Source organism: Arvicanthis niloticus, chromosome 12, assembly GCF_011762505.2.
Source record: "Arvicanthis niloticus isolate mArvNil1 chromosome 12, mArvNil1.pat.X, whole genome shotgun sequence".
Lineage (NCBI taxonomy): Eukaryota > Metazoa > Chordata > Mammalia > Rodentia > Muridae > Arvicanthis > Arvicanthis niloticus.
In genome coordinates this window covers 39,305,379-39,449,557 of record NC_047669.1, presented here as the reverse complement: position 1 = coordinate 39,449,557, position 144,179 = coordinate 39,305,379, and positions in this window count along the sequence as shown.

Below are 144,179 nucleotides of genomic sequence, written 5' to 3'. Positions count from 1 at the left end.
AAGGAGAAAATAATTGCATTTTAGTACTTAGGTGCATTTTTTTCACCTTGATGCTCTTAAGTGGCACTTCAAAAAATAATAAGTGCTCAGTAATTGGGTGTGTGAGTGTATGTTATGTGAATGCTTTATTTAATTAATAAATTATTTTTATTTAATGCTTTATTTAATTAGAATTTTGTTAAATCTGCTCTTCAAATGTTTTAAGATAACTGAACAAGTTTTACATCCTTTGTTTATACCTCACTTAAAGTATTTCAACATCTCAAAAAATCCACATCTATCATCTGCCACTCATAATTTTTCTTGTAACCTTCAACACATAATGTTAGCATTCTCTATGTATTATTTGATTGTGAATATTGGTATAATACAATCTGTGACTGTTTTGTAACTGACTCCTTGAGCATAACATAATTTTCATGTACAGTCTTGTTGTGAGCTACATATCTAATTTCTTTATATGGCTTAGGAAAATTCCACTATGTGGATTTATAACATTTTATATATCTATTTATCATTTGATATTTTCTTTTAGTCTTTGCTATTATGTGAATAATGAAAAATCATTTTCATGAAATGGTATTAGTATATATTCATTGTACATAATAATAGGTTTTAAAAGGGATTTTCATAAATCACATCACATAATTTTATCATATTTAGCCTGTACAGTGTACTTTTTGGGTTTCTCCTGCACCCATCTAAGCTCCTTCATCATTCCAGCAGAGTTTGAGTCTTTTTTAATGCCATACACATTACTGACTTTACTTCCTATATAATATGAGGATCCACAATGAGAGGAAGAGTTTGTTATTTGTCTTTCTGTGTCTGAATTATATTGTTTAACAGGACAATCTCTGATTATATCTATTCTACGGTGAATAATATAGTTTTATTATTTTTGATTACTAAAATTTTATTACATATGTTTATATAATGTTAAATGGAGTAAAATATAATAAATATTACATAATATTCTCTTGCCAGACACCTAGGGCAATTACCAGACACATAGATCTATAAACAGTGTTGTAACAAATACCATAACAAATATCAAATACAAATAACAAAAGTACAGATGCCTCTGTGCCATGTGCATTTGGTGGCCTTCAGATGAATACTGAGCAGTCATATAGATGGGTCATGTGGTTGTGTGTTTTATTTGTTTGAGAAAACTTTGTAATTTTTCTCCACAGTGGGTATCACAACTGACAATTGTATAATCAATGTAACAATGTTTCCTTTGTACTGAGATTTTTATCATAATTTCTCATTTGTTTTCTTAGTAATGGCTATTTTTTTTCCTTGCTGATGTGATTTAGAATCTCCGTTCTATTTAAATGTGCTAAGGCTCTCATTATTGGAAAGTGACTTATAGGATCAACATATTGGTTGGATTTCACTTTTAAATCTTTTTATTGGTTAAGTTGAAAAATTTTTGTCATTCCAAATGTACTGGATTGGAGTAGGGAGGGACATCATTTCTCTTTATTAGAATAAAGGCATGACTCATGTGCTTACAGTGTACTGGGTATGGACTTGGTTATATTCTGAAAGTGGAACGCTAACTCCACTCATAGCTTCTAGATAGGCTGAATATGCACAAAAAATTATCATACTCCATTTAACAATGATTCCCTTACTACTTCAATAATTTTTGAGGAAAATAACAGTGTATAATGATTGTCTTAGATATTAGTTATTGAGTTAAGAATTGAAAGGAAAAGGAGTCAAGTAATAACAGGTGTAAGTATGAGAGCAGAAGGAAATATGGAGGAGAAAGAATAAATAAAAAATAGCACTTGGGATAGAGGCAGGGTAAACAGAGTTCAGAGATCGGTGAACTACGGAGAAGCATAAAAAAATAAAACAAGGCTGGGTGAGGGTACAAAGTAAAAATAACTTAGGAATGGAAGGAAATCACATGAGTTATAGGTAAAAAAAATAAGAGTGAGGAAAATCTAATAAAATAAGTAAACAATCAAAGATATGTACCATAATGCCTAACCAAACAATACAAGAAGTAAAACAGAATAATTAAGACATATTTATGAATAACTGAATATTTTAGAAATCCAAAAGTGACAGAGATATAACAAAATATAACAACACTCACTATTCCTTCCTGAGTTGGGGTTAACGCTTTTATACTTGAAATGTTGGAATACTTGTGATATAATTGAAATGAGCAAACTGTCCTTAAGGAATGCCAGCTTTGGGTGTGTTCAGATCTAACCTGTTAAAGCATATTGTTCAGTGTGCAGTGTCAGAGTGAGGTATAAAAGGGCTATTTTTAGGATTGAAAAGCTACCCTGATATTAGTAGGGCAGGCTTTCCCTTAGGACGTTTCCTACTTCAATGTTGACAATCCTGGGCTATGTCCCGCTCCCCACTGTTTTCCTTGTGTGCTGGATAGTCATACTCCTCTCGCATGAACTTACATCCTTGCCTTCAATGTGGTCAGGCTCATGTTTTTAGTCAACCTTTCAGCAGATATGTTCATCTTACTCGTTCTGAGGTTGTCTGTTTGTTAGTGTCTCTGGTCTTGAATTCTGTGAGATGACTCCAGGTCAATCCATTCATGCAATGAGGCTGTGCACATGGTTTTATGGTTCTCAGTTTTTGGTACTGTTTGTAGTGAGGAGGTTTAGAAAAGAAGTTGTGGCAAATTTTCTCTCTCTTTCAGTGTTCTTCCAAGCAAAGCGTCTCTCTGGATCTTCCCTGTCAAAACACTTTAGGTAGCGAAATGGGATGCTGAGCCCCAAGTTACCTCAGCTTCTGCTTTAAGAGGCTTGTGGATCTTTAAAGTGTTTGTTTTGATTGTCTTTGCTTTAGAAATTTAGAGTAAGGATCCTGTGGGTAGGGTGGCTGGAAATGCAGAAAGTTCCTCCAGGCGGGAAATTAGGCACTGTGGCTGTGGCTATAGCGGCTCACTAAAGGCCTTCCACATGGCAGGCCCCAGAAGACACGTAGAGTCCCTGAGTTTAAGAGATTTATTTTTATGACAGATGGTAGTTGAATCTGGATGTGCACCCACATCCAGGATGTGCATCCTCCCTCCCCCCCCTCTCCCAAATCAGGGCAGACCTGAGTTAAATAGGGAGGGAGAAAGAGGGGAGGGTCTTGGGGAAGAATGTTTAATTGGCTATGCCCTCTGGACTTCAGGTATCTTAGTATGTAAATCTCTTGAGGCAGAGGCCTGTAGTCATGCCCTCTACCTGTGCCCTTTGGGAGGGGCTGCATCCTATGTTAATGGAGCAGGTTAATGGAGTTCTATGCCACGTGTTAGGAGCCTGGATTCTGGGAGCATGGTGAAATAGATGCTTGTCCCTTGCAGGATCTCCAGGCTACTTCCAGCCGGTGCTTCTACCAAAAACCAAGACCCCTTTCACGCCCCTACAGGATCCTCCTCTTCCTTCCTGAGCCTTCAAGTGATCAGGTAGTTTATTTTCTTATATGTCAGCATGTCTGTAGTTCATCTAGCCCCCTATGATCTGCTGATAACTGTAGTCCTCTGGAGTCTTTAAGTTGTATTTGATATTTAATCTCAAATGGGGGTTTCTACCCTGCCTTTGACCACTCATTTCCTGGATAAGAAAACACAACCTTTATACTTATAATAAGCTTTAATCAGCACTAGAGCTGGACAGATATCTATCCTCAAAGTTATTAGATTCTACTTCTCCATCAATAACCCCAAATTATTACTAGTCATGTCCCTTCTGGACAGTTTTTTTTTTTTTTTTTCTTTTTTTCCCGAGACGGGGTTTCTCTGTGTAGTCCTGGTTATCCCGGAACTCATTCTGTAGACCAGGATGCCCTCGAACTCAGAAATCCTATGGTGTCTAACCTATGGTGTCTTCTCCTCTTGCCACAATCTTTTCTCTCATCCTCTTTGTTCTCCTCAGACTCCAAGCTTGTGATCCCCAAACCTCACCTGCCTCATTTGTGCCTAGTAGGCATCTTTATTTACCAATCAGAGCTAACTTGTGGGGCAAGGTCACATAGTGTCACTTGGGTCTACATGTGGATTGCCTGTCCCTGCGGACAACCAGGTCTTGGGAGCCAGCCTTTAGCAGTATAATAATATAAGGAAAAGACCAAACTTAATACCTTTCCACACTAATAACCCTTTTCTGATCCATATTATCATGTGTTTTCTTTATACATTTGTAGAGGTATCAGAGATGTTTCCTGGAAGTGATAGGCACAATCATTTCTTACATGGTAAAGAATAAAATCCCATATCCGTTTTCCATTAGTCTTCTCTGTGTATATTTTTGTCAGGTATTTTATTATGTAGGGTATGCCTAGATAGTCAAGGTTAAGACTTAGGCATTTTTAAAGTATATGACCAATATGCATTTTAATATTCTTGCCTAATTCTGCTAGTTTCCCTTTATGAAAAATATGTTATTATGAAGATTGAGTGAATACATATTAAAGCATTATCATAAAAATAATGCATAGTTACAAAATCAAACAAGACATGTATTATAATGAACACTACTTGTTTATTACAACTTGAAGAGGAGGAATTAGAAAAAATACTAAATCTAGGAAGTCTAGGAGCACTCCTTAAGAACAATATGATTGCACACAGTATTCACTACTTTAAAGATGTGTGAAATTTGACAAAGCATTCTTATTGATGCAAGACAAAACTAAATTGGATTCTTGACTATTCTTATAAATATTTGAATGGTTCTAGAGATACTAATAAATCTTTGTGCCTCAATTTCCCTGACATAAATTTGAAATATAATGTCCATATTATGTATTTATTTTAAAATGCCTTAAAATTTCAGTGTAATGGCATGTAAAGCTGTAAAACGCCTGAAGGAAATCTGATATATTTAATGCACTTGGTGTAAATTGCTTTACTTTAGACCCCATTTCCTTCTTTTATAACACATCAATTATGAATAAAACCCCAGCATTTAGCACCATGACAAGAATATACTCAAAATTTACGAATTGAGTGAATGATAGTTATTTATGAATATATTATTTCAGTTTCTAATTTTTGGTACTTGAGATGACAACTCTATTTGTTTTGTTACATACAAACAAGCCCTTGCACCTGAATAGGTAATGATGCTTTTTTTTTTTTTGATCTTGGGATTTCTGTATATATTTATGATTTCAACCCCACAATTGAGGACGATATGTGAATTGATAAAGATTTGCCAAAATATTTATTCTTTAATGGAAATATCAGTGTATATAGGGATCCTCATAAACTGTAAAAAATTAGGGTTTTCCTTTCTCAATAAAAAATGGATTGTGTTTATGGGGGGTGGGTTGTATGAGACACCTTATCACATTTTAAATTTTGTGCTATTGCAGCTGCGATTTAATAACTACTATGGATATCCCATGAAATTTATAACATCACACTTTTGTTTGTTCTGTGCTATATCACTTACTCTCATGTACAAATGTCTACCTTAAAATTTTTTAAATAAATTACTTCCTATAATATGAATAGAACAGAATATAATAAATGGGAAGAATTAAATTGAAATTTATTGATAGAGGTTTAAATGTGAAAATATGGTTATTTATAAGTAATTAGTATCCTTGGGTTGCAGATATACTTTAGTGATAGATTTTCTGATTAGCATGTCTGAGATATGACTGTATTTTCATATACTCATAAAATTCACAAAACTACACAGTCTTACCAAGCTGTATTTCCAAAAATACAGGCTGCAGTCATCTTTACCAGTGCTGTTACTTAGTAGAGATTTCAGTCGGTCATTGTCCACTAAGTTCCATTCAAATAAGATGGTCTTTATAATGTTAGTGATGTTACATACCATATCGTAAAGTTGGGTAGGCATAGTATTATTCTATCATCAAATAGAAATGTTTCCCTCATGTTTCTTAGGGATAGAGTCCATAATAGTGAGGGTAGCCTAGCAGTAGGCAGGCTGGGAGGCAGAAGCAGGAATCTGAAGTGTCAGATCTCATCTGTGCATAAGAAGCAGAGTGAAACCTTGAAGTAAGGTAAGCATCTGAACCCTTAAATTTGGCCCCTATTGTGTTCTTTCCTCTACAAGTCTCTATGTCTGAAGAGATTGCAAATTTGCCACATGGAGCCCCCAACTGAGTAACTGGTGTTGTAATACATGAACCTCTGGGGGGGGTACACTTCCTATTCAAGCCACATTGGAAGGATTTATGTTTTGGAGGCCAGAGATATAGTCCTATTTGTAACCCCTAGATGAGTACTGACAGTCTGGCTACCTGTACTTCAAAATGTCAAATCACATGGACATAGGGTTTTTGTGGATAAAAATAATCTTAAAAGTGAAAATACTGAACAAGATTATCCCTTTAACTTATACAGTGGGTGTTCTTATGACAAGATGGTAGGAGAGATTACCGTGGATACATCGAGGCAGAGACAGGTTATGTTCTCACAAACAATGACAGAACAGAATCTTATGATCTTGGAAAAGACAAGGAAGTGTCCACACTGGAGGGCTAGAAGAGCACAGCTCAGCCAACATGTTATCTGAGAAGTTTAAGATCCAGAACTGTGAGAGAATAAATTCCTGCTGTTTTAAGCCTTTTTGTTTATATTAGTTTGTCTTCACATCAAAGGCTAAGGAATATATATGCTATAAGGAAATATATTTTAGAAGTGATTAAATGTTAAGTAATTTGCCTTTCTTTTCTATGAAATAATGATAGGAAAATACTACATAAAAGGTAAGCCTTCTCTGGTCTGAGTAATTCTAGTGTCTTCTTCAGAATGCTAACATGAATTCTTTTCTTTCACTTACTAAATGGAAGCAAGAATAGCATATCTTAAGTTAAACATTGCAGATTTTAGAATCATCTACAGAAATCTATGTGTTTTTGAAATTTTTAATCCTAATCCAGAGTTTCTACCACACCACTGACCCTTAAGTTCCCAGATAAAAGATACACAACTTTTATTATTTGAAATAAGCTTTATACAGCAAAAGAACTGGATATATAGCTACCCTCTATGTGGTTAGAATCTACTTTCCTATAAATAACTTCAAGTTATTACTTACTATGTTTCATCTGGGTTACTCCTAACTTCAATCAGCCAGCACTTGTGGCCAGGTTTTCTTGATTCTTAACCCATAGCATCTCTCTCTTCTTTCTTCACCTTCTTCTTCTCCTTATTGTTCTCCTCTGACCCCAATCCTAGTAGTTCTAAACCTCACCTATGTCTCCTCTCAGCCTTTGTCTGTCAGCTTCCTTACTTCCCAATCAGAAATAACATGAGGTCAAGCTCACATAGTGTCACGTGGATTTAGTTCTGGACTCTCTAGTCTCTAGGGCAACCAGATGTTGCAGCCGACACTTAGAATACAATAACCAGTAAAAGACTAAAACCTCAACAGTGATGGGCATCACTGTTCTACCTGGGAACAGTGGGTTCCCAGGTAGAAGTGACTGGCTACAAAATTTAGACGAATATGTAAGTTTACATGGTCAAAAATAAATTGAGTCATTTTCCTTATCCTGCCTGTCCATCTACTAATTATCTAATGGGAAAAATACCAGTGTGTCTATAGTCCACTAAATAAAAAAGCATTTTCATTACTGATGTACTACTCTAGGACTAAATTCAATATGCACAGGCAAATTACTGTGTTTTCATCAGTAATTTTTTGAAAATATTCTGCTAATTTTGAAGATAATCTTTTCTAATTGTCAATACTTGTGAGTATTTTCTAAGCTATTTAAAGTTACTAGAAAATGTTTGGTTGAGAATAAGTTGATAAAATGATTTTACAAATTCTATCAGTTGAGAAACTTTCTTCTTATGTTTCAGGCAAAATTCTTTCTGAAACTATTCTAAGCATCAGGTTAAGTCAAATTCATAAATTCTTCTTGGTTACTTTTTATGCACAACAAATTTGGTAAGAAGTAATTAGGAATCATGGATATGATTCATCTAAATTATAGAAATGAAAATCAAAGCAATGGCTGGTACAGAAATTTATTTTCTGAAAGTCATAATTGCAGGTAAAATTGACAGAAACTTTCTTTCAATGTTGAAATTGTCAGTCATGATAATTTTGTTGTTATTGAGAGCCATAAAGCATCTACTATATTATTCCACTTACTTAGTGTTATCTTTTACTGTTACCTGGAGCTCTGCAAATAATAATAATAATAATAATAATAATAATAATAATAATAATAATAATAATAATAAAATAAATAAAAAGAGACCAGTCTGCAAAAATTAGAAAAGCAGTACAAAAGAGCCCTTCCTTAGTTTTTGTTGGTTCTTATTTCCTCCTAATCCAGTGAGGATGTCAGAGACTCTTCTTAATTGCCTTCACACTTTATGCATTTTGTTACCTCAGAGAACCAGTGAGAATAGAGACTTGTTGCTTTTATGATAAGCAAATTTAAATTTGCTAATTGTATGTGATAAATGAGTGAGTTTTTATTACTCACTCAAAACACTCAAAACTGTTTGTTCAGAAAGGACCCAAACACATTCAGTGAGCTGAGTTCCCCCGACTCCTCCGTGTGTGTCTGTGTGTGTGTGTGTGTGTGTGTGTGTGTGTGTGTGTGTGTGTGTTGGATCTACATTTACAGTTAAGTTACATGTGCTCATGTGTATGCAGGTTCATATGAAAATGTGGGTGCCTGTATATAGATGTAACCTATTGATAGTTAATATTCATGATGTATTTTTGAAGTACTGTCTCTAACTGAATCTCTAACTTACACAACTAGATTTACTAGTCAATGAGCTTCAGAGATCCATCTGTCTGCACCTTCCTGGTAGAATTTGGGTTACAAATGAATTCAGTTTTACCTAACTTTTTACATGGATCTTGGGGATCAAGAACACAGGTTAGCATGTTTTAGCAGTTTTTCTAACTGAATCATCTCCCCAGCATCTAGGTCTTCACTTTTCATCCTACCCAGAAAACACCTTCAAAGCCTTACTAAGTAAGATGACTCACAGATGACCACTTTCTAAGTATTATATTCCTACACTGAAGTTGTGCTCTATACTTTAAAATCTTGACATGACTGTGCTACTTTCTCATTTGATGCATTTTATAAAACTAGTATAGGTTGACCTCAAATCTCAATTCGTCTCCTTGTAGTATATTTTAGCTAGAACAAATAAGACAAATAAGCATCAAGGTCAATTTCAGCACTGACTCACCTTCTTCATAGTTCATAAAACATACAATCAGCATGAGCCAGAAAGTAGCTTCTGCCCACAATGAAAGCACATTCTCTCATATTTTTCTTCTGAAACTGTACAGCCAGACTTGATTACAATGTATTGTCATATTTGCTTCGATTTGGATAAATACATGGGCAAATTCTGTCAGTATTTACATAGTGATTATGATATATGATGTAATACATGATTGCCAAGACATACAATAATGAGTCGGAATTTTACATTGCAACAACTGAGGAAGTCTATGTGTATTATTCCACCATTCGGTTATCTGATCTCTGATCATTGTAAAGACAGTAGTGTTTTAAAACTGTCAAGCAGGGGCTGCTCACTGAGAGCATCAACTGTTAGACATCCAGTGTTAGGTGTTAGACGTCTGCGCATAGCTTAGAACAGACCACTCCAGACCAAACAGTTCCAGTAGGGGGTGGGAGAGGAGTTACTCAGGAGATAGGGCAAAGGTGGAGGTAAGAAGATGAAAGAAGGAAGGAAGAAGAGAAGTAGAGGTAAGCCATGACCACTTGGAGAGAGGGGGGAAGGGAAGGGGGAGGAGGGAGGGGACAGAGAGGAGCTAGAGGCAAGAGATCAAGAGAGTAAGAGAGGGTGGAGGGGCAAACAGCCCCTTTTATAGTGGGCTAGGCCTACCTGGCTATTGCCAGGTAACTGTGGGGAGGAACATACCTGGTTGTTGCTAGGTAACTGTGGAGGTGGGGTTTAGACAGAATACTAACATCAACTACAGTAAAATAGTTCAGAGCCAGTCATATTCCTTGGACTTCTGTTTTTGGAGTTCATATATAGCAGTCATAACACCAAAACAGATTGCCAACTTTAGCCACTCCTTAATTCAAAAGCCTTAGTTCCCCATGCAAAGATAATTTATCCCTGAAAATCTCTCAGTATCTAAAATGTTCACTCACCAAAGATGTTAGAACCTTCATGTGTTTACTTTTCCCAATTCTGAACCTTGGCCCATTTCTCTTCATCAGTTCTTGCTTCACAATGCCCCGATACTCAGTAATTCTTGAGTAGTGGTCTCCAATATTCGAAATAAGTCTGTCTGTCACCATTCTTTGTCCTGCTTGTTACATAATTAGCAGAAATTTCCTTTGGAGAAACTTCTTCACTCAGGAACAGAACAGTGATGGTGAAGGTTGTAGGATTAAAACTATCCAGCATTGTTCACGTATTCCTACTACCAACGACAGGTTGCCTTTCCAAATTTCATAAAGTATACACTAAATAGAGAATTATGAGCATAAAAATAAAAATTGAACTCAGATTAATCCATTTTCTCTGTGTCTCAATGGAACAATAGGGATAAGTCTGTATATGAAAAAATGTAAACACTTATATGGAAAATGGCATAACATTTGGATTCTCATCATACCCATACTCTCCTCTCTCCATTCCCTACATTTCTGAAGTCATGATTGCAATAAGCGCTACAGATTGGGAGTCTGTCGGGGATACTTTACCTATGCATGTCTAAAATCAGACCCCATCCTAGCTTTAATTTTAGCTTCTCAATTGAAAATGCCTACATTCTAATTTCAATTTTGACTCCCATTTTTAATAAACAAATCTGATTGCATTGCCAACATTTTCTACATCACAAATTCAATCATATTCAGATTGTCAGTAGTTGAATTTTTTTTGCTTTCTAACTCTAGCTTTTTCTCATAATTTTGTTTGTCCTTGAAAATTGTAGAAGTAACTATTTTAGGTTCTGGACAAGGCAAGAGGTTAGTCAAAAGTTTTCATCAGAATCAGTACTATCCCATTTTTAATTAATTTAGTCATGTCTTAAACATGACCCTCAAAGGGTCATGCTTACTCTGCTGAAATCAGTAATAGGAATGATCACTGAACAAGAAGGGGAAAAGGACTGCTAGAGTCAGAACAGTTATGTCACTATGCAATTGTTTCTTCTACAAATGCTAGAGAAGCTACATGTAGCATCATTAACATGGCTGTCTATGTATGACTTGAATAAGGACAGTATCTATAGAGATAATATTCAAAAGGAACAAGTCACAGGCTTTTAACTCTAGACAAAGAACTATGGACACCTGAGTAATACTGAGGGCAGAAGAAATAATCTTCCCCAGAGCAAACACCATTTGTTATTCAACACCAAACTGTCAACTCTGAAAACCTACAAGTAATATTATATTGACTGAGAAGAGCATATTGATAGTTCTTAGAAATTTCTGTGGAATGACATGTGGCTGAGACACTAATCAAATCCTGGTTCCTAGTCTCCTCTTCACACTTAAGGGCAAATCTTTGACTTTACCAAAATGGGATGAAAATATCCTTTTCCAAGCTTCCCTTTGAAATGAAATAGATAAGTTTTCATTAATTTTATGGTTAGAATGTATGACTCAGAATATAAACATTTTTATATACCCATTAACAATTATATTGTCCTTAGTTGGTAATTGCCAAAATAGCCTGCACCTAGATAGAAAGAGGAATTGTTCACATACTTAAACAGAAACATCCCTTTTCCAAATACCCTGAATTTTAAAAAAAGAAGTATCTGTAACTTCTGTCAAACATATATAAAATAAAATTAATATTTTTCTAATGAAGACCTATAGTGAATCTCAACATGTCACAGATGAGCACGGTCATCATTTTATATATGGGATGACAGATAAATGTATCTATCTTATGCATGTCTCTGGTTTTTAGAAGTCTCAAACTTTAAAGAATTATCAGTAATTAGCAATATGAACAGTTTTCCAGTGTTAACTTTTATACTAAAAGTGCATTGCAAATCAGAACTAAGTATTGTAGCAATAGATACAGGGAATATGAAACAATATTCAAAATTTCTAATTTTGTTAAGAGCACAAGGACCACATGTAACAGCTGGATTTTCAATCATCTCAGACATTTCTACAAACACTGTTATCTGGCTTCCACTTCAGAGACTTGTATCTATTATTCTGCCTTGTTACCAATGTACTTGCCTAATGTGTCTCACTGTTTTGTTTTCTGAGACAGAGTTTTGCTGTATAATGCAGGCTGATCTTGAACTCATGGTGATTCTTCCATTGTTTTACTCCTTCCTTCACAGTGCTCAACTTAAATTCTTTGTTCCTACACTGATCTAAGGCGTTTGCTTTTGTTTGTTTCTTTTGTTTGGTTTTGTTTTTGTTCTTGATGTTAATCACCTAGTATTTGTAGTCTCACCACGCCTTACAGGCCCAATGTTTCTGTTCACCACTAAAATGATGTATGTACAGAGTAGACATTAAATAGCAGGTTCAAAAGATGTTTCTATTTCTTTTTTAAAAATGAATATTTTCTTTATTTACATTTTAAACGTTATCCCCTTTCTTGGTTCCCCCAACCCTGGAAACACCCTATCTCATCCTCCCTCCCATGCTTCTATGAGGATGTTCTAACACCCACCCACCCATTCCTGCCTCCCACCCTTGCTTTCCCTTACACTGGGGCACCGAGCCTTCACAGAACCAAAGTCTTCTTCTCCCATTGATGCCCAATAGGACACTTCAAAGAGCCTTTTTTTTTTTTCCTTCAGGAGTTGAAAGCATAACATTGCTGATGTTGAATTTTCAGCATAGTGACCTCTCTTCTCTCTCCATCCTAACTCTTACAACTCTTCACAGCCACTTCAGATGTGTCAACTTCCTAAACAACTACAGTCATCATTGGCCATCCTGTCCCTATATTTCCAAGCATATTTATTTGTGCCACAAATGTTGATACTGGGTTATGTTTACTTTGCATTGTATGTCCGCTCAGACATCACAGAGTTGACATTGTAGCTAGAAGAAGGAGAAGTGACTGAGGTGGTGTGCTGTGTGGAGTGAGAAATAGAATGGGTCACAGTAGAAACTCACTTTTAAGTGTTTGCCTCAACTTAACAATACTCATTGTAAGTGAAACCTGAAGAAGGGAGCTGCCTACTTGTCACTGAATAAAGCATGTATCTAACTACTATCCAACTAACTTGGAAACACATAGATTCTAACAATATAACTGCCTCATTTTTGTTTATTTATGTGTTTTATAGAGTACATTCCCAAATTCTCCTTGACACTTAGTGAAGAGATTGGAAGGAAATTATTAAAGGATCTAGTATTTTGCAATTTTGACTTGAAAACTAGACAGATGATTTCACCCATCACAGCGAGTTCTTGATTTTTTAAAGCAAATTTCAAACCCACTTTTCCAGTTATAATCAGATACAAAAATAATAAATACTGATTTAGATTTTTCCTTTGAAATCATCCACATGTAGAATTTATGTTTTTCTGGACCTCACAACTCAGAGCTTTAGAATAATACCAATGCACACACATACTTGACAATTTTCTTATTCTCTGAATACTGTTAGAATTGGGAGAACCCTTTAAAAAGTCCAGTGGACTTGTTAGTAAGCCAAATCATAATCAGAACTCATTTTGAAAACTGTTCCCATGGAAACATTGACTATCCTATTATTTATAAGGCCCTGATTTTAGTAAGGAAATTGACTACACATTCTACTGAAAATTATTTATGAGAAGAAATTGTGAACGCCAATCATTGAAACAGGTAGCAAAGATCATTGGAAACGGCGAAGGTAAAGGTTTTTGTGACTTAGACTTGGGATAGCACAGAAATACTTTGATTGAACCTTACAATTTTAAAGAAAATGATAGATTCTTATTCCCATTGTCTTATGCAATTTTCTTTCCTATAAAAACAATATTCTTTGTTCTTTAACCCAAAAGCTGATAATTGGTTTCAATGTTTGATGCAGTAGTGAAGCTCCTGAGACTAACTCTCCACTTTCATGATGCCTGCCATGTTTTTAGTGCAGTTTCTCTGCTCTGTGTACAGTGGCGAACTGCTGAAATGGGGCTAAGTCCCCACTGAGGGACTAGTGTCTGCTCATTTTCAGGAAGCTTATGAGGATTATACAGTTTTCTTAACCAGGCAAATTTGCTGTTATAAGTGGGAATGTTTCTAGTAAATTTCTATGAGGAGACATGCGACTAAGACATCTGTAAAATTCTGGTTTTTAGTCTTCTCTTCAGACTTAACGACAAGATTTTGACTTTCATGAGAATTACAAACTGGGACAGAAATGTACTAAGTTCATTTCTAAGCCTCTCTTTAAAAAAATGCATTTATAATTTTACAGTCCAGTCATTACAACCTCCCCTGCCTGCCCTATCACAATCCTACATCCCATTGCTCCTCAACCCCTGTCTCAAAGAAGATATCCCCCCTCCCACCAACTCAGGCTTCCCTCTTCCCTGAGGCCTCAAGTATCATGAGGGTTAGATACATCTTATCTTACCTAGGCCAGACCAGGCAGTCCTCTGCTATATATGATTGTGGGGTCTTGGGCCAGCTAGTGTATACTGTCTGGTTGGTGGTTCAGTGTTTGAGAGATCTCAGGGATTCTGGTTATTTGAGACTGATGGTCTTTCTATGGGGACGACCTCCCCTTTAGTTTCTTCCAGCCTTTCCCTAATTAAACCAGAGTCTCTGACTTCAGTCCATTGGTTGAGTGTAAGCATCTGCATCTGTCTCAGACAGCTGCTTGTTGTGTCTCTCAGAGGACATCCATGCTATGTTTCTGTCTGTAAGCACACAATAGCATCAGCAATAGTGTCAGGCCTTGGAGCCTCCTTTTTAGATGGATCCCACTTTGTGCCAGTCATTGGACCTCCTTTCCCTCAGGTTTTTCTGAAATTTTGTCTCTTCTGGTTTTTTTTAGACAGGAAAAATTCTGGGTCAGAGCTTTTGACTGTGGGATGGCAACTCCAACTTTTCACTTGATTCCCTGTCTTGCTACTAGAGGTGAACTCTACAAAATTCCTTTTCCCACTCTAGGACATTTCATCTAAGGCTTCTTCTTTTGAATTCTTTTGAATTCTCTCACCTCCCAGGTCTCTGATACATTCTAGAGGATCCCCTACCTTGCACACCAAGAGGTTGCAGATTTCCATTCTTTCTGCTGGCCTTCAGGGCTTCCCTCCTGTTTCCTCCCCCAATACCTGATCATGTTCGCCCTTTCTCCTCCCCCTCTACTTCCCATGACTGCTTTCTTCTTCCTCCAAAGTGGCATTCAATTATCCTTACTTGGGCCCTTCCCAAGCCTCCTTTTAAAATGTGATGGATAGGCTCTTATTCAGTTTTATGGTCAGAATTTATCAAATAAGGCTTTGCCCAAAATATCCTGATTTGATTTAAGTTAATAAAACCATTTTTTTCTGTCTTCTTTGAAGTCTTTCTTTACTTGCATACAAATCATGGCTGAAGTACTTCCCAACATGAACAGAAGCCCATTGTGCAGACAGAATCATTTCATCAGCACCTTTCTGCTGACTGCATGGCCTCTTACCATGTGTTTACAAATTCCATTATTATTTGTTATTACTTTGCATTATGAGATTTGCTAGTAGTAATTTTCATCTAAGATATGGCCTGGCTTATCTTTTGAATGCTTGCTGTTAATTGAATCAGATACTATTAAAGATATAGTTTTTGTTTTTCCCAATATTTAAAATTCAAAACATATTTTATAAAATAAATGGAGAAAGAGGTAAATGATCGGGAGGACAAGATAAAAAGAAAGAGTTGGGGCAGCGAGAAGATAGTAAAGAAAAACAGTCAAATAATTTCACAAATACCTATTGAAATTTCACATGGATATAAATGTCTTATCCTAAATCACAGGGATTTTGTATGATACCAGAAGAAGACATTTGCATGGTTTCAGGCAGAAGTAGAAGTTTTGAAACACTGTCTTTTAGATAAGAAGGAAGGGCTCCATTTGCAGTACATGTGGGTCTTTGCAATATCATCTATAATACTTTAGGCAAGTTGAAATGAGCTTAGAAAACCAGAACATAGCCTGTGTGTCTTAGGGAACATGGCATTCTGCAGGAAAGAAAGACTGGGGAATTGCTGGTGAGTGAAGCATGAGAACAAGCATTGTAATTAATTGTTAGTTTCACCATTTTACCTTGGTGAGCATATGAAGCTTCTGCAAGTAAAATTTGACATCAAACATTGATAAATAAGAAGAGAAGACAGAGAGAGGCAGGGGAAATGTGAGTCAATGTCAGTGAGATAGGATCAGGAGGAGTTTTAGGCCAGCCCGGGCTATGCAGAGGAATGCTGTCACAAAAGATAGATCACCATATGCGGTATCATGAAAACAAAAGTATCACAGTATGTGCTACAGAAATGTGGCATGAACGCATGCTTGTGGCTAAAACAAACAGTGCAAAATCTGTGGATTGAACTAAGACATGAACCTATGTTCTTTGTAACTATGGATCATAGTATTAACTTTAAAATATCTGAAGCTGAATTTATTTCTTTGTTTTTAATTAATTAAATTTAACTTTTTTGAGAGTTCTGTTTATATTCACATTCTTCCACTAACTGTTATAAGATTTACCAACCCCTTTGCAGTTTTCTGTCCTTTAAAAAAAATTCACCAGACCAATTGTACTGTCCAACTATCTATGGTCATATGATCTCCCATTGGATCATGATTGACTTATCAGTGATACCTTCTTGAAGAAAACTGACTCTCCACCTCCTAGGAGCTATAAATTGTTAGTAGCTGCATTCGGTAATGGAATATTTCAAGGATAACTTTCATCTCTTTGCCGGACTTTAGTCTGACTGAGAGGGGCTTGTACAATGTTTGTTCATGCTATCACAGCCACTGTAAGTTCTTATGTGCAACTTTCCTTAAGTGTTCAGAAAACACTGTTTATTGGTAGTCGTCCATCAGCTTTGACCCTTATACTGTTTGGGCTCCTCGTCTACATAGATCCCTGAGTCTTAGGAGTTGGGTAAGGACTGTTCTTTAAATGTTCCATTTAAGGCCGAAAATTTGCCAGCCTCTTATTCTCTGTACCTTGGCCAATTGTAGGTCTATGTGCTAAGCACCTTCTCCTCAAAAGCAGATGTTTAAATGCAGATGTGAACTTGTGTTATTAATTTTGTAACACATTACTTTCTGGTTTTGGAAATGGATAATTTAGCAAGGGCTTTGTATACATGTCTATGTATATATGTAAAAAGAGTATTGGATTTACAAAGAAAAAATACCAAAAACTTCATATTGAAGGTATGTAACTGTAGATGTATACTTAGGTGTTTCTTGATTTACAGTATTGTTCTGCAAATAGACAATGAATAGTGTAATTTTCAATGTCATAATTTTAGTAAACACAAAATTTACTACATAACTAAGTAAAGTAAGTAATTAATAATTATTGAAGATTTTGTAGCAGGATGGCAATATCAAAAATATTTATTTTTATTTTGTATTTTATTTACATTTCAGATGCCATCCCCTTTCTCCATTTCCCCTCCGTAGATAACCCCTATCCCATGTCCCCTTTTTCTTTTTGCTTTTATACAATTTTTTTAAGTGTTAGTCAAAGGCTTTATACATTTGGTAATGCTCAATCAGAAGTGTAACCCAATACCCAACCTAGATATATAAACTGTCTTTGACTGGTGGAGACACATGGACATCTGCCTCCATGCCCCCCCCTTTCTCTCTCTTTCTCTCTCTCATCACCTTGCTTCTCCTCTCCTTCATCTTCTCCTCTCCTTACTCCATCTCTTCCTCTCGGTACTCCTTCCCCCTTAGCTCCTCCTACATATCACCCTTCCTGTTAAAATAACACTTTTCTTTCAAAATATAATTAGAGCATAATTATTCCTATTTGTACCAGAGATGTACAAGATAATCCTATTACCCAGTCCATCATTTTGTTGACTAACCAGAACATCTGTCTTCTCTCCTAACTAAAACACTTAGTTTTGAACCTGGCTTTTTTTCTTGGCTTAGAATAAATGTCAGCTGAAAACCTTCCACTCAGATCTTTTCTCTCAAAGTAAATAGCCAGGGTTGGCTATAAGACTATAGGTCTTCAACCCCATCAGAAATCCAGAATGACTGAATTAACTGAAATTATGCGAAGCACAAAGCATAGCTTCTAAAACTTAGCCAATTTATAGAGACCACTGAACACCTGGACAGCCCATAACATTGGAGTATCAAATCTTCAGCCTTCTGGCCTAGAATCATCTGACAGACCTTAGTGATGCAGAATTATTAAGGGATGATTACTCTGTCTAGGCAGATATAATCAGTCGACTCTTCTGCAAGTGTGTCCTTTTCTGGACAGTAATTTGTCTGTAGATGGAAAGAGGCAATTCTTGCCTTGTGGTTGTCTCTGCACAACTGGAGTAATTCCAAGGATGCTCAATTTCTTCTTAGAATCCACGACAGGAAGCTGTCAGGAGCAGACAGGTCTCTAATCAAAATGAACATGAATAGAGAAATGTTTGTAATGTCAATTCTATGGACTTCTGATGTTTTGAAAACCAACTATCTGAAAAAATTTTTTTCTTGTTACTAAAACTTGTTCTGAGAATTGTATATTGCAGAATACACAGCCTTGGTGTATCTACTCATCAAGCAAACTGAGCAGACATGCTCAAACCTCCGATGTCCTGGAATTCCAACTGGATGTAGTGAAGGCACAGTGTCAGAGGCTTATCAATTTACTCTTCCCCCCACCCCTCTTCTAATATCTCAATGCCCATAATCAGCTTGAAGAAGTTAACAAAGAGTCAGCGCCCCTATTCCCTGGGCTTGGGGACTAAGGTGGTTAATATTGGACTGTCTTTCTAGGGAAAAGTAGAGATTTTGTTGGAACAGAGAGGATTAGCTAGGATTTATTGCATAGCCACAACCTATTAATAGAAATCTGTATAATTAGTATCAAGATGAAGTTATAATCTCTTAAATGGTACAAAATTTACTTTGATTTCAAACTTAAGATTTTCATTGGTATGAGTTTTTTATTGATATAAAAATGAGATGAATATTGGTACACACATGGGCATTGTGCCTATATAACACATTTAGGAATACAAGGCTTAGACCCAGTCCTTCTTTAACTTTTTTAACAGATTTGAGATGGTTAGCCTGTGAGTTAAGAGACTATAGCAAATTCATGGCTTGGAGTTTATTGTTAGGGTGTTCTCTATGCTTTATTTAGAAATAGCTGAGAGGAGTTAACAGACCGCAGTCCAGGTTATCTTACATGAATATAGAAAATATTTAATGATAAACATCTTATATTTTATATGAGTATTTTTATGTAAGATTTCAAAGCCAAAACCATCAAATACATTAAGTAGAATTTTAAATTCAAAGTCAAACACTTTTTTTTCCTATTGCATAATCCCTGTTTTTTTAATTTCACTCGCAAATAAAAGGGTAATTCAGGGATATATTTTAAAAGAATATTCATATCCATCACCTGTATATCACTACTTGCTGAAATGTGAGTATTTGAGACCTTAGCATCATACTAACAAGTCAGCAACAGTGATTTGGTAGAAACATATACATTACAGATGGGGTAAACAATGTAAAAAAAAAAAAACCTTTGAAACTCAAATCAACATTTTAAGAGCTGAACTCACAAACCTAAAAATACAAAGTGATGACAGTATTATCAGAGACAGCTTTAAAACTTTAGTGGAATCTAAGTGTGAAGCCTACTGTTTGTTTTGACAGAGCTCGTGAGCTTATAATTCCTTCTTGCTAACCCGTTTTTCTAAGCAAATCTATGTCTAATAAATCTTTGCTGATAAATTCCATCCAGAATATTTTATTTAAGGAGGCAAAGTCTTCTAACAAGCAGAAAGGAAGGCTGTTTAGGCATCACCTGAAGATGATTGTACTAGAAAGTTTGCTATACTACATACAAAGTTTTATTATGAATGTACACATGGACAAATTTACACATATCTCACATATATACACACACATGCAAATACACTGACACACATTTACTCACACACACACTATGCTTCCACACAAATAGAAAAATACACATACATGTACCCACACAAAGCACATTTTCATGCATGAACATATACATATATAATAAAACACATATGCACACACATACATACATATAAACAAACATACTGAAACATGCATACATATGCAAGCATATACTGAATGTACACACATACAGTTACACATAAACACTAACACATACACACATAGAAAAACAAGCACATACACCCATAGTGATTCTCATGGATATGATCTGAGGAGCATATTTTGAAAAATTTTGAGCCAGGTTCCAGAGCTTCAAAATTTGGGTCAATAAAATATACTCATGATATTATAAATTCATATGAAATCAATAAATGTGATAGTCTTTAATTCAACCAAAAGAAAACAAATTAGGTGCTATGAAATTAACAGTTCAACATATAGTCTCTGATATATATATATATATATATATATATATATATATATATATATGTGTGTGTGTGTGTGTGTGTGTGTGTGTGTGCTAAGCTATTATAACTTTTATAACTTCAAGAGTATTCATTTAATATATGATCTCTTTGCTCAAAGGTAAATAACTCCACTACTCACTAAGTAAGTTTATCATCTATTTTATACAATTTTCAACTTTGAAAGTTCTATAGTGAGACACATTTCTACTGTCTTCAACTTCTTAACTACACCATGTCATTTCTACCCATTAAAAAGAAAACCCAGTCATTTCAAACCAATACACTATGGTTTTATAATGTGAATTAAGAGCATTATTACCTGTAAAGTTTGGAGTCAGAAATCTCCCAACTTTGATGCTTATTTTTGCCTATGTTTTTATACCATAACTATATGGAAGAAAGCCTTCACGCTAGCACATTTCACTAACTTCAGTGACTCAGGGGTGATTTCATAGAGGAGATATGTAACCTTTCCAGGTTGTTTCAGCTGTGGCAACAGTTCTGAAATTGAGCTAAGGTGTTACTGAGATGAGTTCGGAAAATTCTGGGAAATTTAAGACTTTGCATTGAACATATTGACTTGACCTTTATATTTCCCTTATCTTATAATTAGTGTTACTATTAGTTGGAGATTTTGTATTATTTAGACTGATTCTAATGAGGCTAATTTAATTTTTACATTTATTAAATTTTTATATTTATTATGATAAAACACATATTAAGTTCCATTTATAAGATAATTTTTCACAACTGTAGGATTTAAAACAAGGTTTTTCATCATGTAGTTTTAGAAATTAAACTATGAAATTGTTTCAAATCTAGATTCCATCTGAACTTCCTGAGGTCTTTTTTTCCATTTCTTTCCAATTGAACTTCAAGGGGATTCTCATATTTCTGTCCTTGTTACCCATTTCAGTCCCAAACACTGCTGTCATTGAATTCCTCTCTCTTCAATCTTGGTCTTCTTAACTACATATGATTTTGGAAGAGGCTTTATGATAATCATGGGTTCACACAATTAATGCAGAATAATCCGTATTTCCTATTGCAAGTGCTCTTAAAATGTTTAGCTAAGTCTGTTTAGACATTGGGATGACATACTCACAGGATAAATGTATTATAATACATAGGTTTTTTTTGTGAGGGGGGCATTGTTCACTCTGATTAACAGAGGCATGCCTCTGAGGTCATGAGAAAAAGTCAGATAAAATATGAATTTAGTTAGATATTCTTTGTTGATATCCTATAAAGTATTAATCTGCTAAAAATGTATGCCAAAATTAGAAAAGAGGAGCTTTCTGAACTGGATTAAGATATTTATAGAGTAGGGGACAAACCTTTGTGTTTCTTCATGAAGGTAAGTTGTTACTCATCTAAAGAGAACTCAGAATAGTTTTAATATTCTAGTCAAAAAATAATAAATAAAGTTCTCCTGTGGAAAGCACAGTTGTTTAAAGTTATCCAGAATTGTACCTTCAGAGCTTGCTTACTGCTGACTGATTTCCCAGCTTGTTTACTAGTAGGCTGTTCACAAGTTCAGCATCTTAAGTGCAAATATGAAGACTACATCCCATTCCAAAACTTGATAGTCATTTCAAAGGGAGGAAAAGGTAGATGAGCTTTCTATCAAAACATGGCAATGTTTTGACATGACTATCTACTCTGATGTCAAAAGACTGCAAAGGGCATGCCCTTGGAGCTTCTTTCTGATGTCACAGTGTGATCTGGATGAATATTCATGCTATCTCTTGTCTGTGATGCTGTCATGGTCCCATCAGTTATTAAGCAATGACAAAATGATGTTGTTTTGATGATTCCTGTTTTATTATTCCTACCCACTGCTGTAATCTAGACATTAACATCAAGGTTCAATCTCCAAACTAATGTTGACATTATTTTAATGGCATTTAAAAATAACATGCAAATTGTGAAAAAATGCATAGGAAAATTTAGCAAAGATCAAACAAACAAGCATGTATTTCTATTTTTAATAACTGTATTTTTCATGAAAATGTCACAGCAAGACTTATTGATATGTGTAATTACTGTACATTGATTATATAATAACATGACATATAAAAATCTTAAATGATGGCTATGAGTAAAGCCTTTACCTTACTGGAATAATAAGATACTTTCAACTCAATAAAATTTTATCAAAATTCATTTCAATATATTTGAAATTTAAATGGATATCCAATCCTTCTATTTTTAATGTATTGATTCACCATGAAATATATTTCATTTAATCAAATGCAATGAGAAAATTCTTTTAAGTAAAAGTAGTTAGTGTCTTCTTATGCTCTCCACATTGATAGTGTACTAGTATGAGTCTCCTTTCCACCATAAGAATTCCACCGTAAACTAGAATACTCATAAATCAATCCTTTTGAAAGACATTAATTGGTGGAGAACAGTGCTTGTGTTATAATATATGAAGAATAAAATAAAATAAAGGATATACCAGCATAGTTTGTACCAAATCCCAAAATTTCATTAGCTATATTTTCATTTCAGACTGCAGCGGACAAAGAACCTAAAAAAAAAAAAAAAGAAAGAAAGAAAGAAAAGAAAATCTGAAACTATGCACATGTATTTAGGGAAACAAGATACCCTAAGTTTGTAAAGCAGAGAACAATGCAGAAAACAGCTGCAAGAGTATGAGAGTGACTTACAGAAAATTCTACTCATACATAATCAAATGCTGACCCACTGATGTTAGGAAGCTCCCTGAGGCTGAGGAAAAGACACACTTAGAATTGACAGTAGCCATCCCATATAACTACAGAAACAGTGTTTATTGCAAGTAAAAACAAGAAACTTTCGTTTTTAGAGAAAACTGAGAAAAAACAAGAAACAAACAGAATATCGGTGTCTTATTGGAAGAAGAGAGTACTCATTTTAATGGAAACAACACGCAGCTTTAACTGACAGATCTTTCATGTTGCTTCAGAAAGACTCAAACTATTTTTAGAAACCCAGTTTCATCAGCATTGAAACTCATGATATAAAATATAAATATTTACCAAATAAAAACAAAATTCACTACACTTGGTATTATTAAGCAAGCACATCAATCAGTAATCAAATGAAAGAAATACACAGGAACCAGGGCTGATAGAATTAGCATTTGAAATTATTAGGGATGTTGTAGCTGTACTCATTAGTATAAAACTTACACACACACAGACACACACATACACACACACACACGCACACACACATATATCAGATATACTTGGTCTTAATACAAAATATGATAGAATATATACTAGTTCAGCAACTTGAGATATATGAGTACTGATTTTTCTTCAGGAGGACCTGCATTTGATACTCAATATTACAATGGTGACACAAAACCATTTGTAAATCTTTGTGGGCACTAGGCATGCAAATGATACACAGACATCAAGGAAGACAAGCCCTTATACATATATAACAAAATATTTTAAAGTATAATGTTGCAGAGTATTGACAGAATAAAATATTACAGAAGAATTAACAAATTGAACCTGGTAAACATAATTTTACTGAATGAAATTCATATGACAAGAGAAGTTGACAATGATGAGCATATAAACTGTGATAAAATTTGAAGTGATATAATTTAAATACAATTAGAGTTCATATAATTGATAAAGGTAGGGATCAGATAATTAATGACTTCCGTTTTTCTGAATTGGATGAAATTTGTGAACATAAAATATAAAAACTTCAATGTTCTTCAAACAAAAGAAACACTAAGAAAAGCATATTAAGGTTATATCACTTTTAAATTTTTCTTACAATTAAAAATGAAATATTTTTTTATAAAAATGTTTTGAAAATGACCTGTCAACTAAGGAACAAATACTTTCATGGTGAAAAATGAGAATAGAATAGAACAGCTCTAATACTCTTTAGGTAAAAAGAAACTTCCAAAGAGAATTTACATGGAAACACGATTTATTAAAAAGAAAAAATATTAGAGGCATGCAAATTTTTTTTTAAAAGTACCATTGGAGTCATACTGCAAAAGTATTATAAAATATATCTTTCTTTTTGTGGTTTTACAAGACAGGACTTCTCTTTGTAGCCCTGGTTGACCTAGAGCTCACAGACCAAGATGGCCTCCAGCTCAGATATTCCCCTACATCTGCCTCATGAATGTAGTGAACAAATGTATAGATCACAATGCCCAGCTAAAATACATAACTGTAACAGAAAGAAAATGATTGAGAAACAGAGAACTTACAGGATAGGACAAAAAATCTTTGCTATGTATGTCTAAGACAAGGGTTTAATATTTGGTATACATAACTGTAAAAATTAAATATCAAGACTCTTAAAACTGACAATTAAAAGTGAACTCATAAAATGAACCAATAATTCTAATTCCTTTATGGTGGGTTAAATTGGAATCCTTGGAACAAATAACCAGGTGTGTTACAACTGTGTTATATAATAGACCTACTTTTAGTTTGCATTTTTTTTCCAGAAAGGTACATACTAACTTTCATGGTGGCTGACCACATTCACAGTCTCACCAGCAGTGTAAAAGATTTTCCCTTTTCCATATCCTTAGGAACATTCGTTGTGAGTTGATGACTATTGTTTTGAATAGAGTAGCATGGAATATCTATGTAGCTTTGATTTGCATTCCTCTGACAGTTAGTATGACAAGAAGTTTCTTTTTACTTAAAGAGTATTAGAACTGTTCCATTCTGTTCTCATTTTTCAACACGAAAGTATTTGTTCCTTAGTTGACAGGTCTTTTTCACAACATTTTTATAAAAAAAATATTTCATTTCTAATTGTAAGAAAATTTTAAAAGTGATATATATATGTGTATATATATATATATATATATATATATATATATATATATATATATATATATTTCACTTGTTCCTCCTCTTTTAAGAACTGTCCAGTCATTTTATTAACTTTTGCATTGATTGTTTGATTTCTTTCTTTGTTAGTCTGAGTTTCACGTTATGCACTAAGGTATTTGATCTATGTGGAGTTGACTTTTATGCAAGATCTAGTTTCATATTTCCACATGTGGATATCCAGTTTTCAGGGGTCCTTTTGGACTGTTCCATCTGCGCTGTTTATTGGAGAAGTCCACTGTACTGCCTGTAGGCTGAACTTACATTCCCCTAGAAACACTGGCTTCGGTAAGCTCTCCACCTCCCAGAATAAACAGAGTTCTGTTTCTAAAGTTTGTTTTTAACAGGCTAACAGTGTTATATCGGCCAGGATTCAGTATAGAGTCCCAAAATACTTTCTGTGAATTTCCCAAGAGGTTCACAGAGAATCTCTGGCAGCCACACTGTTGACTCAGTGGGGTCTTTTTCAAATGGTGTCCAGACAGTAGCTTCTCTTGTTTAGTGTAGACAAATGAAGTTTCCCCTGGCATCTTTCCTTGCAGCCAGTGGTGCTGCTATGGCCCTTTTGCCTGGCTTCTGTGCTTCTGCCCTTTTAACTGTCTATTTTCAAAGTTATGGAAATGATTTTCTAAGTTTTAGCCATGAAGGAGAGAGTCGGTGGGTGGATGGGGGAACACCCTCATAGAAGCATGGGACGGGTGTATGGGGTAGTGGATTTTGTGGGAGCGGGGAGGGGGGGCAGGATCTGGAAAGGGGATAACATTTGAAATGTAAATAAAGAAAATATCAAAAAAAAAATACTTGTGGTACACCACCCCACCCCCAGTTTGTAAAATTCCTTATTTTATCTTGTTATTAAAGCTATAGCTAGAGGGATTCAGTGATGGCACAGCAGTTGAGAGTGCACTCTTCTTCAAGTGAACTGGAATTCGGTTCCCAACACCCAGGTCAGGCAGCTCACACTCATCTCTTAACTCTCTAGAATATTTGATATAGCTGATCTCCACAGTCTCTTGTACTCATTTAAATACATCTCCACACAACAAATGGACATAAATCGAAATAATAAGAATAAACAAAAGTTTTAAGAGTTACAGCTATCCAGGATTCACCTACATCCTCTCAGATGTTACCTAGCTTTCCTAATTATTCCCTCATTATATTTCTGGTAGATATCTTGAGTGGAGTTGTTGGAACTATCCAGACATCAATAGCAACATGCCTTCATGTCTAAGGCTCTCAGCTATTCCAAATTAATATGCAAAACCTACACTTAGTCTTCAAGAATTGAAATAAAGATTTAAGATGATTTTATCATATCAACATCCATGGCGATGTAGTTTTTTGTTACTGCCACACAGTCTAAAAATATTCTACTTATCCTCCCGAGGGAATAATGTTTATATCTTGAAATAGGGCTGTGAAAAATTTCTCATGGTTTTAAAGAGAAAAGAAGTGTTCTGTAGATTGCGTTTCTTCTCTTTCAGTTTGAGAATTCATTTATTTTATATGTTTTTTTTTATTCTAAGAAATATAACTCTCTTTAACAATGTTAATAATCAGACAACCCAGATGTCCCATGACAGAAGAATGAAGGCAGAAAATGTGGTTCATTTACACAGTGGAATACTACTCAGCTATTACGGACGAGGACATCCTGAATTTTGCAGGTAAATGAATGAAACTAGCAAATATCATCCTGAGTGAGATAACTCAGACCCAAAAGGACATTCATGGTATGTAGTCACTAATAAGTGGATATTAGCCAAAACACAAAAGTGCTGAATAACTAAGATACAGCCCACTGAACTCAAAAATTTCAACAAGCTGAAGGGCCCAAGTGAGGATGTCACAGTCCTACTGGGGAGGGAGAAGAAAGCAACCACAAGGTGGAAGGGAGAGACCTGCGAGGGAAATGGGATGGCAGGGAGAAGAGGGGAAAATGATTTGGTATTGAGTGGGGGAAAAGGACTGAAATCCTTGAGGACCAGCAGAAATATTGAAAATATACAACCTCGGGAGGTAGAAGGGTGGGGGGACCCACCAGAATATACCAGAGACCTAGGAGGTGAGAGACTCTCAGGACCCAAAGGGAGGGACCTTAGATGAAATGCTCTACATTGGGGAGAGGGAACTTGTAGAGTCCATCTCTAGCATTAAAGACAGGGCATCAAGTGAGGAATGAAGTTTCCATCCCACAGTCCAAACTCTGACCCATTATTGTTCCTGATTGAAAGAACTGCATGGATAAAAATGGAGAGGAGCTTTGGAAAAGAAGGTCCAGCGACAAGCCCAAAGTAGGATCCAGCTCAAGAAGAGGCCCCAAGACCTGACACTATTACTGAGGCTATGGAATGCTCACAAAAAGGGACCTATCATGACTGTCCTCCCAAAAACCCAACAAGAAGCTGAAGGAGTCAGATGCAGATATTTGCACCCAACCAATAGACAGAAGCTGCTGACCCCTTTGGTTGAATTAGGGGAAAGCTGAAAGAAGCTGAGGAGGAGGGCTACCTTGTAGGAGGACCAGCAGTCTCAATTAATCTGGTCCCAAGAGATTTTTCAGATACTGGATCACCAGCCAGCCAGCATACACCAGCTGTTATGAGACCCCCAACACATACACAGCAGAGGACTGCAGGTCTAGATGTAGTGAGAGAAGATGCGCCTAACCCTCAAGAGACTAGAGGTCCCAGGGTCTTTAGATGTCTGGTGGGGTGGTGGGGTGGGTAGAGGGTGGGGACTTCCTCATGGAGACAGAGATGCTGGGAGGAGGTATGGGATATGGAACATTCAGAGAGTGGACAGGGTGGGGAATAAATCTGGAGTTTAAAAATCAATCAACATATCAATCAATCAACCAATCAATAAAATAAATTTCAAAAGGAATTTTCTCAGGAGGAAACAGCATTTCTCTCTTTTCAATGTTATCTGAGTCTTGTCACTTAAACAAACAATAGTATTTTTTGAATTTCATTTTAAAGAAAGTAGAAGTTAGTGACTTCTCATTGAAGATATGTTAAGCATATATTTCTAGTTCTTGAATTTATTCAAAGTCTCTGCTAATTCAATGCCTCTTCTTTCATGTGTGAGATCTATGTTTGTTACAAAGAATAAAGCAATAGGAACACAAATCCACCTAAAGATCTTGTGACCCAAATGTTATCCTGTCTACCAGAAATGCAGGGATTGTATATGGAGCAGAGACTGAGGGAATAGACAACCATTAATTGGCCAAATTTGAGACCCATCCAATAGACAAGCACCAATCCCTGACACTATTTATGATACTCTGTTACACTCGCAGACACCTCCACTCATCGTTGACTCATGCAGATGCACATACCTACAGCCAAACAGTGGATGGAGCTAGGAGACTATTATGGAAGAATAGGAGAAAGAGTTGTGGCCCTTAAGGAGATAGAAACTCCATAGGAGAACCAACAGAGTCAACTATTCTGGACCCTTGGTGCTCTCAGAGACTGAACCACAAAGCAAAGAGCATACACAGAATAGAACTAAGCCTGCCCATACATATGCATCAGATGTGCAACTTGGTCTTCATGTGAGTCCTCAACAATAGGAGTAGTGCTATCCAAAAAGCTGTTGCCTGTACATGGGATATGTTCTGCTAGCTAAGCTGCCTTGTGTAGCCTCAATGGGAGAGGAATCACCTAGCCTCACAGGGACGTGAAACGCCAGGGTGGCATGAACCCCAGGGGGGACCCTACCAACTGAATGGAAAAGAAGAGGGGAAATGGGGGGAGGATTAGGAAGAGAGACAAGGAAGGGGGGCAGTAAGCAGGGTGTAAAGTGAATAAGTATAAAATAAATTTTAAAAATTAAAAAGAATAAAACCATATAGAAAATATTTGTTTACATGTGTTTAACAGTCTGGAGGACAATGTGTACCCAAAATATACATTATATTATATATACCCAAATTACATTATATATACCCATTACATTATATATACCCAAAATAAACATTATAATAGTGAACATATATAATTGTATATATTCAAGGAGAGAAAAAAATGAAACAAGCTTGAGTGTATTGGGTTATTTGGTGTGCAAAATTGAATTAAAGTGACTTACACTCTGGTATACTCAAACAATATCCATCTTTCTCTCTCTCTCTCTCTCTCTCTCTCTCTCTCTCTCTCTCTCTCTCTCTCTCTCTTTCTCTTTTCCTTCCTTTCTTTCTTTCTTCCTTCCTTTCTTTCTTTCTTTCTTTCTTTCTTTCTTTCTTTCTTTCTTTCTTTCTTTCTTTCTTTCTTTCTTTCTTTCTTCTTCCTTTTTGAATTTTGATTGGTATACAATGCCAGAAAATATCTCTGAATATCATTAGAGAAAAGCAAGGGCATTTCTTTTGAGATGTAAGTTGTAATTTCCACTATTTGCATGAAATACATGACCTTTTTTGTTGAATGTAGAAACTGATCAATAAAATGTCCCAGGCCAACCATGTTGTCAAGAAGTCATCAGTATGAAAATAAGAATCTTAGATGGTCATAATAAAGTAGTGACATCAGAAGAAAAATCATACAGGAAGTTCACTGGGTATTATTGTTTCTAATAACAGACAGAATATATTTTCATTAAGTGTGCAGTGAAATGATTCATTTACAAAATACAAAGTGGCAGTGGTGCTGGATGACTCCTGTGCACTGTATGCTTACTTGTTATCCATAGTCTGATGAGAACTGAGATCTAGGCCTAGGAAGAAGGATGGAGGTCACTGCAACAACAGCAATCACACTTCAGCAGTCACAGTCCTCCAAGTGCCTGTTCCTTTCTTTCTCCCTTTGATAGCACTGTGATTTATCAGCTGACTAAAGAACAGACTACTGAATTCCAAGAAACTTTCTATCTAATAATGATGATGCTGATGCTATCATTGCAAATGCAACTTGGGACTGTCATGTGGTCACTTGGTCAGAACCTCAAAGAAGCCAGCTTTCAGTAAATGATCAACAGAGTAGATACTGTTATGACTGGCACCATTGACTTTCCATATTTCTTGACTAAAATGGCTAAGAAAATGAAAGGTGAAGATAGAGATGAAGAAATCTGAGAAGGATTTTGAATCTTCGACAAGAATAGAAGTGTCACGTTACTGTAGCAGAACTATGTCACATCCTGATGCATTCAAAAGGAAGACAAATAGATGAAGAAGTCAACAAAATGACTGGAGAGACAGTTATTGATGGAGACAGACTAGTCCACTATGAAGAATTTCTAAAAATGAATTCAGTATTATTTCCCTCTCTTGAAGAATCAAGTTGAAATCTTATGTCTTACCAAAAAAGTTAGAAAGAAAGGAAAGAAGGAAGGAAGAAGGGAAGGAAGGAAGAAAAAGTTAGATAGAAAAAGAGGAAGAAAAGGAAGAAAAGTAATGAAAAGGAAATCATTTCTTCATCTTCTAACTAGATAGTAAAACTGAATGTCAAATGCAGCTTCTTGTCTGTGCACAAAATCAATAAACATTGTGTAGTGGTCATATCCTCCAAACTTCCATTTTACAGCATGAATATTCCCACAATCTTAATAATGAGTACAAATTTATTGTACATTTTGATATTCCACTTGATAATTACCAATACATTAGAATGACCAATTTTGGATGCATGCAGTTGATGATTGAACACGGTCTTACATTGGTAGTGAAATTTATAAAAGAAAGAAAGAAAAAACCCTGCTCTTATGGGTTTCAGTTCATTTTGTTAGTACACATTGTCAGTAGCCAGTTTCTGAAAACAAACACATTTAGATGGCTTTACTTGAGGATGATGTTCAGAAAAGGATGGGGTGTAAGCTTTGAGATGCATCCCTAAAAGCATAATGGTTCTTCTGTACTTCCAAGGATTCCAACCTCACAGTAACAATGATACCTTAGTGGTGTGGCCAAGTATGTTGCTTTAGTGCTATGTATATTGTATTAAAGTGTGTTTATGTCAACGTTGTCGTAAATCACACACATTTTAAATAAGATAATTTTACCAATGGGTTATTTTGACCTCTGTTTTAAAAATTCTCCAAACTGTGATTTTGAGCCTGCAGAGTGGCCTGTGGCTTTGGATATTAGCACAGACATTAAATATAGGGTTCAAAAAATTACAAATTAATTCCATTCCAAGTTGTAAATGCTAGTCATTTATTTTCTCCAATAAAAAGACCATTAAATTAAAAGCATTAAGAAAGGAAAGCTGAAAAGTGAGTCTTTCTAGTTTGGAAAAGCAGAACCCCTCTATGAATTTCTGAAGTACTGCATGATCAAGCTTGACAGAAGGTTCTAACTAACCAGGATTTTAAAACCATATAATTCTCATAAAAATACTAATGTATATTTCTTGTATCTGCAAGTAATTAGTTTATGAAGGTAAGGAAGTTTATCCATGTCAAAGTATAGCTACAGGCACCTCCAGGTTCTGTGGTGACATTTGATACATTTAATGGCAAAACACATTCTTATGAGTAGAAGAATAAAAACATAATGAGGTAGTTGAACAAATTTTATCATCATAGAGCTAAGTGTTGCAAGAAAAATAAAATGTTGTAATTAAATTAAATAATCAGTAGAAATAGATGATCCTATCAGAGTGAACTGGTCTGAGAAGTCAATTCAGAGGGATGACATTTGATTAAGTATTTGAGTAGAGACTTGAAGGGTGATCAAAATTATCTTAGGTTTTCTTTCAAGATAAAACAAAGCAAAACATAAAATGTGTTTGAGACACACACACATACATGCATGCACACACAAACACACACAAACACAAATAGTCTATCAAATTGACTATAAGAAGCAGACCTAAAATTCAATGAAAACCAAAGAAAGAAGCTTTACATATAATCAAAGAATGTTTTATTATATGTAAATATTTGTGGAGAATTCTAAAGACTTCGACTAGATTATAATTATTGCTGGACAACATTGAGTTGTTAAGTCTGTTTTTAGTTGACACATATAATTGTACATAGTTGGGCTATATCATGTGATATTTTAATACTAGATTACATTGAGCAATGCTCATTCAAATCAAGCTTCTTACATCTTCAAAAGTAGTTATTACTAGATATTTTTCAGGAAAATGACAATTCTGAGTTCTTTGATCAGCACACTTTTAGAAAATAATAGTTCACAGCAAGAAATTTTGTATTGTGATGAATGTAAAGAATGCATATAAAATTTTCATCAAGTAGTTGAATCTCCTGTATTTGTGATCTTTTCAAGGTAGCCTCAGGGACTTAAAGAGCCTGTGTGAAACCACCTGAATACATACTGATACCTGCACAAATGAACTTATCTTGTTTTCTAGCAGGGTCTTGTAGTCCTGATTTTTAAGGTAATGAATGTATGTGCTCACCTTTGGAAATGCTGTCTGCTCTGCTGCTATTAAAGCAAGATCAATAGAAAACTACATCATTATTTAGAAGCCAAAAGATAATTTTATGCTAACAATATTTGTTATAATTTTAGTAGATACTAAAACTTTCTAAATATAATTTGCATTAAATAACATGATTTAGGTATTTACTACTTTTATTACTTAACTTATTAGATATTATTATTAGTTATTAGATAAGATGGATTGAGATAATTACTATTCAAATCATTCTGATTAACAAAAAATAAAATACTTTAATTAAACTGTAGGTGTTTTCCACCAAATTATGTATGTCACAGCCAGAGCAAAATGTTGAGGACCGGGGCTGCCCCACATTTGGCGGCCACTGTATCCGGGCCCAACCTGCCACTCTGGTCCGCGGGTTGGGGTTCAGCAAGAGAGAGAGAGTGAGGACGGACTTGAAGAATGGAGACCAGACAGAGTGTGATTCAATCCCATTTATTCTTCAGTCTCTCTTCCTAGTCCAAGTCCCAAGTCTAGCTGTACTCTCTAAAGAGTCTCCCTAAAGAGTATATATCTCTGCCTCTGCCTTTTATATGTCTCACTTCTAAGCCATGCTTCTAAGTTATACCTTTAATCATGCCCTTAGGTCTTGTCTCTAAATCTGATCTCTAGGTCACACTCTGAAGTCACACACCTTTAATCTCACACACCCAAGGAAATTCCTGGTTATCCAAAGCAAGGTGTTATCAGAGTGTGCTCAGCTGTTGTAAGCTATTGTAATACAAGTCTCATGTCAGGGTATATGGCTCAAGATGGCTGCAAAGCTGATAGCCACTTTCTGCTAAAAGTTGGCCCCCAACAATGTAAATTTAATCTAAAAAGAAATCTTGATGTTTATATTTAAATACTATGAAAATGTATGTTCTTTTTCTGTTTGAAATTTTAAAAATATTCACAAATGAGTGATTTATGCAAAAGGAAAGAACAATGAAATATAAATGAGGCAAATCCTACATTAATATGCCTTTTTTGTTTTTAGGATTTTAGACAAATATTTGCTTAAACACAAGAATTCAGATCATCTGAACAGTATAGACATAATTCAAATTATATATCTGGTTCTGTTTGTTTTTTAATAATCAAGAAGAGAATGAAACAGAAGAGGAAAATCTTGAAGATTATAGCTGGATATTTTTCTTGAAGCTATAGAATAACTAACAAAGTGGGGTGAGTAAATGATATTTATCATTTTCTTCTACTTACAATTTTACATCTAAAAGAATATTTATGCATCCTTGAAAGTTGGTATATATGAGGTTTAAGAATATAATGGTGTAAATCTGGTTTTCTTTATTATCTCATGACATATTATTGTTACTTTGCATTACAATTTTGTCTTTAGTAATAAATCTGTAGAAAGGAGTGTTTGTTTCTTAAGGATTAAGGAGAAAGCAATGTAAACCCACGAAGTGCCTTTTTTTTCTCGTTTTGAATCTACTGTTCCAAAACATATGAAGCAATTGCAAAGGTGGCCCGCCATTGATTTGAATTTAACAAGTTTCAGAAGACCATTTGGATTCATAGATTCCACTGAAGATCATAACCACCTGTATCCTGAGTCTGTACCCTGTGCCGTACATAGTTTTCTGTGCCAATATTTATATTAATAAATATATGGTGTACTTATTGTATTTTAATATCTGAATTATAAGTAATTTTTGGTCAGCCTTTCTGTGGCAAGACCTGTTTAAAGTGGCAATTCCTGCTATATCTTGCTTTTGCTTTAAAAATTAATTTTTAGAAAAATACACCAAGAAGTACATACATTTTTTTCTTTGTTGTTATTCCATTATGGTTCTTCTAAGGTGCTATTACAGGGTCTACTGAGAAGCTCTTGTTCTTTCTGTCTGAGCAATATAGTTAAAATTATTTTGTGATGGTATTTGAATCATAAGGATTAAAGGGAGTTTACTATCAATCTAAAAATATCAGTGGATACGCATAGATTGAAATTGGAAAATAAATTTGTAAATTACATATTTGTGTCTTACACATCTTCCCAATCATGCAAATATGTGTAGGTATGGTGATCAAGAATGTACAACTTTAAAATTGTCTTAGTTTCCTTATGTATTCTGAACTTTACCCTCAGAGAAATTGTTAAACTTTCAAAATATAATTATGTTTTGAGTTGAAAACTGCATGAGTTTATCTTGTTTTTAGGGAGATATTTGCTTATCATCATTCATGTGGTTATTTGCAAGCATCTAAACAGTAGGCATTAAATGAAGGCACTATGAAGGTTATTCGAGGGATTAAAGAGACAGCTCCCATAACAGTATCCTAAGTTACTCATGATAACTATTCAAGGATTGTTGTAATACCGAGTGGGAGAGTAGACTGTAAGATGGAGAAAGCACAGGGAACAGGTGTAAAGAAAGAGAATGAGAGAGAAGTCAGACCACTTTTCATATTTGTGTTTACAGAGGTATCATTCCCCACTTACTGTATGCAGTTTAACAGCCCAAAAGTCACTCTGCTTTTGAGACACGCTTCAAGTTCTATGCCAAGCTCTTCTCGCCCTGTCTGAATTTCTACTGATTCTGCATTCTGTGGACAAGTTAAAACTTTCCTGTGACAGAGTTTGTTCTGATCTGTCTTCTGATTAAGATTAATACGAGCAGAATGCATTGAACTTTCTTGGTTGAGTGATGCTGGAGAGACTCATGCAGTGACAGCTGGGGCTACTTAATTCTTCAATGTATGTTACCTCTTCTGTAAAATCCTTTTGAAATTTAGAAAGTGGTACCATGAGACACACAGCTTACATTTGTCATTGCTATAGTGTGAACGAAGGAGTTAAACTAGGTATTTGTGAATTTAGACAGTGATGTAGCCAACAATAATTTTTAATAAAATAAAATTTTTAGTATAATTTAATTTTTTATGTATTCACTGTACATTCTAATAATTACCTCCTGCCGGTGACCCCACCCATAATCCTTCATCCATCCTCCATCCCCTTCTCCTCTGAGGAAGTGGGGATTCCCCTATGTATCTCTCCACCCTGACACTATGCAAGGCTAGGCTTTTCTTCTCCCATTGATGCCAGACAATGCAGCCTGGGTAGAAGAACATGTCATATGTATAGGCAATAGCTTTTGGGATAGCTCCTGTTCCAGTTGTTCAGGACCCACATGAAGACTAAGTTGTACATTTGATACATATGTGTAGGTCCAGCTCAAATATGTTCTTTGTTTGGTCGTTCAGGCTCTGAGAGCTGCAAGGGCCCAGGTTAGTTCACCCTGTTGGTCTTCCTGTGGAGTTCTTTTCCCTTCAGGGCCACAATTCTTCCTACTATTCTTTCAGAAGAGTCCCCAATCTTCATCCACTGTTTGGCTGTGTGTGTATATATCAGAGGCAGCTGCAGGGTGGAACCTTTCAGAGGAAAACTTTCTCCTGTCTGCAGACATAACGGAGTCTCATTAATAGTGTTACAGATTTGTTCTTGCCCATGGGATAGGTCTCAATTTGGGCCAGTTATTGGTTGCCCACTCCCTCAGTCTCTGCTCCATCCCCACTGAAATTTTTTGTGGTTGAGTTGGTGTCTCTATAGTTCTACTGGGGTTGATGCCTGGCTACAAGAGGTGGCCTCTTTAGCTTCCATATCCCAGATGTAGTGAGTCACTGCTAAGGTCACCTCAATTGATTTTTGGGTTCCTCCCTTATCCAAGGTCTCTCTCTCTCTCTTCCTGGAGATGCTACTCATCCCTGTTAGTTGCAGATTTCTATTCATTTTCATGGCCATCTATCTAGCCATCTCTCTTGTCCTTCCCCATACCTGATCCTGAACCCCTCATTCCCTTTTGCATCCCCTCCATTTCAGTTTCCTCCCTCCATCTGCCTCTTATTGACTGTTTCATTACTCTTTCTAAGTGAGATTCAAGATTTCTTGCTTAGGCCTGCCTTCCTATTTAGCTTCTTTGGGTCTGTGGACTGTAACATGGTACCTGTATTTTATGGTTAATATCCACTCATAAGTAAATATATAACATGCATATCATTTGGGGACTGGATTAACTAAGTCGGTATGATATTCTCAATTTCTATCCATTTACCTGTAATATTCATGATGTCTTTGCTTTTTCATAGCTGAATAGTATTCCATTGTGTAGATGTACCACATTTTCTTTATTCATTCTTCAACTGAAGGACTCTAAGTTGGTTCCAGTTTCTGGCTATTATAAATAAAACTTCTGTAATCATAGTTGAGCAAATGTCTTTTTTGGATGTTGGTACATATTTGGGGTATATGACCAAGAGAGTTATAATTAGATCTTGAGGTAGAATTATTCCCCTTTTTTTCTGAGAAACAGCCAAATTGATTTCCAAAGTGGCTATACAGGTTTGGTTACCCATCAGTAATGAAGAAGTGCTCCTCTTGCTCAACATCCTCACCAGCACGTGCTATCTCTTGAGATTTTGACCTTAGCCTACAATGATTTAATACAAAGAGTTACCTATTGAAAATAAATGTACTTATAATTTTATAGTGATTTTGTTCTTCCACACTGAGACTATTCTGGGTAAATTTGTTATTGAAATACCTTGGGTTTATGGCCAGAATTATCTTTTTATCAGCATTCTGATAATTACATCCTTTGGCATTATAATATAAGCCTAAAGCTAAAAACTAGGTCTAGTTACAAATAATGATTGTTAATTGTACTCCCCAAGGTTGGGTTTTATTCTGAGCAGTAACATTTTGGAGACAGACTAGCTGTCCTCTAAAGTCTTTATTAACTTTTAAGTTCAATAAAAATAACATCCCAGTTTTTGCATTTGTTTTGTAAAAATATGGTTTGCTCCTAAGTGTTAGTATTTAAGAAAGGCATAAACATGTGACATGGATCAGTTTGAAAAGCAGACTTGATGGGTACGTTCTTAGATTTATCTTTTGCCAAATGGATGCAAGGTGATAAGCATACCACTAAAAATTTCCATCCTGTTTTATAAACGGAGGTAATATCACTCTCAAGATATTAATTTTGAAATTAAAAAAACATTTTTTAAAAATAATCATGGAAATATGACTCCATGAAGAACTTGAAGGTGTTGATTACTAACCACTAATAAAATTTAATATTCCTCAAACCTTTAGTTTGATAGAAGTTCCCTATTGCCTGCAAGTTTCTAACATGGGAACTAGAAATCATATCTACAAATTTACATTTTTTTCTGTAGAATTTTCTGAGAATGGGTAATACGTTTTATCTGCTTTTATTTTGATTTTCTAATATGGACTTTTAAATCTATACTCTGTTTTCTCATTCAATGTTACCACTGTTCCTGAAGTCCACTTTTTATCCACTTGAAATTGCACCCACTATTCCTAGCTATATCTTCCCTCCTTGGTCTCAGTCTACTAACTCTTCAGCTTCACCACAGTATGCAGTTTTGAATAAACACCCAGGATTCTCTATGACACCATTAATCCTCCAAATCAATTGTGATGGATGCCTGTTGGCATTTTCTCAACATCTGGATGTATGTTCTCTCTCTCTCTCTCTCTCTCTCTCTCTCTCTCTCTCTCTCTCTCTTTCTCCCTCTCTCTCGATTTATTTAATTTATATGCCTATGTTTGTCAGGAAATAAAGCATTTCCATATCACTGGGCTGATCTTACCCTATTCCACAAAATATAAAAAATGTTGCTGTCACATACTTCCAACAATTTGATATTTTGACTTTATTTGATATTAATATTTTAGTTTAAGCATAGTGTCATCATAGTGTGGGTTCAAACTGGATTTTCTTGATTAATAATACTGAGATGATTTTCATGTATTTTTATGTATATATCTTGTCTTGTACAATGTTTGTTTGAATCATTTCAATTTTCCATAACCTTCATTTTTAAGAGTTTTGATAATTTCTTATGTAGTATAGGTACGCATTCCTTATCATAAATGTAAATGATTTTGTTAGACTGTGGTTTTCCTTTTTTTTTTTCGTTTTACTAAATGTAGATTTTCTTTCTTGCTTGAATATAATCCTGTATATTTTCCACTCATTTTTCTCTTCTCAGTTCCTCTCCTCCTCCACTCACATCAGATCTACCCACTTTCTGTCACGCATTAGAAAAATACACAGGTGACATGCAGTCCAAGATTTATGCTATATTCATTGGAAAAACAAATCTGCTGCATTCCTGTTGTCTGCTGCCACCCAGGATAACCAGATGAGATCCCTAAGCCCCAAGTCCCTGCTGTTGCCTGACCCATAGCAAGCTAAGAGATCTGGCCTGTCCCCTATGTGTTCGTTCCATCTTCTAGTTCACACTTTTACCTGCAATCTTGGATCTTTACTGCTTACTGGGGCCAAGTTCTGCCTGTATCCCTGGAGGCCTTCTGCCACATGGGAAAAGCAGGTGAGATCTTCATACCCCTATCCACTGCCCACTGAGTGTCCCAGCATCCCTTACATTTGTCCTATCACCTCTGTGCTTCAACTTCTGGTCCACACCTCTACTTGCAATCCTGGAGGTCTGTTGCCATCGTATACTGCTAGCACTCTCAGCAACCCTGAAAGCCTGCTACCACCCAGGACACCAGCTTTACCTGCAGTCCCAGATCTCTACTGCCATCATGTAACAATGGCAGCATAAGAACAAAATCAACAAAACCAGAGCAGTGTGACACCACCAGAATCCAGGTGTCCTACTATAGTAAGCACTGGATAAACTAACATACCTAAAGCACAAGAAAATATCTTTAATTCTGATCTTATGAAGATTATAAAAGGCTTTAAAGAGGTAAAACAAAATAAATTCCTTAAATAAATACAAAATAATACAAACAGTTAGAGGTCTTTAGAGAGAAAATGTATAAATATAAAAACAAAGGCAATAATGTAAAGCCCTCACATGATGTGATGCACAGAGCCTCCAAAGATGCTATTGAGTTCATTTTCCATTGGCCATTGACTACTACGTATGTAATCTACATTGAAGATTTGCCTGTTTTCCTAGTTAGATTCCTGGGAGAGAACTAGCGTTTCATTTGCAAGTTGTTATCACTTGGAGATAACAAGGACTCATGAGTCAGAGGATTCAGAGGGTGGGATTCTGCCCCAGTCTCCAAAAGTTCATGTGTGTAGATCCTGTTCCTGTTGATTCAGAGGACCTTGTTTTCATGGGCTTCACCTTTACCTCTGGTCTTTATAGAAAGAAGCAGTTAAAAGTTTCCTTCCTCATCTCTCTTTTCCTTACCCTTCTCCACTTGATCTTCAAGTTTAATCCCCTCCTCCATCTATAACTATCTAGTCTAGAGGAAACTATTTGTCTCCCCAGTTCCTTACTCTGAACTTAGTCTCTGTATTTCAAGAGATTATAGTTTGGTTATCATTGACTCAATAGGGAACATCCACATATAAGGAAATACATACTGTAAAAATTAGTTTTCTGCATTTGGATTACATCACCTAGAATTTTTTCCTGTTTTTAATGAATTTTGTGATTTTACATTTCTGTTATTATTATTTTTAAATCTTTTTTAAAAGTCCAGTTGTTATCCCCATCTAGGTCTACCCTCCCACAGTTCCTCATCCTATTCCTCCTGCCCTTTTTCCATATCGAAGAGGATGTCTCCACTTCCCAAAACCCAGAAGACCTCCCCATTGCTAGAAGCCTCAAGTCTCTCTAGGGTTAGGTTTTTCTTCATTCACTGAGGCTAGAACAGGCAGTTCTCTGCTGCATATGTGTCACTAGCTTCATATAAGATAGTGCTTACTGCCTGGCTGGTGGTTCAGTATCTGAGAGATCTTGGGGGTACAGGTTAGTTGAGATTGCTGGTCATTCTATGGGGTCATCGTCCTCTGCTTCTTCCAGTCTTTACCTAATTAAACCACAAGGGTCCCCGGTCTCTGTCCATTGGTTGGGTATAAGTATCTTCATCTGACTCTTTCAGCTGCTTGTTGGGCTTCTTAGAGGGCAGCCATGTTAGGCTCCCGTCTGTAAGCACACTATAACACCAGTAATAGCATTAGGCCTTGGAGCCTTCCCTTGAGTCGATCTCAATTTGGGCCTGTCACTAAAATTCTTTTCCCTCTCAGTTTTCTCCCTTTTTGTCTCTGCAGTTCTTTTAGACAGGGACATTTCTGGGTCAGAGTTTTTTACTATGGAATGGCAACCCCATCCCTCCACTTTTTCTGGAGGTAGACTCTAAAAGTTCCCTCTCCCCACTGTTGGGCATTTCATCTATAGCCTCGCCCTCTAAGTTCTGAGTATGTCTCACCTCCCAAGTTTCTGGTACATTCTAAAAGATCCTGCTTCCTTCTACCTCCCAAGGTTGCCTTTTTCCATTCTTTCTTCTGGCCATCAGGGCTTTAATGCTGATTGCTCTCCTACCCCTAATACCTGAACCTGTCCCCCTTTTCCTCTCCCTGTCCCCTCAATCCAGTTCTCTCCCTCCCTTTGCACCCCCCCCATGATTACTTTCTATTCCCTCCCAGGTGGGATTGGGGTAGCCTCACATAGGTCCTTAAGCTTGTAAACCTTCTTGAGTTCTGTGGATTTTCTCCTGGGTATTTTGTACATTTTATGGCTAATATTCACTTATTAGTGAGTACATACCATGCATGTCTTTTTGGGTCTGAGTTACCTCACTCAGGATGATATTTTCTAGTTCCATCCATTTGCCTGCAAAACCAATTTTACTTTTTTTTTTCAAGGATAAGTAAATTTCATTGTATAAATTCACCACAAAAATTTTTATCTATTTATCTATTGAGAGAGATCTAGTTTGTTTGCAATTTCTGGCTATTAAAAATAGAGCAGAGGCCTGGTGGGGGTGGCACACATATTTATTCCTAGCACTCAGTAGACAAAGCCAGGTGAATCTCTAAGTTCTTGATCCTGACCTACAGAGCTAGTTCCAAGTCAAACAGGGCTGCACAGAGAAATCATGTTGGAAATAACCAAAAAAAAAAAAAAAAAAAAAATCAAATGAACCAAAAAAGCAATTAATATCATTGTGATAGAATTAAAATTACATTGGGTATTTGTCCAAAAATGGTAAAGTTGGATCTTGAGAAATATTAATTCCCATCTTCCAGAGGAACTGCTACATAGAGTATACATGCAGAGAAACTAATCATTTAAACTCTTGGCAGCTATGAAGAGACTTTTTAGTAGCATCTATCCTCTCCCCAGACCCATCAACTCTGTGTTTGTAAGTGGAGAACAAGGAATGACAAGAAGAAGATACTATTATAATTCACTACCCCAAAGCCTGAGATAGACTCAGCATTGCTTAAGAGTTAAATATTAGAACAAATAAGTATAAATAGTTATTGCTTAGGACTTCATGTACATGCCAATAGAATTTAAGTATAAATTTCTTTGGTAAAACTTCATAGCAATATTTAAAATCTATGCATAATTAGCAAATTAATGGGAACACAGAAATTTGGCAGTGAAGTGGGAATAAATGGCTGCAAATTAGAGACAGTATAAAGCAAAATGTATTTCTTTATGAATGTATAATATATAAATATGTTCTAAACATTCTGCATATTAGTATAATTACAATAGAAATTCAATATGCTTTATAATAAGGACATACTATACTTTATTTCAACCCCATTTTATGTATTTTAGGTTAATTTCAGTCTTTAGCTGTTACAAACTATTAATGACAAATGACATATGTATTTCACTTTAAAGGAGTTCGTCTATAAGAAAAAAATTACAGAAGAGAAAGTTTTGTGCATCTATAACCTTGAAATAGAATTCAAATATATTGCTGCATTGCCCAGTAAATGATATAATTTTGCATTTATTTATTTACTTTTTGTGAATCTGCTTTTTATTGCCTATTTTATTTATTTACAATACTGATGTTATGCCCTTCCCCATTCCCCCTCCCTAAAATCCTCTACCCCATCCTTTCTCCTCCTTTTTGACTTTATACCATTTTCATTACATGCATGTATTAAGGTCAGTTCTAGGTTGAGGAACTAGCAATACAATAGATGCAAATAGTCAAGGAACAAGCAAGAAAATAAACAAAAATAGTCAAAGAACAAGCAAGGCATTAAACACAATTACATGAACACTCTCATGATCACTGTTTCTAAATTCTTATCAGGATGACCAAGTATCTGAGCCTACTTCCTTGTCCTAGCCCAAAGCCATTTTCATGTCTGAAGCCTACTTCCTTGTTCTAGCCTAAAATTTAGATTTCTGTCTGAAATTACTTACAATGGCATATATAGCTTGCCCCTTTTGCCTGGGAATATTTTTATTCCTGTCCATCATGTTAAAGCTTTGCTTTAACATCAACATGTTGTCAGCCAAAGTACATGACTTGAACCTGAAAATAGAGCTCAACACAGAGTTATTAAATTAACAGGCTGGCAAGCCAAGGACAGACAGGTAAGATTCTACAGAGAGTCTTACCAACCCAAGACATAAGTGCATTGCTTTGGATAATGCATATTTCATGATAGGTAAGGAAGGCATTCTTATCAGAATGACCTAAGACAGGCTCAGTCTTGTTAATGAAATAAAAATGGGGAGAGGTGGAAAGCCTTTGGGGCTGCTTGGCAAGAATCTGAAATAGGCCAAGGACAAGGAAATGGGCTGCTTGGCAGGAATATGACATTGGCCAAGGACGAGGAAGTAGACTTCAGGCAGGAAGCTGACATTAGGCTAGAACAAAAAAATAATTTCAGGTAGGAATCTAAATCTTAGGCTAGAACAAAAAAGCAATTTCAGACAGGAATCTTAATTTTACATTCACATCCACTTTATTCTTTTAAATACTTCATCTGATTCTTCAAACTACTCATATTTATTTTAAGTGAAATGAAGTTTGAGTTTATCTCTGTGTACCTATTACATCTTGTTGGGGGCCGACTTTTAGCAGAAAGCGGCTATCAGCTTTGCAGCCATCTTGAGCCATATACCCTGACGTGAGACTTGTATTACAATAGCCTACAACAGCTGAGCACACTCTGATAAAATCTACTTAAAGCTGTGTGAGATTAAAGGTGTGTGAGATTAAATGTGTGTGAGATTAAAGGTGCATGACTTAAGAGTGTGACCTAGAGATCAGATTTAGAGACAAGACCTAAGGGCATGATTAAAGGTGTGACTTAGAGGCATGGCTTAGAAGTGAGACATATAAAAGGCAGAGACAGAACAGAGAATCAGACACAGCAGAGAGAAGACAGAGAAGCAGGCACTTGGAAGAGAACTTGGAAGAAGTAACTTTGAACTTGGAGGCACTAGGAACTAGGAACTCAAGACTTGGGACTTGGACTAGGAAAAGAGACTGAAGAATAAATGGGATTGAATCGCACTCTATCTGGTCTCCATTCTTCAAGTCTGTCCTCACTCTCTCTCTTGCTGAATCCCAACACGCGGACTGCATCTGCAACTTGGGCGGGGATACAGTGGCCACCCAAACGCGGGGCAGCCCGGGCCTCAACATTTTGCTCGGGCCGAGACAACATCTAGCTTACCTATCTACTCCACAATTTATATATTTATGTATTCTGTTTGACACATTTATATATATATATACATATATTTATATATAAGGTATGTGATATATACCATTTATAATATGATATGAGTTATATATTAAATATATGATATATGTAATATGTTGTATTTTATGATATTATAGATGAATCAAATGTAGATATATAATTTATAATGCAGAGAATATATACAATGGTATATATATAGGTATGTATCAAATAGAATACAAAAATATCTGTATCTATATAGCTATATCTATATATCTATATATCTATATCCATATCTATCTATATATATATAGAGAGAAAGAAATAGAGACAGAGAGACAGGTGTGAGTATGTGCATGTATATGTGTGTGGGTGTGTATGTGTGTGTGTGTTTGTTCAACAGAATTACTTGAACTGGGAACAGTCATCTTGGAAGAGTTTATATGGAATAGGTTCATTAGTCAACCACAAACTGTCACATAGTCACCAACTATATTTTATCAATTTTTTTTTTAAAATATGGTTTTTAGAATTTCAAAATTTTTTTTCATTTTTTTTCTGCAGAATATTTTGAGCTATTAAAATTCAAAACTTAATTTATTATTTTTTTGTGTTTAATTGATGCATTAACATGCCCAATGACTAATTTATTAATAAATTATTGAGTGTTTGCTGAATTAAATTAGAAATAATTCATTTAAAATTTCAGCACCCTGAAATACCTTCAATCTTTAGAACTACACAGCAGAAGCTATCTTAAAATATATGTGTCTTAATCCGTGATCTAGTGCTCTGAAGAGACACCATAGCCAAAGAATCTCTAAAACAAAGCTTTTAGCTGAGAGCTTTCTTATTTTTGAGGGGTTTAGTCTATTATTATGATGGTAGGAAACATGATGGATAACACTCAGACATGGTACTTGAGAAATAGCTGAAATTTCTACCTCCATATCCTCAGGCAGCAGGAAGAGGGTGACTCTGGGAATGTTATGGACTTTTTAAAACCTCAGTCACCTGTATTGACACACTGCTTCCAGAATGGCCACATATCCTAATCCTTTAATAACCATGTTATCACTGGTGATTATATTTTCAAATTTATGAATATATAAAGACAATTCTCATTCAAACCATTGCTGTGTGTTTCCTTCACAAAAAATATTTCATGTAATAAATGAGTAGATGAATATGCTAGCAATGTCATTGGCCTCTGATCAATTTACAAAAAATATTTTCCTAACCACATACTTGAAGGTTTAATCTCTCTCTCCCTCTGTCCCACCTGCTAGTTCTCCTTTCAGGAATTTGCAAATCACCTTTTTTATCTTCTAAGTGTAAAGCTAATAATTCATATCTTAAAACTCAATCCATCAGAATATATTGTATGAAAATAACTTTATTAACAATCATGTTTCCAGATTTACTAGTTTTTTGCTGTAAACATTACTTTATTTATAAAAACATTTAAGCACAAACATGTATGGGGCATATTCTTCATCAGCCAACTCTAGTTATACTGGCAAATAATGTTAAATATCTAGTTTTGTTGAATTTCCCAAATTTACATGCTAGAAATAATAAGACATCATTTTCTATTGTTTTATGATTACAAAGTTTAAATTGTAAAATAGGCAGATAAACCTTGGAATTTAAATTTTGTATAGAACTACTTCCATTACCACTGGATACTTTGGATACTTTTAGCAATCACAGTTTGAGTTTGAGTAATGTGTGTGGAGAAGGGAGAGATAAGAGAGGGAGAAAAAAGAGAGAAAGAGAGTGAGCAAGAGTGAGAGAGCGGAGAGAGAGAGAGAGAAAAAGGAGAGAGAGAGAGAGAGAGAGAGAGAGAGAGAGAGAGAGAGAGAGAGAGAGAGAATTTTTTAGTAAAGATCAGGGGAGTAACATACACACCGGGGACAGAGATGGAGGAATAGTCTTTGTTGGCTCTTTTATCTGATGACAAATAGAACTGTCCCAAATGACTTGTGATCATATATTTCCCACATTCCCATGGTCAAAGCATTTCCTGAATTTGTTTTGTTCTCTTCACTGAAGAATACCATTTATGCTACGCTAAGTAAACACTGTGTTAGCAGACATGCATAGTGTAGATTATAAAAGTAATGACAAAGAAAAAATCATGAGACAATGATTGGTGTTTTAAAAATTTGCACAATATATGCATTTGGGATAATAGGTTAAAGCATTAAGACTTTTATTTCTGAATTACAAAATATCACCTCTTTTGTTATTCCTACCTAGTATTCTTGCTCTTAAGACACCTGTCAGACCCTGTGACAGGCACAGATGACAACTGCCACATTCTCTCAGTCAGTAAAAACAGTCATTTAAAGAAAAATAAAACAAAGAAATGAAAAATAATGAGCAGTGATGACTGTTTTACTTCCATTATGTTGTGTTTTAAATTTTATTTCCCTTTGATCTCAGGTAGATTTTGGGTGTTATGAAGCTATATTGTTTTTCTGATCACCTGAGAGAGCCTGCACCTGCCAGTTATTATAGTGAAGGAAGGAAGACCCACACCCAGGTTCTGACAATCAGTGCATCTTTTTATCTTGTGTTTACTCAGCCAAAACCACCAGTAGTTTGGCTGTATTCATAAAAATCACAATTTGTATACTCTGAAGTTTTGGTATAAAATGCTATCCCTAACAGGCTTATATAAGTAAGATCAAATGAAAAAAATTAAAGTCACTAAAGGGCAACATTTTCACAGATGTCCTCTAAAAGTACTGAGTTAATTATCACTACTTAATAATTTGCATTGGAATTATGTATATTTAAGGAATATAAGAAAAAATTATAAATTTGAGGTGAAAAACCTTTGTAATCATCAATATATGATTTTTCTATTGTAATTTACTACTCTATCCAGTTTGTAGCTTTATAAATAACAAAACATAAAAAAAATAATTTCCAATTATTTTTATAGAAGAATAATTATAACTTATCACTTTTTGGAACATTTTGCATAAAAGGAATTCCCTCTGGCTTGTATTAATATGATCCTAATAAATGTTCCCTGAAAAGGATGCTTAGCCTAGTAGAAAACCAGAGATCTTCTTTGTGCACAAATGTCTGTTTTGTTCTTATTTCCCATCTGGTCCCTTTGGCATCATTACATAAATTACAGAGAAGCAGAATCTTCATGTAGAACTTCTGTGTCTTCTAGTTTTGGTAAAGGACAAGGCTACTCACCATGTGTCTAGATCTTTTCCGCTATATGAACAATTTCTTTTATGTGGGCATTTTGCTCATGCCTAGAATACTTTTCTTGTATATGTGTACATACATATATGTACATGTAAATGTGTAAGTTTATGTGTATATGTAACGAGGATAAGGAAAGTATAAGAGAAATATATTTACTGAATTATCTAAGAAAAAATTTCTTCCAGCTTACAGGCAAGGAGAAAAGGAAAAGATCATACAATGCTATGTTAAGTTCCAAAATTCTTAATAATAATAAAAAAAAAAATGCTTGAATTCAGTTTCTGGCAATTGAAAAAAGGCTGCTATGAGCACATTGAAGCATGTGTCCTTGTTATATGGTGGAGCATCTTTTGGGTATATGCCCAGGGGTGACATAGCTGGGTCTTTATGTACAACTATTTTTAATTTTCTGAGAAACCTTCAGATTGATTTCCAGAATGGTTGTACAAGTTTTCAATCCCACCAGCAACGGTGGAGTACAGTGTCTTTTGCCTGACTGTGGTACATTTTCCCAAGGGCCTCAGTGATAGACGATATGTGCCTCCTCTGGCAGAGACTTAATGGCCAGTGAGGGATGATACCCAGAGGGGCCCACACTCTCAGAGGAGAAGGGGATGGGGATGGTGGGAAAGTCTCTGTGAGCAAAAGCAGGAGGAGGACAGTTTTTAGGTAAATAAGTTAATTAATGAAAAAAAAAAAAACCAAAATGAATCCAGTATATTTTACATCTCTCTAAATGAAACATAGGGTAATATATGAACATTGAATTTCCTTTTCTCCAATAAAAGATTAAAACTTGAAAATCTGCGAGAGGAAGATCTGTTTTCTTATTTTTTTTTTTTTTTATAATTATAGAAGACTATTTGTCAAATTTATTCATGGAAAGTAATTTCAGCCTAGAGTGTATTCTCTAAAAATATCATCAGGATCTGAATGTAAATAGTAAGGATTCTCATAGAAGAAGTTTTATGTGTTGATGGATTAGACTTAAGAAAAAAAGTGCCACATGGATTCTAATGTAGAAAGCATGCATTTCTTCAATCATGAAAGTGCAAACTTCTATTACTACTGACTGGTTATCGTGCAGAAAATATTATTTAATCTTTTGTAAATTATCCCTTTTGATGTGTACAAATCCTGACTGTTTAAACAGAAGTGTTGAAACAAAAGAGGAACAAATGATTTTCAGAGAAGATGGGAGGCTCAGGAAAATGACCGCAAAGCCTGGGTTAGGCACCTTTGATGGAACCTGAGATGTACTGGTGAGCTCCTATGAAACAGGGCAAGGGACTGGCTTTCATATGGAGGAGCCATTTAAAGAGAGCAATCTTAGAAATGGATATGCTGCTTTAAGGGCAGCATTTGTCAGTTCAGGCAACTTCCAATTCTGGCTACTGTGAACATAGAAAATTGGGGTAGGGGACTGAAGTATTCAAAGTGCTATTCTGCTATGCCCTTTTCATTGCTCATCATTAAATACACTTTTTCCAAGTGACTTAGTTAAAATACACATACTTAAATTAACAGTATATGATATTGATGGCTTATTATTTATTGTACAATTGTGAAGTATGTACAATGTCTACTTTGTTTGAGGAAACTTGGTTAAAATTGTTCATTTACCAAATATTATAGGGAATGGTTATTAAAGGATGTTAGCTGTATGAGGGTTGCCCTGGTTTCATTTTCTTCCATTAATTCCAGTGCCTCCAATTATATGATACTTAGAACTAGCAGATAACTGTGAAGTGAATGAGTGACAGATATGAGAAAATAAGAAATATTTTCTTATATTTGGTATGAACTATGCCTAGGTCTGAATTTCTGGCATATACCACTACTTTACTTTTCCCACTATTGCTGTGGGGCAGGTGCTACTACACTTAGGACACAGTGGCAAAGATGGATTGTAGAATTTCTAATGAAATTCTACACACCGTGTTTACCAGGCATTGAGACATTAGTGATTGGTTTTAATTTCTCTACCCTGAACCATACTTGCCTCTTTGTGATTATAGTACTATCCTGTGCTTAGAAAGGATTTTTGGAGATTGTTGGGGCTAGTACTGAATATATCTTTTCAAAGAATAAGATTATAAAATATATAGTGTGGTGCTAACAAATCAATTTCTCATTGCCTCTTTTACACTCACTCTTATCCATGTGTCCTGTGTTCACAAAACCAGCAAGCACCATATGGTTATCATTATTTCACTGTTGTGCTAGGGCAGCCTTGTCTCTCCAGTCTGTGGGAACCTGACTGTCCCTTTTGTACTTTAGAGTCATATTCCAAGGTCTTTTTAGCTGTAGGATAATTAAAATAGTGTCTTATTTTGTTATTATTTATATTGATGATATCATTGATTTTATTGTTCTTATTGTTAATGTGAGAAATATTTAATGACTGAAGAACACGTATTTAATTTCCAGTGTAAAAGTTGTGAGGACAAGAAGTTGGGATGAAGACTATCCAGTTGATTGTACAGCAGCAAGAGGGATAAACATTTTTTATAAAGTGAAACAAATATATTTAGTTCAATTTTATATTTTAATTGAGATGTTTTTGTTGGTTAGTTAAATTATTGAGATTCTGTTGAATATCAAGCTATTAAGAAATAGTTTGCTCAATGTAAAATTTTCAGATCATTTTTCTTTTGGGGAAGTTGTTTCTCCTCATTGGTGACTGACTGTAAATTAAAGTTTTAGTTTGTTATAATCTCATTTGTCTATATTTGTTGGTTTTTTCCCGCTTTACTTCTGATAGCTAAGAAAATCTGTCCTCATTATAATATTCAGGGATATTTCTCAGTGACTTTTAGTAGTATAAAAGTTTCTGATCTCATAAACATATATGTTTTCTAAGCCAGTAAAGACAGGAGGTTGAATTTCTTCTGTATTTGAATACTTTTTATTCCCAGATTTATTTATTAAAAGAACTGTTCTTTTTTCCCAATAATACATGCTTAGAATCATTGCTTAAAGCTATGTAGATTTCCTATTCTGTTACACGTATCTGTATTGATACAATACTCTGCTGTTTTGTAATTAAGGTTAGGATATATTTCATAAATTAGTAAAAATGTTTCATGGTTTTCTTTCTTTTTGCACAAGCTGCCTTTAAATATGCCAGTTTATTATTTTGCTATTCAATACATATGTTAAATTTATTATTTTTTTAGTTCTGTGACACTTTCTTTTTGTAATATTAGCAAAGACACCATTAACTTTTTTTTATTATGCTCTCATTGTATTCTATCTGATAACTTCTATTTTATAATTCTCTTCTGCCTATATTCTATATCTGACTATCTTTCTCTGGAGAGTATATCATCTTAATTAATTTAAATGGAAGCTATTTTAATCATCTTTAATTCTCTGCCTGACTGTTTCAAATCTAAGGCACTTCTTTTATAATGACACATTTTTGGCTTCTTCTATTTCTTATGATTTTCTTCATACTTTTATAATTTTTTACTAGCAGTTAGATACATTTTTAACTGTATAGACACAAAAGTATGTGTCATTAATTATCTAGTGTATGAAAGATTTTTAAAAATTCAAAGTATTCTTTATGTGAATTTTAGTCATTCTATTTAAGAGTTGCATTTCTATTAATGTTTATAATGATTTAAAGTTTTGAAGTATGTCTTTTTTTAGGGTGAGCAAGCTAGAAGAATGTAAATATCTACCATATTCTTGTCTTTAGTCTTTGTAGTTTTTTATTTTTAAGATGATTGTTCTACTCTCAAATGTCCTCCTTTGAAATCAATACAATGCTTATGGTTATAGAAAATTTGGTAACTAGCACAGAAAGTGGTTGGTTTGGCATTCTCTTTTTTTTTTTTTCTTTTCTTTTTTTCTTTTTCTTTTTCTTTCTTTCTTTTTTTTTTTTTTTTTTTTTTGGTTAGGCAAGCAATATATTGTTGATTCTCACATTGTGATCATCTCCCTCTGATTGATTTGCCTGTGTCCTTAGAGGAAGAATCTCTGATAACTCGGGCCATGAAACAACTCAGCCCTTTCTTAAGGATAAAGACATTTTGTTTACCATCTTAAATGTTTATCTTGAGGATAAAATTTTTGCCCTCTATTCCTGTGACTGAAGCTTATGTTCCAAAGGTGATGTATGGCATGACTAGAAAACTCTGACCTTCCTCTTGAAAGTTTCCTGTCTCAGGGATACCCTCTGTTCTTTCATCCTGACTCTCCTTAACATTTCTCCTTATGTCTGTGGAGAAAGATGGGCATGGGTTAGTTTGCGCTTTTTTATTTCTGAGGAATTACTGTCTTCTAGAGTAGATCAAAACTCTTTTAAAATAAATTTAACATTCACATAATTTCTTTCTTCTTGATCAAACAAACAATATGAAATAGCATAGAAAGTAAGTGTATTTGAGCCAAGCAGGGTAGTACACCTTTAATCTCAGCATTCAGGAGGCAGATGAAGGAAGATATCTGTGAGATCAATGCCATCCAAGACTATATTTAAAGTTCTAGACCAGCGAGAACTTCATAATGAGACTCTGCATCAAAAGTAGCCATGAAACTTCATATTATTATTACTATTTTTTATTATTATTTTAGAAAACTTGAATTACAAATCCTTTAGCACTTTTATGAAGAAATTGTAGTATAAAATCTGTAAATGAAAAAGCAATCTTAAATTCTTTTCCTGACATTCTGGCATGTGTATATGTGTGTGTGCGTGTATGTGTGTGTGTACATGCATGCGTGTGTGTATGTATGTGTACGTGTACATGTCTATGTATGTCCCCTTCCAGAAAAATCACTGTTTTTTATGGGAAGCATGAACCAAAGAACATACACAGGCTGGAACTTGGCCTTCCCACATATGTGTAGAAGATGGGCACCTTGATCTTTCCTTACACATACTGTATGTATTCAACAACTTTAGTTGATGCCTTATATCCTGTGAATCAATAAAATACTATAAAGATACATACAGTGGCACTATTAATTCATTTGTATAGTTGATGCACAAAACTGGATGTTTATAATTGATATTTGTTGTAGAGTTATGGGTCCTGTTTCCGTTCCATCCTAGGGCACAACCACTTGGGGAGGCAGGACATGGTAGTTGACGGTATTTACCCTACCCCTTGTTGTCACCTGGTGAGTGTTGAGCCATAGGGAAGCCCCAGGACACTGCTTAAAGAATGGAAAAGCACGTTACAGGCAGACCCGGTTTGGGCATCAGCAGGCCTAGTTCTCTGGCTCTTAGATATCCAGGCACCACTGGAAGCTTTATAAGAGTTGAGAACAGAATGGGGCCCACAGGCTGGATCTAGCCAGGGCCAGGGGAAAAAGGGCTGTGCTCTGGTTTGTCCTGAGTGAATGAGTCCTTGGCTTAATGGTGGCATTTTGTGGCTTGCCTTGATCACAGCTGGAAGTACAGAGAGGTCTTCTATGGGAGACTAGACAGCTGTTTTATAGGCAAAGGTCTTCTCCATGGCTCTCCATGGCGGATCTTGATGAAAAGAGTCCATGGTTTTAAGGCATTTATTGTCATGGCAGAAAGTAGATGTGTAAAACTATACCCCACATCTAAGGGTCGACCTGAGACTAAATAACTTTTATAGTGCGTTTAAATACCTTTTTCAGAGAGATTAAATACCTTTTGTCTGGAAAGGAAAGCTTATTGGCCAAGCCATCCAGGCCTTTAGGTACTTCATTAAAATGGAGATCTGTCTTGAGCTTAAGTGACCACAGGTCACAACCATTCCTACCCCTGGGGAGCTTGGAGCATTGGCCTTACATGACTGACGGCCACAAATTTATGGGGGGCCACAACTTGTGATGGGGCCTGATACCCGGGGTGGGGGGAGAAGGTAAAGCTCCTATCCATATCATCTCTTCAGGGTCTCCAGGGCTTCTAGCCTTAGCTCAACAGGGGGCCAAAGTACCTTTCATAGTCCCACAATTTGTTATGATAATTTTTCTTGATTTGATTTTATGTTTTTAAATTGCAATCACTGAACATTGTGCATATTTTGAGTATACATTACGCATAAGAATAAAAAACATGCTCACACTCATTTATTTTTAACTTCAGTCACCATTAACCAGTCAGTACTGTACAAATGTGTTCAAATCTGAAGGGAATAACATGACAGAGACCAGCATAGGTAAGTAAATTATTTTACTTTGTTCTGGTTTTCATAGGTTTGTGCCATGAGATATAAATATTATATCATTTACACTTGTACAATTACTCTATTAATAAACATTATTCTATTTCTATACAGGGAATATATAGAACATGTCAAATTACACACTTCTAAGATGTCTCACATTTTACTATTTAAAGAAACCTTTAAATATTCTGATCATTTCTTCTAGTAGAAGACATAAATGTGCACAATTTCTTACTATTATTTTATGTGAAAAGTGAATTTACTGTTAGAGTCTTTACTAAGGAGGAAATAAATAAGTTTAGCTTCAAGTATAAAGGTTTATTTATGTACCTTATAGAAGTGGGTATTTGTAGTCTGGACTCTAAAGCTGGTGGTTTGTTTCTCTATGACTTGATTGCTAACTATATTTGAAAAGGATTTTGATATTCTTGGGTAGATTGCTATTCTTCATTTTTATTTTATTAAAGTAAGTCTTAGCTTCTAGTACTTTATAGCAAAGTTACTATTCCTGTTCATTAAATCTTCATCAGCAAAACTTGAAGGGCATGAATTATAACAATGATGTTTTCTTTATATAAGCAAAGTTGTAATTAATGACATTGTTTTTGACATTGCAATGTGTTTTTAAATTTTAATGTAGTGCATTGGCTAAAATATCCCATAACAGAAAATAGACACATCATCTCTGTTTAATCTACTTTCTGTTACCTCTGAGTACCTGACTAGCAGAGTACTTAAAGTGGAAGAATCTAGAGTCATGATAAATGGTCCTGAATACCCTTTCTACTACATGTTAGTTGAGTATCTCAAAGACACTTTAAAGTCTGTTGTCTTCTCTTTTGGGAAATGAGAATCGTTTTAGTAGTTTCAACTGAAAGTTATTATAAAGCCAAGTTAAAGTAGCACACTAAAGCCTACTAGTTAGTTACAAAGCATAGGTTTTCCTACAAGTTTGCTCTCAGCATATCAATTTTGGAGTTGTCATCTGGCTTTCCAGCTACCAGGAATAGCCATTCTTTCAGCTGTGGGTTTTTCAGGAGGGATACACGCAAAATGTGGCACATTTTTCAATATCTTCCTGCTAGAAGATTACTAGAAAGTCGAAGATGCTTCAAAAATACTAGGCTAGGGCTCCATTTTTATTCAGCTGACTATTCTATCTATAAAGGCTGAGGTCATTATGGTGACCATTTACTTACATGAATTCATGATCAACTTTAATATTTTAACGTGCCCAAGTGAATCAGTAATAATTTTCTTAGTTCAAAGCATTTTGTAACAAAGAGGCAGTGTAGTAATGGCCACCTTATACAACTCTCCATGCTACTCTTGAAGAATGTAAGGAAGATAAATGAGCAAATTCATCCACCTCCTTAACAAAGAAGCATAGAAGATGTCAGGGCAAATTTCTAGATTCAATAACATGATATTTCCCTTATTAAAAAAACCTTGGGTTGGACTCCTTATAGTTTAAGAACCAAGATAGGCTAGACCACCATGACTCTGTGTTTAGTCTGATGGCAACTTAGAATTGATCTCTTTTCATGGTAGCTCTACTGCCAGAGCACTTGCTTGTGAATGAAATTGCATATTACTTTAGAATTCAAATAAAGCTGCATGGCAAATTCTGATAAAAGCAGATGGTTGTAATTTACCTCTATAGTTGCTTCCTACTCTCTCTCTGGATATGATGATGCTCAAACTAGTCTTCACCTAGTACAAGTTTCAACTTTCAGATCTATAAACTCAGTAATAAAGGTCTTATTAGGTCTAGCTAAGTCAAAAAAATTACTAGTTGGATAGGGTATGGATGTTACTTTTATTTTGTTTTATGTTTCCCCACAAGCTAAATGTTTTGTGCTATTTTTTCAAGATAGGTAATGCAAAAATCAATAATAAACTGGATGTGCACTTAGAAAGACCTGTGATCCAAATAAGAAGGAGGATTTTACTTGAAAAGTTGCTGAACCTTTTAGTCTCTGAGTGATAGACAACTTCTTTCTCTTACTTTCTTTATACTGGAGAAGAAAACAACATTGAATCAATAAATAAAAAGCAGACCAGTAATTTTAGCACTAGCACATGTATTTTGCCAAAGAAATATTATATAAGGAATGAATCTTTTGTTGGTAAATCCTTTGAAATATGCTTTTGATTTAATTTATGTAATAGTACTGGGTTTCTACAAATAGCTAAAAAAGGTGTGTGTGTGTGTGTGTGTGTGTGTGTGTGTGTGTGTAGTACGGGGTTCATACTTTATCTGAATGGATACATATGATATATAAAGGGTCATATCAAATTTAAATTCTCCAAAGGATATAAGGAACATTACCATAGGAAAGTTGTTTACAAATTGTTTAAGTAAATGTTCTTTTTTTAAAAAATGGCTTGTTCTTTTTTACAAAATTTCTTTTTTACAAAATGTCACCAACATACATAGGTAACTTTGCTTTCAATCATATATTCTTTGCTGAATATAGGTTCTCTTATTCTATTTAGGCTTCATTTTATTTATACTTTTAAAAAGAAGAGATTTCTAAATTATGTATGCTGTAGGCTGAAGCATATCCAAAATGAATAAGAGCATAAGAGAGAGAAAGATACTGATGTCTTTCATTCAGATATGAGTTGACAGGTTGTGGCTTGCTGTTTTCTGGTATTGGAAATTGAACACAGGTCTTTGAACTTGCTACTTTTTACCCAGAGCCTTAGGTCAGAAAGTTTAATATTTTGAAGATTATATTTTTCATGATAGTTGTGAAAGAATTTAATATTTGTCATTTAGATCCTAGATCTTGGGATGGAAACAAAGGGATTTAAGACACCAGTGGAAGTTAGTAGCCAACCCACAGATCTGTCAGTTATGTGACTGACATAATACCATACTGTTCTAGGATTTTCTTCACCAAAATATTAATACAATTTAGATTTTAATTTAGATCAATTATGTGGAGAACAAGAAACAAAATAATCTAATTAGTAATAAGATAAGAAAATGCATGTTAAACTATTGCTTCTCTTACATAGTCTTTAAAAAAAACTTTCTTTAGTCAGTACTATTGAGGTTTTTTTTTTTTTATGTCTGGTTTCTAAAGGTAACTAGATAATCAAACAATGATTAAAATTATGTTGATAAGATCTGAATCTTTAATGACAGGACTTTCTTGTTATTTATCAGAATTATAATATAATCAACTTTATAATCATAATTTATTGTATAACTATTGCTAGCATAGCAATTTCTTGACAAAGAATTTTTGTGAGTATAGTAAACAATGAACTTTTCAAATATATACAACAAAATGAACATATTTTCTAATATTAAAAGTACTGTTTCTGCTAAAATGGACTAAACCATAAACTTAGGTTTAAAGAAAAGCTGTAACTGCACCATAAACATTCTCACTAAGCAGATGTATCATACATATCTTAATTTTTCAAAATATGACACAACTTAAAGACTTAACATACTAATGTTACATACAAGATATGGATAGAACAGCTATAAACAGGATTTAAACTCCGGCTGTTCTGAATAAGAAGTTAATCATGAAACATCGTATTTAGAATATGCCATGTCCACATTTATGTATGTGTATATGTATACACATACATATACTATATACATACATAAACACATATATACATGTACATATATATACACACATACCCTGCACATGTAGATAGATAGTTGCAGCAACATACATGTGTTTTACATAGATATACGTATATGCATACATGTATGGTGCTTGCTGAGTGAAGGACATAGAAAATATGTGAGGAAGAAAAATAAGATAATCAGATGACAGCAGCACCATTATTTGTAATTAAGATTTTATTGTTCCTAGTATCAAATAGAAAAACACTAGACTGTATGCAGGTAATCAAACAGAAATAGTGATGGATTTTATGAAAGTATTATTAAAATTAGCATCAGCTAAAAAGATAGTCATTTGTCTGCTTTCTAAAGGGTCTGGTTTTTATTGTTTAAACATTTTCTATATTTGACTGAGTGAAAATCAGAGAGTTACAGGTAAATGTATGAAATATCTTAATATAAACTCCTAAGTGCATAAATGCCTGTGTAAAGTAGTTACATTCTTGTAAGTGCTGGTCTCCTGGGAGGAATTTTCCATGTTTTGGCAAACGTACTTCACAAGAAGAGAAATCAATTTTAAGTAACCTCATTTTGAAAAATTAACATGGAGATGGAGCAGATGCCATTTAGTGAAGATTAAAATAAAAAAGGTTTCAGCTTATGAGCATATGGAAAGTTTAACATAATTTTGCTCCATGAGGAAAGATTTTAATGCTTATAAAAGTGTTGATGAGTCGGAGTAATAAATTTAGTAAAGTTTCGTGGGCAGAATTTATAAATTCAGAAGACTCACATTTATTTGTTAATATGATGTATCATTAAAGTTAATTTTGAAATTATTTGTGCACACATGTTCTTGTAGGGTTACATAAGTATATATATGCATGTGAAAGCCACTAGTCAATACTGGCTATCTTTGTAAATTATTCCCCACCTTATGTTTTGAAATATTTTTCCCATTTTCCTAGGACTCGCAAAGTTGGCCAAACTGGCTGACCAATAAGCCACAGCATTCCCCCAAACTCCTATCCTTATCAATGAGATTATAGTTATGCGCCATAATCATCTTAAATGATTTCTGGAGATAAAACCCAACTCCTAATACTTGTACTCCAGGATGTTTACCAGCTGAGCCACCCCACCTGTCCACTCTCTGTTTTATCTTCTAACATTGTACTAATTCATGTTTGCGATGAAATTTAAGCTATTTACTTTGTATATCTATCACAGCAGAAAATGACATGTTTCCAGGAAGCATCCATATTTCTTTCATTATTTCTTATGCAAATAATGAGTGTATCATTTAGCCATAAACATTCTTCAGCCTGTGGCAAACTATAGACTTCTTCACCTATGTGTAATTAATACCAAAAGTAAAGAAGTTTCCCCAAATACGTAAATACACACACACACACACACACAAATTTCTCTAGAAAAGTTTCTCAGGATACAATCATTTCTATCATAAAACCAAATGCTGTCACCATGCAGAAATTATAATATACCTAGAGTTACCATCTTAACATCAAATGTACATGTTTCTAAACTACTGTCTACATAGTTATTTTGGCTTATGTATATATGTACTAGACCCAATTTTTGTAGGTTTCTTCTAAAAACATGTTTACTGGAAATGTCTAACCTAGGTCTGTTTGACTTTTTCTGGAAGGTGCTATTCAGAGGTTATGTGTTCCCCCATGGACTCTCTAACTGAAAATTGATATGTCAAACTCAGTTCCTAAAGTGTGTGTTAAAATAGCTAAATATAGTATAAAACCATCATTGTCAATCTAGATGTATATGTGTTTGAGTCACAAAATTCCTCAGAAAAACATACTTCATTCTTCAGTCACAATTTTCATGCTTTAGAATTTATCTGAATAAAAACTAAAGATATATATGTATACGTAAATATATATACATATATGTACACACACATATATATGTATATATTCTTTATTTTATCATCTTTCTTTGTGTGTATCTGTGTCACTGAATACATATGGAGGTCAGCGGACAAGTTAAAGGAGGCTGTTCTCCCTTCCACCAAGTGGATCTTATCAGTGGCAAATATCTTTACCTGCTATTGAAATTTGCAAAGCAGAATACACTACACATTGTGAGGGTTTCTGGCCCCATGGGGAAAGCAACAATACCAACCAACCAGAGCTCCCAGGGTCTAAACCACCAGCCTGGGAGCACATAGGGAGGGACATGTAGTGGAGGATGGCCTTCTTGGGCATAGGTGGGAGAGGAGGTCCTTGGTCCCATGAAGGCTGGATGCCTCAGTGTGGGGGAATTTGAGGGCAGGGAGATTGGAGTGGGTGGGTAGGTGCACAAAATCATAGAAGCAGGAGGAGAGGGGGTTGGATAGGGGGTTTCTGGGTGAGAAGGAAATGGGGAAAGTGGATAACATCTGAAATGTAGCTAAAATATCCAATAAAAATAAATAAATAAATGATAAGGAAACAAATAAAAAACTATTTATAGCTTAAATTTTTATAGTATAGATTAGTTGCAAATTAAGAGAACAGTGTTGACCACTTTTCCTTTTCTTAAGTCAGAAAGCATGCTTATAGAGTTTGGTGATACTTGCAATTTTTTTCCTAATTTTCTCACAAAATATGTGTAAACATTACAACTTGTTGAAAAATGTCTTTTCTAATGGGTATTTGTGAGAGAACTAGAATGGATTGCAACTACCTTATTTTTTTGATGTTGGATACAGGGGTTTAGTTTACACATAGTCCCTCCTATAGAGTCGGATGGAATAGTGTTAAGTTTTACACAGAGCATACTTTCATTATAAGAGAATACTCTAATTAAAATATTCATTTTCTACATTTCTCAGTTCCTCCTAGGTTCAGCTTGGTTTAATAAAGGTTTTGTTGGCAAAGATTAGTTTTGTAGGCAAAGATTAGTTTTGTAATTTCAGTAGAGTTTCAAAGTTAAAACCAAAAAAATGTTTAGAAAGTCAACTTCCCTAAAATTGAAAACTATTTAAACACTTTATATAAAAAGCATGCATTGGCTCTGGAGAAAGTTTTTTTTTTTTTTTTTTTTTTTTTTTTATACTGTTCATAGTAAAGCAAAAACAGTAAAGATTTGAAATAAATCACTTTCTTTTGTCATTTTACAAAGAATACATGTTATGAATTAGCTTAACGTAGGGTCACAGAGTATTTTGAAGTCAAGAAATTCAATGAAGATTAAAAAGCAATTAATCCTTTGATCATAGTAAACTGTTTATAAATTAGGTTTATGCATGAGGGTTGCCCTTTTACTTCTAATAGAGATTTTATTAAATATAGTTTCATATTGTATTATATATTACTTTTTTACATAAGCTGAAATGTAAGGTCAAATATCCATATTAACGCATATAGTTATAATGTTTCACCTTTCAAATACATGTAAAAATTTAATTTCATTAAGAAATTAAGTATTTCTAGAAAAAACCCCAAGATTTTAAAATGTATACTTTTTTGACATTCTTATAGATAATAACACAAATAGAAATTACCCCAAGTATTTTACTTTTTGTGCATTTTATTTAAATATTTGACTTACTTTACTATTCTAATTCTTTTCTGCTATTAACTTCTATCAAAATTAAGAATTTAAATCATAATCTTTCAGGCACAGTCCCAGGGGGAAATGTGAACACTATGATAATTCATGTGACTCTATTTCCTCGATCATTTGTCACCTGTCTTTCCTGTAGCATAGTGGCTAGCAGAGTATAGCATAAAAGTGGCTGGCTTACTTGTGCTGTTGTATCTTATTTAGGTAAACATATAATGTCTGTTCAATCCAATGTATGCAAACATTTTATAATTTGAAACCTAAAGTGTATAGTGAATGCAAAATAGGTTTAAAGTAACCTTACTGCCAAGTAAGTTTTTTGTGTGTGAGTTACAATGCTTACTGTTTTGTTCCTTTGTTCATGGGTCATAGATACTGAGTGTTTTTCTTCTTATAGATGACATTTGAAAATGGTACCTGCTCCAACCATCATAGGATTGTGTAAGTTAATTTTAGAAGAAAATTGCTACATGGGCTCAGAAATTTTTATTATTTTCTTGTTTCACGTCTGAGCTGTCATTTTATCATTCTAAACGGAAGATAGAGCTGTTAATGGAAGAGTGCTTACCACTGGCTGGCTACTAAGCAGAGTTTTATTGTTGTTTCCATTGTTTATTTTGATTTTAGGGTCATTAAGCAGGTAAATGGAAATGACTCCTATATCAAACAATTTGTGAGATAGTAGAAGAACTACATGATAATTGGATATAATGTCATCTGATGGCAAGAATATTGGACAGCAAGCTGACAGGAGAGTCATACAACTTCCTGAAATATTAGTGTTTCAAATTCAAAGTAAATTCAGCCATATAATAGGTTCAGAAGGACACCTCCATATACCTCCCTAGTCCACAACTGATATGAAATATGTCATGCATTGGACTTTCAAAAGTTACAAGGAGGTATTTTAAGAAAATACACTTATTCCTTTTTAAATTTTTCCATTCTTGCCTGCAATCATTTGAGTACATGCTCTCTGTCTGCCTTATACAAGTGACGTGAATGAGAACAGAGACTTGGTTAAAGCACATTTGGATGCCTTCTCCATAGAAAACAGAAAAGTCACTCTGGAGTAACACAGATGAAATAATTTTACCTTAGATAAACAAATTGCAATAAAAACTGTAGCAATAACAAAACTGTAGCAATAACAATATTGAGGTGATTAATTGTAGATTTGGAGTTTAATTAAGTTTACATTGGTCTCACATGGTATTCATAAAATTTTAAGATTTTTAATTCCTCTAATCTCAATGATCATTAATCATGGAATGTATTATTTCTAGCATATGGAAACACAAGGGATTTATACTGTAATGCAGTAAATAATAGAAATGGGCTTTAGATGTAAATATCTTGGACTGATAGTGTATACTTATTACAAGTTTACTTCATGTAGTTCTGTTGTTCACGGAAAATGGTTCTTATTGCACTGTTCAATGTTGTATTAGGTTTTGAATTATTGTAATGAATTGCCACAGATTTATAGTTTTAAACACAAACCTTCATTTGCTCTATTGATTTATACTATTATTTTATCATTCAGGATAATGACGCATCACCCAGGCAGGATTCTTCTGAAAGGTCAACATGATTACTTTTTCCTCAGCATCTGGAGACTGCTCAAATTTTCTGGTTTGCTTTCTGCAGTGCATAACTGATCCCTCCTTTGTCTTATCTTTTGTTATTCAAACAACTTTTACACAAATTAAGATCTGCTCCTCATGGAGAGTATAGCATTTTGAGTGTTAAAATGTTAAACAAATTATATCTGTAAAACTTTTACCTTCCTGGATAATGCATTCACAATTTCTGGAAATCAAGGCAGAAATATTGGAATGTCTTTGTGAAGAAAATTTGATTCTAATTCAATGATAATTAGTGAGGAACATATTTTAGAAGAGGATTAGTGATTTTAATAGATCAGGTAAAAAAAAAAAACAGACAGGGTATGCTTCTATTACAAGATTCAATCACTTCCATCAAAACTTTAACAGGGGTTATGTGGTATCACTAAAGTAGCTAGTAAGAATTTGTCCTCTTCTTCAACTGCAGTTTGTCTATATTGGTCAGTTGCCGTGCCTTACCAGTATCAAGTAGTTAGAGCACAATGCTTGAGTCATGCATGTGTTCAGTAAATTCATAGAGACATTGCCCCAAATCTTGGAAATAAAACAGAGTTCTCTTGTTGTGTATAAATCTAAGAAACAAATAAGTACAAAAATGACAGTTGTCATAGTCTTTGGGGATTTTATATTTCTGGGCATGAGGTTTGTTCTACCAACTTGAGCATATATCAAACGTGGAACTGGTAATTATTTTCATAGTGCATAAATTCAATCAGAGAGGCAAGGATATGTGTTGGAGAATGACATAAGAGATAATGGAAACTTCAGTGCAAAGGATGTGGATACGAGAAGCACAACTATAGATCATTTGGAAGGACACAGAGAGGAAGAAACCAAATAAGCCTTACTGTAAAATTCTGGTGGGCAGAATGTCATTGTCAAGCTTAGCCTCAAAATTGAATTTTTTTTGTGTGGTTCTTGAAAATATTTTCTCTACCTCTTCCATTGGGGACTCCATGATCAGTCCAATGGTTGGCTGTCAGCATCCACCTCTGCATTCTCTTGAAAAATCTGCCCATGGGTTTAAATGTAACGCAGGATTTTTTTCTCTGTTTCAATTTGAAATTAAAATAAAATATCAACTTTGCACTGTAAGATATAGAGCTTTCTCCATCATTGTGGCCAAGCACTGGGCCAAGCTTCAGAGTAGAGCAAATTGTCTTTAAAAAATCTTACTTACTCTACTTTATACAAACAGAGATCAGTGTCAATATATGGAACAAAAATTTCACATTTAAGTATATTTTTCTATTCCTTGTTCAATCAATAGCTAAAAGTATTTGCTATTACAAACCTTAGTTCCATGCAGAAAACTACTTGTCAGGTCTATGGTTAAGAACACAGATAGTAACAAGAATCCTCCTGTTTAAACCCAACAACATAGCTTCTTGCTTCTGAGCTCACATAATATATGTGAATCTAAACTCTATTCTTTTCATAGTTTTTGCAATAATTTAGGCTATAATACATGTTAGTGAAATGTCTTCAATTTCAATTCTCAGAAACTTATTTCTATTTCTAATTTAATGGAAAATACTGGCATCTCTTCAGTGCATTTTTACATTTCAAAGTAAAATGGTTTTAATTCTCTTCATTTGTTACAACACTGCTTTCCTGTGTGTGCTGAGTAACAGCCCAAGTCATTGCAGCCAGGATTTTGTTCTCCTGTCTCCTTCACCACCAGAGGATGTATTCACAGATTTTTGTCTCCCTGCTACATGCTAAAGTTTTCACATATTACCTTTTTTTTTTTTTGCTTTCCAATTTAATTATTGACAGAGTATTCTCCATGGATTACATATATCTTCAACATATCTTGTAAGCTGGGGCATTAACTTTGCTTTTGACTATCTTTTCTAGGATGTTTGTTTCACAAATAGCTTCCAAAGTGAGATAGCATCTCCCTCTGGTGAGAAGAGCACATTTCTTTGCACCATAATAATTATATTGCCTTCTTTCATGACAAAGGTCAGACAAGCTTAGAGACCATTGTAACAGATTCCCTAAGCACTTTATTCTTTTTCTGTAATTAAATCTACTGCATGTGACACATCTTACCTGCATGTCTGCACCTTGCTCTCTGGGAGTTGGGACTCAAAGAACAAATACAAATTCTGATACTCTGCTGATGCAACTAATAAACTTTTTTTGTTACTTGCCTCTGTATCTAAATTATAAGCTTACAAATAAACAAAATTCTCAGATTCCTCTTTCTGTTGGATATGAACTTTCCTTCAATGTTCCAATTCACTTTCTTCACAACTTGAATCATCATTACTTTTATTTCTTCTTGTGTTACTAACTCACAAACACAAGAAAGTGCTACTTCTGCAATTTCATTATTGAAGTATGTTTGGTTTTTGTTACTAATTAATTAATTATTTAATTAATCAGATGATGGGACTCCCTGGTGTATCCCCCTATGCTGACAAATCAGGTCTCTGCCTAATTAGGTGCACCCTCTCCATTTGAGACCAGAGGAGGCAGCCATGGAGTCTGAGCTTCATGTCATTAGTGACAAAAACTTTTCCTTCCCTTGTGAATGTAAGAATGTTATTCCCTTGAGTGTCTCTGGGGCATTAGCTGATCATTTCTTTAAAACTATAACTGATTTTGCACTTCCTATTTCCTTTTCTGCCATAGTCAGTGGCTTCTTTTTCAATAGTGTTAGCAAGATCATAATTCTAGTTCTAAAGGAAAGTAATTGAAACTTTCTAATAAATAATCTCTGATAACTCATTAGCAACTTAATATCTCCAGCTAGACCTGTGTCTCATGGTGTAATTCCTTTAATCCCTATGGCCATTCATTATACGTTGTTGACTCTTGTATAAGTATCTTTGTTTTCAGCCCTTATAACACAATGTAAACAAAGTCATATATTTTTGAACATGAATCAAATCAAAATAGTTTTGAAAAGGGTGATTTTATGATTGATTCTCTACATAAATGACTCCATGCACAATTATTCAACTAGTAATTAACTATAATTACTGACAATGAAATATCTACAGAATTTTTGTACCATTGGTATCGCAAGTATTTGTATAAAATGTACTTTGGATGAAGTATTACAGGCAATATCTAGATCACATCAGATATTAAGAGATTAAATATTGGTGCATAAAATTATAAGAACTGTAAGGCTTGATTTTCACAAAATACAGTTTTTTTCAAGTTTCAACATGAGAAAATATTCTTGATTTTTGAATAATTATGTTGAAACTTTCCACAATTATAAATCAAGTTATATTTTCATTTTTTTATTACAAACATTTGTATAAATGTATTTATTCTTTGATTTAACAAAATTGATTAACATTATGGTTAAAAAGCTTCTGTAGAGCAATAAATACCATCATATGTACAAATGGGAAAAATATTTACCAATTATATGTTTGGCAGAAGATTAGTATCAAGAATATATAAATAATTACTGAGTTTCAAGGAAATGACTCAATTTAAATGTGGTATATACCTGATCAGAGAGTTACAAAGATATAAAAGAAATACCCGAGGAACACTTAAAAATGATTAACTTTCTTATCCATCAGAAAAATTAACACTACTTTGAGATTATACCTTACCCAGCCACAATGACCAAGATTATGAATATAATAGATATGGATACAAATATGGAAAATGGGGGCACTTATCTACTGATAAGTTCAAGCAGGTGCAGCTTCTATGAAAGTTAGTGGGTAGGTTTCCAAAAATGTTAAATATAAATTATATTATTATTTTATGCATCACATAAGTTCCTATCTATTGTTAATAAGTAGAAATTGAAAATATCATAGATATACATTAACTGACAATTGGATAGTGAAATGTGATGTATTTACAGAACAGAGTATCATTCAGTTGTTATATAAAGCAAAAAAATGATGAAATTTTAAGGTAAATAGATGAAAGTAGAGACAAATATCCTGACTGAGGTAACCTAGACTCAGAAATATAAATATTTCATATTTTCTTCTATGGGAGAAGGATTTTAATCTTTATGTATGTATGTATGTGTGTATGTATGTATGAATGTATATTTTAACCTTTTTGTATGTGTGTTTCAATTTAAATAACTACAGAGGTTAGATGGTTAATAAGCAACCATAGAAAGGGGATCTTTCAAGAGAGGGTAAATAATTTATAAAGAGATAAAAGGGAAGCTACTCTTTACTTATCTGCTCATTATTTAGAGAGAGACTGAGGAAAAAGCAATATCCATGTTCACTTTAGTAAGTCTCTATTGGATTATTGAATAAACTAGCCGTGTATTACTAATTCAAATCCGTTTGCAGTGCGTATCCAAAATGTTTTTATCTCAGAAAACAAAAATGGCAAAATAAAGACTTAAGAGTGTGGTCTCGAAGAAAGAAAAGGTGAGGGGGGGGAAAAGATTTTTAAAAAATTCCACAAAAAACAAGAAGCAATTTTCATTTGTGTTTAATGTACTCTGTTCTTTATTTTCTTGATGTTTAGGTTTTATTTATTTATTGCTGTTGTTCTTTTTATATTGTAGCTATTGACCATTGATATATGAAGTTAGAAAGAATGAATACGAAAACAAATTTGTTTTTAGACAAGTCTAGATATTTCCAAAACTATTCTCTTTTCAGCCTCTAGATGAGAACTCATTTTCTTGCCTCTGCTTGCTTGAATAAGTCAGATTCTTTCTCAGACCTGGGCTACTTTTCCTGTCTTCAAACAATCACTCTGATGAAGTTTTATCTTGTTACCATGTTTTAAGGATTTTAGGGCCATTTGGGGACAATGGAGTGAATCCAGAATAGTCCGCCCATCTCAATATCTTTAGAAGAATCTCAAGTCTACAAACTGTTACAGGTTCTGAGAATGGAGGTGAGATTCTCTCAAAGGAGAAAAGGGAAGTAGGCATTGGTGACACGACATGTTGAAATGCAGGTCTTAGAATACAGTCATCTTTTATAAGTGATTCCTCCTCTGTACATCTCTGTGAAATGATAGCTGTGTACCTTCCTGGTAGCACTGGAAAAGTCTGTGTTCAAATGAGGCTTGACAATGACAATATTGCATTTCATGATAGTTGAATAAATTTCTGGCAGTATGTAGAAATGTCTTCTGAAAAAACACTTTATTTCTAGATATAGGATTTCAGAATATAAAATAAAATAAAGAATATAAAATTTGTTTGATTTACTCAAACTACTAATAATTTTGCACCCACTAATGTTAAATCATTGTAAACTTGAATTAATTCATTATTTAAAAAAATTAATGAAAAATCGTAACTTTCCCCCTAACCTTCTTGTCCCCCAAACTAATTTTTCACTGTGAATATTATGAATCAAGAAAGAAGAAATAGCATTTAATTAGTATTTGTGTGAGTTTTCAGGCTTATTTTTCAAGATTATATTCAGTGAATTCCATTTTCTCGGTATTTGGAACTAGTCAAAACAAACAGCACTTTTACAGCCACCATTTCAATTAAGCTAACCTGACCAATTTGGGATTTAATAGATGCACTAGCTTCACAAATTAAGGTATCTGTTCCTATAGGCATTTTGCTCTGCTTAGTTATTCCGCTTAGATATGTGAGAATACCATACTGCCAGCCTGCTCATTTTAAAATACATATATCTCTTGGGAGTCTGAACTCAATCCTTCATACACGTAATCCTTCATTTTCTCTACACACATAGGAATTCTGGTCATGTTTTACTATTAATATGATGTATGACCACTTTCATTTGTACAATGAAAGATCTTGAAATCATCTGTTAAGTACATACATCTCTGCACTTCTCAGAATTTGTCAAAAAGATCCAAATTACTGGAGAAATGTTTCAGAGTGTCTAAGTTATACAATCAGCTTCCTTCATTCTTGACTTCCCCAAATCAATGCCTATAACTACATCTTATAGAATTATAGAGATCACATTGCATTTACATTGTGGGTGCTATTAATATCACTAGCTAATTCTCTAATAGTAAATGGAGTTTCTGTTGCTCCTTTTATCTCATCATGTAATTGTGATTGGCAGGAGGCACAAATAGAATGATGTCAGAGAACTTACGATTGTCTGGGTTGTCTTGGAGAATACTGAGATAAGTTTTCATTACAGAGCAATTTCTCAATTAGAGGGGAGCTTTCTAAGCCACCATAGGTGCACATGTGTAAATAAGGAAGTGGCTTTCATCACACACTCCTATAATTTTATGAAAATTGGGACATGTGTAGGTATATAGAACTACTGTCCTGCAAAGCTTCTTCAAAAACCCTATTTTATTTACTGTCCCCTTAGCTTTTATCCTCAACTTTTGTCACTTTTAATTAAAACCACACATATCAAACTGCCATTTTATATCAGTGTGTTTTGTAACCATTTTTAATATAGTTTGTAAGCCATGTGCATGTCTCTTAGTGAAAATATATAGTCACGTGACAATTTGCAGGAACCAGTTATCTCCTTCTACCATTATGGGTTCTGTGGATTCAACTCAGATCTTCATGTTGGTCAGCAAATGCAAGTACCCCCTGTGAAATTTCACCAGCCACATATTATTGTGTTTGAGAAAATAGCCTATTCATTACCTCCTTAACTAGTGCAAGCTGCTGTTTGATGGCATCCATATGCATCACAGTGAACTGATTTTATCTTATTTGTCACAGTGCAATTATAAGGCTCTATACTAACATACGGCTACTATGTTTATATTTTTCAAATAAAATAATTAAATACAAGTTAAGTATCAGTCCCTATTCATCATTAAAATCATACATGTCAGGCAGATTGTGCAAGTACAGTTATTAGAAATAACTTATTCAGTTTTAGACTTGTCTACTGTTCTCAGAAACTTACCTTAGCTTCCTTATAAAGTCATTGATCAATTTTATTCTTTGATAATCTCACAAATTATATTATTAACACTTTCTTTCCTGTCTTTAACTTCTTCTATATTCTCTCTCATTTTCTCTCATTCTCTCTCTCTCTCTCTCTCTCTCTCTCTCTCTCTCTCTCTCTGTCTGTCTGTCTCTGTCTGTCTGTCTCTCTCTCCCTCTTTCAAAAAAAGCAAAAGAAAGAAAGGGGGAAGGGAGGAAGAAAGAAAGAAAGAAAGAAAGAAAGAATAAATGAATGACAGTTAGACAAGAGAAACATGGAATCAAATTTGTGTTGTTTAAAGCACAAATCTCTTGAGCATGAGTCTTTCCCTGGAATATGGTCAATGTATAAACCTTGTGGAATTTTCATGCATGCCGCCATGTTCTCTGTGAGTTACTATATATAACTGTCATTTTAGGTTGAAAAATTTTGTTTCTTTAAAACTGTTAACTATTTCTGATTCTCATATTGTTTCTGTATCTTCTACTTCCTATTTATAGATTCTTGAGCCTTGAGAGGGCAGGCTTTATAAAGCCATCTGATTAAGAACTGAGCACATCAAAATCACTCTATGCATGTCCTTCATTTTGGTTCTCTGTGTTAATTACCATTGAATGAAGAAGAAGCTTCTCTGATGGTATGATCAATACCCTGACCTATGGTTATTACAGTGTATCATAGAAAGTCAAATACTGCTATAATCATTCAGTAAACTAATATTAGTGGGCTTTTCCCCCTTAGGTCTAAACCTATCTAGTTTCATGAATTTGGATCTCATTAAGAGTATCAAGTATGGGTTCCATCTCAAAGAATAAACATTTAATCCAATTTTTAAAATGTTACTCTTTTAACCCTCTTCTAACATTATGCAGTAAGCATATGTTGCACACAGGTTGTTAAGATAGCAAGCGGGGTGAGACCCATTGATTACTTTTCTCCTCCATTACCTTGTATGGCACCTTTCAGTACTATGATTGCCAGACAGCAAGAACAAGGATTCCAAGTCAGAACTAAATATTTTGTGCTGGGTTTTATGACATTGGTATGCAGTCTGACCATAGGATCTCACCATTAAGTAGTGAGGAATAACTGATAGCATCACCAATAGACTCTAGTATTTGGGAGGACAGTGATCCTTTATAGCCAATGACTCAATAAATTGCAACCAAATCCTGACCCTGTGGGTTTTATTTCATAGCATAGCATATCTCTTGCATATCTCTTTGGTGTTTATCTACCCCATCATGTAGTAACTTCATCTAACTTCTTTTATCTGTGTATGAATTTATGAAACTTCTACTGTAGTAGGTTTTCCTATGCTATTCAAAAAGTTTTTAGCCTGCTCTTCTCTTCCCATTCCCTCCTCTACCCTGCCTCCCATTCCCCACTACTGTAATTCTTTTGTTCCAATCTCCTCTCTATCCTGAAATAAGATTATATTCTCTATCACCTTCTTTTGAAGATTTCCTCCTCCTTCATTGTTCCTTACTAGCTGACTAACTACATAACTACTTTGTGGCAATATATCACAATTGTTTGTTCTTACCTCATTCAGACTTGGTTTCTACCTTTGTCCATTTACCTGCAAAGTTCTGTCATCCACAAATGCAGGAGCTGTGATATAGATATATCCTTATTTCTTCAGTTCCTCATAACCTTTTTAAAATCTAATTTATCAATTATTTTATGTTCATTGGCATTTTGCCTGCGTGAGGTCTTTGTACAGGTGTCAGATCTTAAAGTTACATGTAGTTTTGAACTGCCTTGTGAGTGCTGGGATTTGAATCCCGGTCCGTTGGAAGCACTCTTACCCACTCAGCCATTTTTATTGTATCCAGTTGTGGTCTTCTATGATGGTCTCCACTTGTTATAAATAAACGCTTTGTTGATGAGGGATGATAGCTACACTTATCTGTGTTTATGAGGATAAAGTCTAGAGTATAGTAAGGCATTACGCTGGTCTAGTAAAGTGGCAGTAATAGATTCTTTTCTAATATTTATGGCCTTCCTAACCCTGAGAAGCTGACTAGTTTTCCATTTGCAGATATTATTTCCATTCTGTTCAATGGGCCTTACATCCATTTAGACAGAGTTTGGTTGCCACTGACATGTGAGTGCCTCTGTTCTCTTTCTACGTATATCTTGCCATTGTGATAATTGTTTGGTTCGTAGGTGTTGCTATGTTCTGTTGCTATAAGGGCTGATCAATTATCTTCATTCTTTGACATCTTGCCTAATATTTTCAGGAACCATAGAAGCTACACAATAGCAAAGGCTTTAATGTCAAATATAGTAGTCCTGTGTCCTCAATATGTAGCATCTTCTGGAAAATGTCTACCATTGATCTATGAGAGGTCACCAAGACAACATGTATAATCTATATCATTTTGGGAGTCACTTGGACTATAGCTATCTCCTTTGAAAGACAGTTTATCTTGCCTGGTATGTAAGTTTTGTTAGTCTACAGTTCTTTCTTAAGTCTGTGACTCAACTTTTTAAAGATCTAGACACACATACACATACATACACACATACACACACATGTATACATACATTTATGTTTTGTGTATAATTTTAGGTAAATATAAAATAACATGTTTCTCTAAGACTTTATCAAACATCTTTGTTACTGTTTTTTCCTTGTCCTTCTTTCTTTTTCTATACTGACATCCATCTCCCTCCCCTAAGTTGGAGTTGTCTATCTGCTGTTTTGTCTACCACTTTATATCATTGATATTTTTCTGTTTTTCTCCCAAACATCTTTTCCTCCCTTCAAACTTTTTGGGTGAGTCCATGCTGAATACATCATGTGAAGATTTTAAGCTAAGAATTGCAGGAAAGAGAGTGCATGTAATGTTTATTTTTTTTGTCTTTGTCTGCATTACCTTAGTTAATATAATATTTTCTAAGTTTATCCATTTACTTACAAATTTTCATATACACACTGAATGAAAAAAATAGTATAAAAGAACATGCCTGTTCCTAGGAATGATGGGAAAGAATGTGTATTGTAGATATGACAGAGAGCACAGCCAGAGGCAGAGATATTTAGGAGAGTCAAAAGCATGGCCCATGACCTGGGACAAATGAAGAGAGAGGAGAAGGGAGAGGTGAGAAGTAGCAGAGCAAGAGGCCAGGAGGGAAAAAGGTTGGGTAAACAAAATGGCTGAATTATATATGGAAAGGAGAAAGAGAAGTCCAGTTCCTGGGCTGGAAATATTTAGGGTAGTGTCAGAGTATGCCAGCTTTTGCCTTTAACAGTTAAGGACTGCAGGGTGCTAGGAAAACCTGGTGACCAGATCTAAATTGGCACCCCAGTTAGCTATTTGCCCAGGGTTTGAGACTTAATATGCACAAGTAAACAAACAAGACTCAACTGATTGTATGTTTGAAAATTTGTATGCATGCTCGTGCACACGTGTGTGTGTGTGTGTGTGTGTGTAATATTAATAATAAAAGATAAAGAGACTATCAACTTGAGAGAAGATATAGGAAGAGTTTAATGGTAAGTGGCAGGAAGTGAATTAAAGAGTAAAATTAACCTGTAAGGTCTAGCTTCTCAAGGACCAATAATTTCCAGGAATGCTGAAGGCTGTTTTTCACATAAGATAAGAAATTATGTATTTTTTACCTCATAAACAAGGTTGGTTGTCCTATTTGTACAGGATATACTTGATCATTCATAGGCAGCCTTGCCCAACTGGACGAAGGTGGGAAATACCATAACCTTGTGCCTTTTGTCTTTCTGAGCACCTTCCTATACAAACTCAGCTGTATTCTCTGGGAAAACCAGGTATGCATTGCCAGTGTCCATCTTTTTGGTGAGTAAATAAGGCTTGCTTTAATTGGACAATTGTGGACTTTATTTTTCTTCTCTTAATTTTCATGTTTAACAGGGGCTAGAGGTAGAATACAGGATGAACTAATATAATTCTATTTTATTTAAAATGTATTAAAACTAAAGTGAGAATCATAAAATTTTATTTTTTTAATTGCAAAAAGGAATTGCAGTGTACCTCAAAAATTTGTACTCTAGTGACTGTCTATATCTCTCATCTTCACAAAAAAAGCTTTAGGGTGAGATTTATTTCCTAGTAGAAGTTATTGATGGTGTGACCTGTTTGATAATTGGTACAGACCCAGAAAAGAGTTTGAGTTCAGTGAAATGCCCTAGTTTGCTTTTCTGATTCTTTGATAAAATACAACTTATAAAATAAAACCTCCAAAAAAGCAACTTGGAGATGAAAGGTTTTATTGGGCTTACAGGTTACAGTTCTTCATCAAGGAAAGGCAAGACAGGAACTTGCAGTAGAAACCCTTGAGGGATGTTGTTTACTGGCTGACCCCCAGGTTCAATTTCAGCTTTCTCTCTCATACAACAAGCTCACTTTCCCAGAGACTGGATGCTCTGTGTAATTAACAATCAAAATCATGAGCTCAGTCAGACCACGGGCCAATAAAAAAGAGACGATTTCTTATTTCTTCCCAGGAAATAATAAACCAATTCTAGCCATCACAGAATTTTTTTTTAATTGTTACTAGGACAACCCAGAAGAATAGGTCCATTGGATTGATTGTTTCATAAGAATTCCATAAGAATTATAGATGGGTCATTCTTTTTTTTTTTTTTTTTTGGTTTTTGAGACAGGGTTTCTCCGTGTAGAACTCACTCTGTAGACCAGGCTGGCCTCGAACTCAGAAATCTGCCTGCCTCTGCCTCCCAACTACTGGAATTATAGGCATGCACCACCACCCGGTTAGATGGGTCATTCTAAGCACTCAACAAACAAATTTAAGGGGCTGGAGAGATGGCTCAGCTGTTAAGAGTACTGACTGCTCTTCCCGAGACCCTGAGTTCAATTCCCAGCAACCACATGGTGGTTCACAACCATCTGTAATGGGATCTGATGCCCTCTTCTGTGTGTCTGAACACAGTGACCATGTATTTACTCATATACATAAAATAAATAAATAAAAAACAAGCAAATTTAAAGAAAGGGAGAATGGCCAGCTTGTGATATTCTTACACACTGTAGACAGAATTTTATTTGGTAGAACTATAGTGAATATTTTCTATGTTACTGCACATGAAAAAAACCTTTTTAGGAAGATTAATTAGGCTCTTTTTATTCAGCTTATTGTATTACCCTTAGTCTTAAGGGAAGAAGTTCAATTAGCAGATAATTGCTATAGCCTTAGGAAGATCAGATGGTGTCTTTGATTAAAGCAGAAGAGGGTGAGTCTGGAAGAAGTACAGGACATTTATTTAAAACTTCACAAAAGAAAATGGTCAAGACTTGATAAATGACTGGAAGAGGGGTATGCAGGAAGGACAACAGATAAAGTTTCAACAGAACCATCCATAATTGAACGACTTAGTCTGATGAGACTCATGGAAGTGGAAGTTCAGTGGTTTAATTCAATTATTGTTCTTTGCAGTGTTGGTACTGTGTTCATAAGGAAAATGTACAAGGAAATTAATAAAGATAATAGATCTGGGGAGGTAACTGAAGTATTTATGCAGGAAGAGTAGCTAGAAATATTTGTATTTCGAAAGTGAGGTCAGAAAAGCAAAATGGGTTATGGGAAAGTCTTTATTTAGTATGAAATTAATATAGTTTCATATTGATTTGAGTCTTAATGATTTGCCCCAAAATATGTATCAACATTACATCTCAGGTTTATCATTGGAATTTATTTTGTTAATGTTAGTATAAAAATCAAATATGAAGTAGTGGCATCACTACATACACATTTAATAGGATACTTATTGTTTCTAAATGTTTAAGAGGATAACAAAGAATAAGTATGAACATGTATAATCAAGGTTGCAAAACTTTAAAAGAATATTTGTAGATATTTTGCCTCATTTTGCTTTATTTAGGCTTTTGGATTATTTTTTTTTCCGTCTATTGGTCTTATGGTTGTAAATTTCAGGTTTTGTTTTCGTGGCTTTTGGACGGGTCTTTCGTATATTTTGTTATTGTTGGTTGATGGTTTGTCTTTGTTGTTGTTGTTGTTTGATGGTTTGTCTTTTTTTTTAAGACAGAGAGAAAAAGCATGGAATTGGTTAGGTCAGGAGGTAAGAAGCATCAGGAAGGAGCTAGGAAAGAAGTGGGGAAGAAAAAAGAGAAGCTTTGGAGAGTGACCTAAAAGATAATGAGAATAGAACAATCTGGGATGACTGCTTAGAGGATGGTTCAATGACAAATATAGTTACTGAGATTAAAAGCAAATGGAGTTTTTGAACAAATTTATTTCTATGTTTGACATTATAATGGATTAAATTTAAAAATACCAAAAAGAATCACACTCCCAGTCTATAGGATGTCTGAAGATAGAGATAATTTTTATGTGATTGTATAGAGCTCATGTTGCTTCTGAGATGGAAACAAAAGGTTTTTGCTTTGTTTTTTGTTGTTTGCTTGGAAAGAGATGGTAATGGATATGTGTATAATGCATTCAGTTTTCTAATTGAAAGCATGAGTGAATGAGTTGTCACAACTAAATTTGCATCCTGAGAATGTATCAGCATTGAGCCTTCTGTCATTCAGAGTAGGCAATAAAGAGAATTTCAAATGGAGAGCTTTGTAACGTTGTAACGTAAGTTTATATTTTTTACAACAGCTCATCTTAGTGTTGAATTGAGTTCACAAAATAAATAATTATTTAAGCATTATTTATTGCATGTTATAATGGTCTCATACACACTTTTAATTTTCCTTTTTATAATTATGTGTTGATAAAATATATTATAATAATCACCCATCTGTATCACCTATTTTGTTAACTAACTTAATTTTAGTTTCTTAGTAGTATGAACAATCTCTTTCATAGTTAAAAGCTGACATACATAGTTAGAATATTAAGAAGATAGAACTTTATTTTAAAGCAAGAAGGTACTAGAGACACTAAAGAAAAATTGTGTGCTAATACACTATACTATATTATATGTAATACAATATATACATATAATATAACATACTATAAAACTCTCTTTTGATTATATACTAACATGACCTTAATTCACATTAAGTTTTATATCAAAAGTCATCATATATATTAAACAAGATAGCAACTAAGGAGTCTACACCCAAAATGCATTTGTTGTTATAATTATCACAGTATTTCTATAAAGTGATAAGGAACTAGGGTTTTCCATGAAGCTATCTGTAATTTAAATACACTGGGATACCTCATACAGATATGACCAAGGTAGGAATGTAGGTATTTTGAGTCATGTTCCTTCAGATATCTATGTTGCCTGGATTCCAGGAAGTACTATGCAACCATGCACATATGCCAACAATTTTTGGCAAAAGCTTTTCAAAGCTAGAGCATTAGGCTGCTTGCTACATGCAATGACCAACCAATCCTATCTACTACTAGACTTCATCTGCTTTCAGTAATGGACTGGAGCTTGGAAAAGAAAACTGAAGGATGAGTTACTCTCTTTGATATTCCAAAGAGCTCATGCATACATATTCTCTGTGCTGTCAGGTAGGAAAGAGACTACTGACTGTATGATCTTAAAATTAGAATTAGTGAAACAAAATGTTTAATTTTAAATGAAATACATGGCTAGACTTCTAATTATTTATCTCAGATATTAGTATGTCCTATTATTTTATTATTTTTATTGTTTTATTATAATGTAGTTGAAAATAAAACAATTTTAAAATAACATACACAAATTAAAAGTAAATGGTGAATAGAACTCTAATTATAGCTACTGCACATTTCTTGGTTTCTAAATTACTTTTCAGTATTCTATGGCTCTTTTTAGAAAAACTTTAAGAAAGAACTGTCTGGGATGTAGTGTTTTTCACTGTGGTTTACATCATCACACACATATCAGGTAAATCTCTCTACTCAGTGTAATTTCTGCATCAAATAATTATATAAAATTATGTTGCTATTAATGTGTTGCTACTACTAGAGCTATAAACCCCCCTAGTACAGAATCCAAATTATTTGACTTCTTTCTTCTCATATGCCCAGTTCATAAAGTCTACAGCTGTAAATCATATTTTGTCCCTGAAGTATTTCTAAACCCATTTTCCTCATGCTTCTTTCCTAAGTCAATGCTTGTCTGGCCTCTGTTCTCACATGGAATTGAGCAATCATTTTCTAATCAGCTTCAAGAAGATATACTCTTACAAGTCCAGGTACCCAAATTTTCACCTCAAATCTATGCTATAGTATTGTGTCATATTATCATTGGCTTAAAAATATGTTCAATGCCTACCTAGCAAATTCAAAGTCAAACTACAAAGATATTCTTAAATATGCTGTGAAGGAGTTTCCTCCTCTTATGCCAGATTACCCAGCCAAATGGTTTTCCATTCTTGGTCAATCTCCAAACATGGTATGTTTTCTTTGTGATTTCATAGTGGTTGGATATTACACTACAATGGAAAATGAATATTTATTAGCAAACCCTTCTACAGCAAACCCTTCTACAGTCTTGGGATTGAAAAATAGAAACAAAAATAAAAATTCTCCTTCTCTTCCAGGAATTTTTGGTTTATGTGGGAGTTTTATAGACAGAAAAATCAAAGTAGACTCGTTTGAGTAAGTTAAAATTATTTTTATATAAGAATTTCTTTATTACATAAAAATGGCTTTTAAGAATGAGAAAAAATTCAACAGGAGAAACTGGAATACCTTAGAATAGAACAAAGTACTATTTCACACATGAAAAATTGAAAAGCAAAGTTATTATTTCAAGATGGAATTTCTGTTATGAAAAATAATATGTTGTGTGTAGGATTTTCTGGGGAGCTCATGGCAAGCTGTCCACTGAGAAGTCATGCCATGTAACAAATCTGATATAAAGGAAGATTATTTCAGGGGAAGGGAGAGGACTGAGAGCCTGGATAAAAGGTAGGGGCAGACAATGGGAGCAGAGCCAGAAGGAGAGAGAAGAAGGACAGAGAAGGGAGGACAGAGAAGGGGACAGAGAAAGGGCAGAGGACAGAAAGAAGGACAAAAGGGGTTAAAGAGAGAGACTGGAAGACACACGAGAGAGGGGGAGAGAAAGAGAGAGAGAGAGAAGAGAGAAGAGAGAAGAGAGGACAAGAGAGAAGAGAGAAGAGAGAAGAGAGGAGAGGAGAGGAGAGAGAAGAGAGACCAGAGAAGAGAGAAGAGAGAAGAGAGAAGAGAGAAGAGAGAAGAGAGAAGAGAGAAGAGAGAAGAGAGAAGAGAGAAGAGAAAAGAGAAAAGAGAGAAGAGAGAAGAGAGAACATGTTATCAAACAGTCCTTTTATTCTCACCGGCCCCTGGAGGTGGCAGGTAATGGTGGCACAGGATGATGTAAGCTGGTGATAGGTTCCTGGGAGGAGACTAGGAAAATCTTCTCCAAGGCATCAGTTTCTGCTTGAAGAATGATGCTTTCATCAATGTGCAAATATCAACATTCCCCAAGAAGAAACAAGAAATATCAGCTCTGCAATGCTACTAAGAAATGTGAAAGTTGACCAACTTATGTCCAAGTATGGCCAACATAAACTGTAAAATTCTGCAACCTTCCTCTCTATCTTTTCTTTTTTAGTTATAGACTTTTGGTTGAGGAAGTAGCTTAATAGTTAAATACTTGTTGTTACATTGTTATTGCATATAGTGTAACCAGTCCTCGAGTTTGATCCACATTACTGCTAAAGAAACAAGGAAACACTGAAAGATTTTAAAGTTCTATAGTTTAATTCATTTAAAAATGTATCCAGAAAACAATGCAAATGTCTCAGCTTTCATTTTAACCCTGTTTTTGTGTGTGTGTGTGTGTGTGAAGTACCATATGTAAAAGCTACATCAGGGAATTAAATTGAACCCCAGATTCTGACCCAAAGACTATGAATATGATTCTAAATTAACTCACAAGAATAAAAATGCTTCATAAAAATACTGGCAGAGAGTGCTCAGGTAACTTCTGTGCATTAAGTATATACTATATAATTATCAATACTGAAATTATTAAATTTTGTCACACAAATTATAAAGTCCAAAACCTTCCTTTACAGCTTAGAAGGCAGGAGGCAAAGGGGAAAGAAAAATGGGAGCGGAAACCATTGCTCACTATGAATGTACATTTGCACTGCTGGTGTAAATCCATACCAAGGAAAATATGTAGTAGCATTTTTATTGTGGCTAACAGAATAGTTCCCAGGGGGTTTCAGTTGCCCAGCTGACCGTCAGCGATTGAAAACAGGCTGGAATGAGAAATGACTCTATTACTCAGCATTTCTTCCACTTTAGCCCTTGGAATTTATCTCTGACCACAAATTTTTAGATTACATTGATTTATTTTGTAGCTTCCAGAGGCAGGTGCTACTCTGTAAAATACTGTGTGAAATTGACATGCAGTGTGACCTCCATCTTAGGATCTTAATTAGTACCTTTAAGGTTCATTTTAACTGGGAAGCACCAGCAATCATGGAAAATACCTATGAACCATTTACTATTGATTAGCTGAAATAAGAAATGAAACATAGGGAGTAGAGTTCATTCAATACATATAATTTGCATGATTATGACAATTTAAGTCTGGTGTGGTCAAGGGTTTGAACAGTGAGCAAGTTTCTTCCTTTCTCTTTTTGATAATTTACAAATTTCATGGCAGTTTTATGTTCACATGATAAGAAAAAATTATCAAGAATTTCCAAATATTCTGATTCCTTAATTGTATATTCATGTCCCATATACCAGTGTTTGCATACAAAGTAGTGATGAACTGGAACAAAGTTCATAACCAACTTATGTTCATCCTCTGCTTATGTTCATCCTACTCAGAATAGTGACACAACTCTGATATTTCTCTTTTTTTCTCTTTTCATGCCTGCAATCATCATTTCTTGTAATAACAAATTATTTGTTTTGTAGTTATACAAATAGTTGGAAAATACATAGTAATGCTAAAGTGTCCACTTTGATCTGTACAGTTGCACATAATTGTTAGTATGAATGAGAAATGTCCCCACAGACATGCAATGTCCCCCACAGACAGGCATTTGGCCATTTGATCCCCTGTTGTTCACATTGTTTGGGAAAGTTTTAGAACCATGAGGAGGCAAAGCTAGCTGAAACCATAGAGATCATCTCTCTGATTCTAAATTTTTTCTAGACTTCCTATTTGCTCTTTGCTTCATGTTTTAAGATGAAGATAACATCTCTCAGCTTCCTCCCCAGGCACAATGCTGCCATGCCTCCCACAACATTATGAATACTAGTTCGGAAACTAGAAATCGGAATAAATTTCTTGTTCTGTTAACTTCCTATCCTGTTTGTTATTTTTCTTTTTCATCTTGATACAAGTTAGTGTTACCTGGGAAGAGTAATATCAATTAGTAAAATACCTCCATCAGATTATCTTTTTTCATTTTTTTTGAATATTTTATTTACATTTCAGATGTTATCCCATTTCCCCATCCCCCCCGCCCCGCCCAGGAACCCCCTATCCTGTCCTCCTGCTCCTGCTTCTAATAGGATGTGCCCCCACCCACCCACCTACTCCCACTTCCCCACCCTCGAATTCCCCCAAACTGGGGCATCCAGCCTTCAGGGGACCAAGGGCCTCCGCTTTCATCTATGCCAACAAGGCCATCCTCCCCTACATATACAGTTGGGGCCATGGGTACTTCTCTATTTGCTCTCAGGCTGGTGGTTTAGACCCTGGAAGCTCTGGTTGGTTGGTATTGTTGCTCTTCCCATGGGGCCACAAACGCTTTCAGCTCCTTCAGTCTTCTCTCTAACTCCTCCATTGGGAACCCCATGATCAGTTCAATGGTTAGCTGTGAGCATCTGCCTCTCTATATGTCAGGCTCTGGCAGACCTCTAAGGAGACAGCTAGATCAGGCTCCTGTCAGCATGCACTTCCTGGCATGCATATCAGCGTCTGCCTTTTGTGACTGCACATGGGATGGATACCCAGGTGGAACAGTCTTCATATCACCCCCCCCTTCAGTTTCTGTCCCACACTTTGTCTCCATATTTATTCCCATGAATATTTTGTAACTCCTTCTAAGAAAGATAGAAGCACCCACACTTTGGTCTTCCTTCTTCATGTGATTCATGTGGTCTGTGAGTTGTATATTGGGTATTATGAGCTTTTGGACTAATATCCAATTATCAATGAGTGCAAACCATGTGTGTTCTTTTGTGACTGGGTCACCTCATTCAGGATTATATTTTCTAGTTCCATCCATTTGCCCAAGAATTCCATGAATAAATTGTTTTTAATAGCTGAGTAATACTCCATTGTGTAAATGTACCACATTTTCTGTATCCATTCTTAGTTCACCAATAGAGGTGCCTTTCTGTTCCTATGCTGCTGGCTGGTTTAAGAAAGCAGGATGAGAAAGATATAGAGACCAAGCTAGTAAGCTAAGTCGTGTTTCTCTATGGCTTCTGTGTCAGGTCCTGCCTCTGCATCCCTGCCTTGAATTCCTATTGTGGATTTGTTCAGTAATAGATAATGATTGAAATGGATATGCCAAATAAATTCTTTCCTTCCCAAGTTGCTATGGATCAAGGTGGCTTTTTTTCCCATAGAAATAGAAAAAAAATAATACACTATGTTCATAATTTTGTATCACAGCAATAAAAGTTTCTAATATAATAACAAAGTATGAGAAATATATTTAACATAATTTACTAATTATAAATGTAACTTAGTTAAAAATGGTTTGTTACTATAACTTCCCTGCTGTTTTAATTCATTGTAACTTTGTTTTTAATTTTCTGTATAAAATTAAATGATTTTTTATATTGCTTATTGTATATATATTAGATATATGTCTGGTAACCATGGAGACTATAAGGTCCCCAGGAACAAGATTCAGAAATCTATGACGCATTATGATATGTTGAGAACTGAATCAGTACCTTGAAAGACCAGCAAGTGTGTTACTAAGTGGTTAGACATCTCTGTATCCACAGTAACTCATATATATATATATATATATATATATAGAGAGAGAGAGAGAGAGAGAGAGAGAGAGAAAGAGAGAGTTTAAACCCTAGTATCATGATTATATTTTCTCTGGATTTTTAAATATAACTCTGCAAAAATAGTAAAAGAAAGAAAGATTGGAAAAATAAAAAGATTATATCTACTATTGAATTGCAAAAATATTTCCATTTTTATAAGCAACAGAGATTTATTTTCATTTCATCTCTCCAATTTATAGTTTATAGCACATTGGTAATTTTTTAGATGAAGCATGGAAAAATAGCCTTTGGCTTTAGGGTAAGAAATTTTTGCTATCATTGCCCTTCATGCAACATTTTCCTTGCAAACATTCTGAGTTATTTACCTTTCTTTATTTTGTGTTTACTTTAACTTCAATACCATAAGATATGTTTAAGGTATGGTGAGTAATTCTGTGAAAATGGTGATGGTGTAATACTATTTCAACAAAGAAGTAGATCCTTCATGGTATAAGAAGAAAATATGTCTAAAAATATAGGTGTTAATTAATCTATGTGAGCAATCTTTTAAAACAATATAAATCAGTTGAAAGCATTTGTGTAAAATGTACACATAATGAAATTTAATTGGACTTTTCCATCAAACTAGTTTTTCCAGTATTTAAGAATCCCATGCTTGTTTGTAATTCATAGGTGGAACTTTTAGGATTCTGAGGACACAGAAGTGAGAAGGAGAAGGAGAATCACCATGCTACAAAAGGAGCAAGATCCAGACTAGAAAGTTGCAGAAGAGATAGCATACCAAGCACATAAGAAAGAACTCGGGAAGAACAGACCCAGTCCTCATACTCTTCAATTGGGTCTAGGGTAGGAAAGATGGAATATAGAGTTTTGTGAGTAATAATTCAGGAATATCAGAGGGGAGGAATTAACAAAGTGGAGGTTTGGGAGTGGCCCAGCCATTTAGCTCTTTAGGGCATGTTAAATGTGTGTGGGTGTGTCATTCAGGAATCCACAACATTGGGGTGGATAAAGAGGACCACTGCAAAGGCAGCAGCTGGGAAATTTGCGCAGTGTTAATTGCCTACAGCAACAATGACTCCTCGTTCCCTCTTTTGAAATCTTTTTCTCTTTTCTTGTTCAATCCCTGCCTTTACCAGTTTCATTGGTACTCTTTAAAAGTCTATCAAGTCCTTTTAGTGTTGCTACTATGTGATATGGGTGAAGGACCCTCTACTGGAATATGAGTTGCCTTTCAGGGATCACATCTCTCAAGAAATGTAACCATATCATTCAGCAAACATAAAATACTGATAGCTTCTAAGCTAGAATTCACATCAGCAGCAGCAGCTGTTAATGGAAGTCCACGGATCTAGCAGTTGCTCGGTCCCACAAAGAAAGCAGGTGAAAAAGTTTTTCTTCTTCCAACGTCATTATGTAGGTCTCCAGCAGAAGGTGTGGCCTAGATTAACGGTGTGCACCACCATGCCTGGATCTGGGACTTGATTTGTCCCAGATGACCTTGAACTCAGAAATCTCCTTGCCTTGATCTGCTGGGATTTGTAGACACTTGCCTCAAGATTCAGGTCAGAAACTTGTCCCAACCTCAAGATCAGGATCACAGGTGAGCTTTCCAGTTCTGGATTGTAGTTTATTCCAGATACAGTCAAGTTGACAAACAGGAATAGCCACTACAATCCACCCTTGTCAACTTGACACAAATGTCCATATCTTAAACACATCCTACATTAATGTTTGGATTATGGATGTCTTGATATGGTTGTTTTTGTATATGCTGTCACAAACACTGTGAGTCAATGCGTGCAACTGTGTTGTAATGATCAGCAAGTAATATTTTCTACAAAAATCTACTCTGTCTATCTAGCATAATCTTTTCCCTTCTTTTCTATAATAATTCTCTAGCCTTGGGGATAGAGAGTGTGATATAGATATCACATTTCTTATTATCTGAACAACTTGTGAGTATCTGCATTAGTTGCCATCTACTACAAAAAGGAAAATTTCTGATTATAATAGATGCAGTAGTAATGTAAATATATAATTTTAAAATTATATTTTAAAATATTATTTTTTGGTCTTGTGAAGATAAGAACTTAGAGGAAACGTGTTACTATAACCATTAAGCATGACAATTCTGGCTTTTTTCATAGGGCCTGTAACTGCCAGGCACAGATTTTTCCCCAGTTAATGGTACCAAATGTAAGTCAATTATTTTTTGGTCTTGTGAAGTAAGCTTTAAATCTCTTGAGAAAGTTGCTGCCTACCCCCTCAACTTTCTTGTTCCCATTACACTTATTTTTACTGTATCTCTCAGATTTCATAACTGGTCAAAACTGTTCTAACTCATTAACATTAGAAGCTTCCATGACTATGATAGATATTCAGTAGAGATAAAGCTTTTAAGGTTGGTAAAGACTGGCTTCTCTATTTCTATGATTCAAGTGTGTGATATCTATACCAATAGACTTAACAAAAAATTTTGTGGTGTAATCAATAATATTGGCAGTAAACTGTGCTATTTGGTGTGGGATCTACTAAAAACTACAACTTGAAAGCAGGTAACCTGTACCTTGCACTAGCATGTTTATTTTATAGCCTATGGTTACCACACAGGGCCCTTTCAAAGTCCTTTAGTGTTGGTAATTCCATCTCTCCATTCTTCCCTATAACATTCCTGTAGTCTTATCAACTACCCAATTTAAACTTTTATATTCCATTAGACCTTTCCTTCATACAACTTGCATTCTCTTCCCCTTCTCTTGACATACCCCACAGCCTCCTGTTAGTTTCCAGCTTTCTATAGGTACTCTGTTTTAAACACACACACACTCAATGCTTCATAGCTACCATCTAAATATGAGAGATAATATGTATCATTCCCTTTTCAGCAAAATCAGAATATCCATGTTTACAAATGATGTGATTTCATATATAAAAGTCTACATCATGAAGCTTTTTTGTAGCTAATAAACACAGTTAGTTGTTGCGGCCCGCTCTGTTCCGCAGGTCTGGGTCTATCAAGAGAGAGTGGGGGGAAGAAGGGGGAGAGACATGAAGAATGGAAACAAACCAGAGGATCTGTAGTCAAGTCTCCTTTACTGTCTCCAACACACACACACAACTCCTACTACACCACACTAGACCACCCCCTTACAAGGAAATCCTGGGTATTTATAAGTATGAGCAGGGGAACACAGGTGAAAACATATTACCATGTGCAACATGCAGCTGGGGTCACTAAACAGCAAAACAAGCTATGTGGGATAAACAAGATTTTTATCAGAGTGTGCTCAGCTGTTGTAGGCTGTTGAAAAACAAGTCTCTATCAGGGTATATGGTTCCAGATGGCTACAAAGTTGATAGCTGCTTTCTGCTTAAAGTTGGCTCCCAACAGTTAGTAGAGTAGTATGACACAAAACTATTATTTAAAATCAATAACCTTCATATAGATTAATGACAAACATAACAATAAAAATTAAAGAAACAAGCCCTTTTATACGAGCTTTAAAATATATCTTGCAATAAAGATAAACATGGAAGTAAAAGAATTGAACAATGAAAACACTAAGACAATGAAGAAAGAAGTTGAAGAAGAGGCCAGAAATTGGAAAGATCTCCCATATACATGAATTGGTTAGGTTAATGTTGTAAAAATATCAAGCCCATCAAAGGCAATATATATTTAACACACTTCCCAAAAATTTCCTATCTAAGTTATGCCTAAATGGAAAATAATAATCTCAAAAATTCATATAGAAAAACAAAGATCAAGTATGGAACCTGAAAAGTCCAAACTACTGGAGCTTTCACTGTCACAGATTTCTGTTGAACTATAAAGCTATTGCAATAAGAACAGCATGGTCCTGGGATATAAGCAAATATATCTAATTAATCAATGGAATATAATTGAAGATCCACATATAAGGCCACAGTTTTATGGTCACCTGACTTATACAGCCTAGACAATAGGAATTGTTTTTCACCCTTAATATCTGTCAAAGTGCTGGTGTCTAGAATATGCAAAGCACTGAGACAATTAAAAACCACAAACATAAACAACCCATCAATTATTGGGTTGTGGCTGGACAGTGGTGGCACATGCCTTTAATCCCAGCACTTGGGAGGCAGAGGCAGGCGGATTTCTGAGTTTGAGGCCAGCCTGATCTACAGAGTGAGTTTTAGGATAGCCAGGGCTACAGAGAGAAATCCTGTCTCGAAAAAAAAAAATTGGGTTGTGAACTTGAAGTGGTTTGAAAAGAATGGCCTTCATAGGTTCATTTATATGTCTGTTTTTCTATCATCTATCTATCTATCTACCTACCTACCTACCTATCATCTATCATCTATCTGTCATTTATGTGTGTGTGTGTATATGTATATATATATATATATCTTTGCCTTTTGTAGACAGATGATTATTTCTCAATTAGACATTTTCTTTAAAGACAAGGAATTCCAAATCTTCATAAAGATGAATAAAATATGATATCTCTCAAGTATAGCCTGTGTAATCATTGTGTCTTTGGTAACTATTGGTATTTACTGTTTAATACCAAAACCACTATTTATTTAAAAATCATGCCATTTTCTTTTGTGTTTGTTTATTGTATATTTTATTTACATTTTAGATATCATACCCTTTCCCCATTTTCCCTCCCTAGAAACCCCCTATCCCACCTATGACCTGGTGTACCCCAATATGTAAATCTATTTTATAAGATTATATCATCAGATTGAAACAAGTTTTAAGTGTGAAACAGCTGCATTAGACACATATATTTGAATGCTTAGTCACAAGGCAGTAACACTATTTGAAAAGATTAAAAGAATTAGGAGGTGTAGTTGTCTTGGACGAAGTATGTCAATGTGTTTTAAAAGCCCAAGCCAGACCCAGCGTCTCTTTGTCTGTGCTTATGAATCATGGTATAGTTCTCAGCTATTTCTGTAGCTTCCTTATGCATGTGGCTATGCTCCCAAACATAATAACAATGGGCTAAATTTCTGAAACTATAATCAAACACCAATTAAATGCTTTCTCTTATAAGATCTGCCTTGGTCATAACATCTTTTCATAGCAATAGGACACAGACTAAAAGAGAACTAAAGGTAATTCTCAAAGAGAGGAATGCTTATGTCTGATAAATATTTATTTATTTTGAATATTCAATACTTTGGGTCATCAGGGAATGGAAATTACAACTGCATTGAAGTTTTGTCTTATCATTATCCTAATGCCTGAAATAAAAGAGGATGGTAGTGTACACTGGTGTAGATGGAGAAAACTGAGGGTGTTTATTCACTGCTGGGAGCACAGTATACTTAAGGCACCATGGAATTCAACATGGAAATTCTTCAAAAGGCTAATGGTAGTTGTAGCACATGACCAGGCTATACTGTTTTCACACATATCCCCAAAGGACTCTACATCTTATAGAGATTCTCATTCATTCATATCCATGGCTAATCTTCAAAATAACCAAGAAATGGAAATATCCTAGATGCCCATCAAGAAATGAATGGGTAATGAAATATTGTAAATATATACAATGTAAAGATAATTAAAACTTGCAGACAAATGCTTAAAGATGGAAATAATCACTTTGCATGAGGGAAGTTTTAGGTGTCATGTCATTTCTACTTCTCCACAGTCCTCATTCAACAAGGAAAAAATATATCAGGAAATATGTGTCATAATCCAGGTAATTTTAAATAATGTATATTTTCCTTCAGAAAGTTAATTATCATTTATTTATGGTTTCAAAGTGAGAAAGAGGATAATACTAGCACTTCAGAGATGGCTCAGTATTTAGAACTCCTTATAGCTTGTAGGGGACTGGAGTTTGGGTTTGGAACTCAAGTTGAGGTACTTAGAGCTCCCTGTAACTTCGGCTCCATGGAAACCAACTCTCTTTTCTAGCTTCTGTAGAAACATACATATACACAAAAGATCACACATAAGCACCTATTTTAATTATTTTAATAAATAAGAAATAAAATGTAATCTTATGCTCAAATTGCTATACAAGTGTGTTTTCAAAATAGAAGGAGACAAAATGAACATCATTCAAAGAGAAAAGCAAAAATTGATAAAATTTCTTGTCCCATTTCAGTCCCTATGGGCATATGTGTTCTAAGATTGAGAAATTTGACTGAATCCATAATTGTTTCTCTTATGTTTAATTTATTTCAAATCATCATGCAAAAGGTCCCAAATCATAGAATGCTGAAAAATCAGGCAATTTTCTGTAGTATGGTTGATTTTCTGAAATGTTTTTCTCCTTAGGATTAACTGTATCTAGATATATTTGTTTATAATAATTTCAAAATTTTTAACAAAAAGACTCATTGTTGAAATGAAGGATCCTTATATTCTCAAATAATTCATTTATACGCTTATACATACAATTGGATTTATTTATTTAATCAAAGATTTCTTCGTTGCTACTCTCAAATCTACTGTTTAATTGACAATAAGTAATCTACTTGGAAAACATTAAAAAACACATTAGGTATAGTAACACTAATATTCTTTGCAAATGTCTATTAGGAATATTAAAACAGAAAATGTACTTCTCAAACAAAGAAGGTTTTAACTCTGAGACAGCACAAGCAATTCTCTAGTTGCCATGATAACTAGTTTTATTGTACATAAGCACAGATGTACAAAGCAAGGAAAAGAATATATAAAAAGAGACACATTTTTTACAGAAGTGTCACATCTTGTTTAATCCAAACATTGAATCACAGATGATAACTTTTGATTCTTATTGCCAACAAACCACAAAAGAGAAATTTTAAAGTTTTATGTTGAAGTACATATTTCCATTAGACTCTTGGAAATCTAGATGCTGTACTTGCTGGCTTGGATGGCATACTGATGCCTGGTGACTTTGTTTCTTGCTCTAACATTGGCTTTTATTTGTATGTTGAAGATATGTATAATATTCTTATATCAATATTTGGAGATAATATGTATCTTGCAATACATATACTTAATTCTTTTCAGTAAAATTATATATATATATATATATATATATATATATATATATGTATATATATATATATATATATATATATATATATATTGGTGTTTGTTTCGAGACAGGATTTCTCTGTGTAGTCCTGGCTGTCCTGGAACTCATTCTGTAAACCAAGATGGCCTTGAACTCAGAAATCCACCTGCCTCTGCCTCCCAAGTGCTGGGATTAAAGGCGTGCCCCACCACTGCCCAGCTATTTATATTTCTTATACTTCTCTATTTTCATTGTGCTTTGAAAATCATATTAAATAGAAAATATTTAAATACATTAAAACATTAAAAATCATAAGCAAAATTTAAGGTCAAGTCAGAGGATATACTGACTAGCTTTAAAAAGGAAAAAATACAAAATGTATGGCTCATGCTTGGTTTAATTGCACTTTGAAATTATGTTATTATTGCTATAAAATATTTCTAGTCTAAATAATAATATTTGGTGAAGTTTGTCTAATATTAAATTTTCATAATAGTCTGTTCAACAATTTTGAGCACTTTTGAGACTTTCTTGATCATTATTTGACACGTGTTTCTTAACACTCTGGAAATTAAGAGTGTTCTTAGGAAGTTCTAAAGCAGAAACATTTTTGATTCATTCCTAGACACTTTAAAAATATAACTTGTAGATGAAAAGTTTTTTTTTTAATCAATCTGTGCAACTTCCAGTAAAGAAAAATTTGTTTTCCTAAATATGTTTTTTTCTATATAAAAATTAACTTTTCCAAACTTGTCTAAAATATTAATCAAATAAATAATCTTTTTCTAATACAGGCTTTTTATTTTTCTAATCTTTAAATTTATTATAGGGAATCCTGTGTTCAACTGGGTCAACATATTATGAGTTGGGAAATGATAAAGCATTTTGAAGGTTTAAAATAGGGCAGCTTCATTTAAAACAAACCATCAAATAAACAGAAAATCTCTTAACCACATCTTGAAATATTATGATTAAAAAGTAGGAAATTTTTTTGTGCTTTCTATGTCCTTAAGGTAGAATGAATAACAATGATCACACAAACAAACAAATAAAAATCACCTTAGTATAAAAAGAAAACTGTTGAATAAAATCTATCACTGAGACATGTCTGAGTTTTAATTGATCATCTCCTGCATTTGTTTTTAAAATTAGCCTCTCCTCTTGCTAGGAATATGCACAATTCTTTATAGTGTTCTAATTGAGAGGGGTCGATTACTGTTCAAGAATGCTGACATTACCCAGGAATATTTTCTACATGTCTAATCTAAGCTCAGCTTCAGAATCCCATTCTTTAGTGGACATTTTAACAAAACATTCATGTACTCTTGATTCACATCAAAGCATGAGAGCTGCTTCAGAGGCATAAAGATAACTTGTCAGTCACCACTTTCTCCACTAAGCATCCTATTGTGATCAACATCTGACAGTTCAAATCCACCCTTAGCTATTTACACATATGAGTAATGCATAGTGGAGTGAAAACAAAAGCAGATACCTACATTCAGCTTTTTTTCATGGACTGGGTGTTGTGTGCATTGTTTCAAGGAGTTCTTGCCATTTTTGGCAGGTAGTTTGATTCATACTACCATTGTTAATATTTATGCTTATACAATACAAATAAAACAAGTTGGCTCAGTGTTTCCAAGATGAGCAAAGAGCAAATACATTAGTCTGTCTTCTTGAGATTATTGAATAATTCCTGAATGATCTTGCTGAATTTAATCTCATTGTCTTTAATATCATTAACAGCACAATATTCCAAACGTACACATTATCACATAAGTTATGTGCTTAAAATCTTGTAACCAACAATTGTGTTTTCAGAGAAGCCTTTCCTCACTTCTGTGCATGTCTTTCTGTGTATGTTGATACTATGATTTTGAACTCCTTACAACATTATTATTTTGAAAACTTGTACAATGCTTACTGTCTGCTAATGAATCATTCTCTCTCCCTTTATTCATATGCTGAGATTCAATCCTTTATTTAAAGCATACTTGTTCAAATCTTACAAAATCTTTCTTAGTTACACGGATCTACTTTATTTGCACTGCTTATCTGATATTGAATATCAGTCCATGCCCGACTCTACTGGAAATATGTTTCAGTATTATCATGCTAAGAAACTAGCAAGAGCTTGAGAGGAAAAGCATTTTGTATTTCTTCTTTTTCTCCCTTCTAAGCAGTTTCCAGTGGAGCACGCTGCCTAGAATGAGACCTAAAGGATTATTTTGTAAAACGGAATAGAGGAAAACAAATATTAAACATGTTCATATTGATCAGCATGGGAAGCGTTTAGAACAAATAATAAATTGGCCAACACTAGAACAACTGTGACTACTAAACCAAAAATTTCAAGTCTGAGACTGAAGGTCATGATTGTATACTTCTGAGTATATTCTGGACAGGTGCTATTATATAATACTTTAAAATTTGGGAGCTGGCCTTATTATAACTCATGATTTGTTTTGCCTTATTATTATCGTTATGATTCCAATGCATCTTACATCCTTCTTACAGGGAATTTCAAGAACTCCATGTCAACCTCCTTCTAGGTCTTAGAAAAAGGCAGTTATTAGAGCTGTTTTGTTCAAAGACATTTGGTTCTTGTATCATATAAAATGTTTGCAACTAAGTTTTATTAAACACGCTATATAATAAATGGAGGGTTGCTGCTTTCTATATATATCTAATTAATAATAGATTTAAAGCCAATGAAATTGTTGTGGAAGATTTGTCTCAGTTGACAAAGTAACAAAAAAGCTCTGGGGAGGCAGAGCATGTGGATCTATTTAAATAAAGTGTTGTTATGGACGGTTAGTGAACTAAAGATTAAGGAAGACAACTGCTGTCAAAAATAAGATGAAAAGAGAGAATTCAAGACTCTCAAAACAGACATGTGGTTTCTATAAAGACCTGTACATGAATATGCCCACATATGCAAACAAGAGCACACAAAAAGTAAATAAGTAGCTGAGAGGACTTCATTATGTAAACATACAATATTTCTGTATCCATTCCTCTATTGAGGGACATTTGGGGTTGTTTCCAGCTTCTGGCTGTTATAAATAAGGCTGCTATTAACATAATGGAGCATGTGTCCTTGTTATATGTTGGAGCGACTTCTGGGTATGTGCCCAGGGGTGGATCCTCAGGTAATAGTATGTCAAATTTTCTCAGGAACTACCAGACTGATTTCCAGAGTGGTTGTACTAGCTTGTAATCCCACCAGCAATGGAAAAGTGTCCCTTTTTTCCCACATCTTTTGCCAGCATCTGCTGTCACCTGAGTTTTTTTTAACTTAGCCACTCTGACTCATGTGGGGTAGAATCTCAGGGTAATTTTGATTTGTATTTCTCTGATTACTAAGGATGTTGGACATTTCTTTAGGTGCTTCTTAGTCATTTAATATTTCTCAGTTGAGAATTCTCTGTTTAGCTCTGTTCCCCATTTTTAATAGGGTTATTTGGTTCTCTGGATTCTAACTCCTTGAGGTTTTTTTTTTTTTTTTTTTTTTTTTTTTTTTTTTTTTTTTTTTTTTTTACAGTGGATATTAGCCCTCTATTGGATGTAGGATGGTTAAAGATCTTCTCACAATCTGTGAATTGCCATTTTGTCCTATTGACCGTGTCCATTGCCTGTAAGAAGCTTTTCAATTTTATGAAATCTGATTTGTCCATAGTTCATCTTATGGCCATTGGTGTTCTGTTCACGAAATTTTCCTTTGTGGTGATGTGTTCTAGAATCTTTCCAACTTCTTTTCTATTGGATTCAGCATATCTGGTTTTATGTGGATGGCCTTAGTACACTTGGACTTGAACTTTGTACAAGGAGATGAGAACTTTGTACAGATCGATTTTCATTCTTTTACATGCTGACTGCCACTTGAACCAGCAACATTTGTTGAATATGCTGTCTTTTTTCCACTGGATGGTTTTGGCTTCTTTGTCAAAAATATTATCATGTAATTCTCAGGTAAATGGAAGAAAGTAGAAAATATCATCCAGAGTGAGGTAACCCAGTCACAAAAGAGCACACGTCGTATGAACTCACTGATAAGGATATTAGGCAAAAGTCTCGGAATACCCATGATACAACTCACAGACCATATGAAGCTTAAGAAGAAAGACAAAAGTGTACATGTTTCGATCTTACTTAAAATGGGGAACAAAAGAATCCATGAAGGTAGAAGTAGGGAGAAACCTTGGAAGGATAAAGTAAGAAGAGGGAAATAGGCAGGGGCAGGATCAGGTTCAGAAAGAAAGAAGAGATTAACTGACACTCAGGATATTGAACAGAAATATGTAGCAGTGGGGGATGGGAAACTGGGGGTAGCCACTAGAATGTCCCAAATACCAGTGAAGCAAGAGGTTCCCAGACCCAACGGGGATAACATTAGCCAAAATATCCACCAAAGGGGAGATAGAACTTACAGAGACCATCTCCAGTAGATAAGCTTGGCCCCCAGTTGAGGAATGGGGCCACCCACCCATCTCAAAAATTTAACCCAGAATTTTTTCTATCTAAAGGATATGCACAGACAAAATATGGAGCAGAGACTGAAGGAAAGGCCCTCCAGAGATTGCCCCACCTAAGGATCCATCCCATCTATAGACACCAAACCCAGACATGATTTCTGATACCAACAAGAGCTTGCTGACAGGAGCCTGGTGTAGTTATCCCCTGAGATGCTCTCCCAGCACCTGACCAATATAGGTGCAGATACAGCCAACCGTTTGACTGAACTGGGAGGGACGAGACGGTGGGGGATCCCTGTGGAAGAGTTAGGGAAAGGCCCAAAGGAGTTGAAGGGGATGGCAACCCCATAGGAAGAACTACAATACCAACTATCCGGGCCACCCAGAGCTCCCAGAAACTAAACAACCAACCAAAGAAAACAAATGGAGGACCCATGGCCCCAGCTACATAGGTAGCAGAGGATTGCCTTAGCTGGCATCAATGGAAGGGGAGGCCCTTGGTCCTGTGGAAGCTGATACCCCAGCTTAAGCAGATGCTATAGTGGTGAAGGGAGAATGGGTAACTGGGTGGGAGAGCACCCTCATAGAGGCAAAGTTGTGGAATGGGGGTTTGCAGAGAGAAAATCAGAAAGGGTGACAACATTTGAAATGCAAATAAATAAAATAATCAATAAAAAGTGAATAAATAGAAAACTAAAAAGAACAAAAATCAATCAAATGAAAAAACAGACAAACAACAACAAAAACCATTGAGATTAATGTCTCCTTAGAAGCTGAAAGTAATAGGAACAATATTCTAATCTATCATCCTAAGATTCTGACGCACTTTTGGGAGAATTCAGAAGCTCTTTTGCTCTCCTGTATTATGTATTTAATTCACATTAAGCTTCAGAATGAGCAATATTGCTCACAAAATAGCATTTTGGAGCTATGCTTTACACAGGAACGAACTCTCCCAACAGCTTTCTGAGCTGTTGTTCATTTATACTGATTTTGATCCCGGTGAGTATGGAGATGAACAATGCCTTAAAATGGAGAGAATTTATTTTTTTTTACAAAATTTTCACCGATCCTTCCAACTTGAAGTGTCTTGATTATTTAAGTAGGTTCTTAACATTTTTGGAACCTAGTCTCTAGATATTCACTGCCAAAACATGCTGATTCCATGTGTGTGCTTTTTTCAGAAAGCCTATAATATGTCCTTGGATTCAAACCAAGATCTTTGAAAGGCCAAGAAATGCTACTTTCCTACTTTTTTTTCTTTTTTTCTACCTATATTTACTTATGGTATTTCTAGCAAACATGGTGAATATTCATGGGTACTGTGACTGGTATGTGTGATATCTCATGATTATAATAGCTAAGTCAGTCATAAAAAGGATTAGTCTGTTTGCTGCAGCAAAAAAAAAAAAAAAATAATTCTATTCCAACAGCATCACTAAGATATTAGCCATTCATGAAATGTGAGAAATCATTTAATTATCTTAACATATTATATATCATAATGTTCTCTTTGAACATTTAAGCCTACAATGAATTCCATGTCCAAGTTTATAGTTCTTAAAATAGAATTTTAATGGAAATGCTAAGATACTCTTAACTATAGCTGTGGAAAAGTTGCAATTTTTCCCCCTAAACCATTTTCATTACAGTTTTTAAACATATGGCAAGGGTTTTTTTGGAAGACTTTTGATGGTATGCAGAATTTGTAGTTACAAATATTCTGCCATTTAAATAAGCTCACTCAACTTCACCTTTCTGAATTAGCAGAACTTAACTGTTCATTGTCAACTGATTCATGAATATAGAAACCAGCTTCATTTGGAGCATATGGCCTAAAGATAATAAATTTAAATGCCTGATGTAAAGTAAATTAGAATTGGGATTGTAATGCTGATAGCTTTTTCTACAAGTCTCTTATAACATCTGTCCAGAAACTTTAATTTTTTTTTCAGATGTTTTTCCACACATGCTGCTTCAAATCTCTATGGATATTGTAACTTTCCTTCAAGAAAATAATTAGAAAAGTTAGTTATCGATTAAGACAAAAGAGATACACATGTTACAAAGTCAAACTGCAGAAGGTTGTAAGTTTTAGAAAAGCTATAAATTATAACAGTAAATATAAGAGAATATTAGAAGTATAAAGCAGGCTCAAGTTTGAGCTGGTACAATGTTTCTAAATGGATTTGTTTATTGAAAGCGTGCCATATGCTAGTTATCACACCTCTTCTCCTACATGCTTTCCCAGGAAAGACAGAAAGTAGACTTTGGAAAAAAAATTCACTAGTACAGATAGATACTTAATTCCCATTATGTACAACCAGAGCTTTTGGGCAAAACTTCAGAGTGTACCATTCATTCCCAACTATACAAGTGATAGTCACTCCTATTAGGGTACAATGCTTCCTGTTAAACAGAACTTAATAGATATATGATAGATAGATAGATAGATAGATAGATATGATATGATATGATACCAAAAATCAATATATGAACTCTGGAGAAACTCCCTATTTAAGAGTAGACAATTTAGACCTGAGTAATGTTTCATTGTATGAAGTTATCACATTTTGATTATAGATGTTCAGTAACTGATGATCATTATTTAGGCCCATTTATGATTTGTTCTAAATGTTGATCATGCTCATCAATTTGATAATGTTTAATATTTGCTTTATTCTATTTTCATTTTACAAAATAATCATTCAGGTCTCACTTTAGGCAGAGGATTACTCTGGAACTTATTTGGAAGTTAGGAGAAGAAGAAATACTACATGCTCTTCCTCTCAAACGCTTGCTAGCTTCTTAGCCTGCTGCTAGTGAAAGATATTTCTAACAGAGTGGGGTATAGATTGATGTTCAAAATATGATAAGCAGTGCAAATAAAACAGAACCAAGTATCTAAAAATGCTTCTGGTAGAATTTGAGCAAAAGAGCTTTAAATAAAGGATTGAATCTCAGCATATAAATAAAGGCAGAGAGAATGTTTTATTAGCAGAAAGAGACCATTATACAATCTTTTGAAATAATAATGTTCTTCACCCTATAACCTATCCCCTTTTCCTATGATAGGGTGCTCCCCTACCCACCCATTTCTTATCCCCCTTCCATGGGACATCAAATCATACAAGATTAGGTATATCCTCTCCCATTGAAGGCAGACAAGGCAGTCCTTTGGTAAATATGTGCCTGGGGCCATGGACCTGTTCATGTATACTCTTTGTCTGGTAGAATACTTTCTGGAACCTTCCATGAGTCCAGGTTACTAGACAATGTCAGTGTTCCTATGAGGTTGCCATCCCCTTCAGAAAGTTCAGTCCTTCCTTTAACTCTTCCACAGGGATCCCTCATTCCAATGTTTGGTTTAAGGAACTGTATCTCTCGCAGTCAGCCCCTGATAGAGCCTCTCAGAGGACAGCCATATTAAACTCATTTCTGCAAACAAAACATAGCATCAATAATAGTGTCTGGGTTTGGTGCCCACCCATGGGATGGATCCCCAGTTAGGCTGGTCACTGGACAGCCTTTCCTTAAGTCTATGCTCCATTTTTGTCCCTTCATTTCTTTCAGACAGAAACAATTTTGGGTCAAAAATCTTTGAAGGCAGGTTGGTGACCTCATCCCTCCACTGAGGGACCTGTTTATCTACTAAAGGTAGTATCTTCAGGTTCCATCTCCCTACAGTTGGGCATTTGGGTTAGGGTCATCTCCACTGAGTTCTGGGTGTTTCTCACATCACAGGTCTCTGAGACTTTCCAGAGGTTTGTCCCCCTCACCACAACCAGAGGCTGCATATTTCCACTGACTCTCCTGGCCTTTTGGGCTTTTCTCCTGTCTTCACCAAAAAAACTACTGATCCTGTCACCATTTTCTCCTCCTCTTCCCTTCTCCCACTCAGGTCCCTCCCTTCTCTTCTCTCCCTCCCATGATTATTTTGTTCCACACTCTAAGTGGGATTGAAGAATTCTCACTTGGGCCTTCTGTCTTGCTTAACTCCTTAGGGTCTATGTGTGTGTGTGTGTGTGGTATCATGGATATTCTGTACTTTTGGCTAATATTCACTCATCAGTGAGTACATACCATGCATGTCCTTTTGGGTCAGAGTTACCTCACTCAGGATGATATTTTCCAGTTCCATTCATTTTCCTGTATAATTCATGATGTCCTCATTTTTAATAGCTGAATAATATTCCATTGTGTAAATGAGCCACTATTTCTGTATCCAGTCTGTGGTTGAGGTACATCTGGATTGATTCTAGATTCTCGCTATTATGAATAAGTTTGCTATGAACATAATGGAGCACTTGTTCTTGGGGTATGGTGGAGCATCTTTTGGGTATCTGCCCAGAGGCAGTATAGCTGGGCCTTTAGGTAGAACTATTTCCAATTTTCTGAGGAACTACCTCAGAGTGGTTGTACCAGCTTGCAATCCTACCATGTGCTGTCCCAGCATGTGCTGTCACTAGAGATTTTGATCTTAGCAATTCTGACAGATGTAAGATGGAATCTCAAGGTAAATTTATTTGCATTTTCTTGATGACTAAGAATGATAAACATTTCTTTAAGTGCTTCTCGGCTCTTAGAGATTCCTCTGATGAGAATTCTCTCTTTTACTCTGCACTTACTTTTGAATTGAGTTATTTGGTTTTGGGAGAGTCTATCTTTTCTTTTGTTATTTCAGACATCAACTTATTGTACAAATGTTTACTGAGTTTTTAAAATGGCTAGATGTGATGCCTTAACTACGATAGTCCTTTTTCAATGAGTATTACCAGATTTATTTTAAAATTAATTTTTAAAATAATTTCATCAATGTCAATTTTTCTTCCTTCTACTATTAATGATACTCATGTGTCAGCAGAATAAAGTTCAGAACCATTAATCTAAAGTAATATCTTGCCATTTTCTTTTTACAATGCTCACATTATCTTTATCATACTCTATACTTGACAAGCTTTTCTAGGTAAAGTCTATTTAACCCACAATGTCTCTTTTTTATTTCTCCATTGAATTTTTTTCTATTAGAAAATACTTTTTCAGTCTTTTTTCAATCTATTACTCAGAAACACATCCTGTTTTTTATGAAATATTTTCTAATAACTTTGACCTCACTGTATGTTGTATTCTGTGTGTATTCAGGAGCCTTGGGATGTCAGAAGAAGGATCAGATCTCCTAGACTTACTCACAGGAATGTTGTATGTTATCTTGGGTGCTAGGACTGAGCCCAATTCCTCTACAAGAACAGCAAGTACTTATAGCCACTGAGTCATCTCTCTTGCCTCCAATTTTTATTTATTGTATTTATGAGACGGGGCTTCTTTGTGTTGTTCTGGCTGGCTGGGAACTGGGTTTGACTGTGTAGACAAGTCTGGTCTGGAACTCAGAAATCTGCTTTCCTCTGTGTAAATGCTCAGATGAAAGGCCTGTTTCAGAATATCTAGCTGAAGAACCATTTTTAACTCAATCCTAAGCCAGAGTCAGGCTTCTGTATAGAACTGAGAAAGAAGTTTCTGTCTTATTCCTTATTTTGGAGAGCTCATTAAAGTTTCCTTGGGAATGTGATGCTCACTAAGTATAATAATTTCTTATGGTATTTCCTTCAGAAGTATGCTTTTGGTTATTTGTAGTTTGCTAATATTTATATATTGTCCTTCAATATAAATTCAAATAGAGATTTAATTTTACACATGACAGACAGAAAGAAAGACAGACAGACAGACAGACAGACAGACACAGAAAGATGGGGAGGATTGATCTCATTGTTCCTTTGTCTGTTTCCAGAGCAGTGATTTGTGTTATCATTGTACCATAAAGACATCCCTGAATGCCACTGGATTTGCAGAACTGTTCAGTCATGAGATTGCTCTCAGGTTGCGAAAAGATGAGGTTTGCAGGCAAAGATGTGTGACCAACTATACATTTTTTTCTATGTTAAAAATTTTAAATCAAGGACATTCACACTTATTGTACATATGGCCCAAGTATAGGAAAGAGAGTATTTTCCTGATTGAATTTTGATCAATAATTTACATCAGCCTTCTTTCTCAGGGGTTGAGTTTTGAAATTACAGAGCGATATTATTATTTTCATTTTTTTCTCATTTTGAAATTATGGAAGGTAACTGTAGCATCCCCAGTTGGTGAACCAGATTCTGTATTGTGCTAGAATGACAAATTTGTGAGCTTGATGAAAAGTCAAAAGTATATTTTAAGGTTACAATAATGTTACTTTTAGCCTAGGTGTAGTAAGTAGCTGTCTAATTGGACTTAAAACCCACTAAAATGGTAAGTAATGCCTGGAACAGTAAATATAGCTAATAAACTCCCTATGGCTCGGGTTCCATAAGAACATGCATCTTTGAAAAGAACCTCTTACTATAACTTTTCTAAATCAGTATAATTTTTAACTCTATTTAAAACAGTTATCTTTATACCTATAGATAAGAATAGGTCTCACAGGTCATCAAATATGCTTCTTTTACAGCAAGCAGGGGCCATAATAGAAATCCACAACTAGTCAAAATGTAGTGTAAAAAATGACTATCGAATAGGCAGACCAAAATAATTGATTTACAATACAATAATTAAACCTATGGATCAGTGAATATTTCAGTAGAGGGGGCAATATGATCTTAAGAGAAAAATGACCAGAAGATCTTTTATAAGATACTGCCTTCTGTATATATCTGTGTAACTACACAATTGAAATATCAACAATATAATGTTTGAAATAAAACCAGCAAAATGATACTATCAGTTAACATAACCATGTGGATAGAAATCCCATATGGTCCCATTGCTTGATGAAGAGCAGGTAATTAATGGCTGCTGAGAAAGGAAGAATTAGTCTTTTTCAGGGGTTAATATTTTCTGGATAGGTTATTGAATTCCAAGTTATCAACTCTAATCTCATATTATATTATAATATAATATATTATATCATTATATATTATATATATACATATATGTGTATATATATATTCAACAACAGTAAATGGACTCAGCAGGTCACATCTTTAATATTATTAATGTGCATAAATAAGAATTATGAAAAAAGTGCAGCAGTGAATTAGTTAATCCTTTCTGGCTCCCTGCAGGTTGCATGTGTGCACTGCACATGTCAAAGAGCTCTTTGGATTTGTGAATGAAAGACACAAACAAAACCGATAATTTTGATATGCCTTGACTAGCTCAGTGGCTCCATACTTCTAAACTTCCCTGTGGCTAGCACACACTTCCTTCTGTTATTCCTGGCTTAACACCTTCTAAATCTGTATTTTATCTTTGATGCTCTGTTATCTTCTGGGCAGTACCCCTCCACAGGCCACATTCCCTTTCCACCTACATTATTGTATGCTCTCTCTCCTGCAGCCCTTAAGTCTAATTTCTCTGCCTTTAAGTCATGGAGATTCTCCTCTTCCTCTCCTCTCTCTGGGTCCCTTGCCCCAGCAATCTTTATTTTACTTATTGGCACTTCTTTATTACCAATTGTAGTCAGCTGGGGGTAGGCATCCTCAGGTTTGGAAGCCCGGCTTTTGGGAGCCAAATTAAGACAAAACATTAGAACCAATTTCCAAAAAAGAAGAGGTCATAAATTTGAGAGAGAATAAAGAAGGTATAGGAGGGATGGGTTGAGGAAGAGGAGGTTTGAAAACAATGCAAATGTGATACTCATGTATGAAATTCTCAGAATGTTTATAATAAAGTAAATTTTTATATTTTTGTCCACAAAAAAAGAAGTAAAGATTTTTTTAACTCAAGTAAGCATTTTTGCCTTTAATCCTGAAAACACCTTCCAAATTCTGATTTATGGGAAAACATTATAGCTTTTAGCAGAAATTGGGCTTCTCAAATTTCAACTCTAAGACCCCAAATAAGTTTCTATTTTATTAGGTTATCCGAGACTCCTTAGATGACAAAATAATGTTGACATGTGAGAAATATAGAGATGAAGTTGTTAATATGACACCAGTTTAGTTTATAAAAATGAAATAAACTTGTAAAGCAATTAAAATTACCATAATCACAGAGATTCTACATAGCAAAGTAATGACAGCGAATTAAATTTACAACTCAATATATGTACAGCAGAGACAATAGAAACCAAAAAATATAAGAATATAATTTGTGCAGTATTACACTTTAATAAGATATACATAAATGTAATATGTAAATCTTAGTATAAAGTTATGCAAAATATAGGAAAAAAGGTACTTTGTTCCAAGGATAGACTTGGCTTCCATTGTATTATATAAAATTAGCCTGGTGTGGACAAAACAAGTTTATATGTGTTTTCTTTAGCCTATGCTATAGACAAAGTTTATACACATATTATTTTATTTCTATTTACTTCCCTGGCAATCAGATCTTAAACAACTAGAATGTCTCAAGTGATGTGCCTTGCATAGTTGTGAAATATATTAGAATTGGAAACTCCTATAAAGCCTCAGGATGAAGGCGGGTAACCAGGGGAATCAATAGTATGTCAAGGACTTTTAGTGTACCTACTAGCTTTCTCAAACTGATGAATGTTAGGCCAATAATCAATCGCCAATCATATAATTCATCATACCTACATAATAAACCTTTTACAGAAGTCCAAAAGGAGCAGAATTGGAGATACAGGATTGGTGTCTATATAGAGGCACACCCATATGGTATATGTGTGTGCTACAATCTCTCTTTGACATAGTACCATATAGATTTTTTTTTTCAGGGTCTTCACATATACCCTTTGTAGGATCTTTCCTATAACTGGGCAAAATTGTTTCTTAGTTTGAAAAGCTTCTCTATAAACTAATCCAAACCTAGCAGCTGATTATGATAACTCATATTTATGCTATTTTGTCAAAGTGCCAGACTGCCATGTAGAACTTTAACAAAGAACAGTTGCTTTTATTGAAAAGCACTGACACTTCCCTTATGCCTTAGAATGCCTGATGGAAATCTCTTGAGCAGGATAAAGCAAGTATCTCTGTCTTCCCTTTGAGCTGTCTCCTCTTTGGTCAAATTTCTATTCCCTTCTGCATTGCATAGAGACATGTTAATGAATATAGAAGGTTAAAAAAAACAGGTCATACAAAGTTGATTTCCCATAAATTTACCAAATTTATCTCATTCATTTTCATCTATTTTCAGGAATGATATTATTAAGATGAGAGGAAATAAGATTTGGGGCTTTTGTAGTATTCCCATTCCAGACCACATGAAAAACTATATGGAAGTGTCATCATTACCCTCAACCAGCTGTCACCTTGGTTACTAAAAAGAGGAGCCCTTCAGACAGAGGATCCCAGGACGATCCACACCACAAACACCTTTATATGGAAGTAACATCATGTGACAATAACTGAGAATATTCTTCAAGCAGAACTACGACTTTCAACCCATGAAAACCAGACTCTGAATCAATGACAACAGTTACAGCTTTTCCGTTACAAAGAACTTATATACGAAAATCCTCACTTTTTAAAGGAAATTAGGGAAAAAAACTTGATGAAGGGGACTAAATTTACTTATAATTTTGTAAAATAGCAGAAAGTCTTCTAATTTATCTCATCTATGTACATCTGTTAGAATTTTATGCAAAAGATGAAACTAAAGCCAAAAAATATTGTATGTTAATATGAATGTCAGAACCATACCCCATCTATCATGGGATGCTAGTTCCTTCTGTCACTGAACCTGGGCTTCAACCTTTCCGATCTCCCAATATGAGGTTTCTGAGACAATTTTAATTCTTTTGTGTCCATTTTTTATATATCCTGATAATAGAGATGGGCACATGAATCTTTCCCCACCTAGGTGGATTCATCTGTTGCTACTCTGTAAAAACAGAACTGAGATAATGACCAATCATACCATTTGATCAAGACTGCTTAACCATGACTCTAATTCATCCCCCACAGAAAGCATTCTCATGTTTGTACACACCAGGATAGGCTTGATGCTTGGCATTCTATTCTCAATATGATCATGTTGAAAAAACTATTCATGGCTGTCCACTATCAATTTTTTTCATTAAGTTCTGGGGACAGACTAGTTCAGACCTCACAAAATATAACCTTTAATCTATTACTGTGGTGACAGTACTGGTTGTATTTTAGTTTAGCTGTGCATTTTTTTTTTTTGAGTTAGTGTCTTAAATATCCTAGCCTGACTTTGAACTCATTATATAGCTGAAGATGATCTTTTAGTTTTCACATGAACACCTACCTCAGAGGACTGATTAAAATAATGTACCATATGTCTGGTTTCTGCAGTGATGGGAATGAGAACAGGGCTTTGTGAATAGCAGACAGTCATTGTAGTCATTTACTTCATTCCTAGACCAGAGTGGCATTTGTAAAATTTGGGTTCTATTTCTATCTTTAGCAATTTTAGAAAGTAGAATATTTTAAAATAAAAATATTTGAAAACTTCTTTCTAAAATTAGCATTAGGAGAGTTCCCAGCTGCATTGGAGAAATGCTTGAGGCTGAGAAAAAAAAAAACCTGACAAATATGACCTCAGAACTATTGTGTCTAGGGGCAAATAGAGGATAGTGAAAACACTTAATTATTCCTACACCCTTAGTGTGCTAGTTGTTTTTATAGGTGGGGAGAATAAAAATAAAACACTGTATAAAGACTTGTACATTCTTAAAATGTGTAGGATACTCAGGTAAGACAGACAAGTTGGCTAGAGAGTCAGGTCTTGAAGGACTTACATGAAGGCTGTAAAATTATTATAAGGAAAAACCTATTGGCAAAAGAGCAGCACAAACACTTATCCCTCCATAATAAGAGGTACTAGAGCTTTTTGAAGCCAATGGCAGAAGTGCTCTTTATATCCTGTACACCACTGGGTGGAGATGAAGATGCTAAAAAGACATGTGATAGATAAAGTTAAGAACTAGGATAGGAACTGAAGGAGCAGTTGTATGGAGACCATTCTACCTGGGTATTTATCCCATATGCAGTCACCAAAAAGAGATGCTAATATGGATGACAGGAAGTGCATGCTGACAGCAGCCTGATAAGGCTGTCTCTTTAGAGGTCACCAGAGCCTGACATATCCAGAGGCAGATACTCACAGCTAACCATTAATCTGATCAAAGGTTCCCAATGGAGAAGTTAGAGAGAAGACTGAAAGAGCCCAAAGGGTTGGTGGCCCCATAAGGAGAGCAACAATAGCAACCAGCCAGAGCTCCCCAGGGTCTAAACCACCAGCCTAGGAACACAGAGGGAGGGACACATGACTCCAGCTGTATATGTAGGGGAGGATGGCCTTGTTGGGCATAGGTGGGAGAGATCTTTGGTCACATGAAGGCTGAACACTGAGTGGGGGGGGGATCTGAGGGTGGGGAGGTGGGAGTGGGGGGTAGGTGGGTGCACACCCTCATAGAAGCAGGAGGAGGTGGGATGGGATAAGGGGTTCCTGGGTGGTGGGGGGAATGGAGTAAGGGGATAAAATTTGAAATGTAAATATTATATCCAATAAAAGAGGGGATAAAATGAAAAGCCGTTAGAACCAGCATCTTTAATAAAATGTCAGCCTTCTAAAACAAAATTAGCTTGATACTAAAATTTGTTTTGAGAACTGTATATTGCAGAATACACAGCCTTGGTGTATCTACTCATCAAGCAAGCTGAGCAGAACTGCTCAAACCTCTGAGGTCCTGGAATTCCATCTGAATGCAGTGAAGACACAGCATCAGAGGCTTTTCAATTTATTCTTCCCCCAACCCCTCTTCTAATATCTCAATGCCCATAATCCGCTTGAAGAAGTTAATGAAGAGTCAGCGCCCCTATTCCCTGGGCTTGGGGACTAAGGTGGTGAATATTGGGCAGTCTTTCTAGGGAAAAGTAGTGGTTTTGTGGGAATAGGGAGGATTAGCTAGGATTTATTGCATAGCTATAACCTATTGGTAGAAATCTGTACAATTATTACCAAGATGAAGTTATAATTTCTTAAATGGCACAAATTTACTTTGATTTCAAATTTTAGGTTTTCATTGGTACGAGCTTCTTACTGATATAAAAGTGAGATGAATATTGTTACTCTCATAGGCATTGTACCTGTATAACACATTTAGGAATACAAAGCTTAGACCCAGTCCTTCTTTAACTTTTTTAACAGATTTGAGATGGTTAGCCTGTGAGTTAAGGGAGTATAGCAAATTCATGGCTTGGAGTTTATTGTTAGGGTGTTTTCTATGTTTTATTTAGAAATAGGTGAGTGGAGTTAACAGACAACAGTCCAGATTACCTTACATGGATAGCTGGTTTTCAAAACGTCGGAAGTCCACAGAATTGACGTTACAAACATTTCTGTAGTAATGTTCATTTTGATTAGAGACCTGTCTGCTCTTAGACATTAGAGACATGACAGCTTCCTATCATGGATTCTAAGAAGAAATTGAGCATCTTTGGAGTTACTTTAATTGTGGTGAGACAGCCACTAGGCAAGAATTGCCTCTTTCCATCTACAGACAAATTACTGTCCAGAAAAGGATACACTTGAAGAATAGTCAACTGATTATATCTGCCTAGACAGAGTAATCAGCCATTAATAATTCTGCAGCACTAAGGTCTGTCAGATGATCCTGGGCCAGAAGGCTGAAGATCAGATGCTCCAACATTTTGTAGTATAGGGAGTGTCCAGTTGTTCAGCGGTCTCTATAAATTGGCTAAGTTTTAGAAGCTATGCTCTGTGCTTCCCATAATTTTAGCTAACTCAGTCATTCTGGATTTCTGACGGGGTTGAAAACTTATAGTCTCATAGGCAATCCTGGCTATTTACCTTGAGAGAAATATTTGAGTGGAGGGTTTTCAGCTGACATTCATTCTAAAGCCAAGAAAAAAGCCAGGTTCAGAACTAAGTTTTTAGTTAGGAGAGATGACAGAGGTTCCAGTTAGTCAAAAAAAATGATGGACTGGGTATTAGGACTATCTTGTACCTCACTGGTACAAATTGGCATAATTATGCTCTAATTGTATTTTGAGAGAAAAGTTTTATTTTAACAGGAAGGGTGATATGTAGGAGGAGCTAAGGTGGGAGGAATACCGAGAGGAAGAGAAGGAGTAAGGAGCGGAGGAGAAGGAGTAAGGAGAGGAGGAGAAGGAGTAAGGAGAGGAGGAGAAGGAGTAAGGAGAGGAGAAGGAGTAAGGAGAGGAGGAGAAGGAGTAAGGAGAGGAGGAGAAGGAGAGAAGAAGCTAGGTGATGAGAGAGAGAGAGAAAGAGAGAGAAAGGGGGGGTCAATATGGAGGCAGATGTTCATCTGTCTCCACCAGCCAAAGATAGTTGATATATCTAGGTTGGGTATTGGGTTACACTTCTGATTGTGCATTACCAAACTTATAAAGCCTTTGATTAACATTTTTAAAAAGTGTATAAAAGCAAAAAGGAAAAGGGGGCATGGGATAGGGGTTTTCTGGGGGTGGGGGGGATGGGAAAAGGGGATGGCATCTGAAATGTAAGTAAAATATCCAATAAAAAAAGAACTAGGATAGGGAAGTAGGCTCAGATACTTTGGTCATCCTGATAAGCCTTTAGAAACAGTGATCATGGGACTGTTCCTATAACTGGGTTTAATGCCTTGATTTTTCTTTGACTATTTGTGTTTATTGTATTGCTTGTCCCTTGACTATTTGCATCTATTGTATTGCCAGACCCTCAACCTAGAACTGACCTTATTACATGCATGTAATCAAAATGGTATAAAAGCATAAAAAAGGAGGGGGTTATATGATAGGGGGTTCTAGGGAGAGAAAATGGTGAAAGGGAATGAGACCTGTACTGTAAATAAATAAAATATACAATAAAAAAAGGACTTTACGTAAAAGGTGGGACATGCACTAGAGAGCTTGAGATTGAAAATGATCCAGGAAGCCCCTGGTATGCATGTCACAAAAGTGCCCCACCCTATATTTCTTACAGATTTTTCTACTTTAGCTATATTAGTCAATCCTTTTACAGTGTTCAGGACTGCTTTTCATTCTTTGGATACATTACATGCTTTAGTGAACTGTTCACATCTTCTGCTCTATCTCTGTCTCATTGTTTATTGCAGGGCACGGCATCCCAGACATTCTCAGAGGTGTCTTGTGAATCCCAATATCAACTCCTAGTAACTTCCTATCCTTAAAAGTTTGGTCCAAACTAGTGAAAAGAGTTAGTCTTCCCAATCTACGTTTAAGGCGTTTTTCTTTTGTTTGCCAGGATAAACGCTAACACATTTTGACTATTTACAAGTATAGTCTACCAAATCAATCAAAGCACTAAGGCTGTTTACTCAAGAATTATCCATAGCTGCAGGTACACTATTGACCATACATTGTTGGATGTTAGCATACTCCTGTCACAGTGTCAGTTACTTTGATCATAGGAAGAACCTTACACAAACTTTTGAGGATATGATTGATATACCGAAGATTTCCATTTGTTTGAAGATTCCTATTATCAGCATTTAAACTAGCTAATTAACACTGTCATTTTGGCAATATTTAACAAAATATTATCTCCTGAAATCATTTACATAATCCATAACTAGTGGTTCAACAAACAGCAATTTAGCTTCATTTTCCTTTGTTGAAATCTTGAATTGAAAAGACGACTTAAATATAATAACATGAATGTAAAATAACTTTTAATTTATGTGAGTTCTTACTGAAAGGTAGGCAATACTTATTCTATCTAATTGCAATCAATTCATTCTGTATCTACAGACGCTGGCTTGCAGCTCAGTCAGTAGCCAATTGACTAGCTAGTAGGAGACTAGTAACTAGAGTTGTAGTAAGTATGCCTATAAGATGGGATTATCTACCAGTAGAGAAATGGACATATAGAAACAACAAAGCAAGTATGGCTTGCAAGACTGGCAAACTAATTAGTAACATATATTAAGCTTATACTTCCCAGATTTGAAAAAATAAAACATATTGATCAAAAGTGGTTTATAAAAGAAAACAGCAAGGTCAATGGAAGTTAATTTTAAAACAATACAAGAAAGAAAACAACAGAGGGAGAGAGAGAACGGGGAAACAATAGAACAACAAACAAAATCAAGAACAACATAAAATGACCCCTAGAACTAGGCTCAGGGGCATTCCCAGTGGATCTGTAGGCAGCTGAACTCTAGGGTTTGTAGTCTTCCAAGTCTAGTATGTGAATGCATTTGTTATACTTTAGTGGATGTACAGCTTAGAAATGATTTTTCTCTATGGAACACTCATTAGATAAAACATTTCAGAACCCAGAGGAGAGTTTTAACCATTTCTTTTTTAACCACGCTCAACAGCACAAAGCAGTTGTCTGTTCTTTCTCACAAGATCCCAGTGCTCATTGTTTTGTTCTTTGCAACGGATGTAAAGTTTGATTCTTAGCACATACAATCTGCTTGATGACTGTTCTGATATTACTTTTATTTCTTTCAGGAGTATCTGATTATAAAAAATTGCAGGGGGCTGGGTATAGTGGCACATGCCTTTATCCCAGAACTAAAATGGCAGAAGTAAGTAGGTGGATCTCTGTGAAGTTGGAGGGCAGCCTGGTCTACAATGTGATTTCCAAGAAGAAATCCATGGCTGATGGATGTTACAAGAAAAACCCTGTCTCAATGACACTCTGACCCGACAACCCCCCAATGACTACATAGAATGGAAGGAAGGCCAGCTAATCTTTATTAACACAATTGTAAATAATAATGTAGCTCAAACTCCCAACAAGAATTCTCTGATCTACAGTCCATGGGTTGGTCACCTTTTGTTTTCTTGGTAGAGTTCATCACCTGGAAAAGTCGAAAAGATGCATGGCATGTAATATATTAACTATAATAATAATCCACATATTTCTCAAGAGAAAGAAAACAGTAGAATGTCAGCATTCTCAGGAGAGCTTTGGGTTTTTTTTTTTTTGAATGTCTACAACACTGAACGGCTCAAGTCTATAGCACATGGCTCCATGCTATCTAGGGTTTATAAAGGAGGGAGAAATCACAGAAGAATTTAAAACAAAGAGTTTCTATTTCATAGATTGCATTATTTCTTGAGGTGAACAATCTTCATCCCTTTGTGACTAAATCAAGCTTGCTACGCCAGCTCATGAGTCATGTTTAGAGAAACTTCCTGTGTTCTTGCCTTTGGACAGCTGGTGAATCAGCCTCCTCCCTGCCAAGCCTTTCATCACACACTCTTTGTGATTGCACAATTCACTGTATGGCAATTATTTTCGTTATCTTTCTTTTGAGCTAAGTGTTGGTCATTATGATCAATTCTATCTCAAACATCTCCTAAAACAGTGAATAATAAATAGTAGTGTTTAGTAATTTAGATGAATGTGATTAAGTATGTTAGTATCCACTAGTACAGAATCAACCAAAACAGATGTTCCCCAACTTGGAGAAATGACATGGTTAAATTTGTTTGGTCACGCTATATTGTAATTTGCTAAATGAAAATTATACAATGCACTTGTTTATATTTTTTAAATTTATTATATTGGAAGATAGCCATAGAAAGTAATAACTTGCTTAGAATATTTTGTGATCCGTAGCTACGGCTTTACTCTTTTATCACACCTTTTGAATAGAAGAGATAGAAATATTTAATTTGTAATATACAAAACATTAAATGATAGGCTGGGATGATTAGGAATTTACCTGTTTATTTCACTTACTTTTAGCTTTTTCTGCTACTAAAACCAACCAGCTAAAATTTTTATGCGTACAGATATAATTTGATAAAAAATAGGGTAGTACTATATTTTTGTCGAGTGTGATCTAAAATAATACCATGTTTTGACTTATTACTATGCTGACAAATATTCTCCTCCTTGATTTTTTTTAAAAAATGACTTGTGCCACATCTTCATTTATTTAGTTTGCCCTACTGTTGTGAAGACTTTATTTTTATTCAGAAATTGTAAAAGGAAAGATTATAATAACAAATCTTGTCATTAATTTCTTAAATACTTCTGTATCAAATAACTACATATTTTGCTACACTCTCAGAAGAATTAGGTGCATGTTTTTCAAAGTTTGCATGATCATTTGTTAAATAATTTGATTGAAACAGGTTAAGAATGCCCTAAGAATAATGCTTGTAGTTCCTTTCTGTACTTTAACTTTACAAAGTTCTTCACCTTCAAAATGAGTACATGCCTTTCATAGTTTTCTAACATGTCTAGATATTTATGGGAAATATATGGCAATCAAGCACAGGCAGCAACCAGCAGGTTTCTACAATGGTGCCTTTGTTCACAGCATGGAAATGCAGTGACTCTTCAGTATAGCAGTGATGATAGATGAATAGACAAGATGGACCTTTGTTGCTAGCACTTCATGCAAGAGGTAATTTCCTTCTTCCTTCTCCAGTGTTCTGAGTTGTTAGTGCCTAGGTATGCATAGAGGTGGAGTGAACGCCTGGGGTGGAAGCACTGGGGATGCTAAAGCTAATAGCTTAACACTGGTGCAATCTGTCCAGTGAGAAGCTGTCTGGGTCTGCACTTAGCACATCCCGACAGTGAGCAGACTCCCTACACCTGTCTCTATCAGCAGCATCTTTTCAAAAATAATATTGTTTCAGTAGTTAAGTTTTTAAAGTGCTTAACTTTTTTTCTCCGTTTGAACTTTTTGCCCTTCTCTTGCATTATATCTTTTTAAACAAATTTCCTGTCAAGTTACAGTTTACATTATATTCACTTTTAACAAGTGTCTCTGCCTGTGACTAATCCAGAGATAATTACAGTGCCAATCCTATTGACAAAATCGAAACACTGAAATGGAAAAAGCCTACATTTCCACTCTCTTTTCCTAATAATATTAACCTGTCACTCCAGCGCTATATCAAAAATTCCCTGGCTTCCTTTTCTTAAATCAAATTGCCCAAAGCCCTAAAAAATCACATTTTCATAAGCAACTTAGTCAGGCTACATCTACACGCCTCGGGAGTGAGATTACCTCACTGCCTCCATCCCCAACTTCTCTTATATGATATTAAAAACTTTGGAAACTGGCTTATATAAGTCCACATACCCAAGATTTAGAGGTATTTCTAATTAGCTTCTCATGCTCTGGTTAACATGGAAACTACTCAGTTTCCATTTCAAAGGCACCATGATGAAAATGTTCATGTTTCTTATTTAAGAACCCCAACACTTGTATCTGCAGGTTGTTTTCCATATTAAACTTCAGCACTGTGGAATAAAAGAGCACGTGAGAGAGCTATAAACATGAAGAATTTTCGAAAGAAGGAGAAAAACATTCATGAAACAATTTACACCTTGCTACCTCATTTGAATTTTAATAGGCAAACTTCTACAATAGTCACATGCTGAAAGGAAATACTCGGTGAAAAAAGTCACAGAAGACATTACCAGACAATTATCATAAAATTTAAAATGCATAATTTCGTTGTTCATGTACAGTACTTTAAAAGAAATCATAGCATCATAAAAATTGCTGAGGTTAGAACAGAAATGTCAGATCAAATGTGAGATACAAGTCTTAGTATCTGGATAAGAACTTTTCTTTAGAATTATATATGAAAAAACTTCCAATGATATGGGTTTAACAGCATTAAGTTTATAGTGAAATTTAATAATGAAATGTTTTATAAAATGTGATACCATGTGGAATAGTTTTCTCTAAGTTAGTAAGAGGGTACTTAAGACAGAGAAAATAAAAAGAAATCCAGAGAGGAGGAGAGAGAAGTAAATATCAAAACTATTATCAAGCTTTTGATTAATAGGCATGTCAGTCAATAATCTAAGTTCTATATCAGAACATTTGAAACATCTATGAAATAATCCTGGCAGCTAGTTTAACGACTAGCAACGGGCATCTAAGCACATAGAAAGAACACAATGTCCAAACAAACCTAAAAGCAAATTAAAAATCAACCTTCCTACAATGAAGTTTGACTATGTGTCAGAATTAAACAGTATATTTGTAAGTCTATGTGTATATTTATAGTTCAATGGAAATATGTGTGTTATACATTTGTGTGTTCATAGCAATGTTTTTATTTAGAAACAACGTTTGATTTATTAAGCATTTATAAATTAAAAGGAAAGTTATAATCACAGACTGTATCAAAAACTTGAAAGGCAGTTACAGAAAATGATAAGACTTTAAAATTATAAACAAATGGGAAGATATTCTACTTAGTAAAGACATGGAGGGGCTAGACAGATGGTTGATTGGGTAAGCACTCTGGCTAAGCAAGCTAAACATGATTTTTCAATCTCTAGACGCCATGTAAAAGCCAAGCATGGCCATTCTATCCTATACCCCAGCACTGTAGGAGCAAAGCGAGGTAGAACCCAGAAGGTGACTGGCCAGAAGAATAGAGATGTTGAGCTTCAACTTCAGAGATTTTGTTTGAATAAAGTAAGATACACAAAGATAAAGGCAGACATTCACCATCCTCCTCTGAACTCTACAAGAATGTTCATCCACACACCATAAATACACAAAGAAAGAAAAACTGAAAGAGTGAAAAACATGAGGAAATGAAGAAAAGAAGGAAGGGAGAACTGAAAGAACAAATTAGTGGCCACAATGCCAGTGTCAATATTTTATGTTGTTAACATTTCTAACAATCAAAAAATGGAATGATAATTATAGTAATAATTGAATATAGTAATAATTGAATAGTAAATATACTAAAAATTTGTACATCTTTGATTGGAAAATTAATTGGTGCAGCAACCTATAGGCATCTACCAATATTTTACATTCTGTGATTCATTATACATATGGGTAAAGTGGGTAAAGATTACAAACATATACTATACATGTATACTATACATGTATATGCATATACTAGGATACTTATAACTTTATAGAAAATTTCTGGAAAAGTTGATATATAAGCATCCATATATGTGTGTGCTTCAAGTCTGAGAGTCCAAGGTATACACCACTTCACTAAGTTCTCAATGTTTATGTTTATATTAACCAAGTAATGAGGCTTTCCTGTGTTCATTATTCTTTAAACAGTGCAGTAGTGTTATAATAGCTCAATTTATATTGAGAATTTATTATGGTTTTATTTTTTGCATTTTTTTTATTTCTTAACTAGTATGAAACAAGTATTTACATAGGATTTATATCCCCCCATGTTTTCCCTTATCCCCTCAAATTCCACATCAAATTCATAATGTTTTTCTATATAATTATTATTGTCACACACACAAACACACACACACACACTCATACTGACAGATAGGTAGATTAGATATAAAAGATGATAGAGAGTCAGACTGACAACAGATGAAAAATAGACAGATAACATCCTGGATTCATTTATTGCTGCTCATATGTACATGTGTGTAAAGTTAACAACACAGTATTGTATTAAATATCAGAAATTATATCTATTGAGGAAACTGAATCTCCCTGGCTCTCTCAGAAGTTATTATCTATCTCTAGCACTTCATCTAGAGGTGAGAACTTGTGAAATACCTGACCTCTACATTGGCATGTTGACTGATGTTGCCATTATACAGTTCTTTCTTGGATATCCATACTGTTGAGTATTCATTGGTGTAGTATCTCTTCCACTTCTAGTAATCACAATCTTGTAGCAGGCATCATAGTCATCTGGTTTTTATAATCTTTGCACCCCTCTTCTGCAATGTTCCTTGACCTGTATGTATAGGGGTTACATTGTAAATGTAGCCTTGCTAAAATCTTACCAATTATAAACTTCAACCCTCCCCCTTATTACCCCATCACATGTTTCAATATGAATTGGACTCAAATAAAGCTGAAACATCAACTCCTCCTGATTTAAGAGATTACTGGACTTTCTTCATACTTGGATTATCCTATCTGTTCTTCTGAATGTCATGGCTCAGATTCAATTTGGAGTTAAACCATTAACTTTCCCATGTATCTCATTTGCTTGTTTATCCTACATATCTTGGATCTTCTCAGTTTCCTGATACAGGGAAACTAATTCCATACAGAACAACGTTTAATGTACATTTCCTGTGTGTTCTGCCTCTTTGGAGAACTCAGGATGATGCTAAGGAGATTTCATTACATTTTTATTACTTGAAGACATTGCAGAACATGATTAACCCCTGAAGTGAAGCAAGGAATGCAGTCCCTATATTCCAAATATATGTGCCAAAGCTCCTGTTATTCCTTTGTCCAGGATTTATATAATTTTATGAGAAAATGTAAAGCAAAATAGACTATTCCCATCCTGCATGATATTCCCTGTACCTTACGTGTGAGGATTACATTGTACTTATAACAAATGACATTATACAGTTTTCTTTCCCTCACGATACTGTGGCCACCCCACTGTCATTTATTTTCTGCATTTTTTCCACCTGTGGACTATTGTAAAAGACTGTGACTACTGTAGTAAAATACATTATTTGATGAAGGATGAGAGAAACACTTATCTGTAGGCATAATGAAAATTTTTTCTTTCTTTCTTTCTTTCTTTCTTTCTTTCTTTCTTTCTTTCTTCCTTTTTCTTTTCTTTTCTTTTCTTTTTTTTTTTTTTTAGAGACAGGGTTTTTCTGTGTAGCCCTGACTGTCCTGGAACTCACTCTGCAGACCATGCTGGCCTCAAACTCAGAAATCCACCTGTCTCTGCCTCCCATGTTCTGGGATTAAAGGCGTGTGCCACTACTGCCCGGTGCCTGAAAATTTTTTAGAATATACATATAAATTATATTAAGTTTGTTATCTGTTACATTTTTAGGGTTTTTTTCATTTTCTGTGAAGTTTACATTCCTCTTTCTGGTCTTTCCCCTCTCACTGTCCATCCCAGTACTTCCCTTCTCTTTTTCTTCAGAGACAGCAGCCCCTCCCTTTGGTATCTCCCATATCCTAGCACATCAAGTCTCTACAATGTTAGACAGATCTTAGGCCACTGAGGGCAGACACTGCAGTCCATATAGGGGAACCTATTCCACAGACATGCAACAACTTTAGGGATAGCCTCCACTCCAGTTGTTGGGGGACCCACATGCAGACTGGGCATCTGCCGCATATGTGCAGGTGTCCTTCCTTAATTCGACTTGTGTATGCTCTCTGGATGGAGTTTGTGACATTCTCTAAGGGTTCAGGTTAGTTTATTCTCTTGGTACTTCTGTGGAGTTCCTATCTTATTCGGGGCCCTCAATTCTTTCCACAACACTTCCATATGAGTCACCAAGCTCCATTACAATATTTGTCTGTGGGTCTCTGCATCTGTTTGAGTCAGATGTTGGGTGGAGTCTTTCAGAGGACAGTTATGTAAGACCCCTGTCTGCAAGCACAACAGTTTAATTAATAATATGTGTAATATTCTGTAGATGTCTCTTAGGTCCATTTGATTCATAACATCAGTTTCATCATTTCTCTGTTTTTTTTTTTTTTTTGTCAGTTGGTAAGAGTGGGCTGTTGATATCTTCCACTATTAATCTGTGGGATTTGGTGTACAATATAAGCTTTAGCAATGTTTCTTGTACAAACGTGGTTGCCTTGAATTTGGTGCAAAGATGTTCAGAATTGAGATTTTTATCTTGGTAGGTTTTTTTTTTTTTTGAAGAATATGAAGTATTCTCCCTGTCTCTTTTGATTAATTTTGATTGAAAATCTATTTTATTATATATTAGAATGCCTACTACTCCAGCTTGCTTCTTGGGTCCATTTGCTTGAAATTTTTTTCTAGTCCTCTAATCTGAGGTAATGTCTCTTTATTGCTTAGGTGTGTTTCTTCTGTGTAGCAGAATTATGGATTCTCTTTTCATATCCATTCTGTTAACTTATGTCTTTTTATTGGGAAATTGTGTCCACTGATATGGAGAGATTTCTATGACCAGTAATTGCTAACTCTTGTTATTTTGGTGTTAGTAATAATTTGTGTATGTGTGTTTGTATGAGCTTCTCTTGTTTTGCTGTTATGGAATTGCATATTTCCTCTATTTTCTTAGATATAATATTTTAATTAGGGTTAGATTTTTCTTTTTTTCTTTCAGATTTCTTATTGGATGTTATGTTTACATTTCAGATTTTATCCCCTTACCCCATTCCACCCACCACCCTGGAACCCCCTGTTCCATCCCCACCTCCTGCCTCCACAAGGGTGTGCCCCAACCTACCCACCACTCCCCCTTCCTCACCCTCGAATTCCTCTCCACTTGGTGTTCAGCCTTCATGGAACTAAGGATCTCCTCTCCCAGCCGTGCCTGATAAGGCCATCCTCCCCTAAGTATACAGCTGAAGTCATCGGTACCTTTCTTTGTGCTCCCAGGCTGGTGATTTAAACCCTGGGGAGTTCTGGTTGGCTGGCACTGTTGCTCTCCTCTTGGGGCCACCAACCCTTTCAGCTCCTTCAGTCCTCTAACTTCTTCATTGGGGACCCTTGATCAGATCAATGGGTTGCTGCAAGCATCCGCCTCTGGATATGTCAGACTCTGGCAGACCTTCGAGGAGACAGCTGCATCAGGCTCCTGTCAGCATGTACTTCCTGACATCCATATTAGCTTCTATCTTTAGTGACTGCACATGGGACAGATACCAAGGTAGAGTGGTCTCCTGATGGCCCCTCCTTGACATTCTGTCCCACACTTTGTGACCATATTTGCTCTCTTGAGCATTTTGTGACTCCTTCCAAGAAGGACCGAGGCATGCACTCTTGGTCTTCCTTCTTCATGAGCTTCATGTTGTCAGTTAGATGAATCTTGGCTATTTCAAGCTTTTGGGCTAACATCCGCTTATCAGTGAGTAAATACCATGTATGTTCTTTTGTGATTGGGTTACCTCACTCAGGATGATATTTTCTAGTTCCATCCATTTACCTAAGAATTTCTCAAATTCATTATTTTTAATAGCTGAGTAGTACTCCATTGTGTAAATGTACCACAATTTTTTATCCATTCCTCTGTTGAAGGATATCTGGATTCTTTCCAGCTTCTGGCTATTATAAATAAGACTGCTATGAACATAGTGGAGCATATGTCCTTGTTATATGTTGCAGCATTTTCTGGGTATATGCCCAGGAGTGGTATAGCTGGGTCCTCAGGTAGTGGTATGTCAAATTTTCTGAGGAACCGCCAGACTGATTTCCAGAGTGGTTGTACCAGCTTGCATTCCCACCAACAATGGAGGAGTGTTCCTCTTTCTCCACATCCTTGCCAGCATCTACCATAACTTGAATTTTTTATTTTAGCCATTCTGACTGGTGTAAGGTGGTATCTCAGGGTTGTTTTGATTTGCATTTCCCTGATGACTAAGGATGTTGAGCATTTCTTAAGGTGATTCTTGGCCATTCGAATTTCCTCAGTTGTGAATTCTTTGTTTAGCTCTGTACCCCAATAGGGTTATTTGGTTGTCTGGAGTCTAATTTCTTGAGTTCTTTGTATATATTGGGTATTAGCCCTCTATCGGATCTAGGATTGGTAATGATCTTTTCCCAATCTGTTGGTTGCCATTTTGTGTTATTGACATTGTCTTTTGCCTTACAGAAGCTTTGGAATTTTATGAGGTCCCATTTGTCAATTCTTGATCTTAGAACCTAAGCCATTGGTGTTCTGTTAAGAAACTTTTCCCCTGTGCCTAAGTATACGAGGGTCTTCCCCACCTTCTCTTCTATTAGTTTCAGTGTATCTGGTTTTATGTGAAGGTCCTTTATCCACTTGGACTTGAGCTTTGTACAATGGGATAAGAATGGATTGATTTGCATTCTTCTACATGCTGACCTCCAGTTGAGCCAGCACCATTAGTTGAAAATGCTGTCTTTTTTCCACTGGATGGTTTTAGCTCCTTTGTCAAAGATCAAGTGACCATAGGTATGTGGGTTCATTTCTGGGTCTTCAATTCTATTCCATTGATCTTCCTGCCTGTCTCTGTACCAATACAATGCAGTTTTATCACTACTGCTCTGTAGTACAGTTTGAGGTCATGGATGGTGACTCCCCCAGAAGATCTTTTATTGTTGAGAATGGTTCTCACTATCCTGGGTTTTTTGTTATTCTAAATGAATTTGCAAATTGCTCTTTCTATCTCTATAAATTATTGATTTGGAATTTTGATGGAGATTGCGTTGAACCTGTAGATTGTTTTTGGCAAGATGCCCATTTTTACTAAGTTAATGCTGCCAATACAGGAGCATGGGAGACCTTTCCATCTTCTGAGATCATCTTTGATTTCTTTCTTCAGAGACTTGAAGTTCTTGTCATACAGATCTTTCACTTGCTTGGTTAGATTCACTCCAAGATGTTTTATATTATTTGTGACTATCATGAAGGGTGTCATTTCCTTAATTTCTTTTTCAGCCTGTTTATTGTTTGAGTAGAGGAAGGCTACTGATTTGTTTGAATTGATTTTATATCCAGCCACTTTGCTGAAGTTGTTTATCAGGTTTAGGAGTTCTCTGGTGGAAGTTTTAGGGTCACTTAAGTATACTATCATATCTTCTGCAAATAGTGAAATTTTGACTTCTTCCTTTCCTATTCGTATCCCTTTGACTTCCTTTTGTTGTCTAATTGGTATGGCTAGAACTACCAGTACTATATTGAATAGGTAGTGTGAGAGTGGGCAGACTTGTCTAGTCCCTGATCTTCGTGGGATTGCTTCAAGGTTCTCTCCATTTAGTTTGATGTCGACTACTGTCTTGCTGTATATTGCTTTTAATATGTTTAGGTATGTGCCTTGAATTCCTAATCTTTCCAATACTTTTAACATGAAGGATGTTGAATTTTGTCAAATGCTTTCTCGGCATCTAGTGAGATGATCATGTATTTTTTTTTCCTTTGATTTTATTTATGTAGTGGATTACATTGATGGATATTTGAATATTGAACCATCCCTGCATTCCTGGTTTAAAGCCTACTTGATCATGATGGATGATTGTTTTGATGTGTTCTTGGATTTGGTTTATGAGATTTTTACTGAGTATTTTTGCATCAATATTCATAAGCAAGATCAGTCTGTAGTTTTCTTTCTTTGTTGGGTCCTTGTGAGGTTTAGTTATAAGCATAATTGTAGCTTCATTGAATAAATTGGTAGTGTTCCTTCTGTTTCTATTCTGTCAAAAAGTTTGACGAGAATTGGTATTAGGTCTTCCTTGAAGGCCTGATAGAATTCTGCACTAAAACTGTCCAGTCCCGGACTTTTTTTGGTGGGAAGGCTTTTAATGACTGCTTCTATTTCTTTAGGTGTTATGGGATTGTTTAGATGGTTTATCTGCTCCTTGTTTAACTTTGGTACCTGGTATCTGTCTAGAAAATTGTCCATTTCATCCAGATTTTCCAATTTTGTTGAGTATAGGCCTTTGTAGTAGGATCTGATAATTTTTTTTTATTTTCCTCAGTTTCTGTTGTTATGTCTTTTTTTTCAGTTCTGATTTTATTAATTTGGATACTGTCTCTGTGCCCTTTGATTAGTCTAGCTAAGGGTTTATCTATCTTGTTGATTTTCTCAAAGAACCAGCTCTTGGTTTTGTTGATATTTTGTATAGTTCTATTTGTTTCTACTTGGTTGATTTCAGCTCTGAGTTTGATTATTTCCTACAGTCTACTCTTCTTAGGAATATTAGCTTCTTTTTGTTCTAAAGCTTTCAGGTGTACTGTCAAGTTGTTAGTGTATGCTCTCTCCAGTTTTTTTGGTTTGTTTGTTTGTTTGGTTTTTTTTTTTTTTTTTTTTTTTTTTTTTTGTAAGCACTTAGAGCTATGATTTTTCCTCTTAGTGCTGCTTTCATGGAGTCCCACAAGTTTTGGTAGGATGTGTCCTCCTTTTTATTAAATTCTAAAAAGTCTTTAATTTCTTTCTTTACTTTTTCCTTGACCAAGTCATCATTGAGTAGAGCGTTGTTCACTCTCCATGTGTATGTGGGCTTTCCGTTGTTTTTGTTGTTATTAAAGACCAGCCTTAGTCCATGGTGGTCTGATAGGGTACAAGGGATTATTTCAATCTTTTTGTATCTGTTGAGGCCTGTTTTGTGACCAATTATATGATCTATTTTGGAGAAGGTACCATGAGGTGCTGAGAAATAGGTATATTCTTTGGTTTTAGGATGAAATGTTCTATAAATATTAGTTAAAACCATTTGGTTCATAACTTCTGTTAGTTTTATTGTGTCTCAGTTTAATTTTTGTTTCCATGATCTGTCCATTGCTGAGAGTGGGGTGTTGAAATCCCCCACTATTAGTGTGTTAGATGTAATGTATGTTTGAGCTTTAGTAAAGTTTCTTTTATGTATGTGGGTACCCTTGCATTTTGGGCATAGATGTTCAGAATTGAGAGTTCTTCTTGGTACATTTTTCCTTTGATGAGTATGTAGTGTCCTTTCTTATCTTTTGTGATTACTTCTGGTTGAAAATCAATTTTATCTGATATTAGAATGTCTACTCCAGCTTGTTTCTTGAGACCATTTGCTTGGAAGATTATTTTCCATCCTTTTACTCTGAGGGAGTGTCTGACTTTGTCACAGAGGTGTGTTTCCTGTATGCAGCAAAATGCTGGGTCCTGTTTATGTATCCAGTCTGATAGTCTACATCTTTTTATTGGAGATTTGAATCCATTGATATTAAGAGATATTAAGAAATAAAGGATTGTTACTTCCTGTTATTTTTGTTATTAGAGGTGGAATTATGTTTGTGTAACTATCTTCTTTTGGGATTTTTGGAACACTACTTTCTTGCTCTTTCTTGGTTGTAGTTTCCCTCCTTGTATTCGAGTTTTCCATCCGTTATCCTTTGAAGTGCTGGATTTGTGGGAAGATATTGTGTAAATTTGGTTTGGTCATGGAATATCTTGGTTTCTCCATCAATAGTGATTGAGAGTTTTGCTGGGTATAGTAGTCTGGGCTGGTATTTGTGATCTCTTATGGTCTGTATAATATCAGTCCAGGATCTTCTGGCTTTTATAGTCTCTGGTGAGAAGTCTGGTGTAATTCTTATGGGTCTGCCTTTATATGTTACTTTGCCTTTTTCCCTTACTGCTTTTAGTATCTTCTCTTTGTTTTGAATATTTGATGCTTTGATTATTATGTGATGGGAGGTGTTTCTTTTTTTGGTCTAGTCTATTTGTGGTTCTGTAGGCTTCTTGTATATTTAAGGACATCTCTTTCTTTAGGTTAGGGAAGTTTTCCTCTATAATTTTGTTGAAGATATTTACTGTCCCTTTAAGTTGGGAGTCTTCACTCTCATCTATACCTATTATCATTAGGTTTTGTCTTCTCATTGTGTCCTGGATTTCCTGGATGTTTTGTGTTAGGAGCTTTTTGCATTTCACATTTTCTTTGACTGTTATGTCTATGTTTTCCATGGTATCTTCTGCACATGAGATTCTCTCTTTTATCTCTTGTATTCTGTTGGAGATGCTTGTGTCTATAACTCCTGATCTTTTTCCTAGGTTTTCTACCTCCAGGGTAGTCTCCCTTTGATATTTCTTTATTGTTTCTACTTCAGTTTTTAGATCCTGGACGGTTTTGTGTAATTCCTTCACCTGTCTGGTTGTGTTATTTTGCATTTCTTTAAGGGCTTCTACCTGTTTACCTGTGTTCTCCTCAAATTCTTTGAGGGTGTTGTTTACGTCCTTTTTAAAGTCCTCTATCATCATCATGAGAACTGATTTTTAATTCTGAGTCCTGCTTTTCTGGTGTGATGTGGTGTTCAGGACTTGCTATGGTAGGGGAACTGGGTTCTGGTGATGCCAAGTAACTTTGGTTTCTGTTATTTACATTCTTAGGCTTGCCTTTCTGCATTTGGTTAGCTCTAGTGCTACCTGCACTCACTGGTTCTGACTGGAGCCTGCCTTTCCAGTTATCTTGGTTGTGTCTGAACTCCTTGGGGTCTGGATGTCTCTGTGATCCTGAGCCCCAGCTGTTCTGGGTACAGTGGCTCCTCTAGGATATCTCAGGATATGGTGTCTCCACGGTAGTAGAACAGCTAGGTGTTTGCTGCTCTGAGTGTAGTTGTTCCTCTAGGATGCCTCAGGATATGGTGTCCCCTGCTCTGAGGTCAGTGGCTTCTCTAGGATGTCTCCGAACATGGTTTCTGCAGCTCTGAGGGAAGTGGCCTCTCATGATGTCTGCAGCTCTGAGGGCAGTGGCTGCTCTAGGATACCTCCGGATGTGGTTTCCACAGGAGAGCAGATCAGCTGGGTGTCTGCTCCAGTCACAGGGATCTGGGTGAGGGCAGGGTTAGATTTTTCTTTCTAGTATTTTCTGTAGGGCTGGACTTGTGGTTAGATATTGTTTAAATTTATTTTTGTGTAGACATATCTAGTTTTCTTTATCTATGGTGACTAAGAGTTTTGCTGGGTAGTAGTCTAGGTTGATATCTGTGTTTTTCTATAGAGGTTGTAAGATATCTGTCCAGGCATCTCTAGTTTCTACAGTATCTGTTGAGAAGTTAGTGTAATTTGATAGGTCTGCCTTTGTGTGTTACCTGGCCTTTTTCCCTTTGCCACATTTAATATTCTTTCATGTACTGTAAATTTTGTGCTTTGGTTATTGTATGTTGGGGCATTTTTTAATTCTTGTCTAGTCTAATTGGTATTCTGAAAACTTCTTGTACGTGTATAGGCATCACTTCTTTAGGTTGGGAAAGTTTTCATCTATGATTTTGATGAAAACATCTTCTGGGCCTTAGAGTTATGATTTTATTTACCTTCTTTTATTTCTATTATTCTTGGGGTAGGTCTTTTCATGTTATCCAAGATTTCCTGGATGTTTTATCTCGGGAATTTTAAGATTTAATATTTTCTTGGACTAATGTATCTGCTTCTTCTATAGTATTTTTTATGCCTGAGATTCTCTCTTACATCTTTTGCTTCCTGTTTGTGATGCTTGCATCTGTTGTTCATGTTTTCTTCCCTAGGATTTTTGTGTCCAGTATTCTATGAGTTTCCTTTATTGCTTCTATTTACATTTTCATGTCTTGTACAGTTTTATTTATTTCCTTTACCTAGCTTTTGTATTTTCTTGTAGTACTTTAAGGAATTTATTTTCTCTTTAAAGACCTCTACTTGTTTGATTGTATTTTCCTGTATTTCTTTAAGGGATTTTTATTTCCTCTTTAAAAGCCTGTATTATCTGTATAAGATTGGATTTAAGCTCATTTTCTTGTGCTTCAATTATGTTAGGATATTCAGAGCTTGCAGTATTATGATAACTGTGCTCTGATGCTGTCATATTGCCCTGTCTTTTGTTATTTGTGTTCATTTAATGGCCATTTAACATCTAGATGGCCTTAGTCCATGTGTGGTCCTGCTGCCATATATATTGGGAGGGGGCCCTAACATTGATAATTCTGATGTAGTAGGCCTCTGGTGGATATCTTTGGTGTATATGCTTCTGAATCAACAGGTTTGGTAAAGGTGGGCAGAGAAATGGTGGGGCATTTTTGGTCTGGCAGGGATAGCAGATGGGTGATAGAACTGAATCTAACCTTGTTTTTCTGGATCAACAGGTCTGATCCTGCTGAGATTTCTTATGGGGATTTTTTTCTTTCATGAATACTACAGTCTCTTCTCAGATGCAAGAAGAAATAAAAGCCTATCTCAAAGCCAGTCATTAAACAAAAGACATTTTTGAACTTATCTAAATATATTTATTTATTTTATTCTCTTTTACAAATATGTTTATAAATGATGTTAATTTTTCCTTGACTCAGTTTTGCAGAAGTGATACTAATAAAATTTGTTTTGAATATTTTTACTTTAGGGCAATCAATTTTTATTTGGTTTTCTTCCTATCAACCCTGTATCTCAAAAGCATGATACTTTCACATGTGGTATCATTTACACAATGCTGATTCACATTTCTACACACAGAAAAGGTAACTACTGTATTAACTCTGTGGTTTCTATCTTTAAGCAGCATAAACTGTCTGGTTTGACAGTGCTTTTGAAGGCTTCTAAAATAAAATCCCTTATAGTTTTTACCTTGTTTATATTTAGTGTCATGATGTGTGTTCAAAGAGATGTTTTTAAAAACAGACTGCATATTCATTCAGCAATGGTGGATTTAAGCAGAAACAGTACCTTCAGTAGACACATTTTCATGTGATTTTTCAGATCAATTCTAGAAAAAGCTCATTTGAAGATTCATAACTCTTCTAGTTTATTATTATACTATTGATTTTTAAGCCATCTTTAAGCCATTGCCTTCTGGCTGTAAGAGGAAGAAGCATCTTGCTGTCCATTCTTCCTTCTTCCTCATTTTCTATAAATGAAGGTTTCATTAAAATCATAGTTTCATGTCTCAAGCAGAGTGCAGAATACTGAGTTACAGACAGGAAAATGGTAGGAAATGAAAATATATTTAATAAGCTCTTCCTAAACAACAGAGGGTTTTATGAAATATTTACCTCAGGAGCAAGCATTTTCTCACTAGCCCATTAATGCCCGAGGAAAGAAACTCACATAAGAATAAACAACATTTTAAATTATAATCAGGTCATATTCCTGAGAGTAGTAGAACAGAATTTTAAGCTTTGTGTATAAAAGGTTGAAACCCATCAAAACTTGTAACTATTTAGATTATTCATTTTCTTTACATATGTACTATTGTCTTCTCAATATATAGAATCAAAAGACAATATGAAGACATATTTTTATAACAACTTGACTGAGCTATAAAATATGTATATATATGAAGAAATATGACTCTGGTTATTTCCATAGGGATATTAGATCATTAAGCTAATGTCTGAATAATAAAATCACTCTTCATGATGAGAACACACTTTAGCCAATCATCAACTAACGCTTGGATCCTTGTAGAATATTAAGAAATAAGAAATATTATATTATTTTAACATTACATTGTACTTTACTGTACATAACCCAGAACATATATTATAAAACACTGTATTATTTTATTATTTTCTGGAAATGGTTCTTAATTCTAGAATAACTCTGACATAATTTTATTCAAATACCTTTTTTCAATTAACATTTTTAAGTGATAGAATTGTGTGAATTCAAATGAAAATTCAATGATATATTCAATACACTTGCCATTTGATAAATGATATTTCTTTTCTTCTTATAAGCTTCAGGATATAGAAAAGCAAAATAAAACAAAAAAAGTGAATGAATAAATCCCAGTGTGTGTACTGCTAGGGACAATATTTTTATTTAAGAATAATACTTAAGTGAGTACCTAACATTTTGAATACTATATATTGGAGATAGAATGCTTCTGCACTTTAAAAAAAAAGATAAAGAATTTGAGCTTTCACCCTACATTTCTATAATTGAGGTAGCACAATGCCTGCATACATTTGAATACATGCATATATGGGCCATGTTTCTTATGCTCAGAAACCAAAGCTTAGCACAGCAGCAATAATAACTACAGAATAAACAGTAATTTTGTTTTTGTTTTTGTTGTTTTAAATGCAATCTAAGTCGGGTTTCTTGACTCAAAATCCTATGAAGATGTCACCTGGCCTTGTAAGTCAAATATAACCCATCTTTCTTAAAGTTGCTTTTTCTTTTTTTGCATTTTTAATTGGTTACTTTATTTGTTTACATTTCAAATGTTGTGCCTCTTCCTGGTTTCCCCTCTTCAAGTCCCCTATTCCATCCTCTCTCCCCCTACCTCTATGAAGACTTCCCCCACCCACAAACCTAATCCCACCTCACTATCCTAGCATCCCCCTATGCTAGGGCATCAAGCTTCCATTAAGATCAAGGGTTTCCTCTATCTCTTGTGCCAGATAAGGCAGGCTCCCTCTATATCTGAGACTGACGTCATGGAGTCCCTTCATATGTACTATTTGGTTGTTGGTTTAGTCCCTAAGAGCTCTGGGGGATCTGGTTAGTTGATACTGTTGTTCTTACTATGTGGTTGCAAACCCCTTCATCTCTTTCAGTCCTTCCCCTAACTCCTCCACTAGGGTCACCTTGCTTAGTCTGGTGGCTGCTGCAAGCAACCACATCAGTATTTGTCAGGCTCTGGCAGAGCCTCTCAGAAGACAGCTATACCAGGCTCCTGTCAGCAAGTATTTCAGCCATAGTGTCTGGGTTTGTTGTCTGCAGATGGGATGGATCCCTAGGTGGGGCAGTCTCTAGATAGCCTTTCCTTCAGTCTCTGCTCCCCTTAGTCCCTGTATTTTCTTTAGACAGGAACAATTTGGTGTTTTTGAGATGAGTGGGTAGCCTTATCCCTCAACCCAGGGCCATCCTTATCCACTGGATATGGCCTTTCCAAGTTCTATCTCCTCTTTCTTGAGTATTATGGCTAATGCCATCCCCATTGGGTTCTGAGAACTTCTTGCTTCCCTGCCATCTGGGACTTTCTAGTGACTATTCCCAGTGATATACACCTCTATTCAAATTCTTGACCCTCTAAATTTCTCCTCCATCTCTTCCTAGACATTATTCTGTCCCCTTTTTATTCTTCCCATTTTCTCACTTTCCCGTATCTCTCTATTTTCTACTTCCTGTAATTATTTTGTTCCTTCTTCAAAGTAGGACTAAAGCATTAACACTTTGGTCTTCCTTCTTGAACTTCACATGGTCTGTGAGTTGTATCATGGTTATTCTGAGCATTTTGCCTAACATCCACTTATCAGTGAGTACATACTATGTATGTTCCTTTGTGACTGAGTTACCTCACTCAGGCTGATATATTTTAGTTCCATCTATATGCCTAAGAATTTCATGAAGTTATTATTTTTAATAGCTGCATAGTTCTCCATTGTGTAAATGTACCATTTTATGCATCCATTTCTCTGTTGAAGAGCATCTGGGTTGTTTCCAGGTTCTGACTATTGTAAATAAGGCTGCTATAAACATAGTGGAGCATGTGTCCTTGTTATATGTTGGAGCATGTTAGGGGTCTGGTTAGGGCTAAATTTGCTTTTTTTCAGAACAAAGTATAATGGTGAGAAGTAATTATGCTTTGGCACCATCTGATACAATGGCAGGAACTCCCTGGCTATAAAACTACAAACAACATTTATGCATTGTGTTCCACAGATTCTTGTTATATTGACTCAAAAATTAACATAACTCTTTAGTTAAATTGCTCTCATCTTTTTGTCTTGCCTCTTTTGGTTGTTATTTACTCAGCAAGACATCCAAATGAAATAAAAAGATTTTTGAGTATATTTTGTTCATATACCATGTTAGACAGTGGCATGAGCCAAACTGAGCAGACTTGAATGCTTCAGACATTTTCCTGATTATTTTGCTTTTTTTTTTTTTTTTTTTTGCCTGAAATAGTGAAAGCACTAAAAGCAGAAAGTTACTGTCTAAGGTCCAATAAATTGTGCGACCTTTGACTTTTTATTTAACTCTTTCTGCAACCATGGTTGAATCACCTCCAAATCCATTTACCTTTATTTCTGCCACTAGAGCCTGTAGTATAGTAACATTTACTTATAGGAGTTTGGGGGAAATGATTCTTTATTACTAAGTTGGAGTCTTCTATGGTATCTTCTCAACATTTCTACAGATCTAAAATGTTAGAGAAAATAAGCCTATTTAAAAAAAAAATGTCCAAAGTCAATAACCTAACCACTACCTCAAGAATTTCAGCAAAGTCTAGCAAAATAGCAACAAGGTATTGTTTGAATTTTTATATTACTGTAGTAAAGTTTCATAGTTGGTGAAGCAATACTGAAAAGTATTATAATGCAAAGTCTATATTTTATCCAGATTTGCTTAATTTTAATTTGTAATTCTTCCTGTACAGAATACTATTTTGGTCTGCTTTCTTGACTCAAATTTTCTGTGAAGAGGTCACCTCGCCTTGTAATATTGCTCTAGAATAATATTATACTTATTCATCATATGTCATACTAGATTCTTAGATTTTTTTTTATCCTCTTGTACTTTTAAGGGATACCAATTATATATTTCACAGAAAGTTTGTATTGGGGATTGCCTGATTCTTTTACTGAATTAATGTCAGTTTATGAATTACAAGAAGATGTGAAGTACCCCTTTCATTGTTTCATACCAAAGATGCACTCTATCTCTTTGATTTGTGTGAGAGAGAAAAAAAACAACATTTAGCTGGGGGGTTGGCAAAAGGGTCTCTGGTATTTACAGCATGCACTGCATTTTAGGAGAACACAGTCCCATTCCCAATGCGTACATCAGGCAGCTCCCACCACCAATAACTTCCACTTCAGAAGATCCAACACCTTTCTCTGTGCTCACATGACATTTATGCTTACATGTGCATACATACACATGCATATGTTTACACATAATAAAATTAAATCCAAATCATTAAAAAGTGAAACCAAATAGACACTGAGGTCAGTCCCCTGTAAGTGATATGTTAACATTGCATACTTTGGTGGCTTCAAAATCCTTCACTACAGAACATGCATGGTCTGGCTACTGACATTATCATCATGGGCTTTGCACTGCTAATCTAACAACAAAATTGACCAAAGCCAGCTCAGTCAGTCAACCAGGTCTCTAAGGGAAGGAGGGAGGGAAGAAGGGAGGGAGGAAGGATTGAAATGAAATGAAACGAAACGAAACAAAACAAGAAACTAAGCAGTTCTTAACAGCATCCATGCATATGATGAGGAATGTTGCTATAGTAAATGTGATTTTTATTTTGATGAAGATGCATGCACATAAACGATAGATTGAGTGTGAGCATTCATTTGCTAGAATTGTTTCAAATCCTTTCCTCAATTATCTTTGGAATATCAGTTGAACAATTGGTTAACCTCCACGTCTGTTGAGCATTAACTCCACATTCACTGATTCGTTCCAGCCGTGTACTCTCAGAATTTAGGCAGACCTGGAGAAATAACAGAATGAGAAACAATGGTATTCAAAGAGCTGCATACTTAAATTCATAGGGCCCTAAAAGTTAAACCTAATCGTGTCATTTGTATTTCTGCCTTCAAGAAGTACCTATTTTCCTTCCTGTAATGAAGAGTATCTATTCTTCAGAACTGCAATCCTTTATGTTTATATTGTTTGTGTCTGTGCTGGTCCTGTGGACAAAGCACTATTTTCTGTTATGGTAACAAAGGAACAATTGTCCATCTGTTTGGAATAGCATGTTGCTTCAAAAGTACAAAGTATTTCTCTTGTAGCAAGGCAAAACAAATAAAACTAATTGAAGTAGGAATATTTTTTGCCATATTATTTTTTTTCTTTGAAAAATCCAGCAGCTCTGGATGGAGCATATAACTGTTTAAGATACTTTAAAATGGTATTTTAAGTGATAATTTGTACACATTTGAGAAACAAAATAGTACAAGGTAAAATTGAGAAACTCTTTTTTTAAAGGTGTTTCCTCACCACTGTTTTGCCCATGTTTCCGTTACTTTATTTATAATAATAATTATAAAAAATGCACCATCCAAAGTAAATACACATTGGGGTGAGTTGTTCATGCTTTATAAACCAAAAGAGTACATTATAAATAAGGACTATAAAGAGCACTCTCATTAGTATACTAGGGGGCTCCTGTCTTGCTTGTCTTATTGTCTGATAAGCAGGCCTCACTACCATCGTGTGTTAACCCTGGTCCCTAAAGTGAAAATGTCAGACATTTTAAATAAAGCCTTTCTTGGTGGTATTTCTAACATACTGCCAGTGACTTGAGAGAACAGAAAAGTGTAAGATAAAAATTCAGTCTAAATTTGAAAAAACACTTATGGAAATCACCTTCTAAAAGAAACATTGAAAATATGCTTCGAAAAAAATAGTAAAGAGATAACAAAGCTACAAGACTTCACTAGGAGAAGGGCATGGAACACTGGAGTCTTGATGCTATTTCATACTGACACATGACCATTTAAAGGTCGTAGTTTTCTCAGAGAGGCAATCTTAGAATGTAGAAATGTATACGTAGATATCAGGTTTCTGAAATCATGCTGCCTTAGTTTATTTCCAAGTAGGCTTAATGTTTGAGTATCATATCACCATTGTAAAAGTCAGAAGAGTGAGTGAATACATTTTTCTATACAAAACAAAAGAACATCAGTGAGCTATCCTTAATGATACGTTTTATTTAAAATAATATTAAAGGAAGGCCCATGAAATGTGTCAACAGGTAAAAGCACTTATTGATAATTCTGACGAGAATTTGATACCATGAAACCATATCATGTAGGAAATGAAACATCTCCTGTAACGTTGTCCGCTGACTTAAAAGCTGCGCCACATGCATATAAGGTAAATGAATGGAAAAATATAAAAATGTAGCATTGATATACTTTAGTTAAAATTAGAATTTCATGTAATATCATATACAAATTTGATATGCATTTTTAGTGAAAATACAATCCTATGATGTTTTCTGTAGAAGATATTAGAAAACTTTGGTGAGGTTACTTATACAGAAAACAACAAAATCTGTGCCTTTTTCCTCAATGAAATGGTATTCTTATATTGAACTTAAACACAAAAAGAAATATCAATTTATTCTTAGTTGCAAAAGTCAATATAGGGCAGGGGAAACAGCTCAGTAGGTCTGCCTGCCAGAGTTCAATCACTCAATTCCATAAGAAAATAGGAGAAAACTGACTCTTCAGAATTGTTTTTTGAGTTCCAAAAGGGCTCCTGTAGTTATGAAGATGACCCATTCAACACACACACACACACACACACACACACACACACACACACTCACACAAATACACACACTTACAAATTACATAAAAAATTTAAACCTCACCATAAAGATATAGAGGCAGTCTATATAATGAAGTACTTCTTAAATTACAGAATACTCCGTAATAACTGCATTAAAGACCATGTAGGATTCCATGTAATAAAATTTATGTCACGTTTTGACAAAATATGTGAAATACTAACAGAGGAAGCCATTGAGGCTGTCATTTTTTAGGTTATAAAGTAGATTACATAGCTGTCATTGTGCAGAGCTAATAGCAGATAGGCTGCTTCAGTAAATATTAATGAATAAAAAAGTTCATGTAAAATCAATTTTAGACAATTATAGATACCTGACACATTTTCCAACTTTCTGAAGTTACATAGCTAAAAAAAAAAAAAAAAAAAAAAAAAAAAAAAAAGATGATTTTTTTTAGGGTTGACTATTTACATAAGTTACAATAAGAACTCACAAATAAAATGAGATCTTCTAAAAGTTAAAGGATACAGAATAAAAAATACGATGTCTCCTCACACATGGAAGCTAACTATTTATTTCATGAAAAAAGATAGAGCAGAGGTAATTAGAAACTTGAGAGTGTAAATGTGGGTGTAAGAATTTGGAAAATAGGTACAAATGTGTACTTAAATGAGATAAACAGGTATTTTCAGTAGGCTAGTCACAATATGCAACAGTTGTATAATATGTTTTACAAAAATTACTGGAAAGAGGGAGTCCAAAATTTGCCAAATCAACACATAGTAAGAATTATATGAACATGGGGCTGAGTAACACCATATTTGCCTAGCATTCACAAGCCCTAATCTAATTGATAGTCTATATGTAGAAAAATAAAAATAGATCCATATTTGTCATCTGCACAAGCTCAAGTCCATGTGGTTCAAGGACTTCAACTTAAAACCAGATACACTGAATCTAATAGAAGAGCAATTGGGAAAGAGCCTTGAACTCATTGACATAGGGAAAATTTTCCTAAACAGAACACCAATGGCTCAGACTCTAAGATCAAGAATTGATAGATGGGACCTGATGAAACTGAAAAGCTTCTATAGGGTAAAGCACATAGTCAATAGAACAAATTGGCAACTTCAGATTGGAAAAAAAAAAGCTTCACTAGCCCCACATCCATTAGAAGGTTAATATCCAGCATATATAAAGAACTCAAAGCTAACCTCAAAAAATCCAAACAACCCAGTAAAAATGGGGTACAGAACAAAACAGAGAATTCACCACAGAGGAGTCCTGAATGTCTAAAAGCACTTAAAGAAATGTTCAAAGTCTTTAGTCATCAGGGAATGCAAATCAAAATGTCCCTGAGATTCTACTTTACACAAATTAGAATGGCTACGATCAAAACCTCAGGTGACAGCACATGTTGACTAGGATATGTAGAAAGAGGAACATTCCTTCATTGTTGATGGAATTGCACATTGGTACAACCAATATGGAAATCAATCTAGAGGTTCCTCAGAAAATTGGAAATAGATCTACCCAAAGACCCAGCTATACCACTCTTAGGTATATATCCAAAAGATACCCCACCAGACCACACGGTCATGTGTTACACTGTATTCATAATGGCCTTGTTTGTGATAGCCAGAAGCTGGAAACAACCCAGGTGTCCCATGGCAGAAGAATGGATACAGAAAATGTGGTTCATTTACACAACAGAACACTACTCAACAATCAAGAACGAGGACATCATAAGTTTTGCAGGCAAATGCATAGAACTAGAAAATATCCTGAGTGAGGTAACAGACTCAAAAAATATGCATGCTATGTACTCACTGATAAGTGAAAATTAGTCAAAAAGTACAGAAAACCCAAGATACAATCCACAGAACTCAAGAAGGTTAAGAAGTCAAAGGGCCCAAGTGAGGATACCTCTGTCCCACTTGGGATGGAGAAGAAAGCAAAGGGAAGGAGAGACATGGGTGGAAGAGGGGACAGGGAGGACAAAGGGGGCCATGATCAGGTATTGGGGGCAGACAAACAGGAATGAAGCCTTGAGGGCCAGCAGAAAGAATAAAAACAGGCAATTTTGAGAGACAGGAGGTTTGGGGGGACCCTCCAGAATGTACCAGAGATCTGGGAAGTGAGAGACACTCAGGATTCAAAAGAGGTACCTTAGATGAAATGCCCAGGACAGGGAAATTGTAGAGTCAACCGCTAGATGAAAGACAGGACATAAAGTGGAGGGATGGGGTTGCCATCCCACAGTCAAAACTCTGACCCAGAATTGTTCCTGTCTCAAAGAACTGCAGGGACAAAAATGGAAAAGAGCCTGAGGGAAAGGAGGCCCAGTGACTGTCCCAAATTAGGATCCAGCTCAAGGGGAGGCTACAAGGTCTAACATTATTACTGATGCTCTGGTGTGCTTCCTGGCAGGAGCCTAGCATGGCTGCTCTCTGAGAGGCCCAAAGAGCAGCTTATAGAGTCAGATGTACATACTTACACCCTACTAATGTACAGAAGCTGGGGACCTCTGTGGTTGAATGAAGGAAAGGCTGGAAGAACCTGAAGAGGAGGGTGACCCTATAGTAAGACCAGCAGTCTCTACTAAACTGGATACCTGAGATCTCTCCAACACTGAGCTGCCAAGCAAGCAGCATATACTAGCTGGTATGAGGTCCCAGCACACATATAGCAGAGGACTACTTGGTATGGCCTTGGGAAGAGAAAATGTATCCAACCCTCAAGAGACTTGAGGCCCCAGGAAATGGGAAGATATGGTGGAATAGGAGGGTTGGAGGTCAGGACCTTCTCTTGGAGACAAGGGAGGAACAATAGGATGAGGAACTGTCAGGGGGTGGACCAGGAGAAGGATAATGACTGAACTGTAAAAAAAATAATAGTAATAGTAATAATAGTAATAATAATAATAATAATAATAATAATAATAATAATAATAATAATAACAATGCATTCTGACTATGGTTTCACCTCCAATCTAGATCTGTTCCTATCTTAGTTAGTCTTTTAGTTATTACTATAATGAAATATCATGACTAAAAGTAAGTTGGGAAGGAAAGGTTTTGTTTGGCTTATATTTAGATATTAGTAGTCCATCTCTGAAGGAAGTCAAGACAGGATCTCAAACAGAGCCAGAACCAAGGGACAGAAGCTGATGCTGAGGCCCTGGAATGGTACTGCTCACTGGCTTGCTGCTCCCTTGTTCAGCCTGCTTTCTCATAGTAGGCAGAGATACCACCACAGGGAAGACACCATCCAGAATGGGCTGGACCCTCTCTATTGATAACTAATTAAGAAAATTCTTTAAAAATTTTAAGACAATCTTATGGTGTCATTTTGACTAAATTTACTGAATTTGACTGGATTGAGTCTCCCCCCTTTCTGATGACTGTAGCTTGTGTTAAAATGACATGAAACTTGTCAGGACAACTTCCTTTCTGTGTCTCATTAAAAAACAGGCATCTAATGGATAATAATAAAATAAAAGGAAACAAAGCAAAACAAACAAACAAACAAACAAAAAAACCCACATTACAATAAAATAAAACACACAAACAGCATAAAAGTAACCCAAGAAAAGGCACAAGAAACAATTTTTCTGTACTTTTTACCTCAGTTTTTCCTCCTTCCTTCCAGAATATTTTATGCAAGAATTTTGTTGTTGTTTGTTTGTTTGTTTGACCAAGGTATTGTTTTCTTTGATCATGTCTTCAATGGCTTGAAATTCTCTATTCTATCTCTTATATTCTATTTGGTACCATTTGTCTCTGGTGTTCCTGTTGAAATAATTAAAGTTTTCATTCCAGATTTCTCTCATTTTGAGTTTTCTTTATTGATTCCATTTTCAAATCTTAACTGTTTCATTCAATTTTTTCTATTCTTTTTGTTTTCATAAATTTTATCAAGATATTTATTTATTTTTTTTATGGACCTCTCTCATATGTGTCAATGCTATGTCAAGGTCTTTGTTTTGTTCTTCAGCTATGTTACAAGTCTCAGAGCCTAGTGTGGTAGGTTTGGTGGGCTTTATTGAAAACACGTTATTCAATATGCTAGTCATTGTGTTTTTATGCTACTGTCCAGTCATCTGTATTTAAAATGAGTATGCTTATAGGTGCAATTTCTGTTCTTATTTTTGTTGTATGGTTGGTTTGTTCTTTGGTTTCTTTTGCCCTCTCTAGTTTTATTAGAATATGGTATTATGTGTTTTCTGATAGGGAATTTTTCTGGTATTCAGATAGCTGTGAACACTGAGTAAAAATAAATGTATTTCTAAGATTTTAGAGCTGACAGGAAAAAGTATGATCTAGGAGGGGGATGAAGGGATCTATATGAGGAAGGAAAGAAGGATGTTTCACTAAGATCTATAGTCACCTGGAAATGGGCACAGAGAACGAGGAGAGACCACAGCATGTAGTCTGCTACAGACCTGGAGATGAAACTGAGGGACTAAATTTGGAGGATCGAAGGAACTGTGAAAATATGAAGCTTGCCTACCTACTTTGGTGTCCTACTTGTTTCTCTAGCAAGCCTGTCTAGCAGTTTCACACAGAATGCCTGCAAGTGTTGGGGACTGGGATAACAGAATGAGTGGAGAGAGAGGTTGGAGGAGATCTGTGTATTCTGCAAGAAATACAGAAGAAGAAGAGGCTACCCTAGATAGTCTTCAGAGTTGTGTGTGAGACTGAAGAGTTAGACTTAAAAAAGAGGAGAGAGATGTGAATATACAAAGGGACTATCAGTTTCCTTGGCTGGAGTGATCTGAAGGGGAAGGGAGGGAGGGGAGGTAGTAGCTAGAAATGCCTGTTGGTGTTGAGAAGTAGTTTAAAATAATTAGTTGAGAGAAGGATGGCTGAAATGGAATATCTGTGTGATCCATGGGTATGGGGCAGGGAAGGAGCCAAAGCAATAACAGAGCTGAAAATGAGACTGGGGAACTGACCTGGGAGGAGAGGAGGAAGAGGTATATAGCTTTGCTGTTAGTCTACCTAGTACCCTGGATGGTACATGTTTTCTCATTTCTTAAAACAATATTTGGTCCTTGTGATGCAGTTTTGTAATCCTATTTCTATTTTTAAAGCAGAGGCATGGGAATTGGAAATTGAAGTCCTTCTTGGCCTTACTAAGTCAATCCAAGTCCACTTTGAGCACTAAGCAAGGCTCTTTCAAATCATAAATTGGAAGAAAAACCAGATGTGTAGCTCAGTGGTAGAGTGCATGTCACCATGATCAGTTTCTTAGGTTCACCCTCAGCCCAAACACACACAAAAAAAACATAAAACCTTGTTTGATTACATTAACAATTTAGAAGTGAATGAGCTTAGAGGAGGATTCAACTTTTGAATTTCAAACTTCTTTAAGCTTGCATCACAGCCAAATGCAATTCTTTCATTGAGAGCCCATAGCCATTGTCTTACCATAGGCACAGGACTAAGAAGAACCCTATGCAATTCAAAGGCTCTACCCCACGAATACCTGACATTGACCAGCTCAGAGTTCCTCCTGGCAATTATAATACTACATTTCCTTGAGCTTGTCTAAGGAACTGGAAGATCTTTGCAAGTCACTCTTGTAGAAGGGAGAGAGATTAAATCAAGGAGGGGGCATAATTCTACCCAAATTCTTATTCTCTCAGCCTAAAAGGGAAAAAGATAAAGCCATCTTTAACTTCTATACTTCATTTAGAATAGAACAGTAGCTGACAGGAAGAGACAGAATGTCCTGAGAAGTAGAAATGAAAGTTGAAATTTCAGTAAATGTGCCATAACAGCAAAGGATAGTATTCATAGCAGGATGGAAGTGTCCCTAGAAATTGTAGATTACAGTAATTTATTAAACTGTCTGTTAGAAAGACATATTCTTTTTAATTTTAATGTAACCTTGTTAAGATAAAAAGAGGAACCACTTGCCCTCTTTGTGCCCCATGCCATCACTAAGGACAAGGACTGCGAATCAATACAGGCTCAATGCCAGGGCAATTTAAGGCTATAAAATCATCCAGCTTTGAGCTCTAAGCTGATCACAGTACAAAAGAATGAAGTCGAACTCACAAAAATATAGTATGGGTCTGCTCCTTTGTTTCTAAACAGATGCCATTTCTTTACTTCCCCAACTCTTTCTGTTTAGGATTTTTATAGATCCAAATGCTGTCCTTTGAGACACAGATGAGTAATGGTTTTATTTTGTAAGTCGTTGTCTTAGGATTTCATTGCAGTAATGAAATATCATGGTCAAGCTAACTATTATGAAGTGAAACATTTCATTGAGACTGGCTTACAATTTCAGAGATTCGGTCTATTATCATCATGAGGCAGAGTCCAGGAAGACATGTTATTGGAATAGCCAAAAGTTCTACATCTTGATCGGAAGGTAGCCAGGAGGAGACTATAATCTACAGACAGGCAGAAGAGGGTCTCTTTTATGCACTGGGCAGAGCTTAAGCATAGGAACACCTAAGGCTAACCTACACAATGGCATATTTCCTCCAACAAGGCCAGACATATTCCAAGAAGGCTACACCTCATAATAGTGCCACTTCCATGGGTCAAATATATTCAAACCACCACAGTGGTGCTTTATAGGGACTAATAGAAGGGATGATGTTCACTTATTCAGCTCAACCATGATTTTCATTACCAGATAACTATTTTAAGATTTTTTTTTATATACACATTTTTTAAAGAAAAAACTCTAAGTGTTATTTTGGCTGTTGTTTTTCAATCAAAGAATGTAATGATTATGATATTGATTGGTTAAGAGTTGTTGCTAGTTTGCTTTATTTCTGTTTGCTTTGGCTTTTCATTGTGATACACCACATTGACAGTTTTGGAAAATGCTTTGAGACAGAGAAAAGGAATGCATATTTTCATTAGCTATTATGATCTATTTTGCCCCTTAGGAGAATATTGACATTCCTTTACATTTTCTATACAATGATGATTCTACCAGGCTTCATCTATTACTGCTGAAAGATGCTAAATTTTTAGCCTTTTCTGAACTAGTTTTTGGCATTTCTCATTATAACTTGGCTTGCTTTTGTTTTATATATTTTGACAATATAAAATGAAGGCCATATTACTTAATAAATGATACAACCATTTATTTTCACTCAACTAGAAAGAAAATTAAACTTTTTATTTTTTGTAGTATTTGACACTTTCTAGTCTAGTGTTTTATCTTCCATTAAATCTTTTGTAAAAGTTACAGAAAATATACATGCAAGCATTTTCTTTATAAAAATTGAGCCTTTACTTTGAAAATTAACATAACTGTTTTTAGAGAAATGTAGCGATGAACTATAATAAATCTCATTCAGTTGCATTGTTATAGGTCATTATGAATCCCAATAAAGTTGTTATTTTTTTCTAATGAAAACATTATTGAAAACCGTGAGTCACTCTTCTTATTGTTTTGCCCACAGAGGCATGAAAAACAATATTAAAAATAACATTATTTTCTGCTTTGCTTGTATTTGTTATTTCCAAAATCCAATTACAAAAAATTGGACTGTGATAAAGTAAAAACACATTAATTTATAAGGAACAACTTGTCCAACTTTAGTGACAAACTTTTCATGAAGTAAAAACACTATGAAGGAGGAAGCTTTGATTATAAAATATTATCAAAGCTGAATTTTAATTTAATAGTTATTGCATTTCTAGTACAAACTAAATATTATGCTTGGCACTAGCACTAGGGATGTAAAAAGAGTGGATCTTTGCTCCTGTTTTTTAAAAGTTCATAGATACAATGATTATTGAAGAGGAAAACTGTCTTGCTTTTCAAAGCAACATAAAAGTTGAACTCTGATTCTAATGTTAGAGTGAGGTTTCTATGCAATGCCATAAAGAACTTGTCTCACAAATATAGAATGTAATTAAATGTATAATAAGTGTATAATAATGCAAAGAGTTTGTGAATTTGATAAAGTCAATCAACAGTACTTGGTATGCAGATAACAATAGATACAACTTGAAAATTATAGTTTAGTGATATAAAATCATAAAACATTATATATCTAGTTAAGATTACTTTATAAAATCTTAGGTTGGTAGTGGATACTGACTCTAATTATAAACAATTTTTAAGTCAATGCATAAAATTAGAAACATATATAACTTATTCTGAGAAGAAATGTTGTTAGTTACTTGAAACAATTTTTAAAAGATTATAAAATTATGATTTGATAATGTGTACTAATACTTGACTAAATAGCATTTTACAAAACCTGATTGCTTTGTACTGACATGATGAAGGAAATATAAGGGTAAATTTTCTTTTCTAAAGTAGATATAATAAATAATAATACATTAGCTAATTTTATACCTCTTTTAAAGAATATTTCTTTCATAAAACATGGGGGCCCCAAAGGAAGAGTTAGATAAAAGACTGAAGGAGGAGCTGAAAGGGTCTGAAATCCCATAGGAAAACCAAGAGTATCAACCACCCAGACCCCTTAGAGCTCCCAGGGACTAAACCACCAACCAAAGAGTACACATGGAGGGACCCATGGCTCAAGCCACATATGTAGCAGAGGATGGCCTTTTGGACATCAATGGGAGGAGAGACCCTTTGTGCTGTGAAGTCTTGATGCCCCAGTTTAGGGGAATGCCAGGGCAGAAAGGCAGGAGTTGGTGGGTGGGGGAACATCTTCATTGAGCAGGGAAAGGATGTGTGTATGATAGGGGGTTTCCAGAAGGGAAAATGGGAAAGGGGATAACATTTGAACTATAAATTTAAAAATCCAATTAAAAATATATAAAACACGAAATAAAAAGAAATGGTCAGATATAAAATAAAATCAGGACTTCCAGATTGTATATTGGGGGTTTCAATATTTGCTAAGTTTTATGAACCTGAACATCTAAATTTTCCTATTATTTTTGTTCCCATTCTTTTATTGATAATAGACATGTTAAATACCATGGATGACTGTAAATCCTCTGGGTATTATTTCTCTTTAAGGTAATGATAAGCATGGTCATGTCTATGGCCATTATTATTAAAGTGGTAGCATTATCCTTTTAATTTTGTACAACAAGTAAATTAATAATTCTTAAATGGCCTTCTACGAAATTTTTGTCTGTGACTTTAGAACTTTTGCAAAAGAAAAATAAATAAATAAATAAATAAATAGCAAGTCAATAAAAAAAGTCAGATGGTAAACTATCGGCCATAAAAGCATAAGAACCTGGATTCTGTTCCCCAACAATGACATAAAATCCAAGACCTACTGCAAATACCCTGTGATAGCATAGAAAGATGTTTATCCATGGTGCTTATAGACCAGGAAGACTGTCTAAGTTTTAAAGTCCCAGGTTCTGTGAGAGTCTTGTCTCAAAACAAGAATTAAGTTGATCAGGTAGACCCACGGTCCACTCTTTCCCCTCCAATACAAGCTTTGGCAATTCTTCTTGTTCACACACAAACACTAGATGATAAAAAACTTACTGTTGACATTGCAAATATTTTGCGATGTAGCAAAATCCTACGGGAAACAAGCAGGAAGATTATTGCTTGCATGGTAGCTTTTATATTCATTGAAGATATAGTGCAGGATGTCAGAGAGAACTGTCAGCAAAAGCCTTATCCACCTGTGAATCCTCTGAACTGTAAGATTGCTCTTCCAGGCAAAATGTGCAAAAGTGTCATGCTATGTCATTTAAAAAATGCTATGAGGATAACCAACTGTTCTTCATTTGGAATTTAATTTCAGAACTCAGGAGGCAGAGGCAGCAGGCTCTCTATGAATTTTAGATCATCCTGGTTTATAGAATCAGTTCCAGGACAGGGGGTTACACAATGAAACCTTGTCTCAAAACAAAACAAATAAAAAAAAAAAAAAGAAAGAAACAAGCTAACAGTTACATTCTTTTTACAACCATTATAAAAAAATACCAGTGTACAAATGCCTATACCACTTAAGATAATAACATGTCTATAAGTAAGGGTGTGGTGAAACCATTGTTTATTGTAAATATGAATCTGACACGTGGGTATTTTTCCAGTTGTATGGAGAGAATAGGCAAAGGTATTTGGGAAAATAAAAAAATAAATAGGTGATGAGACTTTTCCGAGTTATAAAAACAGCAGGTAGCTGCAGGACTCGTGATGTTTGTGTGCAAGCCAGAGCATTCTGGAAGCTTAGAATAGCTGGAAGGTGGGGAAACACAGAAAGTTAGAGTGGAAGCTTTAGTATTTTTATAGGCATGTGCTAATAAGAAAATAGATGTATCACTTGGCAGAGTTAGAGAAGTATGACTTTTTTTTTTTTTTAAATAGTTTTTGAAGAATGCTGTGGGCAAGCTTTTATTTATCTGCCAAGCATCCTTCTGTTTAATCCTGTTTTACAATGCTAGCGGCACTGCCATTTGAGGATTTCTGTGTTGGGACCTAATAGCATCTTTGTTTATAAAATGACTAAATAAGGAATACAGGATTAAGAGCAAGTACTTAATCATCAGATAAACTACTACCTGAAAAGGAGGAGTCTATTTCTTCTTGGTGGTCAAGCACAGTGAGTCTCCTGGACACTCCACACTCATGCCTTCTCCCCATCCTGCCTTCTACAACCAGTATCCAGGTATTATCTGGATAGCCCTGCCTTCTTGAAAATGAAACTCTAGCTCTTGGTAGGATCCCACCCTACCTGCAAACACATACTGATCATCTCTGCACTACACCCAGCCTGTCTACCCAGGAGATCTTGCACATCCTTCTCTAGGGTCTAGCCAAGTAAGTTGGCCTCAACCTCTGCATTCACATCTTCCCTTTAACCAGCCATATGAAACCTGTCTCACGTTAAGTAGAAGACCTTGTCTTGCCATCCTTCCCTGCACCATAACCACCTCTAGACATCTTTCTAGACACTCTCTCTATGCCTCTACATACAGATTCCTCAGCATTGCACCAGCCTCTCTTCCAGACATCACTCACTTCTTTACCAAGGTTATCCCAGTGAATCTTCCTTACTGTCACATCCCATACAACCTAATTTCACCTCCCTTTCCTGAACCCCAATCCATTTCAATGCTTCTTTCAGGACCCTCATTACCTATCTCCCACAATACAATACCACCCCATACTATATCTACCCTTGCCATCCAGCCAGATCCTACCTCTGTACTTCAGGCTTAGACCAGGTACAGATCTATATGAGAAGTTATTCCTCTCTCTACCTAACTTCTTTCCACTTAAATAATTTCTAGTCTTTAGGCCCAAACTCCCCACAATCCTCTCTTATGCCCAACATTGTCTGTCTATATCAGACTTACCACTAATAAAGGAAGTCTATATGCCCAGAGCCCATTGGAGATACATCAACAATATCAAGACTATGTCTTCTCTGAAAACCCTACCAGTTCTATAGAAATGTTTGCCAATTAGAAATGCCTAGATAAACCTCAAAGTACAGAGTTTTAAAACAAAACGGAATAGAACTAAAAAACTACATCAAAGAATTCAAGACTTTAAAGAAGTCACATGTCAATAAGTGATACCAAAGAAGGAAAAGAAAGACAACAATATAAGTTTGATTGAAATGATGAAGACAGTCTGGACTTAAAAATACAATGTAAGAAAGAGAATAAAACACTAAAAACGAATGAAACTGAAATTTATAAGGAATTAAAAAATCCAATAACTTAATTAGAAAATTCAAAGAAAATCTTTATCTGTAGAAACAATCATGCAGAACTAGCAGAAGCTACAATGTTCTACTTAAAGTCAGAGGATCTAATATAAATAATATATCTAATATAAATGAGCAATGAATATGAAAAGCTTAAAGCAAATACACACACACAAAGAGAGAGAGAGACAGAGACAGAGAGACAGAGAGAGTGAAACATATAGAAAATGTGGGACATAGTGAAACAGACAAATAAACCAATAAACAAAACTTTGAGTTATAGGCAAATATGAAGGAAAAGAAGCCCAAGTTAGTGATGTAGACTAGATCTTCAACAAGGTCATAGAAGGAAACTTACACACATACATATAAAATAAGCATCCAGAACAGCATATAAACAAGACTGGAAAAGAAATTTTCCACATCATATCATAGTTATAACAGTAAACATAGAAGAAAAGAAGATGCAAGAGAAAAATGAGAGGGCAAAAAGGAAGTCACAAAAGACAAAACAAAAACTAAACCTTAATCCAAATAACAACAGCTGATTTCACAATGGAAACTTTGAAAGCCAAAAGAATTTGAAACAGTGAACTCTAATTTTTTTCGTTTTTTGTTTTTTTGTTTTTTGAGACAGGGTTTCTCTGAATAGCCCTAGCTGTCCTGGAACTCACTCTGTAGACCAGGCTGGTCTCGAACTCAGAAATCCGCCTGCCTCTGCCTCCCAAGTGCTGGGATTAAAGGCGTGCGCCACCACTGCCTGGCAAACTCTAAATTTTAAAATGTTGTGAAGGCTGGTCTAGATAAATATACTCAGCAACAATATTTGCTATTGTAATTATAAAATGATTTTAAAAAACAATGTTTAAGGAAAATGTGAAAACATGATAAGGTAGAGATGAAATCACATTGCATTGATAAAATTTGGCTCAGAATATTTTGACTATCTTCACATTTCTTTGACCACTTGTGCTGTGTGAGAGCTTCTTAACGTGGGCTCTGTCTTGGAGGTGCTCTAATATCTAGAGGCAATGGTTCTATCTGCGGTTGGAAGGGGACTTCACTGGGACATCCTTTGTTTACACGGGCAATATGACCTTGCTTTCGTTGACATTAATTTTGCCTTTATCACAAGTTATTCATATCTCTATGGTGGGCGGCTTTTTCTGAGCAATAGAGCCATGGGTCTTACGGTAACAGGGATTTTACTTAGA